Genomic DNA, 143,550 nt, shown 5'->3' on the forward strand with positions numbered 1-143,550 from the left:
ATAGATTTGATGAGCTAAAACATCTATTGAATGTTAAGGCGGTCGAGAGCTATGACAAATATTTGGGGTTGCCAACTGTTATTGGTAAGTCGAAAGTACAAATTTTTAATTTTGTCAAAGAACGTGTTTGGAAGAAATTAAAGGGGTGGAAAGAAAAGGCCCTCTCGAGGGCAGGTAGAGAAGTTTTAATTAAAGCGGTGACTCAGGCTATTCCCTCATATGTTATGTCTTGTTTTATCTTACCAGATGGTATTTGTGCAGAGATAGACAGTATGATATCCAGGTTTTTCTGGAGTGGTGATGTTACCAGGCGTGGTTTGCACTGGACGGGGTGGAAAAACCTTTGCAGGAATAAAGCTGATGGTGGCCTAAGTTTCAGAGATTTTAAGTCCTTTAATTTATCCCTAGTGGCAAAGAACTGGTGGAGAGTCTATACTCAACCTGACACCTTGCTTGCCCGTGTTTTCAGTGGTGTGTATTTCCCGAGGGGATCGATTTTGGGAGCCAAAAAAGGGTATAGGCCAAGTTATGCTTGGTCTAGTATATTGAAAGCTAGTTGGATTTTTGAGAGAGGTGGGCTTTGGCGTATAGGAGATGGTTCAAAGGTTCATGCTTGGACAGATAAATGGTTGCCAAATGGTGTGCCACTCACTTACCGGCATGATGTGGTGGATAGCCTTGGCATTGTCATGGTCTCAGATTTGATTGAGAAGGGCCCAAACAGGTGGAGAAGGGACGTGGTGGAGGAAGTTTTCCATCCTACAACAGCAGCTTATATTCTAGCTCTTCCGTTGGGGGCGCACGGTGGTGATGATGTCCTTGCATGGCCTCACACCACGACAGGGCAGTATACATCTAAGACGGGTTATAATTACGTGTGCGGCTTGTTAGCCTTGGAGGTGGCTACGTCCTCTTCCACAGCGGGTTCGACGTTGCAGCCCAAGCTTTGGCGGAAATTCTGGGCAACCAATGCATTACCGAGGTGTAAGGAGACCGCTTGGCGAGCTATCCGTGGCTTTATTCCGGTTCGCGACCAGCTCTTCCGCCGCCATGTAGATACGGATCCGGGATGCTCCCTTTGCGGACACGAGCGAGAGACCATTGATCATATCTTTTTGAGATGTCCGGCGGCCATGGCAATTTGGTATGCGTCCCCTCTCTCCTTTAGAGTTGAACAATTTGCATCTTTCCAGGTTTTTTGGCACATTATTCTCCAGCAGCATGAATCTGAGGTGGTGGAGATGTGTCAGTCTTTGGTGTACAGCATTTGGGATGTGAGGAATAGGGTGATTTTTCGGAGTGGGAGATTGGTTGTTGGGGATGTTATTGATCGGGCCTTGGGGCTATTGGCTCCAATTTCTCCGGCGGTGCGTGAGGAGCGGGGAGGGACCAAAGCGGTGTGGAGGAGGCCACAGGGAAGGGTGGTTAAGCTAAACTTTGATGCTTCTTTTGTGGATGGTATGGGAGCGGGATTGGGGATGGTTGCCCGCAACCGTCTTGGGGAGATCATGGCTGCTGCGACCTCCCATCCGGTCCCAGTTCTTTCGTCTCTGTTGGCAGAAGCGAGCGGGTTGAGGTGGACCTTACGGCTGGCAAGAGAGCTTGGTTTTCGTCGTGTCTGTTTAGAGACGGATTGTCTTCAGTTATATCAGTGGTGGCAGAACGGTACAGTGGGAAGATCTTATTTGGACACCATCATTGGAGATTGTCGTTCTTTAATTCCGTTTTTTGATGTTTTTTCTTGTCGTTTGTTAGACGTTCTGGTAATTCAGTTGCAGACTTTCTGGCTAAGAACGCTTCCACTTATGCGGATTGTGTATGGGTGGAAGAGGCTCCTGATGCCGTTTCTGGTTTGGTTGATTTTGATGTAATTGCTTCTAGGCCGGTTGGCCCTTAATATTATTTCAGTTCACTTTCAAAAAAAAAAAAAAAAGCTTACAGCATAAAATTAAGGAACTTTAAATAAAATAATATATGATCAAAAGATAGTGGGTTTGTTGATTGTGGGGTCCATTAGAGAAATTTGTAAAAAGTTGTTGGGTTAAGGTAAAAAGCTAGTAAAGTAGTGTAAATAATGTGAGATTATGAGGAATTGTAAAGAATGATATAAGTACAGTGGTGCTGGCTATAGTGCATCACCCTATCAAGTCTAGTGTGAGTACATCACTGAAAATTAACATAAATTGACATATTTACCCCATATCTAGTTTTGAACTTTTGATTAGTGTCACAGTTCTCATTCGTTTTCTCCTCTCAATTAAAAAATAGAACTTCTCTTTTCAAAGGGTTTGTGAATTATTGCCTTCGCTCTTCTTCTTCCTTTCTTCTTCGCTTGCAGTTGCAAAGATAGGAGAGTTTTTCTTTTGTCTATGTTTTTGTTAAAAACTAAGGATTTATGTTCAGATCCAGTGGACGAAGATTGAACTCCCGACATCATGATTAATGAAAGAGGTGAGCAACCAACACATCATATCTAGTGAATATAATATTTTACATTACAAAATGAGACTGGCGGACTAAGAATAAATTTTCATCTTTCATAATGTAATTATGTAAGGGATAACTCCATTTCTAGTAAAGATTCATTCACATTTAAATTCAAACACTACCCTAAAGGGATAGAAGAGGGAGAAGTGAGAATGCGAGGTATAATGAGTGATGTGATATGAAAAGAAAAAAGACATACGAAGAAAAAAAAAATGAAAATGAGATGAAACAGATGAATATGAATGTATAATTACTATTCCTTTCTGTACTTCAAACAAAAAATCACAAAAAGAAAAATGGGAAATTGTCGCAACACAAGTACTACAAAATACAAATGACAATCTTATAAATATTAGATTTGGATTTCCCATGTGCAACTCTTTTTAATTTATCCAAATTGAAATTTCGTGTAGCTCTTTATTTTTTTTATAAGCCATAGATTGTATTAAAGGGGTATTCCAACCCTTAATACATTAGAAAGAAGAAGAGCTTACAAGATAAAATCTGTATGAGGGGAATAACAGCTTCCCCAAACCCAGCCCCACAAAAAGTAACCCTCCCAACTTAAACTAGATATCACTGATTGCATAACAAGAAACCATTGCAAATTGTTTATAGCATTTCCAAGTTTAATTTTTTTACATCGGAAAGATAAATAACACCCTCCAAAATTTGACCTCTTTATATTTATTAAATACATGATATTTTTAAAATGTTTATAAAAAAAGAGAAAGACGTAATACTTCACTTGATTTTTTCAATTTAGTTAAGAACATCTTATATCTTAATAATATATAAAGCCCATCCACCAAAGTGGGTCATACTGTTATTTAATTTCCACATGTCACATCTCTATTGGTTGGTTTCTCCTATTTTCCACATGGCCTCAGCTGATTGGTCCAAATCCTTGCATTTTGATTGGTCGAAATCATTGAATCATTAAATAGAAACATCAATAGTACACGGTTTTGGCAATATTAGTACCCGGTTTTGACAATATTAATACCCGGTTTTATTACAAATTGCACATGTTTTTGACACAATTAACTTACCCGGTACAATTTTTATTTATTAAGATACAATACAATTATTAAGATACCAACAATTATTAAAATTTCCTTTTTTATTCTACTTCAGCTACAATTATGCAAAAAAAAAAAGGAATATACTTGAGCTACAAAAGATGCCACCATACGTTTTCAACAGAGGAACCAAATTCAGCTTCGTCCACCACCGCCTCTACTGCAATCTCTTTTCAAGCCCCAAGAATTAATATCTCCACCACACCAAGAACTCACCTCCTTTCTCCGACCTCCTCAACACCCATCCCCGATTGTCACTTGAGATGCAGACCTGAATCATTTTCTGAGACATCGAATTCCTCTGCCAGTGGAACATGCTTCAGCGTCCTATGGCATTCACGAATCGATTGTCCTTAGAACATGCCCCCTCTCTGATAAACACATTATTCATTTGTGTATTTTGATTTCTTCCTGCTTTCATCCATGATCCATGTCTTCTTTTTTTATTTTGATTTTGATTTTGGTTGCAGGTCTTCTCAATGATGGGATGATCACAAAGGGTTTGGTTGTTTCTCTACTTCTAATTAGGCAGTCAATGACCATTTGATGTAAGTCTTCTATGTTGTAGTGTGATAAAGTTCTTAATAAAATTCCTTGACTGCAAAATCTCTATTTGAAATCACTATTTGTTTGTGCATGATTATTGTGCAAAATTTCAATTTCGATTTCTTCCTATCTGTTATTCACATGCAGGTCCAAAATGGTAGTTTTTACATTTTGACTCAACATAGGAGATCCTTTTAATGATTTTGGTAAGAAAAGTCTCTCTCAACAGAGGCGAGTGAGATTCTTCAATTTTAGACCCTCTTTCACTAAATTTAATTAACCATTATCTTACCTGATATATAATACTAATAAAAATGCATCTCAGTTGCAGGTTACAGGAAATAAAGATCATGATGTTGAAGGTTGCAATTAGTTGCCACGTGCATGTTTTTCTCCTCATCTTTCTTATTATGGTATAAATCTTATATCTATCATATAAGTATTGCATTTGAACTGTAATGTGTTTTACAGATTACTATAATATGTTTTACAAATGGATTTTGCTTGCTGCATTCCAGGTTTGAAAAGGGTTTGGTTTTCTGCTTGGTGTGTCATTGTACAAATACACTGCTGAAAGTGGCCTAGTGCTTCCAAATAAATGTGGCACAGGTAAGTGTTCCTCCTTTAGCTGCAATATCTCATGTTACAAGGGTTTATTTGAGTTTGATATTAATTTTCAGAGTTTGTTACAAGTTTTATATAGGTTCATCAGTTTGATATGCAAGGTTGGATGAAATAAACAATTTAAAGCCTATAAGTTAACAATGTGCTATACTGATGCAGGGTTGGAGAAAAATCTAACTAAGGCTGAGTTGTTGCAGATGAGAAGAGAGAAAGAGAGTATATGAGGTTCACAGGAAAATGGACCAATCGGAACTTGAACACGACTTGGGTGGCTTGGATGTAAGTAATTGTTGGTCTCCATCAAAATGCTGCCATTTCATTTAAATGTGTTTTTACACTCATGTGCACTTTATGTAAAAGCTTTTTGGACTTACCATGTAATACCCAGCTAGGTAACCAGCCCAGTTTAATAAATGTTATGGCTTTTGATTCAGTTTCGTTTTGAGAGTGAAAGTCACAATTTGAGTTTTCTATTTAGTTTTGAGCATGCCATTTTGATTACTTTCTGAAATGCCATTTGAGCAGCACATAGGAAATGTTTTTGGTAAAACTAACAAAGATATATCTAATAATGGTCCTGGAAGATTATAGTTCTTTGTGATATCAAACCGAAAGGAATATCTTGATGCAGACTGGTGTGATAAGGCTAAATGCATACCTTCCTCTTGCATGGGCAGGTCACTGATTTCATTTCAAATAATGGATGAAACATGTGAGGAAAAGGTTGAAAGGGGAGTTTCTGGCCAAAATTGCTATTAATGCAAGACAGTTTTATAACTTTTATCTCATTCAATCTCTGCGAAGTCCCAACTGCTTATTGTGTTTGGTGTCAATGTTTAAGTTGGTTTCATTGCTTACTATTATTGTTGAACTACTATGCACTGTATGATGATAGTTCTTTTATATAAAAATAAAGGTTTGTTTTAAAAAAAAAGAACTGTCACTTGGAAGTTATATTATTTTAATCTTTTACTTGGACTCTCAAGATAAATAGAACTTTGACATTTATTAAGTACATGATAAATGATAGTTGTATTGGAGAAATAGAATCTTGAGTGCATTGTTCTTGAGTCTTGAGTGAATTCTCCTGTTAGAAGCTATTGCATTCTCCACATGATGACTTATCAATATGGTTTCAGAATTTCAATGTTTTGTGTGATAATTTTGTTTTTCTCTTTTGAAATTTCTGGTATGTGCTGTGACGAGACAATATAGTGGACTAGAGTTTCTGATCTGGGCACTTCACCCAGAAGTTGATTATCAACCCTTGGCGAACACAATTAAATTCCTCAATTTAATCAAAATTAGGGTTTTCGTTTGAATTTTATCTTCAATCATCTTTTACGATAAGTTATATATAGTAAGCAAAAAAAAAAATTCACTTTGATTCTGACAAGAATGTTATTTACAATTTTTATCTCTGCTGGCCAGTATCTTTAATGGTCAAAAAGAGGTATCTAGAAGTAAGAACTTGAAAGACATTATCTTAACTTGAGGATTATGTGTTCCCTTTATCTTTTTAAGGTTTCTATCCATTATTTGATTGCCTAGAGGTGATGAGTACTAGATACAAAAGTTTGGTATACTATAAACTATTTATATACATTATTTTGTTACTTACCGTCCATCAAGTCTTTGGTCCCAAGCTACAATGTGTTGGCGGCATTTTAGTTTGAGTTTTAGTTTGAATTTCAGTTGTTGGCCAAAGAATAGATTGTAGTCGCTTATATTGCATATTGTATCATTTTGTGCAGCGGCGCGTATATACTTACCATCCTTTTGTCTGCAGCTCATTTTAGTTTGAATTTATTTCAGGTGATGTGGAAATTGGTCAAAGAGGAGGAAACGATACAAGGTTTTTGATTCGGTAGTGAGTCTGCATTTTTTCATAGAAAGATCCCTTTTTTTAAGCCAAACAACGTAAATCAATCTCAATGAGTGAGATGAAATGTGTATTGTGTCGTGATTCTCTCCTCTCATTTCAAATCATTATCCTTCATGATTTTGTATTTGTAGAAACACAGGAAGCTGTTAATATGCTAATGTTATCGAAACCAATATGTATGGTGTAGGATCTGGAGGAGCAGATGCCTTGCTCTGTCCTTCGTTCACTTGGACCACTTCTCTTTCAGTTATCCTAGCAACTGGCAAGTCAAACCCAAATTCATGAAATTCATGCTATTTTTTTGTTTAAAATTGAAGCCCAACTCAAACTATGGATTCCATTTCTTTTTTGACAAAACTGCTGCATGGATTGATGAGGTAAAGACAGAGGGAGAGATAGAGAAAGAAAGAAGTTTTCCCTTCTAAGTGTATTTTTTTGTCAACATTTTGAATTATTAATGAAATTTTTGAAATTGAGTGGTGAGTTGTCTGCACTTCTCTTGAGTACTTTTTTTTCTACATTCCTGCACTGTTTATGAAACCACATTATTTTTTAAGTTAGGATTTGCATATTATATTCGATGATAAGAGAACAATACATTATCTACTCGAGGTTGGATATGTTAGGAAAATTTATCTACTTTTAGCCCAAAGGTGGAAAAGCTATGATCATATTGGGAATTTGATTGAATGATGTGGGTGAAATTGAAGTTCTGTGAAAAGGATTTTCATGGATTTTGTTGTAATTTTTTCATCTGTGTTGTTCTGTGATGGATGCCTTGGCTGATGGTAGTTTTTCTAGGATCCTTGGATTCAGTGACCTTAGGAACTTTTCTATTAAGATGTTTGTATTTTTTACAAATACACGATGAGACTATTGTTCATGATGGAAAAGAAATGGATATTGTGGAAGAGGAATTCAAGCAAGGCTGTGGTTTACTGATATGACTTATGGTATGTCTGTTGTTTGATTATCTACGATGGGAAATTTTTGCTCTCTTTGTTTGATGTGGTCACTGCCAGTTTTTTTGTATAATATTTCCATTCCAGTTTTATAGGATTTCTATTTCTTTTTTATTTATACATTTCCTTTTTAAAAATTCTGCTCTCTTTCTTTTTTATTCACTGCCTGATTATGTTCTTTTCATATCAAGAAGGACAAATTCATGCTTCTGTGTTAGAAAGTCTTGGTAAAAAAGTTTGAAAGGATTCTTAGAGAAGGATCAGTTTATTCCCTGCAAATATTACAAGTAAGATATAGTTAAATTTTAGTTTTGTTCAACTTTTTAACCGTGTCATTGTTTGCTACATCAGATCTTGATAAATTTATGTTGTTTCCCATCTCTTCCGTGGAGTACTTGATCCAGCGCACCTCTTTAAGTTTTTTCAGTTATCAATTTATTTTGTCTTTTTTAGTTGTTCAATTACTCATCTTCATCTAATTTTTGTGCTTATTCTAACTGTTTAAGCAGCAATGTCGAGAGCAAACATTTTGCTAGACCATTACCTCAGATTGTTAAGCATCCCCAACTTTTGTGCCTCTCAATGAAATCTATTGAGGCATGCTTGATTTTCCCATCTGATTGGTACACTTTGTGGTTGTTGTTTGTTAGTATTTATTAGCGTTATGAATCTCTTACCTACACATTAATTTGTAGATTAATGGGCATGCACTATGTAGCACTGAGAAGCATGAAAGACAGGTAAAGATAAATAAGATGAATGCCATTGAGTTTGAAATCTTGGGGTAGTGGCACATTTTTTACAACATGTGTTATGTGTTAATGAACTATGTCTTGACAGTGTATTTTTCCCCACATTTGTGAGGATCAATTTTGCTTTGTAGGGAATAAACCGAGGAAGGTCCCTCACATCTATCATGTTTTCATAAGAAGATAGGAAGAACTTGCCCTATTGGCTATGGATAAAGTTGAACCACTTTCAAATACAAGTCGGGATGACGTAGGAAGATCCATCGTCAAAAATTGTAACACAACCCATTGAGAATATGAGCAGATTCCTTGGCCTTGAAGGAGCTTCTGGCTTGCGGTTATTGGACGTAAAAGACATGACTGGTTTTAATGTAATTTTAGCTAATATTGTAGTCTTAACTGCTTTTTATTAAAGTCCTTGAATTATTTTTTAGCCCTATCAATCCATATATTAACTTTTTTTTTGATGTTTTAATCTTTAATATGTGTTATACTAATAAAATATAAAAAAAGATTTTTTGCATAACTGAATAATAAGGTGGAGGTGATTCTATTTCTTTAAAAAAAAATTATTGTGTTCTCTTCTATAAAAGAATAATGACATAGATACTATCTAAATACATTATGTGAACTAAATAATAGAGAAAATAATTTCTTAAAAGTACAATTGCAATGTTAGTATATTTTTCATAATTTTAGGAGTATATTTTTTTCAACTGCAAAAGATTTATTGTAATATGGAAGTGTTGAGATACACGACATAGAGTTACAAAACCATATAAAAGAGAGAAGTATACAGAAAGTTGTGAAAGCTATTGTAAACCGCAACTGAGACGGCAGATGAAGCAAAACAAATTAAAGAGTTTGCATATTGAATTTTTAAAATTAGAAATGGTGATCATCTTGATTCCGAAGTAGGAGAGTATAATGTTCAAATCCTGCTAGATCTGTTCATCCCAATTTGTCATGACCCATTATTGGAATTTATTAAATATACATATCATGACCTTTCGTACAAAATGAAAGACCCGCAATTCTTTCAAGATAGAGTTATATTGTCCCCTACACTGCATGTTGTTGAAATGATAAATACTTACATGATTTGCATGATAGCTGCACCAGAACGTGAATATCTAAGCTTCGACTCTGCCTTGCGATATGATGATGATTCTGAAATCCAAGGTGAGTGGTTTACCATAAAATTTTTGAACGAAACTAAAAGTTCAAAAATGCCTAACCACAAACTATTATTGAAAGTTAGTACTCCAATCACGCTTTTGATAAATATAGACCAAGCAGCAGGTTTACGCAATGAAACCAGGTTAATTGTGGACTTGGTTCCTTCTGATTTCAAATTTCCAATTAAATTCAAGAGAAGATATAGTTTCCAATTACAGTATGCTTTACGATGACCAAAAACAAAAGTCAAGGACAAACACTATCTCAGGTTGGGCTCTTCCTTCCGAGGCCCGTCTTCACTCATGGTCTGTTATATGTAGCTCTCTATAGAGTACGCTCAAGAAAGGGTCTTAAGCTTTGTATACTAGATGAGTCGGGCAAACAACAGACCAATACTGTAAATGTAATGTTTAAGAAAGTTTTTTGAAATGTTTGATGTATACTATACAATTTCATTTATTTTTCCGTAAAAAAAATCATTTTTTATTCCATTTTTCTCTTCATATATTATTACAGAGTTTTTTTTTTTTTAAAGAATTACAGGGTTGACTTATACACGATTGGCTTATTTATAATTTAAAATTACATATATTAAAACTAATTTATTTTTTATAAATTTCCAACATAAAATTCCGTGCAACGCACGGGTTATCGCACTAGTAATCCATAAATATTGCAGTACATATTATAGAAAAACTCGAAAGCTTCAACGGAGTAGAATGTTAATAGCCAAAATTCATTTTCTTCTTTGACTTTACAATGTGAACGGAAAATTTGAAGCGGAGCATATCTATAAAACTATTCCATCAGTTCATAATCATATCTATCAATGATGTTTGGGATTCTTTTTTATCGATCATGCTACATGTATCTCGTTTCTACCCAAGTCCATGTGCATCTAACCCTTTATACTGAAAAAACCATGTGTTTGGATGTCTTATTTTAAAAAAATGCTTTCTAATGGGAGGGGCATCAAAATATTTAGCTTAATTGTCTCTAGACATAATTTAATTTAATTTTTATTTTTATGGGTAGTTTAACTTCATATTTGTCCACCCAGAGGTAGAGTTAATTAATCACATGAAGTAAGCTAGACTAAAAAAATACGCATAATGCACAAGAAAGCGGAGTAGATGCACAAGTGATTGCACTTCTTCCACGAGCAGCAATCAACAAGCCTCCAAATGATCATGTAAATGGTTGTCATTTTTTTTTGGACAATTCAATACTGCTTTCATTTAGAAGAGATAACAGTAGCTACATTAGAACTCAAATTAGGCAACATACTAAAATGAAAGTCCTCAATCTAAACTCTATTGAGGAAGCTAAAAGCCAGCTTGGCTAAGAAATCGGCAACGCAATTGGAGCTTCTCTTAACAAGAGATAATGGGCAGAAAATGAAAGAGAGCGCCATAAGCCTAGAGTCTTGAATCTTGGAAGACAAATAAGAGAGACTATCAGTACCGGATGACCAGAGGTTTAAGAATGAGGCAATCGGTCTCAAAGATGACACTTCGGATTCGGAGGTATAAGTAAGAAGCCAATTCCAAAGTCCATTGAAAACAAAGAGCCTCAACTAAAGTGGAATCTGAAATATCTGGAACAACCTTACAAGCTGATGTCAAGACTTCACTCTCGTGGTTCCTTGCTACAAGACCAAGACCAGCACCAACATCTTATGTGATGGAAGCATGCAAGTTGAAAATGTATAACCAAATGGAGACTTGTCGCCTGTTTCCATTCCCAAACACAGGGCAGCTAACTAAACAAGATTTGCAGTTATTTTTTTAATTATTATATTGTTGGTAAAAAGATAAGTCAATTTGTTAACCAAAGGTTTATATGACACTCTTGAACAAAAAAAGGGTTTACATGACACCTTGGTGAAACAATCACCGCCCAAGCAAATTTTCAATACTCACATTCCACTGAAGACATAGTACATAAATACATCGCTCTTACAATAAAGGTAAATGGAAAATTTATATGGGCAAAGGATTCATAAAATGTAATTCATAATCAAGCAACACTGCATCAGTGATGGGCATTTCAGAAAAAGAAAGATCAATAAAACAAGTGAAACAACCAATCATCTCAGGAAGCCAACCAAAACTTCTGGTTAGTAGTAGCATGAAATTACAACATGCCCATCATTAATCTATATGAAATTAGTATCTGGTCTGCAGGCCAAAAACTGCAGCCATTTTCACTTTGTCAGGACTACGTCTATGTAGCCATATCCAATTCCCTCATTTTCCATTATTACCTTTCTGTTGTGGAGGTGCAACAGATGTGGGTGAGAAGGGATCATAAATTTGGTCTGCAAGATAAGCAGGCTTACCAGAAGCCATGGGGTGATTGTTTCCAAACTTCTGATTCAAAGGCATTGGGATATCTGGCCATGCCCTCTGAGGATAGTTTTGTCGAATGTGCATGCCACCTTGGACACCAGGAGTGGGAAAGTTTGGTCTTTGAGGGGCAGAAATGAAGTTCTGCATACCCATTTGGGGGGCTGGGGATCTAGGTCCAGGTTGACCAGCATAGGGAAATGTGGTGTGTCGGGGTGGAATTGAGACAGAACCTGATCTTCCCCCAAAGGGAAGATTAAACAAATGAGCTTGAGTTTGATCCACCTGGCTGGGGGATTGTGTCCGGGGGAACATTTGAAGACGCTGATCAGGCACAGAAAACCCAAATGGTGGTGGACGTGGACCAGAAGATGGCTCTTGTATGCCACCTTCAGCAGTAGCTTGACTGTTTGGTCTGGAAGCCACTTGACTATAGTCTGCATTTGGCCTCTGTGATTGAAAAGTAAAATTTCCTGAATTTGAAGTCGTCAAGACTAGTGGTGTTGCATGGGCTTGATAAGGAGTGACCCCAGAAAAAGAATTAGGTGTTCCGGATTGCTGCGGTAATGGATTTGAAGGCGACATTCGTGGCGATGGAAACGAAACAGGTCTTGATGAGTAAGTAGGTGCAGGAGCCATTGATCCTAAAGATGATGGCGGTCCTGGGGAAATTCCTGATTGATGTTGAGAAAAAGTGGCAGATTGACCTAGAGAAACAGGTCTTGTAGGAGGAACTGCCGGTGGAGCCATCGGTCCCAAATTGCTGAGACTTACAGGACCTCCACTCTGTCTAGGAGATACCCCAAGAGGGGTCAATGGCTGGTTAGGCATTGGTGATGGTGATATACCAGACATAGGTTGAGGCATTGAAGACACTGGTGTCTGGAGGTGTCCTATTGGTGTTGGTTGGCTTAAAGTAACTTGAAATGAAACAGAGGCATTTGTTGGAGCTGAAAAATTCTGTACAGGTACTGAAGAAGGATTTCTTGGCGGCACAATGTGACCCAAAGGACTTGCTTGATTCATATGTGAATGCTGTAACATCGGTCTAGGTGGTAGTGCTTGCATAGAAACATGATGATTTGGAAACATAGGGCGGAATCCAGGGAATCCAGGAACCGGTACAGGTTGAGCACCAAAAGTAGAAACCATATTTGAAGGAGTCATTGTTTGTGATGGAAAATGGGGTGTTCTACCTGGTGGATATGGAGGGACTGAACTGCCAGAAGCAGCACCTAAAGGGGTATGAGATGGAGCTACTGAAAACCATGGACCAGGGTATTGAAAATGGTCTCCATGCATTTGTGTAACAGCTGCTGGCTGCAACACAGCCTGGTTTTCCGAAGGCAGAGAAACTGCATTAGAAGGGGGGGCATCTTGGCTTTGGCTCGGAACATTAGTGCTATCCCCAGAAACAGATACAGGTGTGGAAACAGCAGCTGAATTCCCCTGAATAGAAGACAGCAATCATTATAAGAAGAAAAAAAAATAAATTATGGTAAAAATACATAAAAAGAGTGTGCAACTATGTATTTGACCCTATCATAAATCATAAAAGCTTGTCGCGTTGCATAAAGTGACAAAACTTACAGTTATAGAGCTAAGTAGTAGTTCAATGATGGACACTGCTGCATCGACTTTGTCGAAACTATCAGCTGATATGTTAACATGCATCTCTTGGTAACTGCATTGGATATCAGTTCCTGGTTTAATTTCACCCTGAAAATGTAGCAGTTATAATGGAAAACAAATTTACACAATTATAGTTTACCTACAAAATCATGTTAAAATATTTAAAAGTGATTCAGGCTGAATAAAAGCCACATAACATCATTAAGGAACTTACTTTGTCTCCTGTATCTGCTCTGGTTCCATGAATTTTTATCTTCGCACCAGTTTCCTGATATATGTTGTATGTTCATATATCAGAGAAAAAATGAACAAAACTTAACTTAATGATCTCAATCAGAAGATAGAGCTTGCTGAACTGCAGATCAATGGATGAAGATTAGATACCAAAACAATGATCTTACCTTTTCTAGTCGCTTTTGAGTATCACCTTCAGGTCCATATATTAGACCAATAAATTTGTGCCCAGGATGTTCTTGGACCTGTACAGATGGCATTGAATATAAGAGTTTTCATTGTATTCCATAATTCGTGTTTAGATAAAGATTATTTTGTTTTAAAAAATCTCTAATAGTTCTTTCTTAAAACTATCCAACAAGTAGTATCTGACTAAGGTAGTTTTTGGTTTTTGGGCACCTTTTCTCCTTGGAAAGTGGAGCTCTGGCAGAAAACTTTAGAAAAAACGAAAAAATGAAACTTGCTTATTTTTAAAAATTAAGGATTATTATAATCAAGGCTGAAATTGATGCTATTAAATGAGTCTATTATGTGAAATATATCTTTTTGGGGTATTCTCGGGTTTAAAAGGGAGGTCAGTGCTATTCTCCTTCCATGCAGAGTTTTACATGTCCCCAACTAAGAAAGACTCCATCTCCCAGGTATTACCTATCTCTATCTGGATCCACCTATATCTTCTATTACAAGGTATCGGCCAAGAAGCCCTGCCTTCATCATGTACATTCTAACCTATCATCATTAGCCTTGTCTTGAGGAACCTTTGGTGGCTTCCCCGTCCTGAGTTAGGTGATTTGGCTTCTGCTGATGCGCCTACACTAGCTCCATAACATCATCTTCTGATGATCTTCCCATAGTCTTTTGCAAAGGTACACGTTCTATCTATAAACCTTGTCCCATTTATAGCTTTCTCAGCTATCATGTCTTTCATCATCCCATTGTGCCTTAGTTTCTGCTCTCAACTGCTTCCACTCCTAAAACTATTGCGGAAGTATTATCTCATCCAAGATGGTGGCAAGTTATGATGGATAAAAAAACATGCAATCTAGTTCCTCTCCCTCCTGGAATATCTGTAGTTGGTCGCCATTGGATCTTTACTATAGTTGGACCTGACGAACAAGAGAACCAACTCAAAGCTTGTCTTGTAGCCAAAGGTTACACACAAATTTCTTGAACTGATTACGGTACACACCCTACTGTTGCTAAAATGGCTTCAGTCCGCCTTTTTCTCCCCATTGGCCATTATATCAACTGGAAATTAAAATTCATTTATATATGGTAACTTGGTGGGAATCAGTAACCACGAGAGGTTTTGTTGCTCAAGGGGAGTCTAGTCTTGTTTTTCGATTACATAAATCCCTTTATGGAGTAAGGAATCTCTGCGAGCATGGTTTGGAAGGTTTAACATAGTTGTAGATCATTTTGGTATAAAGCAGATCACAAACTCATCCTTTAATGATTGCATTGCATCTACATGTGGTCTAGGTAGTGATCATGAAGCAATTAAAATTCTAAAGCAATACTTAGCTAGGCGATTCCAAACTAAGGAGTTGGGACGACTATGATATTTAGTTGGGAATGAGGTGGCCCATCCAAAATCCGGTATTGCCATAAGGAAGTATACTCTTGACATTTGGGAAGAAACTAGGACGTTGACCATAAACTAGGCATGGTTGAAGCAATTAATTCAAAAGCTAAAGTTCTGTTAAATAGGCTCTACAAAATTAATCTGTGATAATCAAGAAGCTTTACACATTTCCTCCAACCCAGTATTCGGTCAGAAGACTAAGCACATAGAGATTGTTGTCACTTTGTGTTCTGTCCCTTTGCGGAGGATCTGATCATGGGTCTAGAAGCAAGAGTATTCTTCTTGCAACCCAGACTGAAAATAAAGAAGCGGCTCGTCCTTGACAGAGCATCTTCAAACTTTATGGTTCTTAAGAAATTTCTTTATTGATAACGTTCAATTCAGCAATCCCCTTATTTTATAAAGATTGAAATACAAGAAAAATAGGAAACTAGATCGTATCAAATTAAGAAACAAAATCCCTAAGATCTTATCTTATAAGATAAGAAACAATAAAATGCTAACTTATTATGAAAGATGATTAAATATTATCTAATAAGGAAATAACAACAAAAATAAATATCCAGAAATAGGCTCCTAAAATAATAGGAATTAAATCCTTATCTTTTATTCCTACGATACGTTCGGCCTATGAAGGCATCCGTATCACTTTGATTGAGAAATGATTTTTTCAGGATACATGATCACATCTTTTGCGAATTCTAATGACCGATAGCCAACTACTCACTAAGTCTCTTCGGACTCCAAGGTTAACATGTATATGTAACAAGCTTGATGCACACGATATATATGCACAGACTTGATAGGGAGGGTTATAATTGTTGATAAGGTTTATCAAATCAAAATAGGATTATAATTGTGTTCTAATTAGAAGATGTGTCATGTCAATCCCCAAAATTTAGAGATTTAGGTGTTTAAATTGCATTTAAATTGTGATTAGTTTGTCATTATATACAACTAATACAAGTATGATAAGGGGGTTTCTCTCAAGCAATCAAGTGTTTTCTACTTACTCTCAAGAATACGAGCCCCTTCAATAACATGAATATTCATGAATGAAGCCAAGGGAAAAGGGTGAGAAGGTCATTTTCAGAAAAGAAAAATCTCTGGAGGCGAGAAAATCGCTTTTGTCAATTAATTCGTGCTTGTCACATGCTCAAGTTGATACCATGAACCCCTAAGTGAAACTCATAACGAAATAATATAAGGCCTCGCCACCTAAAAATCAAACTAAGGTTAATCTCCAAAAAGTTGCCTCAGCACCTCATAGCATGAAAAATTAGTGCAAGACCCAAGTAACCTCAGCCACACCCTAAATGATAATACGGAGTTGACAAGGCATGAGAATACTAAATATATAAGTATTCACCTAAAACAGGAATCAAAATTGTACAAAACAAGCTAGATGCATAAAAAATGATGTTGAATTCTGTATACAGGAAATGTATCTTTTAGTTTTCATACAAGTTAAAAGTCGAATATAAATAGTACAAAATCAGGTCTAGCAAAATTTCAGCACGAAAACTTACAGGTAAAGGAATGCTGGCTTCTTTTAACAATGGTTTAAAACCAGGTGGAGTCTTGTAACTTGGATCTAATTTTAGTATTTCACCTGGAAATGATTAAGATCACGATTATCATCATGGAATAAGAATCTGATAAGAATTATAAGGGAGGAACAAAAAGGAAAGATATGCTTTACAGAAAACAAACCTATTGCTTCCCGTTTTTCAAGTTCGAGCATTTCTGACTTCTTAGATCCATAAATAAATATCAGTAGTCTATTTAAGAGTGGATAGTGGATACACAATGACCGAAAGTGAACAATAAAACGGAACAGCATCAATTGTTGCTAACCTTGCTGTTCATGTCAGAGCCAGATGTGCTCTGATTTGGGTTCTCAGAAGCTATTGGCAAGTTTTGAGTGTCCCCAATTTGTAATTCTTCTGATTCTAACTGCTTCGTAATCTGATCCACTCGAATCTACAAAATGTGTGCAACAGTGAGAAAAAGTCACCAACGTCAGCCTTGAAGAAAACGGATAAAAAACAGTAACACGTGACCGTTTTAATCATAACTTATAAAGCAATATAAATCTTTAGAAATGTTGATTGAGTATTGTTTTCAAAGGATTCCAGAAAACACCTGCAGAGCCATAGCCTTTGCTCTCTTGACAGAAGCATCTTGTGTCAGATCAGGTCCCCATTTTGTAACCCTCTCAATTTGTTTCAAACTTTCTTCATTGACGGCTCCTCCGGTGACCCCATGTTTTTTAGCCCCTCGGAAAACCGGGACCAATGACCCTGATAATTTGTTTTTAGGGATGACAAATCCAGATTTCGCAGCAAACTTAGATGGCTTTTGGCCACTCGTAAGTGCAGCCGATGAAGCTCTAGACATCTTGTGAGGCTCAAGAGCAGATGTTGGATCAAACTCCGCAATCATTCTCCTCTCCAGTCACTTTACACACGGCGAGCTAAACGTGATAAAAGATACCGGAATTAGTTTGCATTAGCTACTAATATACCACTAATATGCCCCTCATTCAAATACTTCAATTATATAACTTGCAATACAGAAGAACACATATTCTCCAAAATCAGTAACAATTTTATGATACCCTAATACCCAAATCAGTTACTAAAACCCTTGAATCGTGTAATTTTCTATTTATCTTTAACAATTACATGAAACGAAGAAGAAGAAAAAAGCATATTGTGAAATTAGAAAAGATGAACAGGAATGCGTAAACTAGTAGGAATTGAAGAGGTACCGATGAACCTGAAATCTGAAGTGGTTTTGCTTTGCCGCTCGCCTTGTATTGTATTGTATTGCATAGGCCATACGCAACAGTTTATAGGGAAAATGGAAGCAGCAGGTATTGCATTTTACAAAACAAAACCCCCTCCTCCCCCCTCCCCTCGTGCGGGAGTTGGGTTTGGGGCCCCCCTATGGGGCTCCCCGCCCTACTTAAAGTGGGGAAATTACTGGAACGCCCCCTTTAATAGAATACGGAAGACACATTTCCGTATTGAATACGGAAGTTTAATATCCGTATTATATTAGTATGTAAACCGGCAAGGGTTTATTCAAACCCATTTCAAACCCATTTCCGTATTTTGCCAAGCTCTTCTCCCCTCTTCAACCTTCGATCTCTGTCGCTCCCCTTGCTTGAACCGTGTACTTGAAAGGTTCCATCATCTCCATCAAAGCTCTTCACAACCCCATTCTCAGAATTGAAACCTAGAGGTAAGGATTTTTGGATTTTCCCCATTTAACTTGAAATTATGTTAATCATTGAACCCTAGGGTAGTCGATTGTTGCTTGTGTAGAGGTATTGTTGGCTGAAATGTCTTGAATGTGGTTTGGGTTTAGGGCCGATAGCTCATTGTCGTTAATGGCGTTTCTGGGTAAATACGGATCACAGGTTTCCGTATTGAATATGGAAAATGGTATTCCGTATTCAGTATGGAACATGGTTTTCCGTATTGAATACGGAAAAACGTTTTCCGTATTCATCTCAGAACCAAACCCAACACTTATAATTGATTCTGGGTTCAGAATCAATTATAGAAGGTTTCCAAAGCATTTGTGAGTAGTTTCTAGATGCCATAATTGATTATTAGGAAAATAAAAGTTGATCCAAGCATGCATAATCCACAGAAGATCCGATTATCATCTATGTACTTATAAAATTCTAGGAATTTTCCATTTGCTTGCATCATGTTTCTGTCTATGGCTGAAATGGTATATATAGTGAATGTTTGCTCTGAATATATAGTGAGAATGAAGAACAGAAAGAGGTCTCATGCTTCTAGTGAGGATGTCGGGGCTACTGAGGATAGACACCGGCGGTTACATGCTTCTAGCCGGCGCGGCGATCATGCTGCAACCTCTCAGGCGGTGGAGGCTTCAGCTCCAGTTGTTTCTCCGCCGTCTCCCATGATTGAGGTTCCTCTGGTTGATTATCCGCCGTCTCCCACGGTTGAGATACCTACAGTTGTTTCTCCGCCCTCTCCCATGGTTGAGTCATCAGGCGAGGAGTCCTCAGGCGAGGAGTCCTCAGGCGAGGAGTCTTCCGGCGAGGAGTCATCAGGCGAGGCCTCATCCGGCATGGGAGGATCTGACGAGGATAGTATTCCTCCGCCTACTGTTGATGCTGATGTCCTGCCGCCAGAGCAGGGGGAGCAGGGGGCACAGGGTGGCGAGGAGGACCTGATCCAGAGGTTGCCGCCGTTTCCGGGGGGGCCTGTTGAGCTATCGCTCCTCACCCATTATGCTGATCACAAGGCTCCCTGGGCGTGGCATGCACTCCTACGCACAGACGAGCGGTATGTGGACCGTCGACAGTTGAAGGTGGCCACAGCTGGGGGGAAGGTTTGGAACCTTGCTTGTGATGGTGATTCAGACAGTCACAGGCGGGTTCGAGAGTTGATTGAGCAGACGGGTCTTCATCAGCTACCATATTGCAGCTACCCGGTGACAGATGCAGGCCTTATTTTGGCCCTTGTGGAGCGATGGCATGAGGAGACTAGTAGCTTCCACATGCCGTTCGGGGAGATGACTATCACCTTGGACGACGTGTCGGCTCTTCTCCATCTCCCCATGGGGTCGAGGTTCTATACGCCTGGGAGGGGGGAGAGGGACGAGTGTGCAGCGCTCTGTGCTCAGTTGATGGGAGGATCTGTTGGTATTTATGAGGCTGAGTTTGATACGAATAGGTCCCAGACTATTCGCTTTGGGGTCTTGCAGACCCGGTATGAGGCTGCGTTGGCGGGTATGTCTTAATTATTATTGTATTGTCTTTGTATCTATTATTATTGTATTGTTATAAACTATTAACTTAATTCACTTCATTGTAGAGCACCGATATGAGGACGCTGCACGGATTTGGCTGGTGAACCAGCTAGGCGCCACGCTCTTTGCTAGCAAGAGCGGAGGCTACCATACGACCGTCTACTGGATAGGGATGTTGGAGGATCTTGGTCGAGTGTGCGAGTACGCGTGGGGCGCGATTGCGCTCGCTACGCTATACGACCAGCTTAGTCGAGCGTCCAGGAGGGGGACGGCCCAGATGGGAGGTTTTACCTCGCTCCTGCTAGGATGGGTCTACGAGTACCTTTCTGACCGCGTCATTATCCGTAGGGCGGATCCGGAGTACTCGCAGGACCAGCCTAGGGCGCGGCGGTGGGCTATGTCCCGGGTCGGGCATGCAGGCCTTGATGAGAGGCGAGTCATGCTCGATGAGCTGACGGTGGATGACGTTATATGGACCCCATTTGAGGACCATCGGGCTCATCGACCACGGGATCCGAGGGCCATGTATTCTGGCTACATCCGGTCGCCATTTGGCCGTGTTGTTCGACGACATCTACCAGAGAGGGTTCTGCGCCAGTTTGGCTTCATACAGGATGTCCCTCGACACCCCTCTGAGATCCAGACGTTTGGGTCCCTTGCTGAGACCGCAGATGCTGCCTTTGCTGAGTTTGCGCCGCACCTCCGCCCTCAGGGGATCCCCGCTACATATCCGGGAGAGGCTGTGGAGGATTACATGAGGTGGTACAACGCTGTGTCCCATCGGTTCATCATCCCTGATGATAGGAGGGAGGAGTTCAGTGCAGTGGTAAGTTTGAATTTTATTTTCCATTCAATTGTGATTTTTTGTTCATGATATTTTATTTGTATCTAATGTATCTACATTATTTTTGCAGACTGTTATGCGTCGGGCCGTGGACTTGTTGGAGCAGTCACTCGAGGTGCCAGATGCTCCTGCAGAGGGCACGCATTCCCGATCCCTCACTGAGAGGGCGCTGGATCTTATTAGATCCAATGCCTTCATTGGTACCCAGGGGGTAGCCTTTGCTGCTGTCCGAGGAGCTAGAGCTGCAGGAGGCAGAGGTCGTGGAGACAGAGCGCGTGGAGGCAGAGGCCGTGGAGGCAGAGCCCGTGGAGAGGGTGCTCCTGCAGAGGGTGCGCGTGGAGGCAGAGGCCGTGGAGGCAGAGCCCGTGGACCTAGAGGTCGTAGAGGGGCCGGTAGGGGTCGGGGCGAGTGATTGACTATATATTTGTATATTTTTTTTGTATTTTTATATTATGACATGTGACTCTTTGTATTAGGACTCTCTTTATATTAATCATGATTTCTATTTTCACTCATTATATGCCGACTCTTGTATTGAAAAAAACCCGTATAACTACACCGTAAATAATCAAAGGCAGGATAAGTAACATAAATAATTCATGGCAAACAGTTTAAAGGGTACACGAAATTATTCAGAAGCAACACGAAAACAAAATTAATCCTCAGTGATATCGATGAAGTCGTGGGGTCCGCTATCCTGTGGAAATACTTTGACTATGTTGGGCAACGTTATATTCAGATAACGAACAGATTTACTCGGTGCAAACACAGCAACCTGCAAGTAAATTGCAAATTTAAAAGATTAATGCGTACTTGTTCAAAGGAAGCAAGATTAATGTTTAAGGTAATAGACCTTTTGGAGAACAAGAACAGATCCAACAGTTATGACATTCCTAAATTCCCCGTCAGTGAAGGCCTTGCGATGGACGCTAGCGTCAACGGTGCCCGTAGGGTCCTAAATCAATGCAATCGTGAGAGAAAATGAGACAACAAATTGACGGTTAAAGAAGCTGGACAAAAGCGAGCAAATACCTTGAGGGTAACTTTGGCATCTCGGAAACCATTGGGAGTGCATGATTTAATAACAGCAACAACACTCTCTACTCTCTCAACATTCGTTGTGATTGTGCCCAGCGGAGTGGCAGATTCCACCAATTGCAGGGCTGTAAGCCAAGCATTTGAATTGAAATCAGGATCGGTTTCGGTTGATCTGTCTTCGAGAGCACGCCTCACAAATTCTTGGGTCGGAATGAGTAGTGTGTTAGGGTTGGATCTACGCCCATACATGGCAGCCTGGACGGCGCCAGCTGGCCCAGGAATGAGAGGACGAGAGCTGCTAGAAGTGCTGCCTTGACGTTTGCAACGGCGGACTAATGCATCCCAGTCTTGTTCCATTGTTTTTTTTTATCTTCGAAAGCAAGACATGAAGAAAAGGATGAAGAAGAATAAAGAACCCAGAGAGATTTATAGCAGAATGGTCAAAAGATTTATGGTGTTTGGTGGATAATACAAGTGTGGTTGGGGTTGGTTGGTGGTAGATAGTAATGTCAGGTTTCAAGTTCGTCATTTAGTGGATGAAAATGACAAGACTCTGATGATGGGGTGGTTGGAAATGACAGGACTCTGATGATGGGGTGGTTGTAAATGACAGGACTCTGATGATGGGGTGGATGAAAATGACAGGACTCTGATGACAGAGTGGTTGTCTATGTTAATTATCCCTGATGCTGATTCTAAATAATAAGGCCCATCAATATAACAATGACCATCAAATTAATATTATTAAAAGCAACAAATGAACATCATAAAGGCAAGGCCCATCAGATTAATATTACAGAGCGTTTACAAATGAATATCACACAAAAGTGTGGTGTCAATCTGAGGTGATGTCTACATAGCTTTGGTGAATAAGAGGAACACCAAAAGTAACAAGCCAAGCTTCATATTCTGATGTGAATCTTCCTAAACGTGTACCATATGGGGCGCACCAGCTTACTGATGTAGGATCAACATACCGTTCCCACTGGAGAGCAATTGGCGGCATAGAATGTCCAGGAGTTAGATGGAGCTACATTATAGAGAATAACAATAAAATTAGATAACTTGCAAATACAACAAATAAATTCACCAATTGGATATTAGTGTACTCAATCAAAAAATACCTGTACAAAGTGATTAATCACATGACCAACAGCTATAACAGGATGTACATCCGGTGGACCTTCTCCTCTTAGTGGAAGGTATGACCAACAACCCGTAGAGGAGATGGATATGAAAACCACTTGGAACCTGATGGTAGTCCGAGTAATGCAGCAACGGCTCTATAGCCACAGTTACCATCATCCTCAACATTCTGAACTGTTTGTATATATGGGTGGAAAAAGGCTGGAAAATGACCCATGAAATAGCTTGTATCAGACTTCTTCACACGCTTCTTCTTCTTTGGTGGTTGTGAAACCTTCTTTGCCTCTCTGATCTCCCTATCAACATGTTCAAAACCTGAAAGATCACGAGTCAAGGATCCTATTGCTTTATTCTTAGGTGGTATTTTCTCATTCGCCTTAAGAGTGCGCTTGGACCTTATCTTAACCGCAGGAGTACAAAGTGAACTGCTTTCAGGACAATAGATCGCTTGAAGCTTCCTCCTTACCATACTCTGCCCTCCAGTATCCAAAGAACTGAAATAATGTGTCAATGCCTCAACTTCTGGTTGCATATCTCCATGGTTCATGCCGCAAATATGGTTGCTGGTAGTATCTGCAACAGGTTCAGGTACATGCTCCCAACTCAGTCTCTTCCAGAATGGATGAATTGACTCATATGGAATTCTTTCATAACCTGCAAGTTCACAAAAGTGTCACTTTCAATAACAAATAGAATTAATTGACAAGAGAGTGGTTGAACGGTGACCTGCAAGTTCACAACCGCAAGGTAGTCCATGAGTCTCTCTCAACAAGCAATCGCATCCGCCGTAGGACTTCATTCTTATATGTTCATCGTCGATGAGCTGCAGGCATTTGTTTGACACAAATCCTCTAATATTTGTGTAAAATGGGAACATGAAAGTGTGATCAATTCTGTGAATACTGCGCTCAAACGATGCTAATATTTCAGTATGTCGATTACATGTCAAACTATGCGACGCATCCCATGAAGTGGCCAGGTCACCCTTGCAATCCCGTAACATCTTCTTCAAACTGGCATGTGCACCCTCAGCCCTGCAAACAACAAATAGATATCTTATTAACAACAATCTATCAAATGAACAAACAACGCATAAATTAAGCTCATGTAATTTTTTTACCTGTTACTTGTTGTTGTTCCAAAGTGCATCACATGATTTGTCCATGCCTTGGCGAATTTCTCCTTGTGAACCAACCATCTAGTAGAACAATAGGAGGTAAAGTTGCTGTATTTTGCCTTGCACATATTAAACAATTGCATCCATTTCACTTCAAATTCTTCAACTGTTGCAGCATCCACCACCTCTGCCCACTTCATCATAACCAACTCAGCAAAATCATCTGTGCCAACATAGAGTTTGCACTTTGCCAAAACACACTTGTTGATGTGCCACAAGCATAATAAATGTGTAGTGTTAGGAAGGCTTTGCTTAGCAGCACTCAATAAGGCAAGATCCCTGTCAGTAACAATCACCTTAGGCAACATGGCTTGATCAGCTAATAGAGACTTCATACACTCCAGTGCCCAAACGTAGTCATCTGTGCCCTCATTAACAATGTAGCAAAAGGCTATGGAGTATGTCTTATCTGTGGAAGTCAGTCCAACAATCTCAAGCAAGGGAATTGCATATTTGTTTGTCTTGTATGTGCAATCCATAATCACTACATATGGAAATGTGTTGAACAGTTTGATAGCATTTGGATGAGCCCAAAATACATCCCTAATGACTTCCGATCCAGGCTCATGTCTTTCAAAGTGGACATACTTGTCACCGTCCAACTTCTTCAACAAGTGTTGCATTTCTGTCAATCCCCCGCGGAGGGATTTTCTTAACCTCTTGCAAACACCATAAATCTGAGATATGGTAGTCAAGTTTGAAGGATTGTTTTCCTTCAAAGTCAACAACATCTTTCTCGGTGGAACCCAACTCCTTGTCATTTTTCCCACTTGCTCCTTCTCTCCGGGTTTTAGACGACCAACAAAATTGTGCCCAAGTAGTGACCTAGCTGGTTCATGGTTGTGTATACCTTCCATCACCTTTAGCCGCCAATCTCTATCTATGCCATTTTTCCTAGGTCGTCCTTTTAGTCTAAAAGGACAACCTGTCTTTTGTGATCTCGTCCCTTCAACAAGGTCAGGGTCTCTATAAGGAACATATTTACCATGCTTCTCGCACCCCAACATGACATAAGCTTTTCTGCTTCCATTCCCACCATAATCTGACTTTGTGATCAACGTAACATATCCATTTTCAATCGCAATTCCATGAACCCAATTGATAAGATCATCACGGGTAGGGAAAATCTGTTATAATAATAAGAATTGATTACAAGGGTGATCAAGACATAATAAGAATTGATATATTACACTCTCAAAACAATGCAAAAATATGTTCAAAGAATACCTGATCAGTTGCAAATAAATGCGAGACATCTATACTTATACACGGGGGCACAAATGCTGGTGGTGGCACCTCTGTAGTGGCCTCTTCAGGTTGACCATTGTGAAATCCAGCTTCAATCAATTGTGACTCACCAAAGAAAAATGAATCTGTCATCCCTGGAAGAGAATACGGAAAGTTACATTCCATACTCAATACGGAAATATACTTTCCATACCGAATACGGATTGTTACTTTCCATACTGAATACGGAAAGTACCTTTCCATATTCAATACGGAAGATAACAATCCGTATTATATCACGACTCAGAATTCAAAAACCCATCCTTCTAACTACTTAAACTACTTAATCTAACTACTTAAACTACTTAATCTAACTACTTCCACTACTTAATCCTACAAAATAACAACAAATAAACACATAGACTTACCTCTACTACAACACTTGTTGTAGTGGTGGAGAGCTTGGGAAATGAAGGAGTGGATGGTGGTGGAGAGCTTGGGAATGAAAGTGAGGTAGGAGAGGGTGAGAGAGAGGGTGGTCTGGAGGCATTGAGGAGGTTCAGGGGGGCTGGTGAGGGGTTGGTGAAAGTTGGTGAGGGAGGAGTAATGGTGGAAAAAGGGGGAATCCTGTCAGAGTTAAATACGGAAAATACCTTTCCGTATTCATCAAAATATAATACGGAAAGTACCTTTCCGTATTCAGTTAAATTGAATATGGAAAGTACCTTTCCGTAGGGCACTTTTGGGTTTAAAAAAAAAAGGTGGGGCGCGCAGCCCCATAGGGGAGGCCCCAAACCCAACTCCCCCCTCGTGCCTATACTATACTTGTATATTTTATTTTTTATTTTTTTTATAAGCAAATTTAATTTTTAGAAATGTTAGTAAATTAATCTCTTTTCTGGGTTTGAACCTAAGACATTTTGTCTTTTATCTCACCCAACTCTTATATCTCTAGCTCTTACCCCTTGAGCTATCCTTCGGGGATATATTTTATTTTTGACTTACGTAGTCGTTTGTTAGACAGGTGGGAAGGAAACAGAACATGATATATGGATTTCGTTCTGTGTTTGTCATTATTTTAAGATGGAACGGAACAAGACAAAAGTCTCAAGGAACGGGACACTTTGGTTCCCTGGAAGAGGATGGAACGGAAGGGAACGGAACATAACACCCTCTTAAAAGTTTTACACAGTAAAAAATACCTCTAATTTATATTTGACATCTTTTAAATCTAAAAAGTTTTAAATCACTTCTTAAAGTAAAAAACACTTATTATATTTGTAGACAAAGTTAAATAAATTTTTCTTTTTCAAAAAAGTCACTTGAAATAAAATCAATTATTTTTATCAAAAGTAAAATCACTTTTTTAAGCAGTGACAAACAAGCAAATTATAGTTCGTTTGATTCAACTTATTTCAGAAAAATCGCTTTTTTGATAAAAAAAAAATCACTTATTATAATCAAAAATCAATTTTTTGATAAAAAAAATCACTTATTTTAATCCAAAATCACTTTTTAAATCCAAAAAATCATATTATGTTTGTTTCGTCTTTTTTTTAATAGCTGAAAACAAGTTATTCGAAAAAAAAATACGTTTAACTTATCCTAAAAATCTATTATGATAGACAAGAGGAGATTAAAAAATGATTTTAATTGGAGTAGTCAAACACGAATCAACTTATGCTTTTCTCAAAATCTCTAAAAATTAATCTAAACAAATGCACTTAAAATAGCTTAAAGAAATAATCAAATTTGTACTTTTTTAAAAGCACACTGAAACAACTTAAATAATATATTAGTGATTATTTTAAAGAAATAAATGATTATTTCATGATATAAGCAATAACAAACGGTTTCTATGCATGTTCAATTATTTTATCCTCAATCAAATATTAAACATGCAGGGTTATATATGTAATTAAAATTATGGTTCTGTTCTAATGACTAGGAGTTACCAAATACAACACACATAACATTATTATCCTGTTCGATCATGTTCTGTCCCGTTCCGTTCTGTCCTGTTCTATTTCGTTCCGTCATCAAACGCTACCTTAATTTCACTTTTCGTCTTGGTCACTTGTCGTTCTCTTACCGCTTAGTGTGCTAACCGTGGGTCGAGGGACTAATCTCACGACTCTCAACACTAGAATACCTATTTAACACTACAAAAAGTTAGCAACTTTACTTTGCTGAGAGACTATTTTTACACAGAGCTTAATTCGCAAGGAATAAAGTTTAGTTGACAAAAAAAAATGGGCATATGTCTTGTGCGTCAGACTACTAGGATCCTCTCAAGTGAATTAACAAAAAAATTCGGGTGAGTAAATGAAATTAAAATATAAATGGAAAATTGCAAAAATTCAGCACAACAATGCTGGTCAGAAGCTAAAAACGTCTTCAATTCAATAAAAGGAAGAGACAAATATGTGAGACCATATGGAAAAATAAGAATTTGAATTCAAAAAATGTGTAACATATCGATAGAAGAGATAGAAAATAAATAAAACAAAGAAAGTTCAATTTGAGACAGTGTATTATTGATAGATTCACGATCTATGTACTCTATCCCTAGCCTCTCCTTTTCTCCCCCATCTTCCCTTTTATTGTGTTTGAACTTTGAAGGTATACATAGATGACAACCTCCATTATCGTGTTTCCTCTCATTCTTTCGTCCCCTTGTGTAGAATCCTTTGCTCAATAGAAAAATGTGAAGTCATTATCATTGTTGTCTTTCACTACTCACTCAGCCGCTCATCATACATCGTCTTCTCTCTTAGAGGAAGGTTAGGAGCAGGTAAGTGAAGGAAATGGGTGGTAGTGTAGGGGAAAAAAGGTTAGATTTTAAGGGGTAGGAGGGAAGAGGGTTACGCGATAGGTGGGGACGGGTGCAAAGAGGGTAAGGGTATATAGATATGGGTAGGGAGAGATTGGAGGGGTCAACTGATATTCTTTCAACTTCAATGCTCACCATTAAAGTGGAGATTACAACATGCAGACCTTGACTACTCGTATTTTTTGGTTTTCAGAGGGTTTAAACATCATATCAAGATTACCTTCCATGCATCTCATCTTGTACCTTTCTCTGACTAGAGCATAAAGATGCTTTTTTTGAGATTGCGCGAAGAATCCTCCTATGGAAAGTCCTCCACTTATAGAGTTCATCGTAGATGGTTGTTGTTGAAGATATTGCATCTCCATATGTTGTTTCCCACTAACGTCAAGTGAGAATAAGAGAAGAATCTCTCGTGGTTGCGACAGTGGATCACAGTGGAATGAAGTGAGTTTGGTCCTTTAAGTCAGTTTGAAGCTCTAGATTCAATGGTGACGGGTTGTACCTGTAGGAGTAACTCCAATACTTAAGGAATAACAAGTGTTGGGAGAGAATCCCTGAAACTCGGTTAGAATTCTAATGTGAAAGGCGAAGAGTGAATAGCATCTTATGTAAATCAGCTATAGAACCTATATTTATAGGCTCGAAGCTCATTGCGATTGGCTCTGCTAGTGTGAGGGAAGCCCTTTAAGTTGTACTTATGAGAGGGCAGGAGGTTTTTTGTCATCCTGCCTTAGATCATAGTGGCTCGGCCTTCATTTTGACCGAGCATATACTGGTCAAGGGACATTTCTCATTGAGTAATTCAATCAGACTTGTGACGAATGCTTCTACGCAATCCTTCTCGTCACCTGAGATTTCCTCAAGTCAGGTGGCCTCGAAGCTAGCCATAACAATTTTTGAGATATATCCTAACAAAACACTCTTAGAGGAGTCAAATCCATTTAATAAATTTGCGAATACTTTAATAAACAATCAATCTTGATCGTCAATTTGTTTTAATCTTCATTGTTTGTTCTTTTTGTTGAGTATTTTGTTGGCTGCATTTTGTCTAAATAATATGTGTTAGCATGTGTGGAACTTGGTGTGACAAACAACATTGTCTTTGTCTTATGTGCAACCATATGTTCTAGGTATCTGACAGAACATTGTGCATCTAGTTGCTGAGTGTTTTATGTGACGAATTTATTCATAAGATTTGGAATGATGTGCGTTCAAAGCTGTGCATATCTTCTGAGTATTTGGGAGAATTAATCTATTTCACGAAATAAGATTAATTCGTTGTGAGCCAATTAAATAAGAAGGTTTGACTCTGTTTTGTTATTTGTGGAAGAAGATCTTTTCAAGATTTGTTTCAGATTTATTTTTTGGACTCTGATTGTTTTATTATGTGAACAAATCTTCTGAAGAGAGATTCGTTGTTGTTTTAGTTTGTAGAGAAAATATATTTGAGATCAAATCTTTGACAAAGAGGATTTCTTCCATATTTATGTCTCACTCAAGCCCATTGAAGATCAAGGTTGCTGAAGACCTATCTATTTATAGAGGCTTAACCATAGCTGCTCAAGGGTGGTTTTGGAGTTATATTCTTGAGCTTGTTCTCTGTGTTAGGGTTGTGTTTTGTGAGTCCTTATTGTGTGATTTGTACACAACTCTATTGCCTCCCTTGATGATCATATGACATCGAGTTGGTTTGTATTAGTTGAATTGTAATCTCTTCATCTTTATATCGTTTGCAAGTTCAATCACTGTGGCAGTGATTGTGAGAGAAAGTGAGAGAGGGTTCTCATACTTAGGGGGAAGTCGAAGTAATAAGTCACTAGTAGGATGATAGCTCCCTTGCAAGTGTACAAAGTTGCCCGTAGTAATAAATTATCGATCCCTCGAGTATTGTGATTCAATACTAATTATATTAACTTCTAGTATTTAGATTATGAAAATAAAAACCAATTTTAAGGATTTTGAAGATTGTAACAATCACTAATAAAAAGTAAAAGCGAAAATCAAATAGTTTAATCATTCAGATGAGAAAAATAGTACTTGGGTCATGTTTCACCTATTCGGCTTATGCCTTCATTCTAACAATGTTCATATGAATCTAATAAACTTCTCTACGGCGATTTAGCCTATGAGCTAAGATGTTGATAACTCACACGCCCTAGACTTTCAATTCAATTACTAAGTTTGTTTTACGAGCACCTAGACCAGGGAATTGAAGATTAAGTTCTATTTACTAGCCAACACAATTAGGTTCTACTCTTGAATCAAGCAGTAGGGAACGCCTAATCTAATTGTTTCCTTGTTTCTCTAATTCCTAATCAACTTCCGTTCTCATAAGAATCAGTAAATTACTCGCATGCATTGAAGTATAATCAAGATAAATTGAAACAACTACGTAGATTAATAAACAAAATTCATATGAAGCAAAGTTTCGAATCAAAACATAATTATAAAAAGGTTCCACACCCAAGTACTAAAAGAAGTTTAGCCAAACATGGCCATAATCAAGAATTCAAGAGAAAGAAAATAGCACCTACGACCTCCAGGAGAAAAAGCTCTCAAAACCTTAAGAAGTTTGTGCTCAACTTCAGTCACCCCAAAAACTTCCCCCAAATTCCCAATTCACGTTCCTTTTATATATCATCTTATCTTTCTTATTCTTTTTAATATTCAAATCAAATCTGGTACTTTGAAAGGCAATCACGTGAACAACGGGTTCAAATAAGCCAAAAATTTATCTTTAATGCTGCCACGTGTCAGATGCCGATTGGGCCAAGGTAAAATTGGGTGGATTCCAGTGCGTCTCGCACCACCGCTTACGGTGGACCTTCAGCATGATTGAGCACGTGGGAAGGATAAAAACACCTCCTGCGAGTGCATGATAAATTCCGTGGATCCTCAGCGCCGGATAACTCCCTTTTTCTGATTTTCTCTTTTCTTTTTATTCCGAAAATCCTAAATAAAATAATAAGATAAATCAAAATCAAATACTAAAAAGATAATAACCCAAAAATAAACAACTTAAAACATAACTAAATCTATAATTTAAAAAGTACTAATTAATGATAGATAAAAACTACTAAAATCTAACAAATCATAATAAAAACTCCTAAAATCCTAAATTAATTAAAAATACGAAAATTAAATAAAAATACCATAAAAACTAATTAAAACTCAAAAAATAAATTAAAAATAAAATAAAAGACTCACAAAAATACCCTTATGTCCCCGGGTCAACACACCACTATACTCAACGACAGCTTGTCCTCAAGCGTAAACTCAATTAGCTTGCCCTCAAGCACAGAACTAATCATCGCTAACTCAGATGCCAAATTTCCAGTCTAAAAACCTAGGGTTCATCACAGTAGTTCATGCAAGTGCTAAGATAAGAAAGTGAATAAACTTCAGTAAGTGAGAATTACAAGCAGCACGGAAACAAAGTCAAGAGTCCATACAAATAAGCTCACACATCTCAGCTCATGAACAAACAAGTACAGTGCATCAAACCTGGCTATCTTTCAACTCAAAATCAAATAAGACAGCAAAGCAATTAGGAGAGACCTCATCAGGTTGTAACGTGGCCAAGGGTGCAATGTAGGTATGGAAGTGAAAGAATTGACAACTCAAAGGGCTACCCAATTTAGTTAAGTGATCATTCTTCATGAAGCACAGAAGAGCAATAGATTCAACACATTTAGGCTCTCCCTCTTATTCCTTTTTTTTTTCATTTGGAACAAAGCAATGAAGTAAGTGATTGGGGAATATAGAAAGTGGGATGACCACCCCCATAACCTTACTCACTTATTTTATCTTTTTTTTTCCTTTGTTCCGAGGCACATACCTCAAATTTTTACATTTTTTCCTTTTCATTTTTTTTTCGAGAGAATAGAAGCCTGCAATTTTTAAGCTCTTTCCAATTTTTAAGTAACTAAGATCACTTAACAACCAAACAAATCACCAAAGCAAGGCACCAAAAAAATAATCATTAAGGCTCAAAGGGGCCACTAAGGGAAATATGAAAGCAAATTCTGAAAGCCAACAAAAATTCCTATAAGTCTCTCTCTAAATCACAAAACTGCACATATTCAACCGAGATGCAAATCAAGACAGGTTCAAGCAGGTACAAGTATGTCAGAATATTCACTCAACACTCAGAAACAAAAGGGTAAGTGTACCCATAATCAGAACTCGAGACAGTGTTTCCAAGCAACTCAACTCAGGTTCCCAAAGCTACCCAGCTCTCATTCTCTTAACACAAACAGTTCCCCACATGTGAATCGCCTCAAATAACTTATTTTCAGCAATTTCCACAAACAAAACAAGCATCTAAATTTAGGTTGAAATCGCTTGAGACATGCAAGTAACATGGTGCACAACACAAGCATATAAGGGTAAACTGACTCCACAAAATACAAACTAACTAGCATGCAAGACTCAACTAAATAAGAAACAACGAAAGCTAAAATAAAACAGTAAAAGGAAAGGGAAAGAACTCCCTCAATCTGAGCTCCGAGACTCATCGTCATAATGCTTTCCAGCTCCAATGCTCAGGCCTTCTCTATCCACGCTCATCCTATAAAAACACCTTAAAACACAATCAAGGAGTGATATCAACCAAAAAGATGTATACCCAGTTCATAGTTTTGTTGTTGTAACATTACATCAAATAAAATACTTGGTGAGCATAACATTTAAGCATATAGTTTCAACTAAAAATCACTCCATAATAACAGAACTTGAAAACTTACCTCGGTAAGATTCTAAAAATCAACTTTTGCTTTATCAATCACGTGAAACATTAAAAGATTGTGTTTTGTTTTTTTTTTAAAAAAAAAATAATAATAAGGTGAAAAGATAAGTGTAAAGGAAAACAAAATCTTTTATTTTTAAAGTTTCAGACTTGGTGCTGTCACACCAATTCATCATAGGAATAGCACCAAATTAGTGCTGGAAATTCCAGCCCAGCCTTGACCTATGCTACTGCATCAATTTCTGCATGAATCGCCCGATATTTCGCGCTGGAAATTCCAGTGCCAATGCTTAGCCCGTTGGCTTGCATCTGCCAGTTCCTCTTTTTTTGTTTTTTTTTTCTTTAAACTGATACTAACATTAAGGATAAATAAAGAAACAAATGCAGAAAAATATTGAAACTAAGAAGGGAAAATAAAAATGAAATTAGAACTAATGAAATAAAACTAAAAATATCAGTTGGGTTGTCTCCCAAGAAGCACAATTTTATAGTCTTTGCTAGACTCCCCTGGACTCAGAATGTCATCCAGGGTTTATCCCATAGTGCATTGCACTTTCAGGATCTTTCAGTTGAGTACACACCTTAGTTAGATTTTTGCATGCAACCTCAAGAGCTAAAACACAATCATTAAATTTAGAGTTAAGAGGGATCAAAGATTTCTCTTCTTTCTTACGCTTTGGCTTCCATTGGATGCACCCACCTTTTACCTTTTCCTCTAAGTAGATCTTCTCCTTTTGCTCTGACTTCATTTCCTCCTTCTGCTTGGTATTGATCTTCTCCTTCTGCTCTGACTTCATTTCCTCCTTCTGCTTGGTATTGATCTTCTCCTTCTGCTCGGAGTTGACAACCATGCTCATTGAGTAGACTTGCTTAGGTTGGTCGCTCTGTGTGTCCTCTTTTTTCTTCTTATTTGATGCTCCAGCTTTTTCTTTAAGGAAGAACTGCTTCAGTTCTCATCACTCCACTCTTCCATCATTTTCACCAAAAATACATCATTCTTCTCAACTGGTTGTGGCTTCAGGTCAAATATGTTGAAACTGATCTTCTCATCAGCTACCCTTACAGATATTGTTCCTTTCCCCACATTTATTTTCGCTTGTGAAGTGGCTAGGAACGGTCTTCCCAGAATCAATGGTATTTTAGAGTTCTCATCCATATCAATTATCACGAAGTCCACCGGGAACTCGAACTCTCCTACTCTTACTAGCACATCTTCAACAACTCCTCATGGAGCCACTATGGAGCGATCCGCTAATTGAAGCATCATCATTGTCGGCTTCAGTTCTCCAACATTAAGTCGCTCAAACATTGATAGGGGCATTAAGTTGATGCTTGACCCTAAATCACATAAGGCTCTCACTTGCTTTGAAGCCCCAAAATTAACAGGTAGGGTGAAACTACCTGGATCCTTTTGTTTGGGTGGAAGCTTCCTTTGTAGAATAGCGCTACACTCCTTAGTAAGCTCAACGATCTCATTCTCTTCACTCAACCTCCTTTTCTTTGAGAGTATCTCCTTCATGAATTTAGCATATTGAGGCATCTTTTCCAGAACTTCAGAGAATGGGAGCTCTACACGCAACTTTTTGAACATAGATATAAACTTGGAGAATTGCTTCTCCAACCTCTTCTTTGCTATGTTAGTGGGGAAAGGGGGAAAAGGGACTTTTGCAAACTTTTTTTCTAATTCTACTTTTCTCTTTTCCTCTTCTTTTTCTTTCTGCTTTTTTCTTATTTTCTCCTAAAGGTTCAATATCTCCTACAAACTCATCATTGACATTATTGTTTTCTACAATTTTCTGTTTAGGCTCACTCAAGGTAGCACCACTCCTAAGAGTTATGGCAGAGCAATTTTCTTTAGGATTAATGACAGTATCTGAAGGAAACATACCTGGGGGTCTTTCTGACATTTGCTTGGCCATCTGTCCCACCTGAGTCTCCAAATTTTTTATAGCAGCTTCATGAGTTTTGAAACTAGTATCTGCTTTGTTAATGAAATTCTCCATCAATTCTTCTAAGCTCTTCTTCCCATTGTCACTGCCTTGATCCTGATTCTGTTGAGGTCCTGAATTCTGAGACTGAAATCTTTGATTTGAATATTGCCTCTGATTATTTCCTCCTTGATTGAAGTTGTTCTGTTCCCTCTAGGAAAAGTTAGGATGATTCCTCCACCCCGGATTGTAGGTGTTGGAATAAGGATTATTTTGGGAATTTCCCAAAGCCTTGACTTCCTCGTCAAAATCTGCACCGCAATCTTCACTGGCATGAGGACCACTGCATGTTCCACAATGTATACTATCCACATTAGATATCTTGGCTGCCTGAAACTGTTGTTGCATAGCTGTCATTTGTTGAGATAATTGCTTGTTTGAAGCAACCATCCTATCATATGCTTCTATTTCCAATACACCCCTTCTGTTTTGGCGGTCATTGGTAGAGTTCACTGCACTTTCAGCCATTTTATTGATTAAGTTCCAACCTGCTTGAGCTGAAAGAGCTTCGAATTCGCCACTAGCTGCTGCTTCCAAGTTTGATCTGGTAGAATCAGCCAAGCCGTCATAAAACCTCTCCACCTGCGCTCCCAAAGTGAGGTTGTGCTGAGGGCACTTCCTTAACAGTTTCTTGAACCGCTCCAGAGCTTCATGGAGATTCTCAGTATCTTCCTGTTTAAAAACCAGAATGTCGTTCTTCAGCTTCCTCAGCAAGGTACGAGGGAAAAACTTTTTAGTGATTTTTTTTGCTAAATCTTCCCAAGTTGTTATGCTGCCTTGAGGTTGGGAGTTGAGCCACTCCTCAGCTGTGTCCTTTAATTAAAAAGGAAAGAGTTGCAAACGGACAAGCTCGACATTGGGAAGACGTGTAGTACTGCAGTTCCTGATGAACCGCTCTAGGTGAGCATGGGCATCTTCAGTGGCAGATCCTCCATATTGATGTTGACTGATCAGGTTGATGAGTGCAGGTCTGAGTTCAAAGTTCTGAGCCTCGGCATTCTGAGGGACTATACTTCCTGGGTAATCATAACTCATGACAGGCTCATTCAGATCCCTGAGGGGGCGGTTTGCCTCCTCTAATTCTCTTTCTTGCTGGATTCGGCGCACGGCTTCCTGCACCCGTTCCTCTTGAGTCCTTGCGAACTCCGCTCGAAGTCGCGCTTCCAATTCAGCATTTGTTTCAGCTGCCATTGCAGATGCAAGGGCTCTTCTTTGTTGTGCTAACCGGTAATGAAAGGTGCGGTTGATTTCTGAATCAAAAAGCAATGCCTCTGGATCAACTGTACCTCGCATACACTGAACACACTAATTAGAAGCACCCGTTCAATAAAGATGAAATAACAAAAAAAAATTGAAAGACAAAGAATCTAGACAAAAGAGATTAATTAAAACTAGTATTGGAAAGACAATCCCCGGCAACGGCGTCAAAAACTTGATAGCTCCCTTGCAAGTGTACAAAGTTGCCCGTAGTAATAAATTATCGATCCCTCGAGGATTGTGATTCAATACTAATTATATTAACTTCTAGTATTTAGATTATGAAAATAAAAACCAATTTTAAGGATTTTGAAGATTGTAACAATCACTAATAAAAAGTAAAAGCGAAAATCAAATAGTTTAATCATTTAGATGAGAAAAATAGTACTTGGGTCATGTTTCACCTATTCGGCTTATGCCTTCATTCTAACAATGTTCATATGAATCTAATAAACTTCTCTACGGCGATTTAGCCTATGAGCTAAGATGTTGATAACTCACACGCCCTAGACTTTCAATTCAATTACTAAGTTTGTTTTACGAGCACCTAGACCAGGGAATTGAAGATTAAGTTCTATTTACTAGCCAACACAATTAGGTTCTACTCTTGAATCAAGCAGTAGGGAACGCCTAATCTAATTGTTTCCTTGTTTCTCTAATTCCTAATCAACTTCCGTTCTCATAAGAATCAGTAAATTACTCGCATGCATTGAAGTATAATCAAGATAAATTGAAACAACTACGTAGATTAATAAACAAAATTCATATGAAGCAAAGTTTCGAATCAAAACATAATCATAAAAAGGTTCCACACCCAAGTACTAAAAGAAGTTTAGCCAAACATGGCCATAATCAAGAATTCAAGAGAAAGAAAATAGCACCTACGACCTCCAGGAGAAAAAGCTCTCAAAACCCTAAGAAGTTTGTGCTCAATTTGAGTCACCCCAAAAACTTCCCCCAAATTCCCAATTCACGTTCCTTTTATATATCATCTTATCTTTCTTATTCTTTTTAATATTCAAATCAAATCTGGTACTTTGAAAGGCAATCACGTGCACAACGGGTTCAAATAAGCCAAAAATTTATCTTTAATGCTGCCACGTGTCAGATGACGATTGGGCCAAGGTAAAATTGGGTGGATTCCAGTGCGTCTCGCACCACCGCTTACGGTGGACCTTCAGCATGATTGAGCACGTGGGAAGGATAAAAACACCTCCTGCGAGTGCATGATAAATTCCGTGGATCCTCAGCGCCGGATAACTCCCTTTTTCTGATTTTCTCTTTTCTTTTTATTCCGAAAATCCTAAATAAAATAACAAGATAAATCAAAATCAAATACTAAAAAGATAATAACCCAAAAATAAACAACTTAAAACATAACTAAATCTATAATTTAAAAAGTACTAATTAATGATAGATAAAAACTACTAAAATCTAACAAATCATAATAAAAACTCCTAAAATCCTAAATTAATTAAAAATACGAAAATTAAATAAAAATACCATAAAAACTAATTAAAACTCAAAAAATAAATTAAAAATAAAATAAAAGACTCACAAAAATACCCTTATGTCCCCGGGTCAACATAGGAATAAGTAGAAAGACTGTGAACAGGGGTTGTTCAATTAAGACTTTTGTGTACTTGATTCTCTATAATAGTGAATTATCTTTCTCGGACTGAAGCCCTCCAGATGTAGGTGACGTTGCACCGAACTAGGTTATCAATCATCTGTGTTCTTTATTGATTTAGTGTTGTAACTGTGTTGTTTCTATTGTGTTGGTCGATGTGGCTTAATTCCTATACGTTATACACGTTGTCCGGAACATTGTGTAGAACATTTGTCCTATCCGAGGTGAACCAGAATTTCACTTTTCAAAGGAGGCTCAAATATGCTCAAACTTGCTTGTAGTTTTTCTTGGACTACATAAGTGACCCTGTAAAAAAATTCACTCATATGTAATGATTTATTCAATTACTATTTTACCCTTAAAAGTTTCATTTATACATATTAATTTTTTTAATAATTATGTATATTAAAACTAGGATAAAATAAGATAAGATTAGGATAAAATAAGATCAGATCAGATAATATTTGGATTAAAATTAAGATAAAGATTAAGATAAGATTGTATTAATTATTAAATTTAAATCTCTGTCATATAAATTAAATATTATTTTATGTAAATGTTTTTGTTTTGAATACATGAGAGGATTCCAGAGATACATAAAAGTACATTCATTAATTAAAAACATTACTCACCTCACTTTCATTGCTTATGATTCAAGGTTTCTGCAAAACTTCTTAACTAATTTGGTCAAATGCTCACTTTATAAAATTAGTTAAGACTAATATTTTACTTTAGATACATAATTCATGATGAATGGATGAAGAAGAATTGGTCAAAGAAAAATTGATTAGTTAAATTTTAAAATAAAAAATTTAATTATTTTACATAATTAATTAAACATGTCTATAAAATAATAAAATAATAATTTAGGTTTATTAATTAATGAAAAATGTGTGTTTTGCCTACTATCTTAACCTGTGCGTTCATTAATTAGAGGAAAATTATCCATAGTTCATCTTAATTCATGAATATAAATGTACCAAAAAAATAATTCATGAATGGATAATGATAGAGATGGAAAAAGTACTGTATAAACACATGCTTGAGAAAAAACTTTGTGACATTGTTGAAAATATATGACAATGGCGAAGGCAATGTTGGTTATGTTCCTAAGTGTTATTTTGGTTTGTACACTTTTCATAGAGGAAGCAGAGCCTAAGGCGATCTCACGAGGGGCAATGCGACAGGGCGGTGTGAAATGTGGTCCTCACCCTTGCCCATTGCCCAAAACCGGCACAGGATGGCAAAGAGGTTGTGAGCCAGAGGAACGTTGTCGCGGAACTCCTCCTTCACGTTCAAAGAGAGAAGATGAAGACATTTACAAAAAAATGGCATTCCCTTTCTTCCTTTCCCTCCAAAAAAAACCTTGACGCTAATTAAGGGATCTCATTGTATTTTAGTTTTAGTTGGATGCGAAAGTCATTTTGCCCAATCCAAGGATGTGAAAAATTAAGCCAGTGATCATTTTTTCATATTTTAAACTTATTTATTATTTTATCTACATTGTTTTTATTTGAAATTTCTCTCTTCATATAAACTACTAATAAATTTCTAAGACGGTCATCTTCAATACTGATACAAAATTAGAGTCTTGACAACTTTCATTGTAAATAAATATTGCTATGTGGATGTTTCCAAAACAATGGTTTCTTTTTTCCCAAATCCGAGACAAAGAATGAAACATCAAAGTTGAATAGCCATTGTTAAAAAGGTAATTTGATACGGATGACTAAGACGCGTCTCAAACATGAACCTATGGGCTCGTGAAAAGAGAGATCAAGCAATAGTGTAAGTGCTGAAAAAGAAGACAATATCTACTGAGTGATTAGTCGAGCAGTGACCACCATCAATGATAACGACTTTGCATTTCACTATTGAGCGAAGCGCGAGGGGACTACGAAATGAGAGGAACCATAATGTTGGAGGTGTGTGTTTCTCTACTATGGCTGCCTTCAAAGTTCAAACACATTGGAATTTTTTTGTACAAATATCAATCATTGTTTTCTTGAAATTCTAAGTGGACAAATATATGGTAACAAAAAATTTCTCTTTAGCCAATGTGAGACTTCTAACATAATTCATCTTACCGGAGTGGAAGAGGAGAAATGAGAATCATGCAGATGACAACGAAAACATGGTCAAGAACAAATGGTAAAGAAATTAGAAGCCTGAAGTCCAAATGCAGGAAGAGACAAAAAGGAAGCGTTCTTACCACAGGTGGAGAGGACAGAATGAGAAAGTGAGTGAGTAGGGAAGAATGGAGAGTGAAAACGGTTTATGAGAGAGTGAACATTCAGATTCCATAATGAGAAACAGCTGCCCAATTTGGTTCCTGTAGAAAAGGATAATCGGTGGAGATTAAAAAAGATCAACGGTTAAGATTTATTCATAATTAATTTTTTCTGAATTTACATATATGACCATAGGAAAATATTCACCAATGTGTTTTAAATTATTAAAAGACTGTTTTACCCTTAAGGCTGCAAAAACTTCTCTTTTATATATAATATAGATAGATATAGATATAGATATAGATAGATATAGATATAGATATAGATATAGATATAGATATAGATAGATAGATAGATATAGATATAGATATAGATAGATATAGATACATAGATAGATATAGATATAGATATAGATATAGATATAGATATAGATATAGATAGATAGATAGATAGATAGATAGATAGATAGATAGATAGATAGATAGATATATAAATATATATATATAAATATAGATAGATTATAGATTATAGATATAGATAGATGGATGTGATTGACAAAATTTCAAGACCAATTTTTAGAAGAAAATTAAATTTCACATTAAATGTATGTTCTTTACCTTATCGTGTACTATATTTCAAGATCAATTTTCTAGCAATGTCAAAAAAATAATATTCTAGATTGAGTGTGCAATATAGCAGCGCTCTATATGGGAAATGCTAGGTTGCACGACATGTGCATGCACAACCCAAGCATGACTAGTGATTTCCTATCATTAATATGTTTTCACAATAAATAAAATAAAACTTAAAAAATGAAAAACAATATATTCGAAACTGGTCGTGCACCCTCGTGCACTTTTTGGGTGTGCAATATAGCAACGCTCTTGGGAAATTATTGGTTGCACGACATGTGCATGCACAACCCAAGCAAGACTAGTGATTAATCTGTTTTCGCAATAAATAAAATAAAACCTAAAAAATGAAAAATAATAGATTATAAACTGGTCGTGCACCCTCGTGCACTTTTTGGGTGTGCAATATAGCAACGCTCCTTGTATATTGTGGAATGATAGAGACATTTTCGGTATTTTTTGGTACCTGCAGAGTTTTAAGTATTGCTTTTTCGTTTTTCATTTTGGTAAGCCAAACATAATTGATGGGAGCACAAAGTTTGCAAAGTATAAGTAAGTAGCAATAGACAATCTACTATGTCACTTTTTCTAAGAATATTACATAAATATCGTAACCCACAAAAAAACCTTCATATATATATATATATATATATTATAAAGGCAAGATAAATTAATCGTTTTTTTATGTAACAAAAAAATGATTGCGCAGCCCACCCCGCTTAGGAAGATGATCGCAGTGGCATCTATCGCTGCTGGAATACAATTCGGTTGGGCACTCCAAATTTCTCATTCACGCCTTACATCCAACTTCTCGGTGTGATACACAAGTCTGCCTCTCTTATCTGGCTTTGTGGGCCCATATCCAGGGTGCTTGTCCAGCCCATTGTAGGCTACTACATCGGCCATTGCACCTCCCGCTTCGGTCGTCGTCGCCATTTTATCTTTGTCGGCATGATTGCAGTCTTACTCATCGGCTACACCACGGACCTCAGGCAGTTATTCAGTGACGACCTCTCAAAGAAAACCCGCCCTCGTGCCATTGCCATCTTCATCATGGGCTTTTGGGGTACTCGATGTCGCCAATAACATGCTTCAGGGTCCCTATCATGCCTTCCTCGCCGACCTTTCCATTACTCAGCCTGGCAAAATCTGTATCGCCTACACCCTATATTCATTTTTCATCAACGTTGGTAATAAGAAAAGAATAATCCTATATCATTTTGCATTAAATTTTATTGGCATTGCTATCTTGTAATACAATTAACATTTGACACTTCAACAAATAATTTGCTAGGGTATGTGACAGGCTTCACAATATCGTTCCCTTCGCAGAGACCAAGGCATGTGGCGTGTTGTGTGCCAATCTAAAAAACATGTTTCTTCCTAACAATCATCATTCTGCTCCTTGTTGTCATCTTCACACTCTTTTATGTACATGACCCTCCCGTCGGGCCTGTTCAAGAAACCAACCACAATGTGAGCAATCAGTGTTTCGTAGGGCTCTTCAACACCTTTAAGGAGCTGAAGAAGCCTATGTGGATGTTGATGCTGGTGACGACCATCAACTGGATTGTTTAGTTCCCATATGTCTTATACAACACTGATTGGATGGCGCGGGAGGTGTATGGTGGGGATGTAGGGACCGAAGTGTATGATGTCGGGGTTCGTGCTGACGCATTAGGGCTGATGGTGAATTCGGTGGTGCTGGTTTTACTTCGCTGGCTGTGGAACGGTTGAGTCGCAATGTTGGGGGAGCTAACAGAATATGGGGGATGGTTAATTGCATTCTTGCAGTTTGCCTCGCCATGATAGTGCTCATTGCCAATGTTGCAGAGCTCGAGTGCTAGGTGAGCAACAATGCCACCATTTGGAAGCCAAGTGCAACGATCCTTTTCTCAGTCCTCGAAATCCCTTTTAACACATGTGCATATTACTTATAACTTATGAAGCATTAACTCCAACACGACACGACCCTGACACCCTGACACAGCTAATCTTCAAAAAGTAGGACACTCGGACACCGCTTATATACATAAATATGTGTGCGTGTTTGTGATGCGTGCGTGCCTGCTGCGTGTGTGCATGTAGATATATATATATATATATATATATATATATATATATATATATATACATTCTCAAAGTCAATATAAGTTAGTCGATTGACAAAGAAAAAATGAAATCAATTTCCTAAACTTTTTGTGAGCTTGATAAAAATACGAAGAGAAACCATTTGAGGATCACTTGCACCAAAACTCATGTTTTGTTATGTGATAATCAAAGTGAATTATACATCGCAGCTAACCCAATTTTTCATGAATGAACAAAACATCTTGAGATTGATTGTCATGTTGTGAGGGAAAAGTTGCAAGCTGGAGTTCTCAAGCTCTTACCCATTTCAACTGCTCTTCAAGTGGCTGACATCTTCACTAAGCCATTGCAACCGCGAGTCTTTCAAGGATTTGTTGCCAAGCTAGCCATGGACAACATCGTCTCCCCTTCAACTTGTAGGAGGGTGTAAAAGAATAAGGACGAAGGACCAAAAGTACCATGTAGAATATTACAAGGACTTTATTGTAATAATTAGTTAATTAGCTTTTGGTTAGACAGTTAGTTATGTGAGCTGGCATAATGGTTGTGTTAGGAAATAACACAGCTAAAGAAGTAAAATAAACCAGGAGAGCAATCAACAACACAAGAATATGACGTGGAAACTCCAAAACCGGAGAAAAAACCACGGTCGTTGTCAAAACCGACAACCAGAGAATAAACACTATGTGAAAATTGTTACAACACATAGACATCACTCTCAACCACCCCATGACCCCAGTACACCCACACTCTCCAAAGTAAATATTTGAACTACATCTCACAATGCTCTAAACCAAGAGCACAAGAGAAAAAGAAAACACCAATATAAACTTAAAGTGTTTTCAGGTGCTACATCTTTGGTGTTTTGGTGCGTTGAAACAATGAACTTGAGATCCCTATATATAACCTTGGACTCTTTCACCCCTCACTAATCTAAGCGATGTGGGACTTCTCCAAGATGCATAACTTGATCTTTTTTCTCCTTTATTAGCAATGTGGGACTTACATTGCAATCAACCCCAACAATCTCCACCTTGATTGTAATGGTCTTCAATCTTCATTGTCTACATCGACAATCATTGTCTTCACCGACAAGCATAATTATCATTGTCTATATACCGACAAATTAAATTATCATACTCCACCATAAAGAGTACACTACACTACACTTGGAACTAAACCATCCCAAGAATTTTCTTCACTTGGAACTAAACCATTCCAAGAATTTCCACATGCCGAAACCTTGCTGAAAATTTATGGTGCAACTTCCATGTTGGCTTTCTCCGCTCATCAGTCATCGACATAACCACGTACCTTGCATCCGGGAATTTTCTGAAATGCCAAAGTTTGTAGTTAATTAGTTAAAGATCATATAAGATTCATTCTAATAGAAATAATAATTAACCAAACTAACTAGAAGGGTATACTCTCACGTTTTGGGATAAAGAAGCTAGAGAAGAGGTTGAAGAGACCGTTGAACGCTGCTGCGAAGATTGATGCCACTTGGTGATTTGGTGTGATGGACACGGTCATCAAACCGTAATATGTGAAGTACAGGAAGGAGAAGAAGCTGACAAAGAAGAACCAGAAGAAATTCTTCACTTTCCACTCAAAGCTCACCATAGCATACACAATGAGTGAGTAAAACACAGTTTGGGCAAACACATATGGTATTTCGGTGAAAACCTGCAATTGACAATGTATTGAAATGGCGTAAGGTATCATAGCAAGCAACATGTATAGTTTTGTGAAGTAAATAGATCAACCCTCTAACCTGTGCTATAGCATAAGGCAGAGGAGCATACATTCCAGCAGCCCTTTCTCTATAGAATACAGTTCTTTCAATGGCCACAACTGGTTGAACAGTTTGGCAGTTGTTAATTCCAATAAAAATAACAGCAGCATGCAATGCTCCTATGACCATGTTCAAGTCAGTTGAGCTCTCCCTAAACATCATGAAAAAGAAATTAGTTAGCTGAATGTGTTAGTTAGCTGAAAGTTGATGTTCTAATTGAGAAAAAGTGTTATAATCGTCTGTTGACTTACTGAGCCAAAGCTGATGTTTTGTAGTACTCAGCAAAGTCCATTCCAAGCAGGACTTCAGCAGCGACAGAACTGACTTCAAGCATCCATGTTGCTGGGTTGTACATCTCCTTGATTTTTGGTACCCTTGGAATTTCCTCAAAGTATTCTACAATCTTGTGTGAATTCCGACCTAAAGGTCCGGCGTAGATCAGTTGCCCTCCTCTTTTCATCAACACGAGCTAGCGCAAAAAGAGATGTTTTCTTAAGTAGCAAAGAAAAGATATAAGAGAATCATAGTATAAGAGAAACTATATCCATACTCAGATTAGGAAATATATGTTATATGTAATTAGGAAACACATGACACAAGGTTTTGGTACCTCATCGAAGGCTTCAAAGATATCAATGCTAGGCTGGTGAATTGTGCAAACAACTGTTCTTCCAGTGTCCACAGTATTTCTGACAGCCCTCATAACAATAGCTGCTGCTCTAGCATCTAGACCTGAAGTTGGTTCATCCATGAAAATGATTGGAGGATTAGCAACAAGCTCAACAGCGATTGTCAGCCTCTTTCTCTGTTCGGTTGACAACCCTGTAACTCCTGGAAGCCCCACAATGGCATCCTTGAGATTCCCAAGCTCTACCAAATCCATCACTTGATCCACAAATTGTTGAAAAGATGAAATAATTGAAACATGTTATTCCACCCTTCTTCTATGTACCTTTATTAAGAGAAGGAATAAAAAATATATTGCTGAGTACTTACTATCTTTTCCTCACTACTGACTTCTTTTGGTAACCTAAGGAATGCAGAGTAAAGCAATGATTCTCTGATAGTAACTTGGGGTGAGTGAATATCAGTTTGTTCACAATAACCAGAAACTCTTGCAAAGGTTTCTTGGTTCTTAGGGAACCCAGAGATTCTAACATCTCCTTCAATGTAGCCACCGGTCTTCCTTCCAGCTAAAACGTCCATTAGTGTTGTCTTCCCAGCTCCACTAACTCCCATCAGTGCAGTAGAACTCCAGGCCTAAAGGAACTGGTCACTTCCCTAAGAAGTTGTAGCCTATCTTCTGCCACCCCTTGCGCTTTCATTTCCTGTCAAACTCAACAAAGTTAGGACTGCCTTCACCATGCATTGTTATTTGTTAATGGTGTAGGTTATAAAGTTATACTGAACAAGTGATGGGATAGGGATCCTTACTGCAGGCATGTCCACGAAGTAATTAACAGAGTCAAAGGACATTGCAAGTGGTTGAAAAGGGAGAACCATTCCTCTTCTTGGGGCACCTTCAGCGCATGATCCATTATTAGCTTGGCTACTCATTCTCTGCATCGCTACTTCTCCTGAAATCATTCATGCACAAGACAAAAGTATAATCAGAATCACTCAAGAACAAACATTTAGCTAAACCATCAAGGGTTAATGTTTTCTGCTTTGTTACTTACTTGAATTGTTTCCATCAGCAGTAGATAGTGATCGGAGTACTGACTCTCTCTTGGACTGAGGCCTTAGAAGTCTTGGTTTAGGGATGGCAATGGGTAGGGTCTGGGTAGGGTACTATAGTACCCATCCCCATACCCACGTTTTTAAAAATTACCCGTATCCATCCTCATACCCGCGTGGGTAACAATTTGAATGCCCGTCCTCGTACCCTCTGGGTATCTATATGCCCGTACCCGTGCCCAATACCCGCAATTTAGCGAACCAAAATATATTTTTCACTATTTTTGTTAATGGAAATTAAAAATACAATTAACTTTTTAAATAAAAAACACTAATATAAATACAAAAGATTATTTAAATACTTAAAAAATAAAAATCTTTCAACTAATAATATTTTTGTTAGAAGGAATAAGCGAGAAATATATAACTTTAAATTTATAATTTTAGATTTATAATATAGTTCTAAACTTGTAGGTTATTAACTTACTAATTTTAAAAATAAGTGGGAGTAAATTAGCAATGATTATGAATACCTTAAATACTCACTTTTTTTTAAAGAGTAATTTGAAAGCTATAACTTAAGTTAATTATTCATAATAATAATAATAATAATAATAATAATAATAATAATAATATGTGTGTGTGTGTGCGGGTATGGGGCGGGCTGGGTACTATAGTACCCATACCCACACCCATACCCAATACTTTTTGCGGGTAATTACCCATACCCATCTAGCGGGTTTGTACCATACCCAAAGTGGGTATTTTTTGCGGGTACCCTATGGGTTTGAGACCCATTGCCATCCCTATCTTGGTTGTTCATTGGTGTCTCCTTCAAGCTCCATTTCACTTGCATCTCCTTAAAACGTTTCTTTGCAAATTAATTTTTATATTTTAAACAAGGTTTAAAAGCACATTTGGTCCATCACTTAATGTGAATGTGCAATCGAAGTCCCTCAACTTCAGAAATTATATTTTTGGTCTCTAACGTTATACTCCGGCAACAATCACTACAAAAAACACGGGATTTAGCGGCGGTTAGAAAGGCTTTTAGCGGCGGTTATAGCCGCCGCCAAAAAACACCCTAAAAAACTTAGCATCGGCTGGAAAAGCGACGTTAAACTTGGCGACGCAAAAAATTTAGCGGCAGCTAAATGTAGCGGCGGTTTAAGCCGCCGCTAAGTTTAACGGCGGTTAGACTAACCATTTAGCAGCGGTTAAAACCGCCCCAAATGCAATTACTTTTTCTTTTGTTTTCTACATTTTGCGGCGGTTACAACCGCCGCTAATGTGAAAATTGGAAAATTTTAAAAACTCAGTTGTTGTTTCAGCCACTGCTAATAGTGCATTTTTCAGAAATGATACCTTAAAATCAATCATTAGTAACCACGTATAAGACTACCAAGTTCCAATCTATTTGTCACACAAGAATCATTTAAAATCAATCAACAATTAAAATTATCATGAACAATATAAAGATAAAAACTTCCCACAAAAAACCCTAAGGTCATACCAATATTGGCTAAGAGTCTACCATGATTGAACTACATAAAAAACACAATAATTAAGCTCCATGGTATATTAATTCATCCATTTGAAATGCATAAAAAGAATAATAATAAGTCATTGGTTGGTCTGAGCATATTAAGTTTAATAATCAACCATTGGGAGAATGGAAACGCAATTGAAACATTAGAAAAGATAAGATTGCCATAAAGGAAGATAAATTTGTAAAACAAACCTGACAAATGTTCTAGCTTTCCCTCAGCAGATTTTGTTTCTCTTCTACTCATGCAGCTGATGAGACTCAGCTTTTAAGCAAAGGTTTCATCCAAGTAACTCAGGCATTCCTCCAAGTTCCAAGTCTACCTCCTGCAAATAAAGAAAAGCAGGTTAAGAAGCATATTTAAAGAACTAGAAAATGGATGCATATTAAGAATTCAAGGTTCCTCCAAGTTCCAAGTCTACTTCCTGCAAATGAAGAAAAGCGGGTTAAGAAGCATATTTAAAGAACTAGAAAATGGATGCATATCAAGAATTCAAGGTTGCCACACCATAAGTGCAAAAATCTAGAAGCAAAATTCATCAAATAAATGTTTGATTCATGTATTACAGAAAATTAGCTTATGGTTCATGGCTATATAAATTATCCCTTTCCAAATTTATCTCATTATCTATAGGTTTACCTTATAAAAGCAACAAAGTTATTGCCTAGAACTTTCAATATTCACTCATAGAAGTAAATATTTGCTGGAATATAGTCTTAGCAACATGAGTATTTCACAAAGACATGACTTCCAAATACCCCTCGGAGTTTGAAGACAAAACAAGAACTTATCAATGCAAGCAAGATCACACATCATTAAAATTTTACATGATAGACACCCATTTAATGTTCTTATAGGGGTACTTGAACAAAGCTACACAGGCTCAGCTTTGTGGTATATAACATACCAAAATATAACACATTAACCACATGAAGAGGTTATAATTGAATACTATATATGCAGCTACTTTAGGCCCTTCAAAGCAGAAAGGAAGTGACCCCATCAAGAGTTTATAAAAGAATGGGGCCTTCTCAACACATCAAAGGAACATTAAGAAATTCTGATTTCTCCTCATGTATATTCAGTACGACAGAACCTATCATGTATAATGTGAAGTAATAATTTATCATCAGGGGAGATCCTCAAAACCATAAAGCTATATATAATATCATAGACAGACTCAAGTGGAATGTGAGGATGAAATACATACTTTGAATCAGAGATGAGACTAATGTGGCAAATGCAGGTAAGAAAAATACACCGCATAAGTTTTGTCAATTCAGTATGCATATTTGAATTCAACACAGTTATGCTATATGGCTCGAAAGAAAGCTGGCATGAACTGCATGAAGCGGTTTTAACAACAACCGTGATTTTTAACAATACATAGTTGGTAAGTTGTTTAAAATTTTATTAAGCTTTATCCAATGGAAACAAGACATTTAATGTAAGACCCAAGTTTTTAAGCTTATGCTTAGTGAATAAAATCTTATTCACGATTAGGGTTGATGTATTGTGAAAGGAAACCTGAACAAGAGTTTGTCAAATGAAATAGATTTATGAAGGAGAAAGTTCAGGAAAAGTCAAAGGATTTTATCGAAGTCGATTTAAGTTATAGCACGATCGTTATACGCTTAAACCTAGGTCAGAAACCCTAGTATATAGCTAATTTTCACTTTTAGGCACGACGGAAGTTAATTCCAAAAATCTTCAGAGAAATGTTAGAACTTCTCTTTTTCCATATATCACAATCGTTTCGAGGCGAAACTCTAGGATCTACGAACGTCCGATTCCAATCATCGGAAGTTTGCCGAAACCGAATCCCTGGTATTTCAAAACCCTAGAATTTCTCGACAATGAAGACTTTATCTATTCAGAGCTTCAAATGAATATTCTACACGCGTACACCCATTTCTCTTGATGATTTCAATCTTTCTTCCGAAGGAAGTTTTCCATTCCGACATTCGATGCAAAAAGCAACTTATCGGGTAAAATAGTTTGATACCGACTACGCTTTAGTTGCCAAAAATACAAGGAGACCTCTTTATAGTTTTGGAATTCTTTTGCCAAAACATATCTAATAATTCATGGAGAATGACGCCGGAAAAATCAGATTCGCGAAACTTTCATTTTCCCGCGAATTTCCACCTTCTATATATAGCAAAGAAAGGAAGAAAAAAAAAACCAAAAAAACTACCCATTTCCCCACCCAAACCCGCGGCCACAAAGAGGAAGAAGGAGGAGAAGATTTTCTTCATCGTTTGCTTGATCGTCGATCAATCAGTTGCTACTTCAAGGCTTCGAGGTATAGTCGCTAATCCTTACCTCCGATCGCTTTTTCCATAGCTTTTCTGTAGAGTTTTCTGAGCGGATAGTTTATGGGTTTTTGCAAAACTATCCTGAATCTTTCATTTCTGATTCTAAACCTCTTCCTTATGTGCCCAAGATCACTTCTGCCGGGTTAGATTTTCCGTTATGTCGCCGGAATTCCGCCGGAATCAATTTGAACCTAAAATACCCATTTTTGGAGTTTTTGGTGTAAAGCTTCAACCTTTAGGCTGAAAACTATCGCCTTAGCTTAGTGCTAGTAGGATTAGTTGTCATAAACGTCGTTGGTGACGTCCCTGCAAAATTTTATTTTTGGGATTTCAGTTTTGAAAATCCTAAGTTAAAAATCATGACCAAAATACCCCTGCGACAGTTTTTGATCCGATAATTTTTCCGAGTTCAGAATACCCTTAGTTACGGCTTATGAAAGCATAGGAACCAAGTTTGATCGAAGAAAAATCGAGCCCCACAATTACCAAAAGTGGCCGAGCCCTATAGGGGAGGAGGAGGAAAATTTCCTTTTCCGAAAACTTGTCTTTCGCGCTAGATTATCGTACCTTAGAGTATAGATTACTTCGTGTAACCTTAGTAAGTATCGATAGCTTAGTTCTCGATAGATTCTGATAGTATTTCTGTGACTTTGCTTTAAAGGAACTTTTGAGGAATTTCCTGAGGAGCAACGCTTTGCTTGTGAGGAAGAGTTAGAAGATAATCCTGGAGAATCTGCAGGTGAGGGCTTCTCACTGAATCTCTAGTTAATGCTTAGGGTCGATGTTTCGACATTGTTTACTGTTTATGCACTGGATTGTGTGTGATTGGAAAATGTTTTCTGAGGCTTCGGCTGACAATGTAGATGATTCATCTACTGAATGTTTTTGAGATTGTCTTACATGCTATGTGCTATGTGGGTAATCTAGGATGTGTGGTGCATGCTTTATATGCTAAGTGCTAAGTGTTTATGATGCGATTTATTGATATATGACATGTTGTTGATTGTGATGATTTAAATATGCTCTGTACTGGAATCTGAGATTCTGAATGGTGAGAATAGCGGGCAGGTCATGCCGATTTTATTTTGAGAGTTTTGAGAAAGTTTGATAGGACGAACGAGGTTCGGGCCTTAATTTTGTTTAGTGGATCGAGACATCCTCTGGAAGCGACTTGGGATTGGGAGATCCTGCAAATGTATAAGACTTGCGATAAGACGAAATGGAATCTATTTTATAAAGAAAATTCATAAGACCTTAAATAACCTCAAAATCTTTAAGTAATGATAACAACCTCGAAGGAAGGCATTGGAAGTCAAGTCATAGTTTTGGAAAAACGAGGAGTGTCGTCGGATCCAGGTGTTGAGGAGTTTGGTAAGTTCTGAGTATGTTGGTACTCCTTCGCTCGTTGAGCAGTTTGTTAGCCATCCAAGGGATGAGCCGAGAAGCTTCACTGAGGCGTGAGACCTTGTGAATGCGTGATACTCCACTGAGGCGTGAGACCTTGTGGAAAGCATGGACCTTCACTGAGGCGTGAGACCTCGTGAACAGCATGAAGCTTCACTGAGGCGTGAGACCTTGTGAATGCGGGATACTCCACTGAGGCGTGAGACCTTGTGGAAAGCATGGAACTCCACTGAGGCGTGAGACCTTGTGAGAGCATGAAACTTCACTGAAGCGTGAGACTTCGTGAGAGTATTGATGACCCGAAGAGTCATCGTGAGTGGTTGCACTCATTTTATGATTATTGTATTTTGTCGCAGAATCGACTTTACCTTAGGGTAAGCTTTTAGAAACTTTAATTTACCTAGAACACGTGGCGACGTGTCGAGTGAGATCGGAGACGTTGGTTGACTAATCATCCTGCATTCATGCAACATTAATGGGGTATTAACACAGGACGTACTCTGGACCTCGTCGGATTCCAAAATGGTCATAAGACCCGGATTTCCGTGAAAGAGCGTTTGTAAACGTCTCTTGTAGCAGACCGAAATGGCAGACCTACGGGTTACGGCTGATCTGACTACCTTTGTGTGGTGTAAGAGGCACGCGAGCCGAAATGGCACCACCGTGGCTGGTGAAGGGCTGATCCGTTGATGTCCATCCGTTCCGGATTGCATATTGGTTGACTGGGTTAACCTGCATATCATTTCATGCAACATGCATACTAACATAGTTGATGAGTGTGTTTGATACTTGTTAGTTCTACTTGATGCATGTTAACTGTGATTTACAGTCGTTATATTCTTTGTGGAAATATGCAACCCTAGGATGTTATCCCTAGCTATAAGCCTAAGTGGCTATTCTCTTATCTATATCTATTGGTGCTATTATTTATGTAATTCTTTGGAGTTGACCCTCGCGTCTTCTGTGTGTGCTTTGGCGGACAAACGCCCTTTGTCAGATGTCTTTGGCGGACTGGTTCACGACGGTTCACCCTTCGGGGGAAACTAGAGTTGGGATGCTGGAACAGGAGCGCATCGCGATAGCGAGCAAAGGACGGATGGTGTATGTAGACTAGGTCGTTCTGGATTTCGAATTCGGACGACGATCATGCTAGCATGTAGGATTGAGTGTTAGTGTGAGCTCCTCGAGATGGGATTAGTGTAGGAGTAGAGTCTTAGCTCTGAACATTATTTGTTTCATTCGGGACAGGGTAGTTTCCCACCTATAGCTTTTTGTGTGGTTTCTTTACGGGAATCACAGAGAGTTGGTTGGACTTAGGAGGTCTTGTTTTAGGCCGATGGGCCAGCTTATTCTCAGTTTTGAGGGATAGTGTTGCGGACACTTACCTTTAGATTTGGTTTGTACATTTTGCCTTCGGGCGCTACACTTTTCTTTCCGTCACTGGAGGTTACTCGTGACGAGGTTGTTACTTACAGCGGGGGCTGTTTATATATTGTATATTAGCTCTATTACTTTTCGCTTTTGGGTTTTATTTAATTCAGTCTTGTCTTAGTTATTATCGAAAAAAAAATATTTCACGTTTTTCCGCATTAAGTTTACTTTTGGTTACTAAAGTGACGCCACCGAAATCAGGGTGTTACATTTAACTGACACAAATTTGTTTCTCATTTCAAAATAGAGCTGGTTATTTGTTATTATGATGAAGAGATAAATTAGGATTTGACGAAGTAAATTATTCGTGACAGCAGAGATTGGATCGAAGGACCTACCACCCATCCAGTGTTCGTTGGAAATTCTGCAGATAGCAATCAGCTTTCATGCGCATCGAATCATCAAGGTGATGGTAGAGTGCACTTAACTTCCTACCCAACGTTCTGGAGCTCCATGCTACAAATTGAATCGCAAAAACCAAAGCTCAAGATGGTAGTTTACATCAGTACAACCTGAGCCAGATATCAATTAAACTTAATGCAGTTCAGGACAGTATGTAACCAATTCAGTGGTTCAAAGACTAAGTTTCAAACTAGCAGCTTGAGAGGTTGGACAAACCAGAAAATGGTCAGGTTCACGCCTTAACGGTGTAACCAGTGGTCCGGCTTCTTAACTATAATTTTCATTCAGGGGGATAAAAATCAGCCTCTAAATTTTTCTCTTTTCTCAATATTATATTCACGACAAACTATTTACAAGAATTTAATAACAATTTGCGAAATCTTAATACTTGCAAACTCCCAGGCTGCTAGCCCATTGGTTCCCTCTCAGGGCACTATCATATCAGAACTATACTCTGAAAGTGAATTCAAACTAGAGGATACCCGGGCAGAATACATGCTTGAAACGTGGTTATTCCTAACGGTTCAGCACGAAGGCCGGAAAAATCTCCTTCAATGTAATTCAATTGCAATCTACTGAACAGGACCAAGCTGGTGGGTTTCCCATTATAAGGACACGATCAACACCAATGAAATACAAATCAGATAAAAGACTTAGTACGACAGATACAATACGGTTAAGAATTACCCATGACAGATACCATACGGTTAAGAATTACCCAAATCTCTTGTGGTTTTAAAATAACATTGCAGACATTTCTTGCAGGAAAGCAACAGGCAAAGCATCATTGAGTACATGATATATGAAACAGCAGAAGATAAAAGACTTGAAATTACATACCTCAGGATCATGACCCTTGGCAGCAATAAACAATCCACCCACTCGAACAAATGGAACACAATACTCGGCTGGAAATGAAATAACAAGAAGCAAACACCAAACCAGAAACAAATCACTGAGTGTCAAAGAAATGAAAAAATAAACAAGGAAATGCTCAATAGTCAATAGCAGTACCTAATATTCTCACGAAACCCAGACCGTACCAACCTGAGCAATCCCTTGTTAGGGTTTCACTTACTCTGTCTCCCCGCAAGAATAAACCACGAAACGCAGACCGTATCGACTTGAGAAGTTCACGAAGGGACTGCAACGACAGCAAACGACGGAGGAGCCCCAATTTGAAAGGATATACGGTGATAATGGGGAGCAAAGGAGCGTAGTCACTCGGATGAGAAGATCGATGAAGCAGTGCTGAGGGTTTTCAATGAAAGGGGAATTTGATGAAGAGAGTGAGGTGAAGATTGAGGGGGAAGAGGTTAGGGGTTTTTTAGAAATGTGTTCACATAGGAAAGTGGAAGAGAGGGAAAAACCGCGTTGTATTACAGATATTTTGGTATTTTGAACACTTAGCGGCGGTTAAACACGACGCCAGCGATAAAGTAACCGCCGCTAAGTTGAAATCCTTAATCCTAGTTTGAAACGTTAGCGGCGGTTCTACCAGCCGCTGCTAAAAAACCGCCGCTAAAACCCAAATTTTTGGTAGTGAATTTTGGTCCTTAATCCATTTTCCGTCCAAAAACTAACACTCACTTAGCGACTACGTGACATTTTTTAATATTATTTTAATTAATAAAATTAATTAAAAAATTAAGAAAAATTAAACCCGTTGAATCTTTATCTTCTTCCTCTGTCTTTTCTCGGGATCAAAAATATTATTTTTGAAGTTTAGGGACTCCGATTGCACATTCACGTTAAGTGGGGATCAAATGTGCTTTTATAAACAATATATATTAAGTGTTAGTAGTAAAACATGGTGGACCAGCTTTTAACATGGTCTGCCAAGGGTGCGTGTGGTGGTGGTTGTGATGATCACATGCATACCTCTTGCAAGAAATCATCGATTCCCTTTGTTTCAAGGCAACGGAAGCCACATGATTCAAAGAATTCGACAATGTGCTCACGTTGGCCCTGGTAAACGACTTGGTCCTTGGATATGAGAACGATGTCATCAAAGAGATTAAATGTCTCAGGAGCCGGTTGGAGAAGGGACATCAAGATGGTTCCTTCAGTGAGGTGCACAATCTGCTGCAAGCATTTCACAATTTGAAATGTTGTGGAACTATCAAGATCCGTTGATATCTCATCCATAAACAATGTCTTTGTGGCCCCACGATCATCTCTCTTGTATTAAATCGAAACATTTTCATGTAAGAAATAATTAAAATCATAATCTAAATTGAATATATGTAAATCATGCATGATATAGGTATTAAGAATTTTGAATTATTTAAATTAAGATATTTTTTTAGAAATCAAGTTTTCTTTTTTTAAAAAACTGGATGATATATTAAGAAAGAATATCTCATTTTCTATGTTGATGATGTCAAATTGTCTAAGACCTAAGGGGTGCTAGGTCAAGGAACATCATCTCTAGGTTATATTTTACTCACTTTATATTTGGGACAAATATGATTAGTTCATTCCAGCCAATTTTACGGTTCAAGTCAAGTTTAGTGTCACTTTTAGGGTTTTGGGTCGATTTTAGGGTTCAGGTCGAGTTTAAGTTTGATTTTAGGGTTTTAGACCGATTTTAAGTTTTCCGACTAATATTAAGGTTCAAATCAGGTTTGGTTTTAATTTTTGGGTTTTTGGTCAATTTTAAGATTTTTTGGCCGATTTTAAGGTTCAAGTTTGGTTTAGTGTCGATTTTAGATTGTTTCGACTGATTTTATGGTTCAGGTCGGGGTTCAGGGTTTTCGGTCAATTTAGGTTTCGAGACCGATTTAGTGTCCATTTTAGGGTTTTGGGTAGATTTTAGGTTTTTTTTTGCTAATTTTGAGTTCGAGTCAGATTAAGTGACGATTTTAGGGGTTTTGACGGATTTTATGGTTCATGTCGGGTTTATGATCAATTTTATGGTTCAAGGCTCATTCATTTTAGGGTTTAGAGACAAGCGATCAAGTGAGACACCAGAGATTATCACAATTCCCTCCAATTTGAGGTGATTCTGAATACTTCATATTTCATTGATTAAATTAAATACCTCATTTAATTAAATGCCAGACATTTGAGAATTCCAGATATTAAATACCCTAATCGTATAATTTAATTAATATAAATGATTTTAATTACCCTCTAAAATTACATTTCTCCTCAATATTCCTCCATCCAAATACAACCTTAGGCGTTCACATCCCTTGAACATGCTAAACCTTCTACTCCCTTTGCTCAGTACACAATCAACAAGAAAATTTCAATGCCCGCCGCACAAAGTCACAAAACATATACCGAATTCGAAAAAGGAAGGAAGAATCTAGAAGATTTTGATAATAAATTAGCCATCGATCAAGCCCTTATTTTTGGACACAATAAGGATAGGTTGCACATTTTCAATTTGAACAAAAAAAAAATTTGTTACAGGAGGAAGATTAAAGACAAAACAAAACTAACTAGATGCATCTAAATAAAGTGAAGCATAAACATTAGATGGAGGGTTACTCCAAACACATCGCTGCGAGCCCTCACTAACCGCTTCTCTTGACAAAAATTAATAGTTCCAAATAATTAAAGAAAATCAAAGAGAAGAATAATGAATAGAAACTGAAAATTGATAAATTACGGTTTTTAAATTGTTTAAAAAATAGTTTTTAACAGTTTTTAATTTCAGCTTTCAATTTCAGTTTTTAAACAATTTCAATAGTGCCAAATAATTGAGTGAAACTCCTTTTTGGCTTGTTCCTACCTCGGTGAAGCTTGCAGTCACAAGGGGGAGGTGTGCTCCTGCTTCGTCTAGCTTCAATTACCGTTACAATGGGAACGAACAACATGAGGTGATTTTCAAGTAGCAAATATCATAATTGCAGATTTACATCAATTAACTGCCACAATTTTTTTTAACTTTTCAAGTAAATTGCCAACAATAGGATTATGGCTGCTAAAAACCGGTCGCTAAAGATAGTTTGTGTTGTTGTGAATAAATCAACTATACTTTGTTTTAATTTCATTTAATATGCGATTATTAATAATTTTATTATTTTTAATGTTAACTAATTCTTTAATAAGCTAAAATTCATTTCACCAAGCCCATGTGGTGCTTGAAAGTTGAAATCCATATACAAAATGAAATTCTTAAGCATTATTTATTTGGGCTCGTACTGCTACATGTGCTTAAACAATTTTCAAACAACTTTTTCAGATTTTGCTCTAATCAAAGTTCTTAGTTCTTAGCACTACTCATTTGTTCACACCACATCACATTATTTATACTTTTTTTATTTTCATAAAGTAATAAAATAAAACTCGTAAAACAACAAAGCAATTTGAATGAGAGAGAAAAAAAATGTTTTTTATACTTAGAACTTATAATGCAAAGTTACTTATATAAGAACTAGTTATTACTTTTTAAGAACTCAAAACTTCACGTCAACAATCTTTAATGCTTAAAAACCTAGTTCTTAATTCTTAACTTAAGAACTCAACTCTAAAAACTAGCATTGAGGATATTGTAAGAACTGAGGCTCTTAACCCTGCAACAAAAATAGAAACTAATATTGCTTTTGCTAATTGACTAATGATTCTCGAACAAATGACTTTAAACATCATCGGCTAGACCCAGCTAGAAGTAGCACGTGAACCCAACAATTCACCAAACACAACCCAAGTAATTTAGTGTGTGTTTGGATTTCAGTTTGCAAAACAAATGCTGAGTCAGTGTGGATTTGCAAAACCGATTTTCGATGAATGTGAGTTTGTTGTAATGTGATTTATGTTTGGATGCTTTTATTTTAAAAGTAAGTTTGATAAATTAATTTTGTTTGGATAATATTAATTAAAAACACTTTCATATGTGTATAATTACTATAAAAGTTTAATATCAATGTACCAACTTTCAATGTACCAACTTTCATCCAATTTAGAAGTGAGTATTGTGTCAAGTTGGCTGAATGTGGATTTTGAGGCAAAAATGAGTTAAGGTAAAAGTGAGTTCAAATTATCCAAACAAGATGACACACAGTTACATACAAATCAAAAGCACATTGAAGGGGTCCAACGGAAAAACCAACGGAAAAACAAATATAGCCTTAATTTCTTCCCAACACAACACCTTTATGGCAGTAGGATACTCAGTGTCACATACCGCAGCAACCACTAAATTAAAGAAAATCACAGTAGCACCAATTTATTACTATTAATTATTCATGTGAAAATGAAAAAGAAAATATAAAGGAAATGAAAAAATAATCAAATTTAGCTATAATTAACACGTATGCATCGCATGTTGCACCATTCCGATGAGGTCACTTTGCAAGTTGGCCGAACTACCACGTCTCACAAGTCACGATGACTAAAACTGTTTGAATTATATTCAATTTTTTTTTTGGAAAAGAACGAAATTCAAGCTTTATCTATTATACATTAATGACGATAGCAAAAAAGTAAAAATAAGTTACACTAAGTCTAAACCACATTTTTTTTTTTGAATTCAGTCTAAACCACATTAAACACTACGGAGTATATAATATGTCGAATTTGATTAAGGGTTGTCTAAATAACCCATATAGAAAATAGGGTTAAATCACCAATTGCTTAAGTGTACTAGTTATATTATGACATGTGTAATTAGATTATCCACCTCACTTAATTAAATTATTTTTCTTGTATTTAATTTATTAAATATTTTAATTGCAAAATAAACCTATCATTTTATATAATAGCATATAAGTATATAACTCATTTTCTAAGAAAAAATAAACGCAGAGAACCCTAATTCCCATTTTCTTCCAACCTCATCTTTTCTATACACTTCTCTCTTTTCTACCCGTTGCAGCTTATCACTAAGATAATAAAGCCCCAAATTGTGCCATAAACTTAAATAGTTATGTTCGAATAATGCAGTCTGTGCTATAACACTACTTTCAGATGTTCAAGAACCTTGCTATTGTATATAATTCTGCGTATATAGCATGTTCCATAAAATTGACCCTACAATAATGTCTTGAGTATTCTCATATTTCACTGTTTGATTCGTTCATATCGCATTTCTTTCCTTGGTGTTGGTTTGTCTTTTGATTAGTTTTCTGTGTAGTTGCTATAATTATGTGTCAATCATCCCCATTTTTTTTGTTGAGAATGAGAGGTGAAAAAAAATCATTCCATAATCTTCTACCATCTCGTCCCCTAACTATACCAACAAGGAATCAATATAAACTGATCTGGGAAGAAAAAGTACGGACCTCGCCTCTAATCTATTGCACGAGAGAAACATACAAAGAAGAAGAGTTTGGAAGAAATTAGGAATTAGGGATTTGTTGGGTTTTTTTCAAAAGGAGTCCTAAGCTATTGTAAAAAATTATAGGTTTATTTTACAATTAAATTATTTAATAAATTAAATATAAAATATAAAATTTATTGAGTGCATGTTTAATCAATGAGTTCATTAGCGTCGTGTATAGGTACTGTGTAGGCATTTTGAGACCTAAGACAAAAAACTTAAGGTAGCATTTTTTACTAACACTTTAGTGAACAAATGCGATAAAATACAAAGATGCTCGGGATAGGTGTGATGCAGAGTTTCCTTCAAATTTGCAGAGCAAGGGCCCAAAGCCACCAGTAGAAGAGACTTAATATATTATTTAAAATATTAATTTTATAGCAATCTTTTAAATTTTTAGTTGTAATATTATTTATCAGAGTTTTATAATCAAGCAATTATAATATTTCTCTTTGAAATTTTTTTTTAGTGGTAGCAGTTGCTACGTGAATTCAATAAAATTCTATAGGAAAAAAAAATATATAAATATATATATTAATTGGAAAAGAATCTGAAGTTTTCATATAACTCAATATTTGTATATGTTTGGTAATTTCTTTTATTTTTTTAGCAAACTTAACATTACCCAATATTCAAATATAAAACCAAAATTTTTATCCAAAAACAGTAGCATGAAATTTTCTAACTTGCTATTAGGATAATCAATATATTGAGCTCGATCACAAGTTCATAGAGCATTTAAAAATAAATCCCTTAAAAGACGCGGTACGATTTCCCCATGGTACTCTTCAGATACAAGCACCTAACATTTTGCCAGTTCTTTTTCAACAAAGAGACAAGGAAGTTAACACTCAGTTGCACGTTTTGAAAGATCTGTTTTTCCTCCATTCTAACATTACCCACGGCGACTCCCATGCAGAGCACCTTTTTTAGCTGAAATTTGACCATAGCCTTGGTCTCGTTAACCTTTGCTTCAAGGGATTCTTGGTGAGTGACAAGTGTAGGGAACTTGCCTGCCTTGTTGAGACCAGGACCCAAAAGACGAGGAATCTGCTTAATGACAGCCTCAGAAGCTAAAAAATGCATGGTATTTCTTAGCTAGCTTCTTCACCAACTTCTTATTTTTGTTCAGCTTCTTCAATGCTTCGACATCCATCCAGTCCAATCCAATCTTCTCCCCATGGTAATTTCTTTTATTAACACTTCTTTTAATACTTTCAATTCTGAAAATAAATTAAGACCCTCAATATCAAATGTTCATTCTTTCCGATGTACCAAAAAAATATCAAATGTTCATAAAATCTTAAAATCTTGTCAAGATTAATACAATGTTTTTCAATCTAACCCCATCTAAAGCTTTAAATTTTTTTGGAATCATAATAAAAAATAAAAAATAGTCTCATATTAGAAAAAATTGTTATAAAAATTAATTAATTGGTCTAATATGTATTAAAAAAAACTCAATACAAAAAGATTTATCAAGTAATTGTGTGATCTTATTACTAAATTTTTCAATAGTAACTAATATTTTTTGGCCTAAAATTTCTTTTCTTGATTTGGGGCCTTAGGCTATAGCCTGGCCTAGGCCTTTACACGGCATGGGTACGGTACATATATAGACGTAGCTATCAGTTGGACTAGTGTTCAATTTTATTTACCTAATATTGTCTTTGATGGGTTCTTAAAATGATTCAATTTAAAAAATTGCAACTTCATCGAAATAAGATATTTTGTTTATTTGTTACAAGAGGAAATATGAATAAAATATTTTGTTTAGTTATGAAACTGTTGGGGCCCTTAATTTATTATGTTTCATTTTTGTATCATCGCGTGGTGCAATGTGCATGTACAATTTCGTTTATAATGAATTAACGCGGATGCCTTCTTAACTTAACATACAAGTTCGTTTCAATGCATGCACTAGACGTAATAATGGATTAGGAAAAAGTTTGGTTGAGACTTAAATAACGTAGACACCTAAGAAAAACTAGATAATTGATAAAGACAAATTAAATTTTGTGGTATTTTGAAATTTTTTTGTGTGGTATCCACATTAATTCAATAGATAATTATTCTGTTATTGAAGGTAAATATTACATTTATAGATTTTTCATTTGTCAATTAACTTTATCTCAAGAAATTCATTTTTTAATAAAAAATGGATAAGTGGTGAAAACGGATGATGTTGATAGAGATGCGCGTAAAATGACAATGGTTAATAGATGAACAAAACTTAGAAAACACAACTCGTAAATTTCACATCCCTAAAACTGGAACATTGCATTTCTACTACAGAACAAAATCAAAATTTTAACCAGTATATAAGTTTTTATTATTGAACCAACTCATTTTGAGTACCACATCTTAATCTGACTTAAACTACCACAAAAAACATCATTTATAAATATGATATATGATGTGATATGATACGAGAGATATAGAGAAAACTAATGAATAAGTGAGTATCAATGTTATATTGTTTAGTTTACATACTGATCATAATTGAATGTATTAATATGCGTATATTTTGCATGAAATAGGAAATAAGTAACTAGCCTTGTAGCTAGCAATTAATCCAGTCCATGGTGTACAATCTTGAGAAACTCGATCTCACCTGTTATCTGATTTAAGCTAGAGAGCAAAACAAATTAATTAAAGAACTAGTTCTTGAAGAATGACAGTGACATGTGACTCAAAAAAGAACACTCACTTCCTTCCAAAATATAACTTGTTTTCTCTCCACTCAGCTCACTCACTAGCTATCCCCACAACACACATATATAGGAAACCATTCTCTGTCTGTAATTAATTAACACCTGGCTTGCTGTTAGTATAGATCCATCAACTGCGCCCTATAAATTATGCTCTCTTTTGTATCTCTCAATCAGCAATTGAATCACATTCACTAAATGAGTTTTCTCTCAACTTTTTCTAACATAATCTGTTCAGCAACTTAATTGCTATTGGATAATAGTTCATTGCTAGGTTATTTCTCTTCCTAACTTTTAATTTGTTCATTATATTGCTAGCTATTAATAATTAACTTGTTTTCTCTGTTCTCATTCTTAGCTAGCTTCTTTGGTTGGATCCTTACTTTTCACTTCATCGGAGCAAGCCATGCATTGAGAATAAGGGAGGCATGCTACAGCAAGTGGAAGAGATCTTCGATAGAGCGCAAATCCGGGTTTGGCACTGGTTGTGTGGGAGAATAAAAGGCTTCCATTGCTCATTGTATGAATGGATATCCCAACCCATTCTATGTCTCCAAGCGATACACTAGCTAGCAGTATGCAGGCTTTGCTTTATTTTATCTCCTGAGTTCTGAGCCTCTAGCAGTATGCAAGCGATATACTACTATAGGTAATAGCCACTCTAGCTCTGTCTCCCTCTCCCTCTCTCTTATTTCTCTTCCTAACTTTTAATTTGTTCATTATATTATATTGCTAGCTATTAATAACTTGTTTTCTCTGTTCTCATTCTTAGCTAGCTTCTTTGGTTGGATCCTTAATTTTCACTTCATCGGAGCAAGCCTTGCATTGAGAATAAGAACAAAGACATCAAACCCAGCTCCTTCAACAAATTAAATCAAACTCAACCGTTTCTCCATCTTCAGTTCCGCCGCACGGGCACATTCCCACCATCCACTTATCCTCCGCACCATCTTTGGAACATATATACTGTAGGTAATAGTCTCTCTCTCTCTCTCTCTCTCTCTCTCTCTCTCTCTCTCTCTCTCTCTCTCTCTCTCTCTCTCTCTCTCTCTCTCTCTCTCTCTCTCTCTCTCTCTGACTAACCAATTGCTTCTCTAACCATTTTTTCCATGGTACGGTTTGCATTATTATTTTTTTAGAAAGCTAACCATTTTTTCCATGGTACGGTTTGCATTATTATTTTTTTAGAAAGCTGAATATATAACCAAGGAAAAAGAAATACAAGAGAAGCAGGAGGCCAGAAAGTTTAAAAAGCCCGCTGCTAAAAGAAAAGACAAAGAACATAGACAAACAACTAGGCTACAAGAAGAAAAACAAGCTACAGCAACCAAAGAAAAAACACGACAGAAAGCAGGAAAGGAAGCGTAGGAGCACTCTCCACACAGCACAAAAAGGATCCATCAAGAGGCACAAACAACAAGCACTTGGACATGCAAACTATAACATCAGCAGCCACCAATTAGACCACAGAAGGAGGAAGAAGCTCCAATAGGGGGGAGCTGCGATCACACCCCTGTTTTGCTAAAGCATCAGCTAGAGAGTTGGCTTCTCTAAAAATGTGGGAGACACCAATGCAATTTACTTCGGACATGAGTCGGTCAATCAAATTCAGATCATTCATAAGCTTCCAAGGACGATTCAATTTGATGGTTACCCACCCCACCGCAAGAGTAGAATCACTCTCGATCAAAATGTGATTGAAGCCATGGTTTTTGCAGAATAAGAGGGCATGGAGAATAGCTTTAACCTCAGCCACATAGGCCCAAGTTGTCCCAACAGCAATAGAAAACCGACCCACAGTGTTACTGTTTGCATCTTTTAGGACTCCACCTACGCCACTTGCACCCGGGTTCCCGCGAGAAGAGCCGTCCACATTGAATTTTAGACAACCAGGTGGAGGAGGGCACCAGTCAGTAGAGCGGACTTTAGGGGTAGCACCTTTGACTCTTATCTTCTCAAAATGTTGGGAAAAATCTAGAGCAGTGAAGGGGCATTCTTTCCACCAGGATTTTACCCACCACATTACTCTCATAAGGTGCAGGTCCCAAACGTGTTCAGCAGAAAAATCCTTCTGGTTAAAGACTAAATCATTTCTAGCACACCATATGGACCAAAACATTGCGTAGGGGATAATTTCCCACATTATTGGATCAGATATGGCTCTAAGGGAAGGCCATTCAAGTAGCAGCCCTTGAAGAGATGATGGGAAGCAGCAAGTTACCTCCTCTCGTGACAATATTGTATTCCATAGCCTCCATATTTTAGGACAGTGCAGCATTAGATGACTTTCTGATTCTCCTGACGAACCACAAATGTCACATAGCCCCCCATTTTCAATTGGAATCCCTCTTCTGATCAAGCTTACTTTTACCGCCACATTGCATTCCATCAACTGCCAGGTAAAGAGGACTACCTTAGGGGGAACAATCTTTCGAATTCTCTTTGGAACAAGCCAAGAATGCTCCCCAAAAATTCTCAGCTCCACAGCAGCACAAAAGCCTTTAACTGAGAACATTCCGGAGGGGTCACCCGTCCAAAAGATACGGTTTGCATTATTATATGAACTCAATTTTCCATAGCCAACATGATTCCAATTCATGAATTAACGAGTTTGGTTATTTTGCAATATATTTCAAAATATAAAAGAAATTATAATTCTCAAACCCTGTTATTTAATTTGAATTAAACCTTGAAATAAAAATTCAGGTAGTTTTATGCTAAAAAGTCATCTATATACTTGTACCCCACTCATGCACTCTAGCCGATTCTTATTTTGCTATAGAATGTCTGCAACATGTACCTCTGGTTTTAAATATAATGGCCTTTTCATGTTATATTTTTTGATTTGTGCCCTCAACCCCTTGGGGCGCTTGAAGATCTGTGATATCATGATATTGCTAGGGAAAAAGAAAGATGAAAACAAATGGAAACAGGACATATACAAGAGTGTTTCTTTTAAGACATTATATTAATTCCTTAATATAATTCTGATGCTGGTATGGTATTGACTCTAATTGTGATTGCTTTTGACTATTTGCATATCTGTGTGAGGGTACGTGGCTTTCTTTTAATCTTCTATTCTTCAATTGACTTTAAGAACTAGTTCTTTAATTTGTTTTGCTCTCTAGCTTATCAGATAACAGGTGAGATCGAGTTTCTCAAGATTGGTATGATAAATTAATCTGTTTTTCTTTTCTACTCAGGTATTTTCATCATGGATCCTCCTACACAGATTGGGCAGCCCATCCCGCTTAGGAAGATGATCGCGGTGGCATCTATTGCTGCTGGGATACAGTTCGGTTGGGCACTCCAAATTTCCCACCTCACGCCTTACATCCAACTTCTAGGTGTCACACACAAGTCCGCCTCTCTTATCTGGCTCTGTGGGCCCATATCCAAGATGTTGGTCCAGCCCATTGTAGGCTACTACAGTGACCGGTGCACTTCCCGCTTCGGCCGTCGTCGCCCCTTTATTTTTGCCGGCATGATTGGAGTTGTCATTGCGGTCTTACTCATCGGCTATGCCGCGGACCTCGGGCACTCATTTGGTGACGACCTCTCAGAGAAACCCCCCCCCCCCCCGCGCCATTACCATCTTCATCATGGGCTTTTGGGTACTCGATGTCGCCAATAACATGATTCAGGGTCCTTGTCGTGCCTTCCTCGCCGACCTTTCCACTGCTCAGCCTAGCAGGATCTGTACCGCCTACACCCTATATTCATTTTTCATCAGCGTTGGTAATAAGTAAAGAATAATCCTATATCATTTTGCATTAAATTCAAATGGCATTGCTATCTTCTAATACAATTGACATTTGACACTTCAACAGGTAATTTGCTAGGGTATGCGGCAGGTGCATACGGCAGGCTCCACAATATTGTTCCCTTCGCGGAGACCAAGGCATGTGGTGTGTTCTGTGCCAATCTGAAAACATGCTTCTTCCTAGCAATCATCCTTCTGATCCTTGTTGTTGTCTCTGCACTCTTCTATGTACGTGACCCTCCACTCGAGCCTGTTCAGGAGACCGACCACAATGTGAGCAATCAGTGTTTCGTAGGGCTCTTCAACGCCTTTAAGGAGTTGAAGAAGCCTATGTGGATGTTGATGCTGGTGACGACCATCAACTGGATTGCTTGGTACCCTTATATCTTATACAACACTGATTGGATGGCGCGGGAGGTGTATGGTGGGGATGTAGGGACTGAAGCGTATGATGTCGGGGTTCGTGCTGGTGCATTAGGGCTGATGGTGAATTCGGTGATATTGGGTTTGACTTCCTTGGTTGTGGAGCGATTGTGCCGCAATGTTGGGGGAGCTAACACAATATGGGGGATGGTTAATGGCATTCTTGCAGTTTGTCTCGCCATGACAGTGCTCATTGCCAAGGTTGCAGAGCACGAGCGCCAGGTGAGCAGCGGCGCCACCATTGGGAAGCCATCCGCCGGAGTCAAGGCTAGTGCCATGATCCTTTTCTCAGTCCTCGGAATCCCTCTTGCGGTAATTCTCATTTCTTATTCAATCTTATGCATTGTAAACAGTAAATTAATACACTTTTTTTCTTAACACGTGCAGATTACTTATAACATTCCATTTGCGCTTGCATCAATATACTCAATTAATACAGGGGGAGGTCAAGGTAAATCAACTCACAAGCCACTCATTGCTTTTTTACTGTCCCGATTAGAAACAATTCATAGTCATAACAACATTATGTAATAATATGTTAAAATATATATTCTAGTACATAATAATAATATTTCTCATAATATTAATGATTCTGAAAAGTTTATTTTTTTTAGAAAGAGAAAATATAATTTATATTTGAGAATTTGTTATTTATTTAATTTAATTTATTTTTATCATTTTTTAAATTATTATAATACTTCATTGATATACATGAATTTATTTCGATATTTAATATTTTCATTAGACATGCTTTGTACAATTTTAAAGGTCAAGCATGTATGGTAGCTTTAAATTGATGTCTTCATTGATTCAGGATCTTCTGTTGTAGCATATAGATGTTTATTTGTCAAGTAATAGAGGATACCAGTTTGTAGCTTTTCTTGTAAGTTTTTTAAGTCAAGGTTGAGATCAGCTGTTAACGTTTTATTGTCTAAAAAATATTTTCATTAGACATAAGTTCTTTTTTGCGTTAATAAACTTAAATAATATTCAGTTATTTTGAATTTCATAACTGAAAAATAATAAACTAATACTAATATTAGTAGTCCATCAAATGAATTTATAGTATTATATTTATCTTTCATAATGAAAATATTTTAAATACTTTAAAACATTGAACTATTTTCTCCATGTCAAAGCTTTATCAACATGTAGTTCAATGAATTTTTTAAATTAAATTTGTGCCAATTGTCTTGTTAATAACAAAATATAATCGATTTATTTTCTTTCAATTTTCAGGTTTATATTTGGGAGTTCTCAATATTGCAATTGCCATTCCACAGGTCGTAATCTATTTGCTTTGACATATTTATCTCTTACTCTATTGCTAAACTACCTTAGTAATTTTTAGTTTTATTTTGAAATGAACTACCTTAGTAATTGTAACTAAACAAATTTGAAAGTAATCCACAAACTAAATTAATAATTAAATGGTGAGGAATAGATGGAGGGTAGTTATTTAATTAAAGCGTTGCGCAACTGATATCTTTTTCTATAAGTTTGTTTTGGATGTAAGATAGTTGTTTGTCTGTTAGATGAACCGGCAAAAAAAGTGTCAACCTGATATATGGTCTTACAATTTTTTTTTTTGAAAACAAAAGTTATATATATAGATATAAAAGGTCGATAGTACAAATAATCATCCAATGCTACAAATTTAGCAGACGTTAAGACTGTTAAGACTGCTACCCAGTGATCATGAGAACAAGCTCAGATCAAAAAACCTACGAGACGGACATCCGTCGGGGACCCAATCTGTGACAAAAGTCACATAACCCAACAAAAACGGAGCCAGATCTCGGCACTAGGAATGCAATAACACACAAACTATCGACCAAAAGCACCACAGTACTAGCCCAGGAGACCAAATCACCACCGATGACTCAAGAATCATCAAGACCACCAACCTAGTCTGCATCGAGTCTTCAGTAAAACTCCACCGCGCAACACCTCAAAGAAGACCAAAAGAAGCTCCTCTTCTGCCACTGGCATCAAAGTTGCAAAACGGTGAAGGAAGGATCATCAAATAAGCATGCTGAAAGCTTCAAATCTGAGGAAGGACGCCGAAAACAACAGATCTGAGGAGCCACGAGCAGTGCTCTGAACAAGGGTGGAACTCCAAGCGAAGGGAAAATGGGACGCCGCCGTCGCACTACACCGCCACCACAGACTCGGATCTGGCCTCAACAGGCTAGCACAGGTCAAGGCAAGTAAAGAGGCTCACCAACGACGACGTGTTGCAAGACGCAGTAGCGACGGAAGCGCCAATGGCGAGGCTCGAACCAGACCCAAATCCACATCGCAGCAAAAACGGACAAAAGGGCTTTAACTCCATGGGGGAAGGAGGAAGGCGCCGCCGCACTACAAGGCCACCACGCTCCCGGAACTGGCCTCAGCAGGCTATCACAGTTCAGGCAAGCCAAGAGATTTACCGGCGACACTCGCCACAGTGACGAGCATCGATGCCGCCTACGCCGAGGAGGAGGCAGAGCAGTGCAGCGGAACGACGGAACAGAGCACGCAACAGATCGAAAGGCAGAGCACTCACCAGTTCGAAGAGGCAGAGAAACCTTGCAACGCCAAACTCCTCAAAGCACCAGATGCAAAAGAAAGAAAAACGAAGGCTAACAAGAGAAACAAGGCAAAAGGAATGCAAGAAACGCAGGGGGAAAACAGGGGTTGCCGCCGCGCAAGGGGGCGGCGCGACGGCCACCCATCAAAATCCTAGAAAGCTCTGTGCGAGGGAGAGAGCGTAATAGAGAGAGAAAGAAGACTCTTAGGCGGATTAAGATTGATAATAATTGAGATTATGGTCTTACAATTTAGTTATATATAATTGGCTCCTGCCACGTTTAGCAATAGAGTATTTGATAAAAGAGATAAAAAAAATTAATACTAGCTCTTTAATTAGAGGTTCTTTAGAATACTGATTTGTACTAGCTCAAGATGTTATTGCATTTGTACTAGCTCTTTAATTAGAGGTTCTTTAGAATACTGATTTTTGTTATTGATATTTAATTTGTTTAATACTAGTATATATGCTCCTGGTATTATCCATCTACTATGAAATGATATTGATTTAAGTTTTATGTTATTAATGATTTCAAAAAAAAAGTTTTATGTTATTAATGGTGTTATTGTTTATGTAAACTCTCTTGAGAAATGATTGTTCCAAGATGTTACTTTCTTAAATAAAATTAGTTTAATTTTTAACATATATATAATTATGGATAATGTGTTGTCAAGTAGATGATTTTTTTTACAATACTTTATACTATACTTTTAAAAAAATGATTATATTATTAATTTAATGATGAGATCATAGTTTTTCTCACCTTTGATAACTAAAAAATTTGAGTTAACATGTCTTATTTATAGAATCTTATCACAATAACAGTTGTGTATACCATAAAAAAGGATTATTAACATCATCAATTACTAATCACAATCTAAAAAAAGACAGTCTTACAACTTAAGTAGTACCAACAAGCTATAACAACAAGCCCATATATAAGTAGTAAAGACAGTCTTACAACTTAAGTAGTTAATTTGTCTTAAACAGTTGTCTAATTCTACAGTTCCAAAGCCCAGATTTAAGTAGTTTCAGATCACCAACAAGCTGCCTAGCTACATTATATTGTTGATTTATAACCCTAAACCCTAAACCCTAAAGACAGTCTTACAACTTTCCACGCAAGTTAGAAAGTCGTCGTAGTAAATGTATTACATGCCTCATTTAATAGGAGACCTCTAGTTCATATATATGTAAGTTTTTTTTGGTAATTAAGCCAATATAATATATATATAAAAAAGAGGTGTTCATATGTAAGTGAACACAAAATAAGAATTGATCATTAAATTGCCCAATTGATGGAATTAAAATGAATTTGAGAAGTGCACACCAACTATATAGTCAAATGCTGGTGCATGCTATTTATTTATTGCTGCAGGGGTGAAGGTTATCTCTAGGTAGTACTGGTTTTTGGGAATATGTTTTCTTATGCAGGGCTTGTCTCAGTAATGTATCCTAACTTTTGTTTAATTGTAATTTTCTCTTTTTGTTTTCGCAGTGGTCTTGGATGGCCCTGTCTTTCATAACTTTATTTGTATTTCGTTCTAGCAACCTTTGTGCTAACATTTAATATATACATTTGGCTTTTAAAAAAATTTAATGCATTGACACCAGATAATCACATCTTGTAAATATAGTTGATATTGGCGCGTGCTACCGTGTGTTATTAGATCATAAGCTAATGAAAGTGCCAACATAAAAAATTTAATCTCAGCAGAGTGCATACCTTTTGAAATTGAGTTCCAATATCTAACAGAAGTGATAAAACGTGATGCAATTCTCTAGATCGAACATTATAAATGCAATTCTGGAACTAAAACTCAATATCTGTTATGAATATGAATAGGATAAAACTCAATATCTGTTCTGAATATGAATAGGATGGTCATTGGGTCAAACGCATGTACTTTTATCTCCTTATACTTTAACCCATTTATTAATGCTATAAATATAGAGGAGGTTGTATCAAGTAACCCATCCTCATTCATAGTTTCTCTCTACCTCTTCTCATCTATATACTTGTTATGCTCACTCTTATTCTCAATACGTTATCAGCACCAAAGCTCTAATTAGAATGGACGTTCCCGCTAATGTCACCACCTCAAACGGTGAAGATGTTTGTCTCGTTGATTGTGCAACCACGCACACAATACTCAAGGATAAGTTCTATATATTTTTCTTCTTTGATAATGCAACAAGCAAATGTTTGTACTATATCTAGTACTACAAAAATGATTGAAGGCTTCGAAAGAGCCAAAATATTGTTGCCTAGAGGAACACAATTGTATATTGAGAATGCACTATATTTCTCAAAATCTCATAGACACTTATTAAGTTTCAAAGATATACGTCAAAATGGATACCACATTGAGACCATGAATGAAGAAAATGTGGAATATTTTTGTATCACAAGAGTGATATTAGGGAGAAAATGCACACTTGAAAAATTACCTGCATTCTTATTTGGTTTATACTATATAAGAATTAGTATAATTGAAACAAATGCTACTGTAAACAAGAAGTTTACATATTTTTCTATTTGGCATGGCCGCTTAGGACATCCCAGTTCCATTATGATGAGAAAAATAATTCAAAATTCATGTGGACATCCATTAAAGACTCAGAAGATTCTTCAAACCAATGAATTCACATGTACTGCTTGTTCCTAAGGAAAATTGATTATTCGACCATCACTAACAAAAGTTGGAGTGAATAACTTCTATTTTTAGAACGGATACAAGGCGATATTTGTGGGCCAATACACCCACCATTTGGACTATTTAGATATTTTATGGTTTAATTTGACACGTCAACAAGATGGTCACATGTATCTTTAGTGTCTTTCGCAACTTGGAATTTGTCTGATTACTTGCTCAATTGATTAGATTGCGAGCACATTTTCCTTATTATCCAATCAAAAAAATACGCCTTGATAATGCTGGCGAATTCACATCTCAAACTTTTAATAACTATTGCATGTCTAGTGAAATTGATGTTGAACATCCTGTAGCACATGTCCATACACAAAATGGACTTGCAGAATCATTTATGAAACACTTACAGTTAATTGCAAGACCAATAATTATGAGGTCAAAGCTTTCAAACTATTCTTGGGGACATGCAATATTACATGCTGCGACATTAATTCGCATCAGACCAACGAGCTATCATAAACACTCTCCAATGCAAATGGTTCATGGTCAAGAACCTAATATTTCACATCTAAGAAAACTTTTGGATGTGCGGTATATGTCAGTATTTCTCCACCGCAACGCACAAAGATGAATCTTCTTCTATTATAAAATATATTGAACCCTTAACGGGAGATCTATATACTACTCGATTTGCTGATTGTCATTTTGACGAATTAGAGTTCCCGATATTAGGGGAGAGAATAAGCAGTTGGGAAAGGAAATTAGCTAGGATGAATTATCACTATCCAATTTTAATCCTCAAACAAAATAATATGAACTAGAAGTTCAAAATATAATTCATTTGCAAAATTTAGCTAACCAATTGTCAGACGCATTTGCCGATCCAAAAAGAGTTACTAAGTCATATGTACCAGCAGCTAACGCTCCATTAAAGATTGATGTCCCTGTTGGACAACCTAGTGCTGCAAATGAATCTATCACACGCCTGAAGCGTGGCAGACCTGCAGGTTCAGAAAAGAAAAAGGAGATAAGAACCAAGGTGGCATAAACGAGGATATGATAGCTCCAGAAGAGCAGCAAGACATAATTAAAAGTACAGTTGCAGAAGAAACTCACGTACCTGAAATTATTGAAAATGATGAGACTTCAGTTAATTATGCCATGAATAAAGTAAGATGGGACCGAAAAAGTCAACATTAATGACATTTTTGCACATAACACATCACTAGATGTATTAAGCGATTATGAGGATCAAGAGACAAAATCTGTTAATGAATGCAAACAAAGAAATGATTGGCAAATATGGGAAGACGCAATCGAGGTTGAGTTAAAATCGCTTGAGAAGCATAAAGTATTTGGGTCTTTAGCCCGTATACCTGATGGTGTAAACCCAGTTGGATATAAATGAGTTTTTGTACGGAAAAGAAATGAAAATGGTGATATTGTCCGACATAAGGCAAGACTTGTTGCCCAATGTTTCTCACAAAGGTTTGGGATTGATTTTGAAGAAACATACTCGCCTGTGATGGATGTAACTACTTTTCGATACTTCATTAGTCTGGCAGTACGTGAAAAGCTTGATTTGTGCTTAATGGATTTTGTTACAGCTTATTTGTATGAATCACTTGATACCGACATCTATATGAAACTCCCTGAAGGATTTAAGTTGCCTGAAGCACACATTTCTAACCCTCTGGGTGATTATTCGATTAAATGAATAAATCAATCTATGATCTAACGCAATCTGGGCGTATGTGGTATAATCTCCTTAGTGAGTATTTGCTGAAAGAAGGATATAAAAATGATCCAATTTCCCTTGCATATTCATGAAAAGGTCTGGGCATGAGTTTGCTATAATAGTTGTTTATGTCGATGACTTGAACTTTATTGAAACTCCAAAAGAGCTTCCAAAAGCTGTAGATTGCCTAAAGAAAGAATTTGAGATGAAAGACTTGGGAAGAACTAAATTTTGTCTAGGCTTACAAATTGAGTATCTAAATGATGAAGTATTTATGTACGAAAAGACTTATGTCGCAAAGGTACTAAAAAGATTCTACATGGAAAAATCACATCCATTGTGTATTCCAATGGTTGTAAGGTCATTAGATGTAAATAAAGATCCTTTCAGGACTCGAGAAAATGATGAAGAATTACTTGGTCCCAAAGTACCATACCTTAGTGCAATCAGAGCATTAATATATCTTGCTAGTCATACTCGACCTAATATATCATTTTTCGATAACTTATTATCAATATATAGTTCTTCACCTACACAAGTCTTTCGTTATCTTAAAGGCACAATGGATATGTGTTTATTTTTTCCTTATATGTCAAAGCTTGACCTAATTGGTTATGAAGATGTTGAATATTTGTCAGACCCACCTAATGGTAGATCTCAAACAGGTTATTTATTTACTTGTGGTGCAACAACTATTTCATGGAGATCTATGAAACAAACTATAACCGCCACCTCAGCTAACCATGCACAAATATCAGCATTACATGAGGCAAGTTGAGAATGCGTTTGGCTGAGATATGTGATTCCATGCATACTTGATACTTGTGGTTTGTCCTCTGGAAAGATGCAGCCAACAACCATACATGAAGATAATATTGCATGCATTGCTCAAATAAAGGAAGGATGTTGCATCAAGGGAGATAGAACAAAGCACATCTCACTGAAACTCTTCTTCACTCATGATCTACAAAAGAATGGTGACATATATATCCAACAAATTCGTTCAATTGATAATTTGGCAGACTGGAGTTTGTCGGCTGAAAGATCTTAATTAAAATGCATGGTACTCTTTTTTTCCTTAACCATGGTTTTTTCTTCCCATTTTGGGTTTTCCTGGCAGGGTTTTTAATGAGGCAATGTACCAAGACGAACTATAGAATGATGTACTCTTTTTTCTTCACTAGGTTTTTACCCCATTGAGTTTTTCTTAGTAATGTTTTAATGAGATACATTCTTAAAAAATGGTCATCCAGGGGGAGTGTTATGAATAAGATGATCATTGGGCTAAACTCATGTACTCTTATCTCCTTATACTTGGCCCATTGACTAATGCAATAAATATAGAGGATGTTGTATCAAGCAACTCATCCCCATTCACAAATTCTCTCTTGACTCTTGCTTCTCTATTTTTTTTTTGGTGCTAAGGAAAGAAAACGACAACAACAAAAAGAAGCAGAAACACAAAGGCAAACTAACTAATCCCTCTATCCGAAGTGAGGAACGACAGCACCGCCGGAGGAGGTGAGTCGAAGTAGACGAAAGGACAATGGGAGCCATGGGCTAGATTAGCGAGCTTATCAGCCACGAAGTTGCAGAAGCGTGGAGCCACTAGCAGCGAAACTTCCCAATCCAGGCTAAGGAGCTGAAGCGAAGCAGCAATCTCAGGGGAGTAGACCGGCAAAGCCCCTGTCCCTTTGTTCTGGAGAACGGAGATAGCAGACCCACAATCCAATTCACAAAGAACTCGACGGTAGCCCTTTTGCCAACAGAGAGAGAGAGACCTTGCTTTATCGCTGAGAGCTCAGCAAGGAGGGGATCACCATGTCCAGTCTTGGACATGAACCCAAGGAGCCAAGCACCAGCCGCGTAGCCAACCACTCCGCCAGCCGAGCACAAGGAGGACGATGGAATGCAACTACCGTCGACCTTAAGCTTAACCCACAACGCTGGAGGAGGTTGTCAGGCCGCTGGCATCCCCGTGCGCTGCAAAATTGTTGATGTTGCAAGGGAGACCTGAATATCCTGAAGGGACGTAGCGATAGACCGCTGCACATGGTGAAGAGACCAAGGAGTTTGCTCAAAGACAACATTGTTCCTCCAGCGCCAAATCCACCAAAGGTGGGCGAGGAACGCCGCACTCCGCGTATGAGTCACCAAGAAACGCAGCCACTCCACATGACCGGAGAGGAAGAACCTAGGGGACAGGGGCAGCCTAGCATGAAGCCAGACCTGGCGCGCCTGAGGGCAATGAGAAATATATTGAATAGAAGTACAAGGGGTACTTCAACCCAATACAAAGTGAAAGAAGAGAGGAAAAAAAAACAAGCAAAAAACTAACATATACAAAATCAAAGATCCTAGAATTGGAGAAACTACCCACCTAATACCTCCTTGAAAATGGACTTAACAAAATAAGTCTCATTAAAACCTTGCTAGGATAAAACCCCCTTGGTAAAACCCAGCAAGGAAAAAGAGTACCAGTTTTGAAAAGCCAAGAGGAATTTTCAAGGAAGTTACAAGGAAATCTAAACACCCACTCAAACCCAACAACAGAACCATGAAGAGGAGCAGCTCCAACGAATAAGCCAAAGATAAATTGAACAATAATATTGCCAATCCATCAAATAACTCCACCAGCAAAATCCCACGCAGAGAGCTCGCAAGATACACAATTCTCTTCACTCCACATGCTATCACAACAAGACAAAACCAAGCCATCTAATACCCTTCAATATATTCTTCCCACTAATAGATATAGTGCTCCTACTAACCTTCATCTATTGAAAACCAAGGTCATACAGAAACAATAAGATAATAATTCTCCCAACAAACGGCCACAGCATAATATGATACAATAAAATGCCCAACTTATGTGAAACACAGCGAAATCCACCATACTATAGCACTGCTCGAGCATCAAATGATCAAAATGATCCAAAGACATCACTCAACCAAAAAAGAATCTGTCACTAGAAAGATTAAAGTACTTCCCGTCAAGCATACACACAATCCAACATAGAAAATCATCAACTGCTTCTCTATACCTCTTCTCCTCTATATACTTGTTCTGTTCACTCCTCTCAATAATATCGAGATTGATATGAAAAATTAAATGTTATGAAACAAGGCCTATAAACAGGCATGAAGTGTGAAGCATGTTGGTGTGGAGAATAACACACGGTCCTCCAATCACTTGTAACCTTCTATAGTTCTATCCTATTTTTAATAAATCTATTTCTATCAAAGTTATGAAAGGCCACACGGTTCCACACTCTTTTCTATTTATTTTAAAATTCTAAGCATAAAGGATAAATGATAATCAGATAAGATAAGATAGTGTAATTATATTTTGTTCTAATATGTTGTTACTTATTTGACGCGCCAGCATGATAGAATAACACAATCCTATTTTTTATCCTATCTATTATCTTGAGTTAAAATTATTTAGTTACTCATAAATTTAATTAAAGCATGAACCGATTTATTAATAGTGAAAATATTAAATTTACTCATATGAAATAATTAAATTATCATTATCCTTTTCTACTACTTAGTTAACATTATTTTTTATTATGTATCAAAAAAAACATTATTTTTTATTTATATTGTAATAAAATTACTATTCAATAGCAGTTAAATAGACTACTCACTTTTTTTTCAAAAATAGAAGATAATATATAAATAAAAAGATAATCTAAGAACATCCTTCTCGAAATAGGAAATATAAGATAGAAAACTCAAAAGAGTCCTTGATAAGAAAAAAAAAACAACACAACTAAAGATAAAAGAAGAAGGGACTAAAGCTACAAACAACGATCCTAAGGGACTACTCACTTATAAATATTGATGTATTAGTTATAAATATAGACTAATTTAGTATTATTAATTAGTTGCTATTATTTAAGATTATTTCTGTACTGATATAATAATTTATAATTTAAATATAAATTAATTTTGAAAAAATAATATATTTAATAATAATTTTTAAATTTAACTATTTTTCTACCACTTGCCACTACTAAGTTAAAACTAATTTGTTAAATATATAGCTTTTACTTTTAATTAAAACAGCCCCCCTTTGAGAAAAAATTAAAATAGGCTAATTAATAAAAATTAATTAAATTTTAGAACAAAGACTCATTTATTAAAAATATAAAAATTAAATGAAATTTAATAGAATAATCAATTTTTAAAAAGTTAATTCATAAAACTAATTTGTAAAACAATATTACGCATTTTTTATTCAAAGGAAAATTTGATATATTTTTTCACTGTACGTTTATATCATAGCCCGTCATTATCTTGTCCACCTCAAACACAAGATAAGATAAGAGTCTATCTTGCTCTTATGCTATCCTACTTTTATCCAACTCGATCTCTATCTTATTCTGCTCTAATCCTATCTTGACTAGACTGGGCGAGACCCCCCACCATAACTGCCCAAGATGACTCTTGTGTTCATTGAATACTTCAAATCTAGTACTGTACAAATAGTGCCTCCACAGCTTAAGAGTACACTTCAATGTCTTTGTTAGGGTCTGGGATGGTTAAGACTAGAACACACGTAAGACTAGTCTTCAACTACCGAAAATTTATTCACATTTTTAGCTCCACACAAAAGGTTGACCTTTCTCGTCAGTGGCTGAGCTAATTTGGAGAATCCTTCTATTTTTTTTTTTTTTAGACAGCAAACATAAACATTCCATTAATCAATAAGAGACATAATGTCTTTAAGTACATAAGGTTGAATACAGAGAGGATACCAATGAATCAGTACATGTAGCCAAACGCCATCCTTGTTTTGCAAGTAGAGCATCATTAAAAGCCTTGAAACTTCTGAATCCCATCCCTCCATCTTTCTTGGGTTTGCATAAAGAGTCCCACTTAACCCAATGAATCTTTCTCTCACCTTGTTTGCTACCCCACCAAAATCTATTGATCATGCGCTCTATGTGTTGACATAAACCCAAGGCAAAGCAAAGCAACTCATAACATAAGTTGGAATCGCTTGGGCAACTGATTTAATCAACACCTCCCGTCCTGCCATGGATAAAGCTTTTTCCTTCCATCCCTTCAGTTTCTTCCATACCCTTTCTTGAATGAAATTGAAAACTTGTGATTTTGATCTGCCAACAAAAGCAGGTAAACCAAGATACTTAGACTGAACCTCAACTGCCTTTACTTGTAATCCTCCTTGGATGGCATGTTTACTTTCTTCTAGAACATTTCGGCTATAAGAGATTTCAGATTTATCTAAGTTCACAAGTTGACCTGAAGTTTGTTGGTATGCAATCAATATCTGGTTCACAGCTTCCACCTCTTCTTCTTCTGCCCGGAAAAATAACACACTATCATCTGCAAAGAAAAGATGAGAAACTTCTGGTGCTTGGGGGGGGTTAAACAAATCCCATGAATTGCTTTACACTCATGAGCTTTTAGAAGAAGACCAGAAAGCACCTCAGCACAAAGAATAATGAATCCTTCTATTAAACCTTATGTTTAAAATATTTGATATGATAATATTTTTTATTACATTATAATAATGTTTTTGATATTTTTCTTTTTTTGTTACAACCTACTTTATTATTATAGTGTATTATTATAATATTTTTATAATATTATAAATTATTATAATTTAATACAAGATAATATATTCTTAATTTTTATTAAATTTGAAATACCAAATATAAAATTTTCACATATTTATAGTATAACGATTAATATTTGATAAAATAAAAAATTAAAATTATATCTAAAAAATCACATTTTTATGATCTCATTACTTACATCATCATTCATTGATATTTCCACTTTTTCAAACCTTCCTATGTACGCATCAAAAGTGAGACTTACAAGATGCATGAATGAAAAAAAAAAAATACAACTCTCAATATGAATATAAATAGGTGCACCCTTTCTCTACACATCAAAAGTGAGACTTCTTTGTTTTTTCTTCAAAATAAATCGGGATATCATGGCTTCTTTAAAGATGAGGTTGAAGTTAACATTGTTTCTTTTTGCTATTGTGAGCACTAATCTTGTAGAAATTGCATATGGAATAGGAAAAGCACAAGAGAATGCTAATGCATACGACAAAGGAAACACACAAGGGTTGGGCATTACAGAGGGGATTGGATATGCACAAGGGATAGTGAACCAGACTGAACCAGGCGTACCAGGCCTAATTTGCTGCCCCTGCAAGAAATTGTTTCCTTGTTGCCCTTGTCCGCCCCATCTATAATGTGTAAAAGAACTTTGTCCTCCATCCTCTAATTTAAATAAATGATTTGGGGTTTAAGAAACCCTAATATTTATGTAATAATTCATTTTAAGCATGTGATTTGGTGCAAAAAATTAGTTTTTTTTCTTTTGTCGTTAGAATTTTCATACATATTTTGAACATTTTAGCTAGAGAATGACAATAATTTTTTTAGAAAAGAAATATATTGACTAAATAAAAGTTCTTGTGGAGCCTCAGAACTAACCTATTACACCAGATAATCAACTAATGGATTGGCCTCTCTAAAGATGTAAATAACATTAATACAATCTACTAATATTGAACCTGTACCATGCACAACTGGTAATATGAAAGGTGCGAATTTATAATCCTTATGATAAAAATCAAAATTGAACTAACATGTATGTCATCTATATCTATCTATCTATAATCTATAATAAGTTTCGAAAGGTTTAATCTTTGATTGTCCAAAGTTTTCTGCAACCCTTCAGGTCTGGCTTCTCTTCTTTTGGTTTTCCGTTTTCCTATATCATCAAATTTGTAACTCCTTTTTCGTTTCTTTTTCCATTGTGCAACGTATACACATTTTGACTGCGTTGTTTCTGGGAATCATTTGTTGCTCTGAATCTTAGGGTTGAAGCTGCTTGGGTGAAACATCGGTGAGCATGAACAGATTTTCCACTGTTTCTGGTAGAGGACTCGATTTTTCTTCTGGTGAGAAAGACATTTTCTGCACCCTTTTTCTTATTTATGATTTCACCACTTTATGCTTTAACCCCTTTTCTTCTAATCGTACTTTCTCAACCCAGGTTGTTATATCACAAGAGAAACGCGATTCCACTAGCAACCTGCGCTGATTTCGCCATCAAAGGTATGACTTCGTATTGAACTCATTTTTCTCTCACGATTTCTCCTCCTATCTACTACAGGTTAATTAAATTATCTCATTACTGTCCAGGTCTGTCGTTTCAACCCTTCTCTTTCTCTCTATGATTTTATTATGTTAACTTGATTTTCTATGTTTCATGTTTTTGAGGGAGAAAAAAAACTTCGTCACCTTTTAATTCCTGGATTTGAATCTGTAAATTTTGAGTTTTCTTTCTTTGCAATTTCTTCAATTGAGAATGGGAAGTCTTGCAGGAATTTAGAAAAAGGAAAAATGCATATCATTAGAATGAAAAGCAAGTTGTGATGATCCTAAAGTGAGTCTTGATAACAAAAGGTAACATCTGTCCAGAACAACAAAACTGGAAAAGATAAAGTTAGTCTGATTTTGTTATTTTCCTCCTTTGCATTTGACACTTTTGTGTTGGTATCATGAAGTAGATGTCAATATTGGATATTAAAAATCCAAATTGACTGCAGATGCATTAAACATTGTCTAGAGAACTAACTTCAATAGATATTCAGCGTCTTCTCTAGGATTTAGACTCTTAGCTGCTAATAGAAAGCTTTCATTACAAAATTGATTGATAAAGTACATTTAACCTCAACATTTTCTATGCACGGGATAGAAAATCAGAAGACCAAATTCCATTGGCTTGCAAGGATTCTGTGGCAATTTTGATGTCAACGCACATTAATCAGGTATCATCTTTATCATGTTAAATTTAAAATAATTCAGGATATGTAGCTTCTTTTAGGAGCTAATTGCTAATCACAGAAGTTCGTACTCTTTTTTGGTTTTGGTAAAGTTTGAAAGAATGGTCAGATTCATTTATTTTTTTGTTGATGCCATTTATAAAGTCTATTCAGTCTTATATGGGTTTAATCTATATCGCTCTATAAACAATACAAATAAAAATGATCAAGTACACTATTGCACTTTCCCCCCATTAATTTGAGTTCAATTCAGAAACCAAATTATAGTTGTCCTAGTTGTGCTCCTTGGAAGATCAAGGATCAAATTTGCAGCTGCTTACAGTGATCAGAAAGGAAAAACAAAAACCTGCACAAGTTTGTTTAGGGAATTGACTCAAGTTGAATGATGAGAGACTACAACTCTCTATCTGTTAATCATTTGAATTCTTTGAACTGTTTTGCCTATCAGGTTCTGGGGGCAGGATTGGATCCCACAATCATATCTGCGCGTGCGTGTTACATGGCTACCTGCATGAGATTTGAATTTTCTAAACCCACTCTCTATTCTTCTTTGATTCTTCCTGATACTGTATAAGCATGTGAAATCTTAGTTGTCGTGGTTGCACTACATTGGACGCTCATGTGAGAAAACCGTTGAGTGGCCTCAGTGGGAGTGGGAAATCTGCATTTTGGTGCGTTGAAAGTTTTGTTTGTTTTAATCACAGGTTGTTGAACAGCTTTAGGAGGAACATCACAATGAAGACCAACATCACATTTCAGAAGCACTATCCGGTTTTGGAGTTGCCTTGCTGTGCCCATGGAGTAAATTTAGAGAGATGTCTCAGCAGAAGGCAGTGAAGCAGCAACCTGAAGGTTGAACTGTGCTTTTTAAGAAATCCTTTAGAATAGGTCCATCTTTAACCCGCCCTACTTAAAACTCCAGTGGTTGGCCTGTGAATTGATTTTGAATTACACTTGCCAAAGTGGGGAGCATTTCTTAACAATCAGTAAGGTAATGCATAGAGCCTCAGAGTTAGCTAGCCTCAATACTTTATGATGCATAGGGCATATAATGCTGGTGACAATACTTTCTCCTCAAGCTGCAACTATATATTTTCTCTTATTAACATTATTGATATCATACGAAACTTAGAAATATTGTGATTTCTTATGTTAAAAGTATATGACCAAACTCATCAATTATAAAAGTTCACTACTTACTATGATTCTATGATTTACAGTAGTTTACGAGTATAAAATGGTTTTTTTTTACGGTAGGAATATAAATGTTGGTGATATATCTATTAATTAACATATTTAAAAGCAAAAACATAAGTATCGAAATATTGGTTACATATTATGAATTAATTAATATCTTTTAGGAGTTATACACAAGAAGTTAGAAAATTTAAAATCTTAAAGATTTAATTTAAAATCCCTAATTTTGACTGAATAAATATTCTAAAATAAAAATTTAAATAACTACTTTACTATAAACAATTATAAACGAACACTGAAAAATGCTTCTTATGGAATCACTATCAAGTACTTCATTGACAAAAAAACATGAGGTTCCTAATTGAAAGCTCAGATAGATACTGAAGTTGTTAATATAAAAAAATAAATTCCAAAGTGAATATCAAGCAAGTGATCACGCAAACGATGGAATTAGTTTGGACATTCCTCATAATTTTTTTTTGGGTAAATAGCCAAGTTGATCCCTGAATGTGTCCACCGACTTCAACTTCGTCCTTAAACTTTAAAAATGACGTACATGGTCCTTAAATGTGGCAAAACTCCTTCATAGTAGTCCCTAGGTTAAAACAAGTTGACGGACATTAACGGAATGCTGACATGAAATTTTTTTCCGTCAAGGGTGATGCTTATGTGGCATTTGAACCCAGAAAATAATAAAATAGTTAAATAAAAAAACAAAATTGAAATTTCTAAATTGCAGAAGTGAAGAATCCCGAATCATAGGTGATAAAATCCAAAATTGCAGAAACAGCGAATCACGCAAGCAGAAACGAAGAAGCCTGAAGCAGTACTTCAACCAGACATGAAGAAGCTTCAATCAGACAACAAAGAAAGGAGCACAAAGCTTGAATCAGAAAATGAAGAAGCGTAGTACTTCAACCAGAGAACTGCGCATGATGAGAAGAAGAGGAGGTAATTGTTGTGGGTTCTAGTTTTCATGGTGCTGAAGCCAGATCTGAAGCTTTCTCATCCGATCTAGGTTGAAAAGCTTGATGAAACTTTCACCTTTTTTTTCACAGATGAAGATTGGAAATTAGATAGACTTTTCGTTTTTGTTTAAATGAAGGTTTCTTGAGCAGCTATAGTGTGTGTCTGTGTGATTCTGAGAGCAAAGTGGTGACTATGCTAATACATGGAGGTTTTAAACCGTGACACAAGTAGAGGAATTGAAAATCACAGGCAAAGAAAGGGGCTTCTGAGAATTGCAAAGAATAGGAATTGACCTTTTTTTGTGGTATTTCTTTCCATTTTCCTCCCATGAATAGGAAATTTTGTTCCCCCAATTGAATTCGAAGTTTGCTATTTTCTACTTTTTTTTCATCTGTGAATGGAGAAAGTTTATATCTTGGGATTGATTTGAACCTATATGTCTTCATTTATTATGATTTAATACACATGAGAATAGGGTAAAGTTGTTTATTTTTTTATTTAACAATTTTATTTTATTATTTTCTGGGTTCAAGTGACACATAAGTATCACCTTTGACAAAAAAAAAATTCATGTCAGCCGTCCGTTAACGTCCGTCAACTATTTTTAACCCAGGGACTACTGTGAAGGAGTTTTGCCACATTTAGGGACCACAAGCGTCATTTTTAAAGTTTAGGGATGAAGTTGAAATCGGTGGACACATTCAGGAACCAACTTGACTATTTACCCTAATTTTTTTTATCTCACATTGAGGTAATCCGATGGCTTCTATAGTTCAATCTTCCTATCCATATTTCATTCAAATTTCACAGATTTACAACGATGGAAACAACACTCATACTACTTCTAATGTAGTTTTGAAAAAAACAACATTTGAATCCATTTAGTCAAATTGCAATCATATATGTATTATTTTATGTTTTTCTTTTTCAATAAATGTGGAACATCGTCCATGTGATTATTGTATTAATTTTTTTTTTGCTTAAAATAAAGAATTCTATAAAAAGAAATTTATAATTTCATATATCTAAAATAAATTTAGTTCTTTTATATCACAAAATATCTCAAAAAATAACAAAGATTTAAACAAAATACACAAAAAAACAAAAATGAATAGCCCCCGTGCATCGCACGGGTCAAATGACTAGTAAAAATTATAAAGCGTTGGTCAAATCTTAGTGAAAACATGCTTATAAATTACAATTTCAAATAATTATAAGAAAATAAGATCAAAATACATTTATTATATGATTAAATTAATGATGATATACATTTTACTATATTAATGATATAAATTTTCTCATGAAATTTTTTTACAAATAAATAAATTTAGAGTTTAATGAATATGCACTGTTAATGTAAAATAGTTTTACATTTACATCCAATCAATGTATACCACGTAGGAGAGAGAGTTTATTCATTTTTAATTTGATTACAATAAAAACATATTTTTTAAATTTATATGAATTCAATTGGATGTTTGTGTCAACAAAGTTTACACTATTAGCATAGTACTTTAATCCATAAATTTATACTACGCGTAATATAATTATTAGCATTAGATTTTGTAGATTTTAAAAGAAATAACTTCAAAATAAATTTAATATGTAATAATGATATAATTTATTTTGGACGAATAGTGATATGATTAATAGTAACAAAAATTTATTTTGAAAATAATAAGTAGTTTTTTTTTGAAATTAAAATAATAATAAGTAGTAGTTAATACACAGTAATAAATTATGAATAATAAAGAGTAAATAATTTCAAAACGCATTTAATATAGGGTTAATCCTCAAATTGGTCTCTGTTTTTATCTCGTCGTCTGAACTAGGTCCCACCCCGGAAAAATTACTGAAAAAGCTGTTCTCTTTTGTAAATTGTTTGGAGCAAGTCCTCGCCGGAGCCCGAAGCTCCAGCGAGTGATGAAGTTTCACGCTGATTGGGTTTTTTTTATACATCAGAAAACATTACGCTGATTGGGTTACGTGAGCTGACATGAATTGAAAAAAAATTACATGTCAGATTAATTATCCCAATCAATCAAAATTAATCTAATTTAATTAACTAACCTTGGTCTAATTAACAAACCCAAATTCCCCCAAATTAATCTCAATTCCCCACAAATCACACAAATTTCTCAATCAATGACCCAGAAACACAAACCCTTATTGCCATTCACTTACCTATAGGATTTTCATTCCCATATTCTGTAGGCTGGATTTTTCACATAATCAGCTTTGTTTCTGCTACCTGTAATTATATTTGAACGAACATCATTTTAGCTTATCTTATATATACAATTAGCTTATGATATTATTCTATTATCCTATACCTACCTAAAAGCGTCTTTTAGCTTATTTCTAAGTTTCTTGTATTAACTTGTTTAAGTATCTTCATTAATGGATAGAACATGGATTGAAAAGTCACGGAATACAATTGAATACTCAACTGAATTGAGTAAATTTCTAGATTTTGCTTTTGAGAATGGGGCTATCGGAGATACATTAAGATGTCCATGTCCCATATGTGGGTTTATGAAGTGACATACTAGAGAAGCAGGGCCGGCCCAAGGGTAAGGTCACCCAAGCAAGGGCTTTAGGCCTTCAAAAAATAATAAATTTTACTAAGTAAAAAAGGCCTCAAAATTATTTTTTTACGAAGTAAAAAAGGCTAAAAAAAAACCAAGCATTAATACTCAGTCAAAAAAAATGCCTCACTTTAAAAGTTTGTTTTAGGCCTCCTATATTGTTGGGCCGGCCCTGTAGAGAAGTTGTTGATGATCACTTGATACTGAAACTATTTCCAATAATTTATGTTACATGGGATTTTCATGGTGAGAAGCAAGTGTCAGAGCCTTCTAGAAGCGAAGATGTTGAGCAAGAGGCATTTCATGATGAAAATATGATGGACATGATTATTATGCATTTGGAAACTACGGACAACATGGTAAAAATGTAGGTGCATCCCAACCAGCGGGTGTAAAATATGTGGTACATCCCTATGGAACCCCAATTGCCAATTTATTCATGTGTCGTAAGACTGCAGAGCATATGAGGTGGCATGCTTCCGAGAGTGACAAAGATGGGTTGATGAGACATCCAAGGGATAGTGAGGCGTGGCAGAAATTTAATTCGACACATGGTGAATTTGCTTTAGATTCTCGAAATGTTCGTTGACGGCGATTCCCACTTAATCCTATAGGATAAGCCTAGAACGTGATTAATACCTGTTGGAAATATGAAGTTTGTGTATTGAAATTGTTGGCTTATGGAATCAATTTGAATGTGGTCCTTTCAAGTCATTTTATTTGAGATGCATTTTCACTTCTTTCCACTTTTTCACAATTTTGTTTTGGTTTCCCTATTATGATTCTGCATTCACCTACTTATAGGATTTGAATATGTTTGTAACTTGTGATTTTTGGCACTTTATATCTCATGTCTATGATTTCACCTGAATGTTATTTTATAACTTACACTTGAGTTTTGACACTTAAAGCTTTAAAACTGACTTGGCTCTGTGAATTTTGGCACTTTACTAATTGGGTGCTGCCGTTGTTCCCATTCTGTGGCTACCACATAGAAATTATACTCTTGCAATAGCTTAATTCTCATTGTTTTTCATTATCTTTAAACGAGAACTAACACATGTGAAGATTACTAGAGAACCTATTCACCTTCTTGAACTTTATAATATCTTGGGACGATGTTTGTTTTACTGAGATATTTTATCTTTGCCTTAGTTAGATTTTTCTTTCTTTCTAAAATTTAGTTGTTTATTGTTAAAGACTTGACAAGAGCTGTTAAAAAGATTGTCATCAAAGTTAAGGAAGTCATAAACTTGCCTGGTGGGTTACAGACCATTATGAACTTTGATGACCACGACTCAGCATATGGTGATGCACAAGCTCTACTTGCTGAATTTTGTTAGAAATAAAATAATTCAGAATTAGGTCCTCTTAGTTTGTTAATGATTGTATGTTAGTCCTTAGAGTTTGTGGTTATTAACCATTCAGTCCTTGTGTAATTGACTCTTAAAATACGACACACTGTGAGAGTGTGTGTGTAATAACAAAATATTCATTCTCCCTCTCTCTGATTAGTTTCTTCTGTTAATTGCGTTATTTCTTCCTCTCTCTCTCTGTTCCTGAGTGTGTGTATCAATGGTGTTGTGTAGCCATTGAACTCTGAGCACTCAATTTGAGGTTTTTGTTTCTTCTTCATTCCTAAAGATCTAACAGTGGTATCAAGAGCTTGACGATCCGGCGACCGGCGACGTAAGCCACCACCTGTGCACAGCGATCTACGGCGGAGTGTGAGGCAGTCACAACGGAGGTGCTTGCTCCGTTTGAAGCTCCGGTGGAAGTGGACGCTTCTTTCAAGGTGATGGCTGGAACGAACGGTAATTTCCCAGCTTCGTTACCGGTTCTTGACGGCAAGACTGATTGGGAACGGTGGAACACCCAGATGCTCGTGATTTTCAGATTCCAGGACGTTCTTGAGATGGTGACTTCTGGGTTGGAGGCTCTACCGGCGGAACCCACGGCGGAGCAAAGCGCTGCTCATAAGGAGTTGAAGAAGAAAGACATGAGGGCTTTGTTCATAATCCATCAGTGCGTTAACCCTGCTAATTTTGAGAAGATTGCAGCGGCGAAAACGTCGAAGGAGGCGTGGGATATTCTGACAAAGAGTTACGAAGGTGTGGCAAAATTGAAGAAGGTCAAGTTGCAGACCCTCAGAAGACAGTATGAAGCTCTGAAGATGGAGAAATCAGAGACGATTTCTAAGTTCTTTACTCGGCTTCAGACCTTGACAAACCAAATGAAGACGAATGGAGAGACTATGAATGATCAAATGCTTGTAGAAAAGGTTCTTCGATCTTTGACTACAAGATTTGATCATATAGTCACTACTATAGAGGAGTCTAAGGATCTTGAGACTATGAAGGTGGAAGAGCTTCAAGGTTCATTGGAGGCTCATGAAATGAGGTTAAACCTACGAGATTCTGAGAGAGAAACTGAGCAGGCACTGTATGTTAGAGGCAGTACTAGCAAGAAGAAATGGGGTAGCAACTCTAAGACCTCCAAGGAGAAGAATTGGAAGAACAAGGATTCTGGGCAGTCTTCACATGAGGATGAAGGTGAATCCAAGAAGACGTGGGACTCTAAGGAAAAGAATCAGGACAAGGATAAGTTCAAGAAAGGGAAAAGCAAGAAGAGTGTTCAGTGTTATGCGTGTAAAAAGTATGGACACTATGCTTATGAATGCAAAAATAAGAAGAAGGGTAGCAAGACAAGTGGTAATGATCAAGTTTATTCTGCTCAAGATGATGAGTCAGATTCAGAGCAGGTACTCTTTGTTGTCCCTGCTAATGATGATCATGATAGTCCTGATGAGATCACTTGTAGTATGCCTGGTGATGAACAAGTTTTTCCTGATCAAGTTGATGGTTCAGAATCAGAGCAGGTACTCTTCATTGTCCCTGCTAATGATAATCATAATTGTCCTGACAAAAACTCTAGGAGTATGCCTGATGTAGTGATTAACTCAGTAGTAAGTTCTCATAGAAATGATGATAGAACTTGGTACTTAGATTCTGGATGTTCTGCTCATATGACTGGTCATAAAAATTGGTTTATTGATCTTGATGGAAGCAAGACAAGTGGTGTGAGGTTTGCTGATAATAGTGTGATTACATCTGCTGGGAAGGGTAGAGTGTTAATCAAAAAGAAGGATGGTAAACAAGCTTTTATTCCTGATGTTTTGTTTGTACCTAGTGTAAAGCATAATTTGATAAGTCTAGGTCAACTCATAGAGAAGGGATACTCTATGAAGACTAAAGGGAAGAAACTGATGGTGTTTGATCCAAAGAGAAGATTGATTTTGCAATCAGTTTTATCAGCAAATAAGACATTTCGTGTTGTCTTAGATACTATCAATTCAGAGTGTTTCTCAGCTAAGATACAAGGTTCAGATTGGTTGTGGCATTTGAGATATGGACATCTCAATTTTAAGGGTTTGTACCAGTTGCATCATGAAGAGATGGTAAAAGGTTTACCTCCAGTTAAGGCTTCTGGACATTTGTGTGAAGGTTGCTTACTCAGTAAGCAACCTAGGAATTCTTTCACTGATAGTATGCCAATGGTTTCCAAAGGTCCTTTGGATGTGGTTTACTCAGATGTGTGTGGACCATTTGAGGTTGTATCATCAGGAGGAAATAGATACTTTGTGTCATTTATTGATGATCACACTAGAAGGATGTGGATTTACTTACTGAGCAAGAAATCAGAAGTGTTTGAAGTTTTCCAGAAATTCAAGAAGCTGGTTGAAAAGCAAAGTGAAAGGAGTATCAAGACTCTTAGGACAGATGGAGGTGGAGAATATGTGTCCACTGTGATGAAGAATTTCTGTGAAGAAGCTGGCATTATCCATGAGGTAATAGCTCCATATACTCCTCAGCACAATGGGGTGGCTGAGAAGAGGAACAGGACTATTGCTAACATGGTGAGGAGTATGTTGAAGAGTAAGCTACTACCAATGAAACTGTGGGGAGAAGCAGTGTCAACAGCTGCCTATATTCTGAACAGATGTCCTACTAAGAAGTTGAAGTCCATGACACCTGAAGAGGCTTGGACAGGGATCAAGCCAATAGTTAAGCATTTCAGAATTTTTGGTTCACTATGTTATAGACATTTGCCAGATCAGAGGAGAAAGAAGCTTGATGATAAAGGAGAAGTTAGTGTTAGTTGGTTATCATTCAACTGGAGCATATAGACTGCTAAATCCTACAACTAATGCTATTATAGTGAGTAGAGATGTGGTAGTTGATGAAGAAGCTACTTGGCAATGGAATGAAAATGATGACCAACAGCCTGAAACTTCAACTGCTAGGGTTTCTTTTGACTTCCCTGAGCTGATCTCTGCAAGTGATACTGGGAATGCAAGAGGTGAAGATCATGGTAGAACCAGTGGTCAAGCAACTGATGAGATACATTCTGAGAATATGAGTACTAGAAACCAAAGAGTTAGACAATTACCTTCTAGATTGAGTGACTATGTGTTATTTCCTGATAATGAAGTCACTCATGAGGGTGATTTGATTCATCTGTCACTTTTCATTGAAGCTGAACCAGTGAGTGTTGATCAGGCTTTTAAACATGAGAACTGGGTTACAGCTATGAAAGATGAACTTGGTTCTATTGAGAAGAATGGAACCTGGAGCTTGGTAGATTTACCAAAGGATAAGAAGGCTATTTCTGTGAAGTGGGTTTATAAAACAAAACTGAAGCCTGATGGATCTGTGTCAAGATACAAGGCCAGGTTGGTGGCAAGAGGTTTTCAACAAAGAGAAGGATTGGACTATACTGATGTTTTTGCTCCAGTAGCAAGAATGGAGACTGTGAGGATGGTGGTTGCTACTGCCAGTTTGAAGAATTGGAGATTGCATCAACTGGATGTTAAATCAGCATTTCTGAATGGTCCCCTTGATGATGAGGTTTATGTTCAACAACCTCCTGGTTTTGAGGTTCAGGGAGATGAGCACAAGGTGTATAGATTGCATAAAGCTCTATATGGGCTCAAGCAAGCTCCTCGAGCTTGGAATAAGAGAATTGATGGATTCTTGAGTCAGTTGGGGTTCTTCAAATGCATTTCTGAGCATGGTGTGTATGTGCTTAAGACCAAGAGAACTGGTATGCTTATTGTGTGTCTTTATGTAGATGATTTACTAGTCACTAGGAGTGATGAGACTGAGATAAGCAGGTTTAAGGAGAAGATGCAATCAAAATTTGAAATGAGTGATATGGGAGAGCTAACATACTTTCTGGGAATAGAGTTTGTCAGAACTGACAGAGGAATTTTCATGTGTCAAAGGAAATATGCAGCTGATGTCTTAAAGAGATTTAATTTGGCTGAGTGCAATTCAGTGACCACTCCAGTAGAGTGTGGTGCTATTCTAACCAAGTCAGATACAGGACAGCCAGTGGATTCAACATTGTTTAAGCAGATAGTGGGTTCACTAAGGTACCTATGCAGTAGTAGGCCAGAAATTAGCTATGGAGTTGGATTGATAAGCAAGTTTATGGAGAGTCCAAAAGAATCACATTTCCTGGCAGCAAAGAGGATACTAAGGTACATTAGAGGAACCCTTGATCATGGAATATTGTTTCCCAATAAGGCTTGCAATGTGAGAAATGAAATTACTGGCTATGTAGACTCAGATTGGAGTGGAGATAAAGATGACAGAAAGAGCACAACTGGTTATGTGTTCTTGTGTGGAGATGCACCTGTGTCTTGGTGCTCAAAGAAGCAGCCTATAGTAGCTTTGTCCTCGTGTGAAGCTGAGTATGTAGCAGCTTCTTTCAGTGCTTGTCAGGCCTTGTGGATTGGTATGGTTCTGGAAGAGATAGGTCTGAAGGTTCCTGAGATGATGAAGTTACTGATTGATAACAGATCAACTATTGATCTAGCTAAACATCCTGTGGCACATGGAAAGAGTAAACACATTGAGACTCGTTTTCATTTTCTCAGAGATCAGGTGACAAAGGGAAAGCTTGAGCTGGTTCATTGTCCTACTGAGGAGCAGTTGGCAGACTTGTTCACTAAACCATTGAGGGCTGAGAGGTTTAGTGTATTGTGCAAGAAGCTGAACATTATGTCTGCAGCTGAGGTTTTGAATTAGGAGAGTTTTGTGAATTCTGAATTAGGAGAGAGTGTTAGAAATAAAATAATTCAGAATTAGGTCCTCTTAGTTTGTTAATGATTGTATGTTAGTCCTTAGAGTTTGTGGTTATTAACCATTCAGTCCTTGTGTAATTGACTCTTAAAATACGACACACTGTGAGAGTGTGTGTGTAATAACAAAATATTCATTCTCCCTCTCTCTGATTAGTTTCTTCTGTTAATTGCGTTATTTCTTCCTCTCTCTCTCTCTCTGTTCCTGAGTGTGTGTATCAATGGTGTTGTGTAGCCATTGAACTCTGAGCACTCAATTTGAGGTTTTTGTTTCTTCTTCATTCCTAAAGATCTAACAAATTTTTGGGAACATTGGCAGCTGATTGCAACCTATTTCCAATTGATTATGAAAGGTAAATTGGGAAAACAGGCATACCAAAAATTTACTTTAAGGATTGCATTGATAAATGATCAAGGTATAAGATTTATGCATACATAACTTATACTCTATTAAATTTCATGCTTATACATAATGTGAATTTCATACTGAGAAATGCTTTTTTTTTTTGAAGACCCGATTTTCTTTTAGGACTACTGAAGGCATTGCGAGAAGATATTGCAAAATTAGCATGGGAAAGAAATGAGCTGCAAAAAGACAGAGTTTGTGGGCACCAGTGAGTAATTCAGCCTTGAGTAGAGAGGAAATCATAAGTGATGTGTCGAATGGTATAGATAAAGATTAGTGGGGTCGTTTTATTCAATATCGTCTTAAACAATCAACACAGGTGCAGTTCCTACTAATATATTCTAGAACAGTGGACTTTGACTATCAAGTTTGAGCTTTTCTTCATCTGGTGCTACTTCATCTTCTTCTAGGCAGTGGCAAGAGAAGCTTACCAATTTAGAGAATGCATTTAAGGCCTACATGATAATGAAGAAAGGAAAGATCCCTGAAGAAATGGATCAATTCTTTGCTCCTGAATCACATGTATGTGATTTTAAATTCTTAAGCTTTATTTATGATTTTAGTTTGGCATGCTTGTTTGAATGGAACTGCACTGAGTCCCTCCCTCCCTCCCTCCCCCTCTCTCTCTCTCTCTCTCTCTCTCTCTCTCTCAAGAGTAACGCCTTATCATTTTTCTCTACTTCTGTTTTGACACAACAGGGTGGGGTCCAGTCCAGAGCCAATTCTGAATTTCCAAACAACCACTAATTTGCGGTTGTTCAAGATAGTGAGTAACTTTTGGCATTTAAATGCTTGTTTTTTCTCAAAATTAACATGCACTATTTTTCCTTTGTTGTGGTTTCACTATTTTAGCAAACTAACATCAGTCTTGAAGCATCACTCAAATAGTCAAATCCAATATGCATATTTTTATAGCATCATTTCCCTCTAACATGCATATTTGAGCATGACTACAAAATACTATTTTTTATATTCTTTTATGTTTATAAGTATTTTTATCATCTACTAAATATTTAAATTTATAATTTCAGGTAAATGATATTGGAAGTACATCCGACATACATTCGAATGAAAGCGGATCATACAATGCTAGCAACATGTAGTGCTATTTCATTTAGTGTTTTGTATTTTGGATATTGCAACTTTAAGTTTCTCACTATGGATGTTTGGATTTGAATCTTTAAACTATATCACATTATATTAGTTATTTGCAATAGAGCTTTATACATTCATGTTATGTGCATTTAAATATTCAATAATTGTGTATTAAAGAGGTAAATAATATTGTATGTAGATATTTTTTATGACTGGCTCATATTGAAGATGGTTAAATAAAACATAAAAAGGAAAAAAGAAGACTACTTAGGATGTTTAGAAAACCTCTTTAAATAGTTAATAAGTAAACTCAACAATTAAATGAGGTAGCACCCAACAAGTATTGCAAGCCAACATGTCAGAGATGGCAAGCCATCGAACGACCTGCTGCCAAACTCTGAGGGCAAAAGGACAAGACAGTAACATATGTTGACTACTTTCAGCAACCACAAGACAAAAAGGACAGCCCACATCTTATGGATTGGCAATTATATGCCTACGAAATAAATTATAACGCGTCTGAATACGATCGAGTGGCAGCCGCCAGACAAAGGCTCTCACATTCGAAGCAGCCCAAATGGATTTAAAAATATTGTCCTGCACCTCCAAGCCATGTACCTGCAAAACAAGGTACGCTGAGTTAACGGTATAAATTCCTTCCTCCCCTGGAACCCACACCCACTTGTCTCTCCTTCCTTCAATCAAATTACCACCATTCAGAACTGAAATTAAGTCCTGATACCAAGCAACCTCTCTCCCTTGCAAATCCCTTCTCCAAGCCAATTTCCACCTACAAGGACCCCCATCCCACTCACTCACCTCCTTTACAATACTGTATTTATTTTTGGACAAATTATAGAGCCGCTGAAACCTTCCGGACAATGGTCCAGATCCTAACCAATCCTCAGAATAGAACACAGTTTGATCCCCATCTCCCAACACCTTTCCCACATTAGAACTGAACCAATCTAAATTATCAGCGGAGCAAGTTGACATGACATCCTGCCACCAAGGTCAAGCACAATGAAACTGATCTAACTGTGCTTTAATCACTCTACACCAAAGGCTATTTGTTTCATTCATATAACGCTACCTCCACTTCCCAATAAGAGCTATGTTGAAAGAAAAAAGCTCTTTGATTCCAAGACCACCATTCTCCTTTGATTTGCATACATCTGTCCAACTTACCCACACAATTTTGTGTTTCTCCTCTGAACCGCCCATAGGAAATCACGCATGAGGCTAGTACAGAGCTTCCCAACACCAACAAGCAGCTTGAAAAACGAAAGGTAAAATAATGGAAGAGCATAAAGAACACTCTGAATAAGACAGATTATGCCCCCAAAAGATATCGTCTTTTGTTTCCACTTAGATAACTTTCTTCTGAATTTATGGATAACAGGTTCCCATAACCGAGCTTCTCGTGGCCTCCCACCATGGAACACCTAGGTACACAAAAAGGGAGAGTCATCAACTTACAATTTACCACTTCCCATCCCAAAATTGAACCCCACGAAACTGCCCTTGCCCATAGCTTGGAAAAAGAGTCTATTGAGACCTTATGCTATTATTAAAAAAAGAAAAGGGGCCAACGGATCACCTTGACGAAGACCTTTTCCCATTTTAAATTCACCACAAGGACTGCCATTCACCCAAGACAGATATAGAGGCCGACTCTAAGCAACTTTTGATGCAAAGAATCCACTTTTGGCTGAATCCCATCCGCCCCATCATGTAGATCAAGAAGTCACATCTCACAGAATCATATGCTTTCTCGTAATCCACTTTGAAGAGGACCGTTGACTTTCTACCCCGCTTAGCAACACTAATGGTCTCATTCACAATCACCATGCCGTCAAGCATATTCCTCCCTCCTAAAAAAGCAAACTGATGGTCTCATTCTGTTTGTTTGTTTCATCGTGGGTGGGTGCAGAGGGTTGGGTGCGTAATGTGTTTTTGTTGGGTGGTAGGATTTGTAAGTGTGGGATTTGCTTTGTTAGTTTTTGGTATTTGTAGGGTTGTATCCATTGTTGTCAATCTCTAGAGATATCTCTTAATCTCTTACGAGATTACGATATCACTTATAAAAAACAAGACTAGCGAAGGGTAATAACTGTTTTTTCAAATCTCGGCGGATATCTCGAGATATCTCTTAATCTGGTGTAATATCACTCCTCTTTGTCATTAATTCCACTAAACTCTTTCGTTCTTTCCACTTCAATCTGATGATGAATGGATAACTTAAAAGGTAGATCTAGAGGAGAATGAGATTGATAGTGATGATGATACTGTGGATGTCATTGAATTAGTTCTAGACAACAGTGAGAATTTGGTCCTTGATCCTAATGTTGGAGGGTTTATGTATATCTCATATGAGGAAGAACTTGATGGTGATGATGGAGATGATGATTCTAGTGGTTCTGAATTTGATGGTGTTGTAGGATTTTAAATTTGGATGACTATTGACTTATTTGTTCTTGTTTTAAGTTTATCCTAACCTGTATTGATATTTTGTTAACTTGTTATGACTTATTACCTCAGATTTGGATATTTGGTAATTTTATGCTTGGTTTTAATTGTGATTGTTGGATAATTTAGATAATTTTTAGTACTATTAGTGTGACTTAATCATTACTATAGTTTTGAAAATATTATTTTTGCACGAGGCAATCTCTTACGAGATTAGGTAATCTCTAAAGATTGACAACCATGGTTGTATCTGATACATTGCCATTGTTTAATTCCTAATGGGTAGCTGCAATGGGTTGCCTTTTCTTTTTTCTTCTCCCCTTTCTTCATGTATTAGGGGTTGAGTACCTTTTGTACTCTCTTTAATGCATTTCTTTGCCTATCAAAAAAAATGTCCCTAGAATAAAATCTAGTAGCCAAGGGAGGTTTAAAACTGTAAATAATCTTACATTTAAGGGAGATTGAAAACTCCTGTTAAAAAAAGCTTGCGGATCGCGGGGGTTGAAAACCCCCACTAAATGCAAAAAAAAAGCCCCACAAATAACTTTTTTTTTTGTAGTGTCATACAACAAGGTTACAGAAAAATCAGTAGCAAAACTCATGGTTTGCCTCAACTTCATGACCACCATGAAAATCAAGGAGGAGAAAATTCGAATTTCTCTCTTCCTGCCTTCCTTCTCAGTTCTGGGTCCTTAAAGCTTCACAAAAGCTCAAAAGGTTCATAAACTTATTTTTAACAATCCAGAAATTCACCATACGCATCCACAAGCACAAATTTCAGTTTCATATACATGTATAAACTTGGATTTGTTTAATTCGAAAAAGAAAGATTAGATCCAAGGCTTGAAAATATGTTTTTCATGTCCCAAATCATTAAAATAAGATAAGGTTTGAGTTTAGGAAGGAACAATTAATAATTTCTTGATTCCAAAAACAAAAAAAGAAAAAAGTTGTTTTCATTTGCTATCCCTTCTTTTCAAAACTTTTTATCTCCCCGATCTGTATTTTTGTGTGAATGTTGAAATTTGTAAGAGGATATTGTAAGTGAATGCAATTTCCAGTTGACAAAAACTGGTTCACTAAATCTGTTGAAAACAAATTGATTAGAGGGGGGAAGGCAGCGAAAGTGACCAATGTTGCTGTATTTGGCCACACAAAAATTGGTCACTGTCTATTTGGTTGTGCACTTACTACGTGATTTGGCAACACTCATAAGTCATAATTGATATATTTTGTCACAATCACTCAAGAAATAGACCAAGCTACTGGACATATATAATGTAACGGTACCACATTATATTATCCAAAAATTAGGTGTTATTACCCAACTGAGAATTTTCTCAGGATTGATTCAAAATGCAATGCCTTCAACTATCTTTTTTGCTTGAAAATAAAGGGCAATGGCCTAACAACAAGGACATGCAAGATAAATTGGTATGAATTGTATGAATTAATTTCTGTACACAATAAATTGTGACTTCATTATTTAATTGACTCAACTAGCAAAACAGAAATCCAACGGGTGCCAATTGTATTGGTAAAAAGTGGTTATTTGAATCTTTAGGTTGAGAGTTCGATTCTTAGGAGTCGCATTCTTGGGGAGACCCTTGGCCTTCATCACGGTGTTGAAATTACGAGAGCAATTTAACACTCAAAAGTAAACTAGGATCCTGAGTTCTTACTGTTGGACACAAATCCCGAACCTGATGTACTGTTTAATAGAAATCAAACATCTACCACTTAAACAAAAGAATGAGAGTCTCCATTAACCCTCCTTAGGATAGATGAATAAATTTGAATTCGTGGTAATATGTTACAAGAACTGACGAAATGGAACACCAAAGTTCTTTCAGGTAGCAAACCAAACTAACAATAGCATGATCCACTGGATTTACAGTTACAAAACAACCTTCTGCTAACAAAACCAAAACTATCGTCGTCATCCTACCAAGTAACATAAAAGATGCTGCCGCATAAATCGCTACAGGCTCAATTATATACATACTCGTGTGTGTCCCTTAGACAACTGAAAATTTGCAAGAATTTAACGACTCGATTTCTTCCAACAACGCAGCTAGCTCATTTATCTGGATTGGAAGTTCAGTACCTTGATGCATACGGCAAATACAAAGGCAAAGAAGCAAGTGAAAAGGACCAAAACTGCAGCAACTGGACCCATGAAGTCAGATTTAAACCCATAATGGTCTTCAATATATTCCTTGACAGTGAAATTCTGAGTACTTCCAGCCACAAAGATGGGATCTGTTACATCTCTATATTGGGAAACGATTAATCCATACACTGTCCATGCGACCGGGCAGATCCAGTAGTACCATATCCACCATCCGGGAATTTTCTGAAATGCCAAAGTTTGTAGGTAATTAGCTAAGATCATATAACATTCATTCTAATAGAACTATTAATTAACCAAACTAGAAGGGTATACTCACAGGTTTTGGAATAAAGAAGCCAGAGAAGAGGTTGAAGAGTCCGTAGAACGCTGCTGCGAAGATTGATGCCACTTGGTGATTTGGTGTGATGGACACGGTCATCATACCGTAATATGTGAAGTACAGGAAGGAGAAGAAGCTGACAAAGAAGAACCAGAAGAACTTCTCCACTTTCCACTCGAAGCTCACCATAGCATACACAATGAGTGAGTAAAACACAGTTTGGGCAAACACATATGGTATTTCGGTGAAAACCTGCAATTGACAATGTATTGAAATGGCGTAAGGTATCATAGCAAGCAACATGTATAGTTTTGTGAAGTAAATAGATCAACCCTCTAACCTGTGCTATAGCATAAGGCAGAGGACCATACATTCCAGCAGCCCTTTCTCTATAGAATACAGTTCTTTCAATGGCCACAACTGGTTGAACCGTTTGGCAGTTGTTAATTCCAATAAAAATAACAGCAGCATACAATGCTCCTATGACCATGTTCAAGTCAGTTGAGCTCTCCCTAAACATCATGAAAAAGAAATTAGCTGAAATCCAGAACTAATGGTTGGAGAGTAAAAGTTGGATTAATCAAAGGAAGCAGTTCTCACCTGTTTTTGCCAATTTTCCAGAAAACCGAACCTATCATGACGGCAGCTAGCAAGGTGAAAGAAAACCTGACTAGGTTATAATCAGGACTCCTCCAGTACGTCAGCCACTGCTTCCACAGACATGATTTAAACTGCCCCAATGTGGATTGGGAGTACTTAGTGGGAAAGTACAAATCATTGGCTCCTGGCGGGGGCACACTTAACTCCTTCACAAGAGCTTTGTTTCGCCTGATGAATAAGCAAATGTGTTAGTTAGCTGAAAGCTGATGTTCTAATTGAGAAAAGGTGTTATAATGGTTTGTTGACTTACTGAGCCAAAGCTGATGTTTTGTAGTACTCAGCAAAGTCCATTCCAAGCCGGACTTCAGCAGCGACAGAACTGACTTCAAGCATCCATGTTGCTGGGTTGTACATCTCCTTGATTTTTGGTACCCCTGGAATTTCCTCAAAGTATTCTACAATCTTGTGTGAATTCCGACCTAAAGGTCCGGCGTAGATCAGTTGCCCTCCTCTTTTCATCAACACGAGCTAGCGCAAAAAGAGATGTTTTATTAAGTAGCAAAGAAAAGATATAAGAGAATCATAGTATAAGAGAAACTATATCCATACTCAGATTAGGAAATATATGTTATATGTAATTAGGAAACACATGACACAAGGTTTTGGTACCTCATCGAAGGCTTCAAAGATATCAATGCTAGGCTGGTGAATTGTGCAAACAACGGTTCTTCCAGTGTCCACAGTGTTTCTGACAGCCCTCATAACAATAGCTGCTGCTCTAGCATCTAGACCTGAAGTTGGTTCATCCATGAAAATGATTGAAGGATTAGCAACAAGCTCAACAGCGATTGTCAGCCTCTTTCTCTGTTCGGTTGACAACCCTGTAACTCCTGGAAGCCCCACAATGGCATCCTTGAGATTCCCAAGCTCTACCAAATCCATCACTTGATCCACAAATTGCTGAAAAGATGAAATAGTTGAAACATGTTATTCCACCCTTCTTCTATGTACCTTTATTGAGAGAAGGAATAACAAATATATTGCTGAGTACTTACTATCTTTTCCTCACTACTGACTTCTTTTGGTAACCTAAGGAATGCAGAGTAAAGCAATGATTCTCTGATAGTAACTTGGGGTGAGTGAATATCAGTTTGTTCACAATAACCAGAAACTCTTGCAAAGGTTTCTTGGTTCTTAGGGAACCCAGAGATTCTAACATCTCCTTCAATGTAGCCACCGGTCTTCCTTCCAGCTAAAACGTCCATTAGTGTTGTCTTCCCAGCTCCACTAACTCCCATCAGTGCAGTAAGAACTCCAGGCCTAAAGGAACTGGTCACTTCCCTAAGAAGTTGTAGCCTATCTTCTGCCACCCCTTGGGCTTTCATTTCCTGTCAAACTCAACAAAGTTAGGACTGCCTTCACCATGCATTGTTATTTGTTAATGGGGTAGGTTATAAAGATATACTGAACAAGTGATGGGATAGGGATCCTTACTGCAGGCATGTCCACGAAGTAATTAACAGAGTCAAAGGACATTGCAAGTGGTTGAAAAGGGAGAACCATTCCTCTTCTTGGGGCACCTTCAGCGCCTGATCCATTATTAGCTTGGCTACTCATTCTCTGCATTGCTACTTCTCCTGAAATCATTCATGCACAAGACAAAAGTATAATCAGAATCACTCAAGAACATACATTTAGCTAAACCATCAAGGGTTAATGTTTTCTGCTTTGTTACTTACTTGAATTGTTTCCATCAGCAGTAGATAGTGATCGGAGTACTGACTCTCTCTTGGACTGAGGCCTTACTAGTCTTGGTTGTTCATTGGTGTCTCCTTCAAGCTCCATTTCACTTGCATCTTCTTCAGATATAATTGCTTGTTTCTTTTCAAGAGCTAGTACAACAAACAAAAAAAGGACAAAAACTTATTATGACAGAAAGAGAAAGAAGTAACTCATTTAAAGATTGATCAGAATGCCAGCTCTTACGATTAAGGTACATAAGCGCAAGGGTGAAGAGAACGTTGTACAAAATGATCCAACCCACAAGAGCTGCGGAACCTATCCAGAACCATCCCTTTGAATCATAAACATCGAAGTTCGACAATACTTTCAGACCCAATGTGGTAGTTTTATCTGAAGAGCTCTGCAGATAAGGACAATTTCAAGTCAGAAACTCAACAAGTTTCTTCTTCTAAAGTGAGCTATTCATTTTTCATCTGCTAAACAAAAAAAACTCATGCAATTTACCTGTGGATGCATCCATCTTGGAGCTAACATTTCATTCACAGTCAAGGCATTGAAAGCATATGACAATGGTGAAACCCAGTAGGCCCACACCCACCAGTCAGGAATTTCACCTGTAACCATTAAGCATCAATGTGAGCACAACATTCTCCCAAAAGATGCAATTTTGGAGTCAATTTTCAAATGCTTTTACTTCAGAAATTATAATTGTTACTCACGTTTGGGAAGGAGGAAACCTCCTAGTAGAAAAACGAGAAGAAGCATGAGTGCTCCTCCAGTATTAGCAATGATCATTGTCCTGCAAACTCCAGAAATGACCCTAAACATCCCAGCTGCCATTTGTTGGATAAGAAACACCACCAACAGTTGCTTGAAGAACCTAAAAGATGGAACGTTCGCCAAAATGCCAACTTAGTAATTATGAACATATCAGCTAATATCATTATCATAACATCTTATCTTCTTTAGAATCTATTATATCATCTAAGAGCATGTTTGAATTCTCTTATTTTGAGGTTGGTTACCTGCTAGCTTCAGGTGCAAATCCTATTGTGTAGTAGGTAACAAGCACCCAAACAAGAGACTCAAACACAGAAATGGGGATCTTCAACAGGAAGTTAGGAAGCGTGTAAGTCCAAGCAGGGTGGAAAAGGTGATCCCTGTGTTTGTAAAACACAGGAAGCCTCTGAATGGTGAGTGCAAGCTCAGCAAAACCATTGAACATGTTCATGCAAGTGCTGAACAAGAGTGCACCAACGTAGAGTGAGGCATTCCCTTCATTATCCTGTTTCATCTCAGTCCTCAAGAACAGCGTCGCGGAGATCAAGGCGATGATGCAGATTTGCACCGTCTTGAAAATGTAGACAAAAGAGTTCCTCTGGATCAGAAGCCACTCCTTGTCCCAACATGCTTTGAGAAGATCCTTTGTGGGCACAGAGTTTTTGGTGTAAACTAGTGATGCTTTGTGTGCATTTGACTTGTCAAATGGGACAGATAACTCGTTCTCAAGCTGAACACCAACGTGGAATCGCTTGAACCTGTTTGCAAATTCTGACACTGGAACGTAACGGTATGGTTTGTTCTTGTCTGCCCAGTATTGTTCTTGATCCTTCCTTGAAGTAACCTGTTCAAAATGGGATTGGTTTGCAAATTAATTTTTATATTTTAAAGCAGGCTTAAAAGCACATTTGGTCCCTCACTTAATGTAAATATGCAATGGAAGTCCCTCACCTAAAACTAACACTTAGTGACTACGTGGCATTTTTTAATATTATTTTAATTAACAAAATTTATTAAAAAATTTAAGAAAAATAAAACCCCTTGAATAGTTATCTTCTTCCTCTGTCATGTTATTTTTGAAGTTTAGGGACTCTCATTAAGTGGGGATCAAATATGCTTTTATAAACAATATATATTAAGTGTTTGTAGTAAAATGTGGTGGACCAGCTTTAACATGGTCCGCCAAGGGTGCGTGTGGTGGTGATTGTGATGATCGTATTCATACCTCTTGTAAGAAATCAGCGGTTCCCTTTCTTTCAGGGCAGCGGAAGCCACAAGATTCAAAGAATTCGACAATGTGCTCACGTGGGCCCTGGTAAACGACTTGGCCCTCGGATATGAGAACGATGTCATCAAAGAGATTAAATGTCTCAGGAGCCGGTTGGAGAAGGGACATCAAGATGGTTCCTTCAGTGAGGTGCACAATCTGCTGCAAGCATTTCACAATTTGAAATGTTGTGGAACTATCAAGACCCGTTGATATCTCATCCATAAACAATGTCTTTGTGGGCCCCACGATCATCTCTCCTGTATTAAATCGAAACCATTTTCATGTAAGAAATAATTAAAATGATAATCTAAATTGAATATATGTAAATCATGCATGAATAAGGTATTGAGGATTTTGAATTATTTAAATAAGATATTTTTTTAGAAATCAAGTTTTTTTTAAAAAAACTGGATAATATATTAAGAAAAAGTTAAGTGATCATAGAGGCAATTACATCAAACGCAACAAGAGAAACACAGTTTGGGGAAACCTCTTCAATCCAAACCAAATTGGAATATTTTGAAGAGTTCTTTAAAAAAAGGTGAATTTCTTTTAACTATTTTCTTGGAGTACCAAGGTAGGTGAATAGAACTAATAGTTTCAAGGATAAGAACATGACATTTGTCGATAAAAGCCCATGTGGTCCCAATTATCTTAATCTTTAGGAAAACTAGAGTTTTTTACATGTGCGTTGCACAACGAAATTTACTATTGTGTATATAAAATATCAATCAGTATTATGATTATGAAAAAGTTGAGATACTAAGAATGAAAACAATCATAATAAGAATGAAGATATTTTAAAAATATAAATTGTAAAACTCAAATGTAGTGTTATGTAATCATACACCCATTTGTCAAATATAAAGATTCCAAAAAATAAATGAATCAATTGGTAAAAAAAATTATTTATGCACATGTGAGGTATAAAAGATTTTTGCTTAGCAAGACGAAAATACGTATATTAGGATCTATTATGTTTTATTTGTTTTTCCAGACTCCACTTGTTGTGAAAATATTAATCATAATTAAAAAAAACTAAAATAAATGTTATTAGATAATTAGAGTAAATATTTTAAAATTTTAATGTTTTATATTCTTGGTACAACATATTTTCACTATCTAATTTTTATAAGCCTTTTTATAATCTTATATATTTGTATTTTTCTTTTGAATTATGATAAAAGTGCTGAAATTATTGAATTTTTTTCTATTAGTTCTTACATGAAAATATTTTTACGTAAAATGCTTCTTCCCGTGTAATCTTTTAATATATGTTGATTGATTTTCTCCCCATGTGACATACTTTCAGTATCAAATTTTAATTATTTTATATACATTTACTCATTAAAAAGATTAAAAATTATTAAAAGAGTACTGAAATTATAATAATTTATTAATTTCAATATGAAAGTATTAACATGTAAAATATTCATCCTAAATGAGCTTTTTACCCTTAACTTGAAAATAAATAAATATAGTCTATATTAGTTCAAAAAAAATTATAGTCTATATTATGTACTTCCTCCGTTCCTATTTATAAGAACCAAATAGTAAGTGTCCTTGGTCCTTTTTATAAGAACCAACTTGGAGTTTGTGGAAAATTAATTATTTTTGGGCAAGAATGTCTTTATTTAATTGAATTTCTCTCTCTCTTTTCACTTGCTATAGCATTAATGATGCATAAAAATTAAGAATAATGGGTAGAGGGTAACTTTGGAAAGTTGATATAAATTAAAAATAAATTTAATGCAATTATCTAGATTAGCTAAATTTCTTAAAGGGTGTGAAGTGATTGCTTGGTTCTTATATTAAGGAACGAAGGGAGGGAGTAAATAAGTAAGACAGTAAATATTCTCTTATTCTCGAATGACATAATTTCACCATAACTATTTTCTTGGAGGTACCAAGGTAGGTGAATAGGATTAATAATTTCAAGGATGAGAACATGACATTTGTCGATAAAAGCCCATGTGGCCCATGTGATCCCAATTATCTTAATCTTTAGAAAAATGTTTTATGTCTGGATGCATGTCTTGTTTACAACTTGCACTTGCAGCAGGCATTGAATGGTTTTACTAATAAAACTCAAACATGATGGCAAGTGTTGGAATTGAAAACTAACAAATCATATAGAAGACATTGTATATAATTTGGAGCCAGATAATCGAGAAAAAAAATTATTGAGTTTTTGTCTCTTCTGACCTGTGGTCACACGCTTCTTTTGGCCACCAGATACACCTCTGTGCATTTCATCTCCCACTATGGTGTCCTTGCAAATATCAAGCCCCAATATCTGTTTCATAAACAAGGAACAAGATTGGTTTGTTAGAACATGATCAAACACAGTGATTAGAAATAATAAAGAAGTTCAATGTAAACTAACTAAATTATGAGGGTAGTTTTGGTAATCCATATAGGAATGTGTAATACTCCAACTAGGATCTACTTTAGTGAAAAGCATTCAAGCATTGGGGTTAGGTTAGTGGAAATCTTTTACAAGGAAAACATATCTTAATGGTGGGTGTATATCCAAATTGATCAGAAAGTCATAAAGTGAAACTTAACTACCTAATTTGTTATCCCCACACCATTCCTTTCCAGGTGAAACAGAAATGTTTGGAGAAAAGGAAATAACTTACTTTAAGAGTATAGTCAGTAATGAGACTGCTTTCTGTTCCTTTCAGTGCAGTAGCCTACAAAGCATGAAACAAGTGTCAATACTTTCATCTCATCATCTGTTTCATGTATTAACAAGAATTGAGGTGATTATTACATGGAATTGGAAAATCAATGAAAATACCTTCATGAAAAGGTCAAGTTCTGCCTCAGGGAATATACCAGCTTCCTTTTCCCTTCTACCAAGCTCACTCAGCAAATCTTTTGTAACATAATTTAAAAGCAAAATAAAACAGTTAGAAAATTGTTTAAAACAAAAAAAGGGAAAGTGTGTTTAAGAGAAAAGGTTGATTCAATTCAATTACCATATCTAGTCCCAACCCCTTGGCATCTAGCTGAGAAATCCAGGGTTTCTTTCACAGTCATTTCTCCAACATGAACATCGTTTTGGCTGATGTATGCTGCAGTCTTTCTTGGAACAAATTCATTAAGCTTGTGCCCATTATAAGTGATTTCTCCTGTTACCTGTTTCATTAAAACCAAAAGTACATTAATTTTTCATCACTATGATAATTATTCCGTAAATGTTAATAAATAACAATCTTTATCAAAGACAGATTTTTCAAGAAAATGATGGGGTTGGTGTCTACCCTCAATTCATGATCCAATTTTCCAGCCAATGCTAACAAAAGTGTCGTTTTCCCTGAAGAAGGTGGACCTAGCAAAAGGGCCATCCTGACAATACAAAAAGGGTTATAAAATGAAAATATGCCTACAAAAGTCAAGCCTATGAAAATTTTTGCTAAAGATTGTTCCATTCCAACCACTATGGAATTTGGATAAGAATTGTTTGTTGTAGTACCTCCCAGGTTTTACAATGCCAGAGACATTCTTAAGAACTGTGAGCTTTGTTCTCTTCGTAGTACTAATCCCACAGGCGCCGAGAAGTGATTCTACAATGTTCAATGCGGAGTTTGGTAGTGTTGGCAAAGCTCTGCCGCCAACATAGGAATCAGCCTCAATAGTCAAATTCTTGAACCTCACTTCCACAGTTGGAAGTCTGATCCCAACTCTGCAAAATTGGAAGAAAATGCATTAGATAACACGTTTAATAGCACATGCTTTCAAAGAAAAATTAAGCATATTGTCATGTTTCCAAAGAAAAATGAGCACATCTGCCCATGCTATTTCTAAGTAACATAATCAGAGCAATTGAACCATGTTACTAATAGCACTAATTTCTTCTGTCAAAAAATTTATTGCAGAAGCTTCTCTCACCTTACCACAACAATCTCAACCATCCAAGTATTAGGTATGCAGTAACCACCAACCACTAAGCTATTGACAAAAAAAAATGTGTTGGGTATGCTTTTAATTTTTTGCCTACCCAGTTTTCCCAAAGTTAAACCTAACCCTTGATTTTCAAAGGTAAAGGAAAGTAGCTTTCAAAATGTCTGTTAATTAAGTCTAAATTACATCTGTCATTATATTCATACCCAGGAAACAGAACAAGGGTAGCCCCAGGTTCTCTCACCTTGAGCAAATAACAAAGGCGAATCCAATATAGTAATATGAAGAAATTAAATTATGAAAAGGCAAAATGCAGATCCAAAACATCTAAAAATAAATATATTTTTGAAAAGTGTGAAACTCACTTGTCAGTTCTGTTTCTAAACTTTCTGAGAAACTTTTCATTATCTTCTTCAGCAACCTTGAAGATTTGGTCAATGATCTGTTGCCTATCATTCATATCAAGCTTTGTGACATCAACTTCCTTGTGCTGCATCCTGTTTCCTCCACCACCACCTTGAGGCAGATCACCACCCTCAGCAATGGTTTGGATGATACTCGTTCTAAGCCTGTCATAGGTGGGTAGTTTCTCAATGGCAGCCCATTTGAGAGCTTCTTCATCTTCATCAACATTAGAAGACCTGCGAGAGTATCTTCCACTCGCAAACACTTCCTCCATTCTCCAGCTTGACCTGCTCAAGCTCCTGCTAATGCTCCTGCTTAAATTCCCATCCATCATCTTGCCTCACCTTCTTCTGAAAAATGGATCCAGCACCAGCCAGAACTAGTGAAAGAAACTAAGTTACGTTAGTTAAGAACAAAATAAGCAGTGTTTTCAATTTTCATAGACCAGCTCGCTCGACGCATTTCCAGCAAGCTGAAACGCGGTCATGTTTGACTACCACTATTTTCAGTTAATCATGGACTTTTATTCTGACTACTCACTTCATCTAGTTGCTTTCAATGGAACTTTTTTTTTTTTTTTTTTTGAAAGTGCTTTCAATGGAACTTATACTTTATTTATTATAATTATAATTATTCACATCATGAGGGGCCGCCCTATCTGTCACGGATTATATAAATATTATTAATAACAGATTTAGATTTCGAACACAGACATTAATTTTTTTTTTTTTTTAAACTGAACACAGACATTATTATATATACTTCTAAGTTGTTTAAGGTTATGTGTGGATGTTAAAAATTCATTATTTATTTAATGTGTATTTTAATTGAAAAAAATCTATTGAAAGTTGAGTTATATTAAAGAGATAAATGTAATTATTAGTTAAGTTTATTGTGAGAATTGTGATAGATAAAAATTGAAGGTGGTTGGTGAGTGATATAATATTAAGTGAGGGTAAGATATAGAAGAAAGAAAATCAGAGAATGTGAAAGAAAATAGTGCCCATTAGGGTGGACATCTTTTTTTTTGTTCCACCGGTGCACCAAGCTTAGACACCGTTAGATCAAAGAATCTTAGAATATTCTTGAATTTAATGGTCAGGATTGAATGCAGGATGAAAGGGCCAAAATGTTGACAACCCCTAGCATCTTCTCCCTGCTTCTCCTCTGGTTCAATGTCAACGAGATCAGAGACATGAATTGCCATGAATCCATCTTTAAGTCATGTGCTTCTTCTGCCAAGAAGATCAATCTTTCTTTCTGATATATTTCAATTATCTACTTTTGTTTCTTTCATGCAACATCACACACACATAACCCACATACCCACCAAGAAAAAACTCAAATCTTTTAGGGTCCGTTTAGTGCGACGTATAGTATAAGGCCTAATAGAATAAGACCTGATAGTATTAGGTCTAATAGTATAAGCCCTGATAACTTATTTATACTATCCAGCGTTTGGTCATACTCTGTATAATTTACCATATCGTTTAAATTAATGCAATTTTATGTTTAGTGATGTTTATAATAAAAATCATATATGGAGGTGATTATAACGGTGGTGGCGGTGGTGATGGAAGTGGTGGTAGGTTGGTGGTGGTGGTGGTGGTGGCAATGGTGGTAGTTTGGTATTGGTGGCGGTGGTGGTGACAGTGGAAATAGGTTGGTGGTGGTGGTGGCAGCGATGGTGGTTGTGGTGGCGGCGATGATAGGGTGGTGGTGGTGGTGGTAAGGCAGTGGCGGTGACAGCTACGGTAGGGTGGCGGCTACGGTGGAGGGTGGAGGCAATGGTGGTGGTGGTGGCGATAGGGTGGTGGTTGTGGTGTTGGTGGTGGCGACAATTATGGTGGTGGTGGCGATAGGGTGGTGGTTGTGGTGTCGATGGTGGCGGTAGGACGGTGGTGGCGACGATGGTGGTGGTGATCGGGTGGTGGCAGCGATGGTGGTTGTGGTGTTGGCGACAATAGGGTGGTGGTGGTAAGGCGGTGGCGGCTGCAGTAGGGTGGCGGCAACGGTGGCGGGTGGAGGCAATGGTGGTGGTGGTGGCGATAGGGTGGTGGCTGTGGTGTTGGTGGTGGCGGTGGTGGCAATAGAGTGGTGGCGGTGATTATGGTGGTGGCGGCGATAGGGTGGTTGTTGTGGTGTCGGTGGTGGTGGTGGTGGCGGCAACACCAGTGGTAACGGTAGGGCGGCGGCGGCGGTGATCGGGTGGAGGTAGCAACACCGGTGGCGGTGGTGGTGTCAATGGTGGTGTAAGTTGGCAGCAATGGAGGGTGGTGGTGATGGTGACTTATACGTCACAACCTTATCATGTCTTATCCATCACTCACATGATGGATTAAATAATACGTCATTTTAACGTATAAGGGGACTTTGATGGATAAGCTTATACAATACAATGTCATCGTCAAACAATGGATAAACTCATAATGTATTGTATAAGCTTATACTATCATGTCTAATACGACGTGTCAAACGAGCCCTTAGAAACGATCTAAATCAGTAACGTTGAAAGGTCAACGACGGTAACGATGCGGCAGGGATTCCCAAGCCTCCGGCTGTTCCAAGATGTAAGTTTCATTGTTGTCGGCCCACCGATGAAACTAGAGAAAGTTTTTTACTTGTACCACCAACCAGGGTCTCCTCCACCTCCATAGGATCACACAGTACATCAACACGTTGCTTTGACACCAGCACATTCGACCCTTTCTGCCTAGCTTGAAATTTATGTGCCATAATTTTTTTTTCTTTTCCTCCCAACAGCCTTAGTGTCACCAGACTCACCACGTACTGCTACTATCCTGGGATCGAGGAGAGTTTATTTCTACCAAACCGAGAATCACTTGATGCTCACACTACTTCTCTACACCCCTGTGCAAATATAATAAGAGATTTAGAACGCAATTTTAAATTTTATTTATTTATTTGAAAATACACAGTAAAATAATTATAGGTGGAAGAACACAAGCCAAATATTTGTACACTATAAAAACATTAATAAGATAATTTCTTCTTAGGCCCTACAAACATAAAATTATTTGGTACTCGTGATAGATAGATATTTTCAATTGTTCAACAACTTAATTTAAGAAATTCTATTATAGTTGTTCTTAAATTTTATCAACTTATGCATAAATCATTTTCCTAATTTCTATTGATCTTAAAATTGATTTTTATACTCCATTAAGAAGTGTAAGGAGGATTTGTATTCAAATCTGATAATTCGTTTATTTCCTAGACAGCAGTAGGCTAGATAGAGAATAGTGTGGGTCATGGTAAGAACCCTGTTATCACCCCTTTATAGATATAGACACAATTTCGTATCTACTACTTCTTATTCTTCAGTTACTGTTTCTAAAAGACCTCCAATGGAGTTCATACACGTGGCTTTCCAATTTACTTACTTTTTTTGGTTTTTTAACCGGTACTTTCCAAACGATGTCGTCTCTTTTGTTGGAATTGTTTCTCCTCATCAATGACGAACTCTAGAATGCTAGCCCGTCTCTCAGCCCCCTTTCTACCCACCACGCCGTATCATGCATCACTATCAGCTTTCTTGATTTCTCCTCCATAATTTCATTTTCTGTACTTCAATCTGGAACACCAGCTGTGATTCAGTGTATTCGATCATCTTTCCACCCACTCCTCAACAACTCATCCCCTTCGTCTTTTCCGATTAATATGAAAAGTGTTTACTTTCGGCGTCGGTTGTAGGTTGGCTAAAGATGAGTTTACCGTTGTGTAGCTTCGAACCATTCACGTCTTTACACGTCAAACACTTTACTGTTCTATAGTTTTCATTTTTATGGGTCATGAGCATTTTGAGATAATTTCAGTAGCGAGAGGTGGCTCTTAGCGTACAGAGAAAGGAAAGTAGAAAATTGATTTTCTGTATTATGAATTGGTCTACTGATATAAGTGTGATTTACAGTATATATGGTGGCCAAACATGAAAACCAGATTGTAACCACTGGCCTCATTCACATTGTAATTGTTAATTAAAATCCTCTTCTTCTTTTTCTGTGTGTAGTGTGATTAAGAAAATGGGCAGGAGCAAGGAGCAACACTTTTCGTATATACACGACGGGGAACAGAAAGGTTTGAAAACCACCCAGATGAAGAAATTGATATGCCATGAAAGAAAGAAAAAAAACATTGGAGGAGAAAAAACTTACCAAATGGTGGAATCTTTGGTCACTTCACACTATTCACTCCTCAAACGCCGCACAATAAAGGAGCGAAGCGAGAGTGTCAAAGCAGTGAAGAAACGGGATTCTGAAAAAATGCAGAGAGTTGCAGAAATGATGTTGAACAGGGAAATACGTAATGCGTGTTTCCAGTGAGGTAGAAGCCAAAGAGTTTAGTTAGTTTTAGAAATTGATCTGACCGCCAAGATCAAAATCACCCCGTTAATGGAAAAAATCAGAGTAGGTATGAAGTAGATATTTCTGGCCCATTATATAGTTCTCTTCATGTTGACACTTGAAGGTATTACCCTAATCCTCTCTAAAATATGTCTTCCCTTGCTCCTCCTCCTCTTAGCCACAAAAAACCCAATTTTTTTTCGGTTAAAAGATGGGATCGATGTTTTATTTTATACCCGCATGGATTGTAGGTTTCTCTTGCCTTTCGGTAGTTTCAATTTGGTTGTTGATGAAGATAATGAAGTTGTATGCTAGAACTGAGACTCTGACAACGGCTGAGACCGAGCTTACCGGAACTGTGCCGCTAACTACCGGTCCAACATCATCATCGGTACCAGTTGGTCACATTGAGCATCCAAGGCATGTTGTCATGGTAGACGTCGATGAGGATGGGGACGTGATAATGGTTGATGCTGAGGGTGCGATTGACTCCGACCAGAGGTTGTTTCGTTGGTATGGTCAAAAAGCTCTTTAGTTGGAAATTGAAGTCCAATTGATCGGCCGTCCTTGGTGGGTTTTAAAGATTCCTTTTGTTCTTTTACGGTTTACAACTTTATCAAGTATATTAGATGACCCTTTGTCTTATTTTTTCTTTGCTCTATAATTTGATATTATGGTTGTAAGTTCTATTAAACCTTTCTAGAGACAGATAGTTTACAGCAATTTGAGTTGAGTCTGAATTTTTCAAGAGAATTAATTCCTTCGTAAAGAACAATGGAGAAGACCCAAGAGAATAAATTAGCAAATTAAAATCTTAGTTCAAAGCTTATACTGAAGATATTTCTGGGTCCTCTAACCAAGCTTCTCTATCGTGTAGGATCAATTGATGGAGATTGTTAAATTAAGTCTATATGAACAAGTGTTTGACTAATTAAAATTGTATGTCTGAGTAAATACATCATTGTATTATTTCATGTATATTAAATACTCAATAATTGTAATTAACAGTGGAGTTCGTAAAACATTATCCGTGCATTGCACATACAAACAGGATATATCCTAGCTGTGCAGAACAAGGAAGATTCAAAGAAAGGGGTTCTTAATTCACTATTACGGGGAAACAAAGTTTTAATTTTAATTTTCTTCTCTCTTTTTTATTCTTATTAAGAAAACTACATCTGTCTTGGGTGGACAAATGAGACCAAGAATGTGTACATGAGTCTTACTAAAAACTTACAGTTTGTAAGAGTATACATATTCTCTATTTGAGATAAGTTTTTCATATTATAAAACTAATGTAGTTGTATTGCCTTAATAACTTAATATAGGTTTCTATTATATTGGTGGACATGTTAAGTGCATTTCGGGCGAAGATCTTATCTTGGTTCTTATGCCCTGCTGTTTATCATGCTTTTATGTGGAATAACATCACAAAGTTAAATGTAATATATGTATAATTGTTGAAGTGTGGCAAGTGTGGACATCCTTGGTTAAGTGTGGCCATGCTTGGTTTCTTATAATGACATAAAATTTTAGTAGTTTCATGGCGTGTGCGGTACACGTGCAATGCACGTGTGACACACATGCCAAATACAAAAAGAGTCTGAGCTACACTTACCACGTGTTGCCTCACCTTGAGCCTACAATGTTGTATCACGCCAAATACAATAAGAGCCTGAGCTAAAATCAAACTAAATATCATCAGCACCGGAGAGCCATGATAGGACGGTAGGGAGCCCGGCCACGACGCCTACATCAACGACGACCACGCCTTGGACGATGAGGATGGGGAAAACGATTGAGATAATGGCTTGGAACACCGTGAGGAAGCCTTGGACGGTGGCAAAGTTTATCATGCTTTTACTATTAATTGTTGTTATTAAAAATTAGAATTTATAAAATGAAAAGTAAAAATAACTATGAACACGGTGGTTTTCGTTTAGTGAATAAAATATTGTTGTCACTAGTTTAGTTAAATTAAGGCATAGCCTTACGTTTACAACCACTGAATTTTTAAATAAACAACCAAGGTTTTTCACACAGCCGTTTTCTTCTTTGGGTCAAAGTTCTTCTGTTTTCATCGCAAGGTTAGGTGAACGATCACATCACCTTACCTGCAGTATCTCAACTTATGTACGTAGTAGAATGCTAGCTTGCGGCTTGTTTTTTAATTTACTAGACATCCTTAGGGTGATTTCAATTTAAGATTTGATTACTTTTCTATTAGATGAATTTATTTACTTTACTGCTAAAGAGGACAGAATTTGGGAACATATATGCTTAATCTGCGTTGGCATTACTTTTGAAGCGATCCTTTCCTCGGTAACTCTTGATGTATGTCATATTTTGAATCCCAGTGGTTAATTATCATATCATATAGAGAGTTTACCAAATTCACTCGCTAACACAATGGAAGTATATGCTTGCCAATCTTTATTGGATAGTCGATATAATTTTCCTCTTGGTCTTGGACGCTTTTCCTTATCTCCACGCGTCAACGTCACATTATCTTTATTTTTTTTTTAACAAACAATGCATCACATTAAAATAAATCAAAGGCGCTGAAGCCAACAAATCCGCATTTACAAACAACACAAGACCCGGCAGAACATCCTTCACTCAAACACAATGGTCAAAAGACACAGCACTACGAGCTAGACACATTATCTATAACTATAAGTAATAACTTTCCCTTTGGGCTTAATTAGGTCCTTCCCTTTTATAAAAAATAATAATAATAATACTAATAACTTTACCTGTTTTTGCCTCATGATGGATAACGCTAAAATATGAATCAAGACTCACATCTCAACTATGGGACCAAATATATAGTTTATAAAAATATGATGTAATCAAAATCCTTTGCAACCACAACTTGCACTTGATGGTTTCGAGCAACGATATATACACATCATTTTTTAAACATTTTATTTCCACATATTTTTGTTTCTATCTCTTTCATCTTATCATCTATCACATTTCATATTTTCTCTATCTTACTTTTTCTTTTCTTCTATCTCTCTCCTCCTCCACCTCTCTCCACCTCATTTTTGAGGTGTCAACCTATAATTATTTGATGGTTTCACAACTTAGAATAGCAAGAAAGAAATTTGCTCAGTTATGATATATCCACACCTCTTAACTTTTTTTCCACCTTCATTTTTATCTATTTCTTTTTTCTCTATCAATCGAATCACCTATCACATTTTTACTTTCTTTTTCATTTCTTCCTATCTCTCTCTTCATCCACTTTTCCACACCTCAAAAATAAGGTGTGAAGATATAATTATTCGTTTTACTGTCACGGTGAAATTGAAATTATGCCTTGATTGCACTGGTGGAAAGACAAAGACACGTGTGTTTGTAGGGGTGTACTTGTAATTTAATTTGTTATTCAAATTCAATTCCAGTCCCTCAATTTTCTATTATTATATTTAGCGGTTTAGACTGATGGTGCTGCACCTAAACCACCTTGTTTTTCATTTTGGGTTCCTCTACACCCAGCTTTACGGTGTTCACTGACCGGCGACGGCGACGGCGACGAGGTCAACATCCTTGCCCACTCATCTCTCTGATTCTCAAGGAACCTTTGAATTGAAACAATGGTTGAACTGAGCTTAATCGATTCTCCATTTCCGAAGCTCTCTACTGACCAGGTACATTCTGTTCTGTTCAGTGTTCACTAGGGTTTGGAATTGGAGTGTGTTATCTTCCATTTTCATTTCTGACGAATGTTCTTGTGTGCTACACTTTTTGCTTCACAAACCCTTGCATTGCATTGCACTCTTCAATTCATGTGCTGCATCCCCATTCATTCACAGATGCTGGAATTGGAGAGAATCTACAATGACATGGGAGAAAATGCATTTGATCAGAATCTCTGCCAGGAGATTGCTGCAACTTTGAGGTGAATTGGAAATTTTTCCTTTGAAGAGCTCTGGCTTTGTGTGTTTTTTTTTTCCAATAATTAACCTAACCTGCTTTAATTTAATTTTGATTTTTTCCCTATGGAACAGTGCTGCTAATACATCCATATCATGGGAACAGGTTGGTACATACAGCTAACAGCTCCTTTATCATTTAGACTCATTTTCATATGTATTTCGAGAGTGAATGCATGTTATAATGCTGCTGCATTGGTTTTACTTTTACTGGGTTTCAGGTGCAGCAGTGGTTCCAAAATAAGCTTCACGAGTCACAGGATCGAGCTGCTTCACTGAATCAACTTGTTGATATTTCAGATACACCCAGTTTAAGAAGCTCTACAGTTCTACAAGGTTGTCCTTTTCCCTTACCATTTGGAAATACAATTACATTCCTTGATTTATATAATCTCTTGTTTCCTTCAATTACCATAGAAGGTGATGATGATAACAGTTGTATAAAGTTTAAAATGATTTTAGTAGGCCACAGGATGTAATGACAAGCAATACAGAACTTATAAATTATGATAAGCATAGTCATGTTCTGAGATCAACTTGTCTTTCAAATTTCCACAATATAATTAAACTTCTTATCATAATGTCAGGTAATCGAGGTGCAGTTGTTTCAGACTTGGCATTTGAAGCAAGATCTACGAAAGACTTAGCATGGTGAGGAATAAGCTTCTTACTAAGCAGTAGGGCCATTTTGACTTTTGAAGTTTAGCCATGATATGCAATGTGGCTTTTTGTCAACTCTTTGGGTTATATTATTTTTTAAAGGTGTGGCCTGATTTTTGTTTGTGAATTCCAATCTGAACAAGACTGAAGATGATGTCTTCCCCCCACTCCCCCCCCCCCCCCACCGGGAAAAAAACCCAAGCACCCTCTCCTCTTATTACAGAGAAAACCTTTATTGTTACTTTTTTATAGGCTGTGCACCCAACCTCTCATATTTATTTCCATCTACAGGCATGATGTTTCAATGCTTCTTAACTACAGAGTTCTGAGCACTGGCGAACTTGTAAGATTCTTTCAGATTGTAACTTTTTTATTTTCGGTCTATAAGAAATTTAGACATCTCCTTTAGAATATATAATTATTAATCAACAAAGGAGTGATAGTTCTTGTCGCACCTGCTATACTTGTCTGATTTTAAATATTTATCTTCAAAGAGCTGCTCACATTTTAGCTGTGTGAATGACATTGACACACACTTGGTAGATATGATGTTATAATTTCTTATCTTGATTTGTGCTTAAAACACTATGAAACTTAATTTTTCTTTCATTTGAACTTGCATGTTTACTATGCAATAGTGTATGTAGCCTATTTGTTCTCCTTCAGATGATTAAGAATAGAGAAACCACTGAACGTTTTTATGCAATGGAAAACTAAGCAGTGAAAGGTGAAAGATAGTGAAATCTAGCAACTTGAGGCAAGAGCCACCAAAACTAATTTGCCTGAGCAAAGTAGGATCTAATGTTTTGGAAATGAAAAATAAAAATTGACAACAATGTAATTTTAATCAATGTAACATGTTTTAGCATACAATTATTTACTCAAGCATGCCTTGTTATAAAATGGTTACATAATGAAAATAAAGTATGATACCTGGCAAATCACAAGGTTTAAGTTCCCAACAAAAAAAGGTGTGCAAGCCCCTTAATTTAATGACAAATGGAGATAATTAGTCTTAAATAGCCCTACGTGGTCAGGGACTTTTCATAAAGGAAAGAGCCAATAGCACTAGAGTTCATCAATGGAATGATCTGATTTAGTTCAATCATTGACAATTACTTCACTTTCATATCATCCTTGATTTAGTTATATCGTTCAACATTTTGTGTCTTGCATGAAGCAGCCTTAGTCTCTTCCATATTAGGAATGGAATTTCAACCTTTGATTTATAACTCTGCTGAGTTGTTCTTGAGTTAGATTGGCACTGATTTCTATTAGTTGCGTCTCCATTACCTGCTGGGGATCTCTGATATGGTTTCAATACAAAACTGTCACTAAAACTTACTTTTTCTTTTCTACACTATTGACCACTTTACATTGAGCTGGTATCAGAGCCAAACAGTTAAACAGGTTCTATTTTCAAGTCAAAGAAAACAAAAATGATTGTGCACATTGGTAATGTGTGAAAGTCTGCTCAGAAGAAATTAAAACGTTCAGAGGTGATGGTCCTTCTGGCACCTTGACTTAATGCCTTAGGCAGAACTCCTTTGACATCACTGAAGAAATTTAACCAATACATTTGTGAATGATCACTAGATGTTTGCATGCTATTTCTTAGGTTATGTTTATTCATTGAAAAAAGAATGGAAAAGTAAAATATGGACTATGCAACATATATTGCCATACTTTTGAATATTGTAAGTTATCCTACCGTCTTATGATAGTTGTACAGGCTTAGTGGATTTATTTTTTGGATATTGTAGACGATCGATTAAAAGTTAACGGATCTTGTCACATACAAATTATAGGAAGCTCGTGTACGATATGCTGGATTTGGCAAGGGGGAGGATGAGTGGGTGAATGTGAAATACGGGGTGCGAGATAGATCTATCCCATTGGAACCTTCAGAGTGCCACAAGGTGAAGGATGGAGATCTTGTACTATGTTTCCTGGTAAGAGATTCTCGCCCCTTTTATTCTACTACAATTTATTTACCTAATTTGTTGTCCAGTGTGATTGATATGTTTGCAAAGTCACATGACTTGTTTCTAATGTGTTAACCAAAATGGCTTTTGATTTTCTTTTGGGGCTTTTAGCTCCTCTAGAATTTCCCTAACTATTAGTACTCTTTTGGGCCTTCATTGGTGTTTCTCAGGAAAGGGATGATTATGCCCTCTACTGTGATGCTCGTGTATTAAGCATCCAGAGGAAGCAACACGATGAGACAGATTGCAAGTGCATCTACACTGTTCGATTTCTCCATGACAACTCTGAGGTGACCTTTGATATATATTTTCCGTGTCACAAAAATCATGTCATGTTATCATCTTTGGTACTTTGTTAGGCAAATCCTTTGATGTTGTCTCTACTTGATGTCAGGAAGCAATTCATTGGAAGAGGGTATGCTATAGGCCTACACAAGAGGAATCTGTTGTCTACCATAACTCACCAGAACCTACAATAGAACCCAGCATGAGTGCCATAGAGAACTTGTGGGGATGAAAGATCTCATTCTTCTTTCGTACTTCCCTTTTATCTTTCTGGAGTTAGTATTTCTAGTTTGTTACCATGTGAGATAGTGAGGTACATTTGGTACAGACAAGAGAACAGGTTTTGTTCTATAGTAGGTACATTTCAGTATAAATCTTACTTTTGGAAATATTTTCAACAAAATGTTTCTAAAACTCTAAGAATTTCTCTACCATTTTTTAAGTGAACATAAAAACATGAAATAAGAAAATCATCATGCCGTTAGTTTTCTACCATTTTCTGCATATAATCTAGGTGGCTTTTAGGGTATCACTTCTAGGGTGAAAGAGAGTGGTGGGTTTTTCGCATATGAAATGCCAAAATGACCTGATATAGCAAGTGGTAGTGATCGGTAGAAAAAGAATTTGAATAAAATTAAAATGTGGTGTTACAAAAATGCACTCCTCTCTCCATCTCTATTCCCCCTCACCCCTCCGTCTCTCTATTCTTGTTTGTGAGATCTGCTTTCTTCTCGGCTTCCATGTTGAGATCTGTTTGTTTTTCAATTCACCTTTGAATTTAGCCTCTTGTTTTCTTACTCTTTCAGTTTGCTACTAAAGTTGGTTGAGAATCTGTGCATACTCGGCTTTCCTTGAAACATGGGATGTTGTGGTTGAGGAAGGGAAGAAGCGAATGAGGCCTAAAGCATTTACCTTTAGTTGTGATACTGGTTTTCGTTGAGGATTGAAGGGTGGGGGTGAATCTTGTGGGTATATTTAGATTTAAATTGAATTTTTGTGAAGGAGAGTAGAGCACAAAATTGCTTGTGTTTTCGTGGGGGTGTCATTTTTTGAGAATTTTGTTGCTTAATTAGTCTACTTAGAGAGTGTTTTGAAAGTTGCGGTAGATCTGGTGGTCATGAGTGGAGCTTGATGTTATGTTGTTGGTGAAGAAGAGAATAAACAAGTACAATGAGTAGATAACAATAATGACATAATTGATATTTTAAAGTAGTTTAAGGGTAAATTTATAACTTTCAATCGTAAAAAGTCTTACACATATGAAAGAATGCTAGTTCGTCCTAGACAAAACCTATAATCTATTCCGCAAAATGCCTAGCAAGCTTTCAATTGTCGTATACTAGTGTAATTGGACATCGATCCTCATACTTTGTTTGGTTTATCATAGAAGAGAAAAGATAAGATGGAAAGAAAGAAATGAGAAAAATAATAGATTATGAAATTGTGTTATGAATTAGGAGAATCTTCTCTCATTTTGTTTGGTTAAATATAGAAAGAAAAAAGGGCAAGTTGATTTTTGAGTCAAGATATTCTTACCCGTCCGGTCAAAGTTATACTTGTAAAAAAAAAAATGTAAATCTAATGCTGTAAAAGCTCCAGTTATGCGCAAAATCCAAAGAATGACCAGACGGTCCAGACCCACTTTGTGGATCTAATGTCAGCAAGTATACATTGCATTTTTTCAATGGATTGATTTCATGACTCAAATTTGTAACTACAAAGTCACATAGCAACAACGTTATCAATGCACCAAAGCAAATAATTAACACTTCTCGCTGCTTTTTTTTACAAAACGGAGAGGGTCATAAAGGCGATGGACCATGTTTGCCTTATCCCTCTCCATTCACTTCAAATCGAATGAGGGTAATTCTTTCTCTCTTCTCTCTCACTCTCCATTCTCTGTCTCTTCTCAAACATACCAAATAAACATTAGTAGGGCTGTTAAAAAAGGCGCCTCCTCTACAAAACCTTAAACCTTAGTCAGTGACAAAAACAATTTCCACATGAATGGCAACAGTATGGTACGAGTTTAAGTGAAGACATTCATTTTTCTAAATACAAATAATTAAACTTTTTTTTGTCACTGTAAATAATTAAACTTGTAGTCATCAAAATTTCATTGGGCCTGGACCATCATGCCACTTGACATATCAGCACCACATTCGTTTAATGATTTCTAACGGAATACAGACGGAAGTCCAAAACTGCAAATGAGTGTGACTTTAGAGATCAATAATGCTATTTACAAAGTTTAAAGACCCCGATTACACATTCGCGTTACGTGGGGAGCAAAAGTGGAATTAAGTCTAACAAATTTAACCATTAACCAGAATTATTTGAATAGCATGTTTATACTTTGAACAAAACATGTGTACTACCAATATATTGTTCAAAAATAAAATTATATTCTATGAATCCAGCGCTCCACTTCTTCAAATCGTTATATGCTTAGCGTCTGTTTAAGTTAATTTGTGAGCTCTATCCTACAAAATGAAAGAAAACAACCAGGTCAAAATTTTCGTTATGGTTATCACAAATAAAAAGCTAAATGCCCTGCAATTGTATGCAAGCTATGTTTTCCACTATGATGCTCTGATAGCTAAGTGCAAAATATGTACATGTGAAATAGTTGCTTGAGTTTTCGCTTCTTCCTTGTAGAAATTGGAGTAAAGCTTCACAACAAGCCACAAAAAAGCAAAACTAGATTACAGCATTTCAACTAATATTTTTCTACAAGAATGGTGAAACAATGGTTAACACAATGCAATATACACTATATACATCATATCCATATGCAGGTGTTATGTACCTCTGGCTTGACTGGTGGTGGACACCTTTCAGGCTCCCTAACAATGTAAATCTCATCTCCAGCGGTATCGTAGAAGTCTTGATTGCGATGCCATGTCCACAAGGCATGTGTTTCATTTTTCACCTGCATATGACACACCAGTTAGTTTTTAGTCTTTACACAAGCAATGTTTATGTACCTCAAACATGCATGAACTTTTATCAAAACAATGACTTCATGACTTTTAGCAGTTCTTGCATTTCAATCTTGAGCATGTATATGATTGATGAATGAAATTACCAGATTCTCCGGAATCAAAATCTGCAAAATGCAATTTGAATGATCTGCTTTTCTTTAGGCCTTTATAAGAAAGCTTATGCAATGAATAAACATGACTTTTGGGTTGAATAATTGACAATGTATATATGCTCAAGCCCCGTTCACAAAGAAAACATAGAAGACAAATGAGTAGATAATAGAGAAGGAAAGAACACCTCGAGAATCCCGTGACCGAAGCTACTTTCTCTGAAAGCGCTATAATCAGGCTGTCGGTCCCAACAGAACTTACCTGCTGCTGGACCAGAGGTAAAATTAAAGGCACAGAAGCCACCCATATCGTCTGGTGTAGTTGAAGGTTCCGGACAGTTTCCAGGCTCATCAGCATGTGTGATTGACATCTTTTCCCGGTTGCCACCATCACCAACCGTGATATAAACAGGGCCACAAGGATCCAATGTGTAGTTATAGACTCGGTTTGATCTCTCGTAGGCATGAACCTATTCAATGTTCACATGATAAATTTGTATGCTCAGAATAATATCTTTCTACGAAAGTCGTAGATGGACTTGTAAATATGCACTTGAATTAGGAGTTTCATGGACAATTAGAATTGGTTATTAAATAAATAATCATGTGATCATAGTCTTGCATGTAATTATGTATTACAAATTACACAAGAATATAAAGGAGGAGGATTCAAATACTATAATACCTAAAACATGTCTCTAGGTTACATCAATCATAAGGGATATCTAAAATGTTAATAGCATATTTGTTTACGACAAAACATAGGTACAGTACTATAGGTATTGATTGTGTAGTTGCCCAATAAGAAACTCATCCGCCTACTTTCTTAATATTTATTAATCTGATAACTTCCATCTATTTGCCATTTTTCAACCTACGTGTCGTGTTATAAGTTATAACTGGACAACAGTAAAAACAACACATTTGGAACAGTACCTAAGTTTTGCCCATTTTTTAACACTTTTTTCAATACATTTTCTATCATTTGGTGAATACAGGTTTCACTATTTTATAAATATCTTGAAAGTTCAAGCAGAGTCTATGATTTTAAAGAAACCAAAAACAGTAAAGCACATAAAAATTTGCCTCCTTTGAACAAATTGAAAATTAAGCATCACTTCTTAGGAATAACATGAATTTATTTCTTCCCTGGAGACCATGAGGTTAATAATGGCAAGAATTACGGATCATTTGTGATGAAAACAACAATATGCTTACATGTCCATTGAAGACAATGTCAACACGATACTTATATAGCAAGTCTTCCATCTCCACCCTCATGCACTCTGCTTCTCTATAATGTGCCTTGTATGTGCTGTACCATGGTGGATGCCATGTAGCTACCAACCATGGAGTTACTTCCCTGTCAACAGAAGCCAAGTCTTTCTCCAACCACTTGTACTGGTCCCCTGCAGTCAAACAGGGAATGACACTGGAAGTGAGTTGAATAAGGAAGGAACTTTAGTCCTCTCTCTACTCTTATAGGGAATGTAGATAAACAGCTATACTTTCTCAGCCATGTTAGTAATAAAAAGAAGGAGCATCATGTACAAGACAAAAGAAGAAAATGATGAACTATGAACAAAACCTGATTTGTTATATGATATGTAGGCCCCGAGCATAATAAAATGTATTCCTCCAGCATTGAAAGAATAATAAAAAGTGGATGATGATCCACTCTCTTCTGATGGGAATGCGAATCGAGAACTATAAGCAACAAATGTCTTGTTCTCAGCTTGTTCTTCTATCTCATGATTCCCTTCTACTACCATTATTGGGACATTAGAAATCAGAGGTTCCATGTACCTGAATAAATAACCAATATTGATTGCATAAGCTTGAATTGCAAACATGAGTTATCATGTCAAACAAGACAATGACAAGGCTACGACTATCTGTTAAAGCAATGATAATGGAGAGTTATGCCCCATGTCTCAATGACCAGATCCTATTAGCATATCCCGAGGCCCAAGGCACAAATACACTCTGTGAACAAGGGTTCCACCCCATACCAGGTATGACACTTTAACCACAACTATCACTCTACTCAAATTCTTGCTAACTTAAGTTGAGTTATCATTAGATATTAGGGATTAGTACTCTTCAGCACATAAAAATAAGTCCTTGGAAACTAGTTGAACATTATTCCCATGTTTAGAAATCCTATTCCAGATTCAATATGCATGCCACGGTAGTAACAATTACAGATTGAAAAAAGGCATCACAGACTACAGTTTCCATTTGACTAGCTATCATTATACTGAACTATGGCCGTAAATCAAAGAAAATAAGGTAATGTCAAAATTTTACCTTCCCCAATAATCCCAACGGGGCTGATATGTTTCATGAATGGGAGTCTTAGAAAATGAGCAAGAGTAGCAGTCTGATCCAGTACCGTTGGTAAGATACAGGTTAGCGTAGCTAACATCTCCAATCAATAGAGTAAGTTCAGGATGATTACTGCTCATATGATCGACAGTGGAGGTGGTATTATATGTAAGACCTAAGTCTCCAACCACTGCTATTCTGCTAGGGTAGCTCTTGGGGCTTGAAACTGGCATAGTTCTGAAATAATGAACATCACTCATTGCTGACAAAGAAGGATCTCCACATTTATATTGATATAGTGTGCTGGCTTCCAGTCCTGCAACAAAGACACCAGAATTCTAAATTAGTTCTTCCACAACAACCAATCAAATGCGACGCAAATACAAGCATGGTTGTTCTTTTAGTTTTTTCCCTTCCCTTCAAGACAGGAGGAGGACCATTATTTGCATCAAAATGCCAGAGCATGTGATAAAAAAGGAAGCTTTTACCAAGTGTGATACCTGTGAGACGAACATGATGTATAATTCCAGAAGTGTAGTTCTGGAGGCCTTCAAAAGGATAAAGTTGACTGTAAACAAGGGAATAACCTTCAGCTTTGTGACTCATGGACATTTCATACATTCCATACTGAACTATGCTAGCAACTAATGCAGGATCCAAGGGTTTTATATTCTTCCCGATTTGGAACTCCCCTGCAAATATAGTCCGAAAATATCATACTGATTTTATGCCAAATATGTTTTATTGTCAAGCACTAATGAAATGGCAAAAGTAAACTTATAGTCCCTTCAATTGACATGAAATTAAAAGAGTTGTGGCTGAAGCATGCCCACAATATCACCTTAGGTCTAAAAATCAACATACAATTGGTATATAGCTTAAGCAACAAATGATGAAATTGGTGGGTTTGTTCAAAAGAAATTCTTTGACCTCATTGCATAATTATTGCTTGCGGAATGCATTCAAATTTCAAAATAACAAAGTTAGCTAATTGTGTAAGGAAGAAAAATATATCAGAATCTAGTGAATTAGTGAGTTTCCTTGTAATGATAGGGGGTCAATTTTTCCATTTAATCCTGATTTTTAGACAACCAAACATTAATTTAACCTACCATCCACCTTATTTTTCTCGCTATCTCTCTCTTTCTATCATATCACGTCATCTATCATATCTTTAACATCTGTCTCTCTTATCTTCCTATCTCTCTCAACCCATTATTTTATTTTTCCATTAGATTCAACCAAAAGCAACATTAATACCATTTGAAAAAAAAAAAACCAAAAGAAAATTTTAAGCCATTAGTTAAATGCCAACAACCATCTATGTAAGTAAGTCATAACTCTTCACATGAAGGAATGGACAATGACAAAGAAACTAGCTACACTTATTATCCCAAGTTGGGGAACAGGAAAAAAAAAATAATGAAAGATAACTAGAAGGAGGAAAGTAATACCAACCTGTAATCCAAGAAATCCAAACAGAATCATAAGAAGCAGAGAGGGAGACAGAGATTTGTTCAGGCTGAAACCCATGAACGATTCTTTGAACCAGAGGATCTGTGTCTGGCAGGTCCACAGCGTTTCCACGGAAGCTTTTGTCAAGTGGAATAGTCACGGGCTTGAAGGGTCCATCGAGAGTGGTTGGAATTCCTCCGCCATGAACAACAAGCAGCAGCAGCACTGAAAACAAGATAACAATCGGAGGGAGCAAAAGCGAAGAACCCATTTCAGGATTCAGTGTATATTTCCAAGGTGGTGAAAGTGAAAAGCATGCGAAAACAGAGTGTAGAGTTAAGAGGAGAGTTCACGTATAAATAGTAGTTGGTCATTGACATTATCGAGCTGAGAGAGAAGAATGAGAAGGGACAACAAGAAAGAAGGAAGGTCAAAGAATTCACACAATTTGAGTTGAAAGGATTTGGCAAAATGGTGGAGATGCTTGCTTTTCTAGGAAATTATCATAAAAAACTATTATCAAATTCAGCAAATTGCTTATTGCTTATAGATAACTACTCATTAAATGTAATTTTGCTTTTGGATGCCGGAAAATAAATCATTTCCTGAATCCAGTAATGGCAATTGTATTTATAGCATATTAGCATGCTTGATTTCTTCAATATATTAACTTCAACACCTACAAGCTACTCAAAGTAATTTTTCTAATTCTCTCCAAATTAATCTTAGTTTTATAAGTAATCAATTTCATAAAAATGTCCTCGTATGATAGCTCAAGTGGTAGGAACTGGGGACATATGGATTGGGTAGGGGGAGATCCAGGGATCGATTCCTAGCGGGTGCAATTTATGTTTCCGATGTACCAAAAAAAAATTTCATAAAAATGTCAATATATACTGTGATTTGGATTTCTTGCAAGTGAAGAAATTTTTAAGGAGAGGTGAGAACAGAAGAACGCGAAGAAAAGTATGAGAGAAAGTGAATCTTGAAAATATATTCTCTAAAAGTATAAACATACAAATTTTAGTTTTTTTTATACATCGAAAAGATAAATTGAATCCGCAAAAAATTGATCACTGTACTTCCCCTACCCAACCCCTATGTCCCTAATAGAAAATACATTTCCAAAATTCAATTTCTCTCTCGTTTTTTCAGGTTTTTCTTTCTCACTTCTCCTTAGAAATTCAAACTCACTTAGGTTTCAAAATCAAGGTGCAGCTTGCTTAGCTTTGCTTTTTGGCTTCTCCGCCGACACTTAACCAAACATTTATCATGCTAATTATTAAGCTACTCAAAGAAAGAAACCACTTCAAATGGGGTTGAAGTGAAGGCAAGACAATTGATATTTCATGGTCGGAATGAGGACTATTTTGTTTGGACCAATCTTTAAGGTTTCTCACTTTAGCTGCATTATACACTTGCCTTCAATCGTTCATATTTTCAGACGTCAAGTTTTCAACTACTACTCTTCACGTTTTGGTTGCTTATCAATATATAAAAAACTATTAATGTTCATGCATCATGCAGGATTTGAGAAATGCTCCTCATAAACCACATGGATTAAAAAAATTAAAATTACCTTAATCAATCCAAGAGTTCCTTATAAAACTTAATTGAACTCTTAGCCCCATTAGTTTTTCATTTTTTTTTTAAAGTTTAATGGATATGCACTGACAATGTAAAATAGTTTTACACAGACATCCAATTGAATTCCGCCAAATCAGAAAATATCTTATTCTTTTAATTAAAATTAAAGTCAAATGTAATTATGTCTCCTAGGTGGCATGCTTTGATTGAATGACTGTGTAAAACTATTTTACACTGTCAGTGCATATCCATTAAACAGACATAATATCAGCAAGTTAAGAGATGCAAATCAATAAAAAAATCAATTGAGAGAGAAAAACGAATAATTCGATGTAGTTTAGGGGCGAAAAACATATTTAACCCTTGTTTTTTATTCTGTTGATTTGTCTTATGTTCGTAAAAGTGGTAATAATGCCGCAAATTTTCTGACAAAGGGGCATTTTCTTTTCCTAGTTCTATTTGGGGGCATTTGGGAGAGGGATTGAAAATAGATTCCCAAAAATGCTATATGTTCAGACATAAATTATTCTCGAGTAAAATGTACAATGTTATTTGGTAGATGTGTTCCATTCCATGAATATTTTCAAATTGAATCTAATTAAAAAAAAATAAAACATATGTGATAAAATATAATAGAAATGAGAAGTTATCTTCAAAAATAGCTTTCATTCCATAGGAATAAAATATTCTCATTTTTCCTTGGGAATAGAAACACATGTGTATTCAACTTTCCTAGGTATCTATCCAACATATTCAGAATACATTTTTCAAAGATCATACCAAACCTAAGAATGTGAGAATGCTACGTTCCCAATTGGACTAGGCGAGCCCTCTAAGGTTGCTCGAAGGAAGACAATGATGGGCGAGACGAGCAGAGAACCAAGGCGACTGCCAAGCTGGGCGAGTTACCTTTACGGGGCAGTCCTATCCACACATGGACATAACCGCCCATCAGACAATACACTTAGAATAATACATTTGTAATGGGAATTAGGCCGAGAATTATGAGGCCTAATTACTAAAATAGGTTAGGGTTACGGACCACCCCGGCTATAAAGGAGAGGTTATTTATTGTGCTAAATATCTTTTACATCATTTATGACATAGTGACTTTTATCCTTTACTAGATATTATACCCGTGCGTTACACGGGTTTACTTACAATATTTTTTAACATTATATATAAATTATTATAGTTTAAATAAATAATTTTTTTTTAATTATAATTGTAAATAAAATGTGTTAAGACATTTCAATAAATATTATTATATTTTTTGTATAAATAATTAATATTACTCAAATTTTATTATTGATATTTAATTATTAGCATAGAAATGATTTTTAGAAATAAAAAATTTATGAAAAATTATTCAGTTAATTTGAAATATTTAAATTACGTAAAAAAATGTTAAGTGCTAGTGTCATGAAATAAATTTTAATATCATTTTTTATACTTTTGTTCTGGAAATGAACACTCAAGAATGGTATAAGCCTCAAACCCTAGTAAAGCATGAGTCTAGTTATAGCCCAATCCTTTATAATAAATGCCGAATGATCCTTTGCAATGATCATAAAGTCCCCTTTTATAGAGGTTACATGAAACCCTAACTTTGCCACTAATGGGGCTTGTTGGGTCGTACCTCACTCGGCCCAACTCCCTTACATACATCAACCGCCCCTGGCGCTTGCCCTAAGGGGTCCCTAATCTCCTAAGTCATTTCTCTCGCCCCTAGCGAGTTCCTCTATTTTAGGTCTTGTTCGTCCCTGGGCAAGTTCTTCTAGGGTGTGGGGGGCTCGCCCAATCCAACTTTTTACCAAGAAAGTCATTTGTTGTGACTTGTCAAGGTCAAGAAGAATAAATTAATTTTAAATTTTAGAATTATGATAAGTGATAACATAAATAGGTTAAAATATTATCAAGCGAATTTAAATTTATTTAACTTATTTGGTTTCCGAATGTTTTCTCAAAGCCGATAGCCAAGAGACTTATAATCTCTCGAGGTTCTACGATCACATTAAATGAATATGCCTCTCACAACGAACATTTATTCAACTTTGACCATTATTATTTTTCTCAATTATGCTTCCTTAAGTAATTTTTTTTTTACAACAAAAGATGAATATTATTAATAGCAAATGATTCATGAGAACAACCCTCTCATGGATAAGTAATTTTTACTAATATATCATAGATCAAAATTATTATTAGATCTTTTTTCAATAATGCACATATATGTTATAGTTAACTTTAAATTCATTTTAGCGGCGCTTTTTAATTTTAAAACTATTTATCTACATTATTTATTAAAAATATTATTTTATTATTAACTAATTTTAATTTTCAATATTTGTCAAATGCAAAACTAAAGAAAATTTCAGTTTTTTTTAACAAAATTAATTTTTAATATTGACAATAATTTTTTTTAGTTTTTAATTTGAGAATTATATGGTTTAATGCATTTAATACTCTTTGCTACATATATATATAGATACTCTCCTACTTTTATGCTTTGCTAGGATTTTCTAAAGAGGGTCTTTGGTCTAAGTCGGGTCTAGGTCCAAAACATTGGTGTCGTTTGTGGGGATCGAACCCACAACCACATGGTCAGAAAAGGCATTTGCCATCAATGCTACTGATTTCAATTTTTTAAATCTCATGTTGCGTGTGTTAGAGAAGATGAAGTGTGTACATATGATAACTCTTTTTCAAATTCATTAATGAAGTTTTGTTTAATTTTTTTAAGAAAATATTAATTAGACAAAGTAAACCACAATTATTATTGAGGATTAAAAATATTAAAATGGTGTAGTATATCGAAGGGTTACCCAAGAGGGGTAGCTCAGTTAGCAACGCAAGTTGAGTGTATGGGAAAAACTCTCGGGTTCGATGCCCACACAATACACTATGGGGAGCGATGATGAGCATTACTAAATCACGAATCTGACGGCATCCAAAGGGTGATCGAGTACTGAATATTTATAAAAAAAATACTCCCTCCGTTCCTTATTATAAGTCACATTTTTTGAAAAAAATCCTAAATATAAATCACTTTCTAATATCTAGGAAGCATTAAATATTTTTTTCCAAATTCACCCTCATATTTAATATGAAAGAGATGATGAACTTTTGGAATATTAACTTGGAGAGAGAAAATCATAGAAAAGTAAATAAGGGTAGTCTAGAAAAGCTAATCATTTCCTTTACAAATTTATTATTACCAACTATTTTTCTAAATCTAAGAGAATTAGTTTTTTGTGACTTATAAATAGTAACATAGAGGTAGTATATTGAAGGGTTAATTAATTTTAAGGGAGAACCTAATATGCACCATTTTTAGGTGGTGTAATTTTACACCACCTACTTTGATCGGGTATAGCAGGTCAACACATTATTTTTTTTTATCATTAAAAATTTATCATATATTAAATTTCTTTAAAAAAAGATGTGTTGACCTGTTATAGCAGGTTAAAAAAAGTGGTATAAAATTAGACCACTTCACACTAGGGTTCACCTAATTTTAACACACACCTTGGATCGAGGTTTAACAGAATGTGTGTTGGTGAGGGAAAGAATCTCATTTCAAGCTTGCCGCCGGCCTTGGCAAGGAGGAAACCCGTACTTGACTGTTTGATTCCTTTAAAACTAAATCTATCAACCTGACTCGCTGACTGACTCAGTGAGCGAGTCACTCGATCGAATGGATTTCGTGGAATTGGAGGCGGTTGAAGGCCTCCGTTGGTCATGGAATTCATGGCCGGCGGCGCCGTCGTCGAAATCGGAGCTGATAATCCCACTCAGCATCATGTGCACTCCATTGATGCAAGGCCCGGAGATGCCGCTTCTCCCCTACGATCCCCTCAGTTGCACCGGATGCGGCGCCGTTTTGAACCCTTACGCTCGCCTCGACTACCAGTCACGCATCTGGCACTGCCCCTTCTGCTCGCGCCGGAACCCTTTCCCTCGCTCCATCGCCGACGCCGATACCAATCTCCCCGCCGAGCTCTTCCCTACCTACACCACCGTGGAGTACTCTTCCTCTTGCTCTTCCCTTCATCTTCTTCCCAACGCTGGGGCTGGGAGTGTTGCTGCACCCGCTTTTGTGTTTGTTATCGATATCTCCACTCCTGAGGATGAACTGCGATTCCTCAAGAATGAACTCTTGCTTCTCCTCCACCGTTTGCCAGATAACGCCCTTGTCGCCTTGGTTACCTTCGATTCCATGGTGTATCTCCACGATCTCCAATATTCCCACTGCTCAAGGCTTGTCATCTTTCACGGTCACCGCCAACTTTTCTCCGATCAGGTTCATAAATGCTTATGCCAATTTTATTGAAAATGGTTCAAATTCTTATAGCTACGTTTTAGGTGCTAATTCATAAGTTTTTATGAGAAACTCATCAAAATTAGGGTGTGTGTATGGGTAGAGTGATTAATTAAGTGCTTATGTCCATGAATATTCACATAAGTGCTTATTCATAACTTAATTTGATAAACTTATCGAAGTGAACTCGAAAGACCAAATAAGTAGGTTTAAGTGCTTATTCATAAGCTAATTTGATAAACTGAACATCTGCTTAAGTGCTTAAGCTATAAAATAAGTTCAAACAAGCTCTAATAAACGGACCCTAAATTCAACAGAGCTTATAGGTAAGTCTTAAACTATTTTCATAAGCTTAAACAAACACTTGCTTAAGTGTTTTGACTGTTTATACTAAAGATATTAGATGAGCTCAAATAAGTTCTTACAAATGCACCCTATGTTATATTAGAGTAAGGCCCAGTTTGGATTCACTTCTCGTTTAATGGAGCTTCTTAATTGAGATAAGTAGTTTGATGATTTAGTCTTCACTTATAATTATAGGTGCTTATTGACAAATTATGTAAGGAAGCTATAGAAAAAGTTGAGGTGCATAACTTGATTTCGATCTTTTCAACTTTTCTTTACACAAAAATGCTTGTTGAAAAATGTTAGTTACTCAAGTGCTTGGTATATAATACTAGGTAGGTTTAGGATTCAATTTGATTGAGTGCTATCTGTAGTCTTTATGTTTGTCTGACTTTTTGTTTGGTATGTTTTGTTTCTTCTTAGATCCGAAAGTTTCTTAACATTAGCCGTCCCCACCAGCTGCATCTTGGGCAAATACCATCCATCCCCAAGCAGGGATTTCTGGTGTCAATTTCAGAATGTGAGTTCAGTATCACTGCTGCAATTGAAGACATCCATTCTACAAGCAACTTCAGGCCTGGCTGCCGCCCACCAAGGTGCACAGGGGCTGCAGTTTCAGCAGCCCTTGGACTTCTGGAGTGTTGCCTCATAAACACAGGCTCCAGGATCATGGTCTTCACATCTGGACCTGCTACTGTAGGCCCAGGACTGGTTGTAGACACTGACATCCGCCAGGCCATGAGAACCCACCATGACATCTTCAGTGGGCGGTCAAGACACCATCCAAAATCTTGCAGTTTCTACCAGCAGATCTCCAAGAGGCTCTCTGATGCATCTGTTGTCCTTGATCTGTTTGCTTGCTCCCTTGACCAAGTCGGAGCAGCTGAGCTTCGAGAACCTGTTGAGCAGTCGGGTGGACTTGTGATTCTTGCCGACTCTTTTGAATCGGATCAATTCAGGAAATGTCTTAGTCACCTGTTTGAACGCAATGACGAGGGTTATTTGAAGATGAACTTTGATGCGACCATTGAAATAGTGACCACTAAAGATGTGAAAATTTGTGGAGCTCTTGGTCCTTGTGTGTCTCTTAGAAAAAACAACAGTTTGGTAAGTGAGTCCGAGGTTGGACAAGGTGGTACCTGCGTGTGGAAGTTGAATACAATCACTGACAGAACTTGCATTGCCTTTTTCTTCCAAGTGAATGATGAGCAGAAAGTTCAACCCGGCTCTGCCTTTCTGATTCAGTTTATCACACGGTACAGGCAGGGGAACATGGGGCCTCGAAAACGAGTCACCACTGCTGCTAGACGATGGGTTGCAAGTGATTCCACTGATATTGCTGCTGGCTTTGATCAAGAAGCCGCAGCTTCAGTTATGGCAAGACTTGCTATTCTCAGGGCAGAGACATGCTATGCTCGAGATGTCATTAGATGGCTTGATGACCAACTAATTCGTTTTTCATCCAAGTTTGGGGACTATGTGCCAGAAGATCCTTCTTCCTTCCGCTTATCTTCCATCTTTTCCCTTTATCCTCAGTTTATGTTCCACTTGAGGCGATCTCAATTTATTGACGTGTCTAACACTACTCCTGATGAAACTGCATATTTCCGGGTTATGCTGAACCGTGAGGGTGTAGTTGGTTCTCTTATAATGATTCAACCTACACTGTTCCAATATTCTTTTGATGGGCCACCTGTTCCAGTACTCCTTGACATTCGTTCTATTTGTCCGGATTCCATCTTGCTCTTTGATTCTTTCTTCCATGTTGTGATTCATTATGGGTCCAAGGTCACTCACTGGAGGAAGGTCGGTTATGATAAGGACCCAAATCATGAGAACTTTAGAAAGCTGCTGGAAGCCCCAGAACTGGATGCAGAGCAATTGGTGGCTGAACGGGTTCCAGTGCCGAAATTTATAAGATGTGACCAGTATAGTAGTCAAGCTAGGTTTCTTCTTGCCAAATTGAATCCATCTGTTACTCAAAATTCAACTTACACAGAAGGTTCGGATATTATCTTCACCGATGATTTGAGCTTAGAAATTTTTCTAGATCAATTGCAGGTACTGGCAGTGCAAGGCTGATAAAGGAGCATTTTGTTAAAGCATATTCTTTTCTATTACATGAAATTTGTAAGTAGTTTTCAGAGAAGAGTTATCATGTTTTCGGCATATAGTGTTCCCCTGTTTCCTTACGAGTTGTAAAATATCTGATTTCTTTAGTGTGATTAAGAATATGGTTTTGTCTTGTAGACTAGTTTTTAAGATGTAACGTAGTCCATATTACACTGACTAGAAGCTGTATTATCCTCTAGTTTCTTGCCTATACTGTAAATATCACATGATGTTATCAAATGAATGATTAAAGCTGTGCTCTGTTTCATAGCTTTTTTAATTTATGTTTTTCCTTCATGGTGGCGAACAAGTCTCCTAGTTGGAACTTTGATACAGCAATATGTTGCTAGCGGTCATAAAGGAGTATTGCATTTATTTTATTTTATTTTTGGGTCCAGGGGTGGTGATAGGGAGAAGAAGGGGGAGGGGGTGGTTGGTATTGTTTCCAGATTGTAGGTTGAGTTATCCACTTGAAGCTTTGAGTCCCTCGTAGTCGGAGCTCTACCACTTGAGCTATGAGTTGCACAGGAATGAATGCCTTTACAGAACGATGCCATTCAGACACATCAGTGATCTTAGGGGCAGTCTGAAAACTTAGGTTAAACATTATGCATGTTATAAAATATGGCAGTAGATTGCATTTTATGATGTTTGACATTTTCTGACCAAGTTTACTGCAAAAATTGTTGTGGATTAGGGGTGTGATTGAGTAAACAGCTTAATTAAGCGTTGATGGCAATAAGTACTTATGGAAGCTAATTTGAGAAACTTCACGTTGATGGCAATAAGTACTTATGGAAGCTAATTTGAGAAACTTCACGAAAGAAGCTGAAATTATTTTATAGATAAACATAAACTCTGATTCATAAGCTAATTTGAACAACTTATGACAATAAGCTTAAAGCAGCTTATATGAGGTCATAAGTTGCTTATATAAGCTTTTATTGACACTTGCATAAGGTAGTGTTTTACTCAACTTTTTTTTTATTTACTTACTTTTAGTTACATATTATATTTAAGATGTAAACTTATAAGAGTAAAATACACTCACCCCCCTCAAGGTTTGTCAGAATGACACTCCACCCCATTCTTTTTTTAAATCTACACTCCACCCCATTTTTTATAAAGGCAAAATTTAGTGACGAAAACAAATTCGTCACTAATAAAAAATAATTACTAATTAGTTAAAATTTAAATAAGTTTAATGCATATACACTATCATACATTAATTTATGAAAATAATTTTACTGAATTAAATTTAAAAAAACAATCCACTCTGTCTGTTAAGTCCACGTCCCATCTGTCTCCAAATCATATTTCTCACCACAAACGGTCACCACCAAGCCTTTGCTCCCTTTAACACGACGGCCACTGTCCCAGAATGTGAAACCCCATGGCACCACCATGCATCAAAGTTTTGTTGCGACCTGAACCACAGAACATGAATCGCACATTCCCAAAGCTATATGTTCAACTACTTCTTGTGAACTTCACCCCCTTTAAGTTGCAAGCGAACGCTCTGTTGGTTTAAGATGTCGTTGGATTTTGTTAAAAAAGGTGCTCCACCGCATCGTTGGGTTCTAATAACCTCCGATCCACTTCATATTTTTTAATTTTGTTTCTCTATTTTCTTCACCCATTTGTCTTGCTTTTTGGGTCTACAATCCAATTTTCAAAATTTGAGGTATAAAGAGATTATTTTGATTAAAATTGAATTATTACCAAATATGAAAACACAAGCATGTTTCCCTATGTTCGAGATATGGTTTGTAAACCGGTCGGGTGTGCTATTGCAGAATTTGCATTTTGAATTTATGGAGGAAGACCGCGATTGAGAGAATGAGGAGGACTGTGATGTTTTCATTTTTAAATTTATTGGATTATATTGAAAATATTTTTTGAAATAATTGATTAACAATTTAAATAATAACTAATTATTAATGAAGAATATTTTTCGTCACTAAATTTGCATCTATATAAAATGGGGTGGGGTGTAGATTTTAGACAAGAATGAGGTGAAATGTAATTCTAACAATCCTTGAGAGGGGTGAGTGCACTAAATCTAGCCCCAAAATAGCACGGATCAAAAGTTGTAGTAATATAGTAGTTCTTTGACCGGTAGGACAATAATTAATTCCAACTCTAGTGTATATTCCCACCGGTCCTTGATATAAGCACTGAATGAGGTGTTTAGTCATTTTTATAAAAAATCATATTGAACTTTGTAGCATACTAATTAATTTTTAACAATATTTCTATTATTTAATTATGAACATGTAAATATGTCACATTAATTATAAAATTACTCATTTTCACTGTTTACACTCTTCAAAACTTGTATTTTCAAGTAGTTAAGGACAATTTTAGAAATTTAGCAGTATTTAAACAAAGTAAATACAATTAACTAAAGTAATTATTAATTTTTCTTAAGGGTGTGAACAGTGAAGTAGTTGATTGATTCTTATAAAATTATGGAAAGACTAAGCAAGAGTTAATGTTGGAAACTCCAAGGGGAGAGAGATATACAATTGACATTTGTTGGAGAGTGTTGTGGTGGCAATTCCAGAGGCCATGTGTGAAGAAGAGAAATGGGAGGATCTAACATCATGCTAATGCTAATGCTACTCTGGAGTTGTCATTTCCTTCCTTAATCCTCATCTCCTCAACTAACTACTACAAATACAGAAAGTAAAACCCTAGAAAATTATGAAGAAGCGAGTACCCGACTGGCTCAACAGTCCTCTCTGGAACTCCGATCACCACCGCTTCTCCGCCGCACCGGACCCGCCGGAACCTCCTTCTCCTCCTCCACCCGTAATTCATGATTCGCGAACCAGACACAACGGCATTACCACCTCACCTCCCTCTTCTTCCTCCGCATCTTCTTCCGATGACATCTCTCACTCCCGCCAAGGCCACGCTCAATTGTTAGCCGAGGTGAGCCTTCTTCACCTTCAATGGTTAACCGCCTCTATTACTACTGTCTTTGATTTACTAAGTTTATCATCACTTGTTTTAGTTATCAAGAAAGGTCATAGATATGCGGGAATTGAGAAGACTCGCATCTCAAGGCATTCCTGATGCTTCTGGTTTGCGTTCTACAGTCTGGAAGGTACTCTTTTCTTTTTTCGTATCGTTACAAGTCCCACATTGGTTAGCGATATGACATAGATAGCCTTTATAAATGGTAGACCGACTCTCGGCTTTCGAGCTAGCTTTTGGGTTGAGTTAGACCACATTTGATGTTACAATTTATTTATTCATTCATGTGCACAGCTTTTGCTTGGGTATCTTCCGCAAGATCGCGCCCTTTGGTCCTCTGAATTAGCAAAGAAGAGGTCCCAGTACAAACATTTCAAAGACGACCTTCTCATGAATCCTGTTAGTTAGTTAGTTAGTTAGTTACTCACGAGCTTATGTTACGTTTGCTTTATCTACATGGCTCCCTATCCTGATTGTTTCTGTGGCTAGTTAGTCAGAAATCACAAGGAGGATGTGCAGTTCGGCTAATTATGACACCGACGACTCCAAATTTGGGAGTAGGGGCATGCTTTCTAGATCACAAGTCACTCAAGGCGAACACCCTTTGAGTCTTGGCAAGACCAGCATATGGAACCAATTCTTCCAGGTACTGTGCAAATTTCTCTCAATAAGTAAATCAATACATGTGCAATTTGCAGGAAAGTATTATTAGAATATGTAATCTTTTTCATTTAGAAAATTATGCATCAACTATTTTCGTGTTGCTTTGCACAATTGCCTGTAAGATGATTACAGTATTCTTCTATATCGTGAGGTGAAGTTTAGAATAGGAACTGGTTAGAATAGGATAAAACAGAACATATTAGTTGTGTTTAATGATGGATGCATATAAGAAATAGAACAAAACATGGGATAAAGTTAAAAAAATTAATACAATTTGGTTCTACTAAAAAGATGGAAATAAAGAGAACAGCACAAAACAAGTTGTTATCTATTCTTTCCATATGCCAGATACTACCTAAATTTCTTAAATTAGATACTATGTGAGTGAGTTCAAAGGGGAACCTTGGTGCAATGGTTAGAGAAGTTCGAGTCGTGGAATAAGTCTCTTGTACATGCAAGGTAAGACTGTCTATAGTAGACTTGTAATGGATCTGACCCTTCTTTGGATGGTGGGAGCTTGATAGCATAAGTTTCCCTTTAGATACTATGTGAGTTTTCATGTAATGAACTATTTTTGTTTCTACAATAACACTGTGTCCCGAGGTACATGTTAAGGGGTTGAGTTGCCCTTACCCGAATTCTAATACGGTATCATAGCCTATCCTACATCCAATTTTTGGAGCATCTATAAATGGACCACCCGTAGATGTCTAGTCTTGCAAACTTCACGCTCCAGATTTTCAACCCTGCACGTGAGGGGTGTGTGTGTTAAGTGCTACATTGACTAGGGGTATGATCAAATAAGTCCTTATAAATGGTAGAACAATCCTCACCCCTAAGCCTGCTTTGGGGTAAAGTTTACCTTGATTTCTAATATACCATAATATCATTGGCCAACTATCCCAAAACAGGATATTGGGTGAAGCCACATGAATGCCTAAATTATATTTCTAACCCACCCCCTCAGGCAAGAGCCCATTGGACTTGAAGCATGGACAATGCACATGTCCACTTACCTTGTGTTGAAATTCAATTGTTTATTAGAATACTGGGGCGGACTACAATGATCGAAGTATAGACTGCTTGGTCATTATGAATCTAATACCATGTGATGAACCATCTGTCCAAAAGCTTAACTTGTTAAGTGAATACAAATGAATGGTTTCTATGATATATGTTATATTTCTAACATGCCCCCTCATGCAAGAGCCAATTGAAATTGAAGCATGGACAGTGTACAAATCCACTTATCTTGTGTGAAATAACTATCCCAAAGCTTAAGCTATTAGGTGAAGACAAAATGATTTTATAATATTATATTTTAACAAGGTAATTATATTTAGCAAATGTTTACCAGCTACCACTATTGATCTTGCTGTTGTCAATATTTTAGTCTTTAATTAACTTTATTGCTGTAAAACTCGTTCTGTACTCTGGGGTGTTGTAAATTGTGATAGTAAATTTCCTCTTTGTATGTTTTAGGACTCAGATATCATAGAACAGATTGACCGAGATGTAAAGCGCACTCATCCAGATATACACTTCTTCTGTGGTGATTCTCAGTTTGCCAAATCTAATCAGGTTGATCCCTTATTTCTTTTGAAATTCTTTCAAACTTAGTACAACAAGCGTTTTTATTGTCATGAATCTTTTGATTTACTTTCTTTTTTGTGGGGAATTTTCAGGAGTCTTTAAAGAACATATTAATTATCTTTGCAAAGTTGAACCCAGGTATAAGATATGTTCAAGGGATGAATGAGATATTGGCTCCTCTATTCTATGTGTTAAAAAATGACCCTGAGGAGGAACATGCGGTGAGTTTACCCTTGCAAGCTCCCCTCACCCATCTTTGTCTTTAATATGAAAATGTATTATTGCTTACCAAGGAAATTAGGAAAAGAAATGTTGCCAAAAACAAGGCCCATTGCCATGCCCATAAACAAAGAATCAATCCTCAATCTTGCCCTCCAAATATTAGGATGTCACCTCATTAGTCTTCTAAGGATTTTGTTCACCAAATTAGTCACTCGTAGATTTAACATGTTACCATATTAGTTGTTCAATTTTTTCCCCACTGAATTAGTTGCTCGAAAAGACAACTTTCATTGAATTCTTCATTTGGTGTGATTTCCTTGTGCTTTTAAATAGATGGATTTGGTGAGAATTGTGTACCCTATAGGGACTAGTTTTTGAAAAATTCTTGGAGAACTGGTATGGTGGCACTTTAGTTTTTTGAGGTAATTTGGTGACACTTCAATTTTTGGAGGTAATTTGGCAACGAAAATCTTAAGAGGGTAAATGTGATGACACCCTAATCTTTGGAGATTCAAATTGAGATTTTACTCAAAAGAAAAAAAGTGAAATTATTAAAATGACCATGAGAATGTTGATAGGCTTTCTTTTCCAATTTTTTTGGTTAGATAGCAGTGATTGAGTTACGTAGATTCATGTTGCTTATGTTATATGACATTAACTTTGTTCAGCTGTTGCCAATTGCTATATGTGCAGGCCTTTGCTGAAGCAGATACATTCTTTTGTTTTGTTGAATTATTGAGTGGACTCCGAGATAATTTTTGCCAACAACTTGACAATAGTGTGGTTGGAATCCGTTCAACCATTACAAGATTGTCTCAGCTTTTAAAAGAACATGATGAAGAACTGTGGCGTCATCTTGAAGTCACGACTAAAGTAAGGTGCAAATTGAAGTGCATATAATTTCTAAAATGAACCACCATTAAACAATTGATAAAAGAAATGGGTTGAGAGGGACAACTTATCCTTAGAATGTTGGTGATTAACTCAATTTGGTTGGCATATTAGTCTAAGGAATGAGTGATGACAACATTGTACTTTGCTTTGCTTTATTAAATTTTTGAAATAAATTTTCCCTCCAATATTGACAAAATAAAAAATTAATGAAATAGAAAGTGTGCTTTTGTTAGTGGGACCACCCACCCATTAGGAGGGTTTACAGCAGGAAGAATTTGGGAGGTAACAGAATATTAGAACCTTAGAGAGTTAGTGATAATAATGACTGTCCACTAGACAGATATTAGTAAGTTAATGGAGGGGAGCAGGAATAAATTGGGAGGAAGGACTTTATATTCTATGTTTTTTTCATCTCTATCATCAGTTCTTGTATCTTCCTGGCATTGTTAGCTTCTGAGTCAATTCAGATTCAGTTCTATTAATTTCTTACGCGCCTCTTCGTTTTAGTGACATGAACGTGGCCTTCACTATCTATATAGTTGTTCTTTTGGAACTCTTATTGTCTATTTGTTGGTACTGTTTTATGTTCTTCTTATATTCAATTAAGAATTAAGTGATGCTAGTGATCTTTAATTATTCAATACTTTTTTTTTTGGGTTGAATTCAGCATACTGTTTTGAGTGAAAATTGGCCAGATGATTGATTTGCTAATGTGTTTTTGCTTTGGTTATTGGGAAGTTGAACAGAAAAATCTCACCTTTCTGGTTCTAAATATCAGGTCAATCCCCAGTTTTATTCATTTAGGTGGATTACTCTCCTCTTAACTCAGGAATTTAATTTCCATGATATCCTTCATATTTGGGATACCCTTTTAAGTGATCCAGAGGGTCCACAGGTACAGTTTTCTTCATATTTACCTTGAATTATATTGGACTGACTTCCCTTCACCTAAACTCTACCAATTTACTAACTCTGCGTAATCATGTGCAGGAGACACTGCTCCGGATATGTTGTGCAATGCTAATACTCGTTCGAAGGCGCCTCCTAGCGGGTGATTTCACTTCTAATCTCAAGTTGCTGCAAAGTTATCCCTCTACAAACATCAGTCATTTGCTCCATGTTGCCAATAAGTTACGTGCACAGTCGGTCTAGTGGTTTTCACCTATGATTTTTTTGTATTTTGTTTTTGTCTCTAACATAGTGTTTCTAAATTTTGTGATTGTCGATTACTCTGTAAATGTTGGTTTAGGGAAAATCTTATATACTCGTATTTTTACTAAATTTGTATTGTAATTCTACATTACTGTGGTCTGGATGAAATTCGCTTGTATACTTAGTTGTTAAGCACCGGTGGTCCTTGTATTCTCCAAAGGACATTAGAATAAAACTATTTTGTCATGTTCAAGGGTTTAAGTTGTCATATATCCTTGTTAACTGTCGGTTGATGTTTTTAATGTTTGTGGCCGTATCTCGCGCACCAGATTAAGCTCTCTTCTCCTTTTCTCAAACAACATTTTGCATACAGGCTATGCCAACTGGAGCAGCATATCAAAGCTATGCAATTGGTTATTTTGAAACTTTTTTTTTGTTAAGAAAATAAAAAGTCCTGATCTGCCATCACCATCCTTAATCTTCTTCTTTCATCTTAACCAAGAAATTCATCTTCATATTCCTCATCAACATTTCCTAGATTTAATCAGAAAAAAGGAATGGGTTTTCGATCTTCTCCCCCTCTTGGATCTGTTGTAACCTTCTTTTCTAGAGGAGGAGGGAATAGTGGTGGTGGAGAGATGAAGATGATGATGAATTAATTTCATTTTATAGGTTTTTGTTGTTAGAGCGTGAAAGTGATGATAACTTAAAATTAAAGATGATGTTTTATTTTTTTCACTATAACTCATTTCTTTTTTATAAATAATTTAACCTGATGAATCTGAGAAGGATGAACAAACTTTGAGTTTGTAGACAGATGTTGGAGCTTCTCTCTCTAAGCTAGTAGATGATAGCTTGAGGGTGATGAATGAAGAGGGCAATAGAGCAGAAGAGATGCTCTATATATATAGAGGGAGCAGAGAGAGGAGTGGCATGTGTGTGTTACTGTCATCATCACCAAGTGCCAACTGCACTTGGTTGTCACCCTTGGGTGATTTTAATTCTGCCCACTATGTTCTCAAAGTCTTATTAAAGGGTTTTGAGGGTGCAAAAATTACTTATCTCATTTTTAGATGTAAGAAAACAAAATACACTGCTTAAGAAATAATTCAATTATTCTACGACTTCTATCATAGAATTTTAATCTTCTTGATTAATTTTTTTATAATTACTAACGAAAATATATTATACTCAAACCTTTATACCTTTATTTATTCATTAATCTCATCACAAAAGAATTTATCTTTTCTTTTTAATTATATTAAACATTTTTATTCAAACAACATCAATCATCAAGAAACAATACTAATGATAATAATACTAATAATATTATCAATTTAGTAGGAGGAAAAAGGATGTTAAAGGAGCCATGTAGTATTAGTGATTTTCTATGTAGGAGGTTGATTAAGACAAAACCTGACCATGTAAACACCTATTAGTCATTTCGCCTTATTTAAATTAAAAAAACTTGTCAAGACCTAAAGTCCTAATTTTTTTTGTTTAGTGATTTATTTGAATTTGACTCTATATGTCAGGGCCTAAAACATATTTTACCCAATAATAAATGACAAGAACATGGATATATGTTGAGTAAATAAAAAGAACAAGCAAGATTAATGGAAATTAATGATTGAGACTCGCACCTCTAAATTTGAAAATTGGAGCTAATTGATCCTAATACATTTCTTTGGCTTATAAAAAAAACATATAGAAAAAATAAATAAGGCGGCTTAAATATGCTTTTGGAATCTGAGATTTGAAAGGGAATCAAATTGAGTCTTTGGAAAAAAATTCTTTGAAATGTAATCTCTCTAATAATATTTTTTTAATCAAATTAAGTCATTTTCCTCAATTTTAACTAGTCAACGGTATAGTGGCAATCCTAGTCAGCTGAGGATGGCCACGTTGACTCTTCCACCACCATTTTCTTCCTCTTCCTCTTCCACCATAATATGGAACTTGATCTTTCTTTTTTTGAGTAACGATATATAGAGATATAACTCTTCTTTTCATATATGATGTCTATCAGACCTCACAT

General features: G+C 36.6%; 8 protein-coding genes, 2 long non-coding RNA genes, 1 other non-coding gene and 4 pseudogenes across 35 annotated transcripts; 9 read left to right on the plus strand and 6 right to left on the minus strand.

The window, feature by feature from the left end:
- Positions 1-3,653: 3,653 nt before the first annotated feature.
- Positions 3,654-8,768, plus strand: LOC130722305 (uncharacterized). Of its 21 annotated transcripts, none has more exons than XR_009013887.1 (8): positions 3,654-4,117; positions 4,263-4,321; positions 4,441-4,528; positions 4,634-4,724; positions 4,899-5,018; positions 6,555-8,209; positions 8,282-8,326; positions 8,451-8,768. It is a non-coding gene; the product is annotated as an uncharacterized LOC130722305 (long non-coding RNA). The 21 variants fall into 21 exon arrangements; XR_009013883.1 differs by having other exon boundaries at positions 8,470-8,768; XR_009013882.1 differs by having other exon boundaries at positions 6,555-7,873; positions 8,096-8,209; positions 8,282-8,768.
- A 2,630-nt stretch (positions 8,769-11,398) lies between these two features.
- Positions 11,399-18,236, minus strand: LOC130722888 (uncharacterized). Of its 2 annotated transcripts, none has more exons than XM_057573759.1 (9): positions 18,095-18,236; positions 17,459-17,789; positions 17,171-17,296; positions 17,027-17,063; positions 16,843-16,925; positions 13,896-13,973; positions 13,709-13,762; positions 13,453-13,581; positions 11,399-13,311 (listed from the first exon to the last, which is right to left on the minus strand). In XM_057573759.1, exons 2-9 carry the CDS (start codon positions 17,756-17,758, stop codon positions 11,764-11,766), a joined length of 2,355 nt encoding a protein of 784 aa, XP_057429742.1. In that variant the 5' UTR covers positions 17,759-17,789; positions 18,095-18,236; the 3' UTR covers positions 11,399-11,763. The 2 variants fall into 2 exon arrangements, with proteins under 2 accessions (XP_057429742.1, XP_057429741.1); XM_057573758.1 differs by having other exon boundaries at positions 17,027-17,066.
- A 98-nt stretch (positions 18,237-18,334) lies between these two features.
- On the plus strand, positions 18,335-21,443 carry LOC130726959 (protein MAIN-LIKE 2-like). 2 transcript variants are annotated; one of them, XM_057578277.1, is made up of 4 exons: positions 18,335-18,562; positions 19,095-20,090; positions 20,176-20,936; positions 21,025-21,443. In XM_057578277.1, exons 2-4 carry the CDS (start codon positions 19,100-19,102, stop codon positions 21,364-21,366), a joined length of 2,094 nt encoding a protein of 697 aa, XP_057434260.1. In that variant the 5' UTR covers positions 18,335-18,562; positions 19,095-19,099; the 3' UTR covers positions 21,367-21,443. The 2 variants fall into 2 exon arrangements, with proteins under 2 accessions (XP_057434260.1, XP_057434259.1); XM_057578276.1 differs by lacking the exon at positions 18,335-18,562 and having other exon boundaries at positions 18,583-20,090.
- Positions 21,444-35,708: 14,265 nt separating this feature from the next.
- On the plus strand, positions 35,709-35,815 carry LOC130727075 (small nucleolar RNA R71). Its single transcript, XR_009015115.1, has one exon. It is a non-coding gene; the product is annotated as a small nucleolar RNA R71 (small nucleolar RNA).
- Positions 35,816-41,557: 5,742 nt separating this feature from the next.
- LOC130724807 (sucrose transport protein SUC2-like) lies at positions 41,558-42,707 on the plus strand (annotated as a pseudogene).
- Positions 42,708-44,364: 1,657 nt separating this feature from the next.
- On the minus strand, positions 44,365-44,905 carry LOC130724808 (ABC transporter G family member 36-like). The gene is made up of 2 exons (XM_057576086.1): positions 44,726-44,905; positions 44,365-44,637 (listed from the first exon to the last, which is right to left on the minus strand). The coding sequence occupies exons 1-2, from the start codon at positions 44,903-44,905 to the stop codon at positions 44,365-44,367; spliced, it is 453 nt and encodes a 150-aa protein (XP_057432069.1).
- An 88-nt stretch (positions 44,906-44,993) lies between these two features.
- Positions 44,994-46,497, minus strand: LOC130727037 (ABC transporter G family member 42-like; annotated as a pseudogene).
- Positions 46,498-60,411: 13,914 nt separating this feature from the next.
- On the minus strand, positions 60,412-61,146 carry LOC130724809 (60S ribosomal protein L10a-like; annotated as a pseudogene).
- A 4,575-nt stretch (positions 61,147-65,721) lies between these two features.
- On the plus strand, positions 65,722-73,327 carry LOC130724810 (sucrose transport protein SUC8-like; annotated as a pseudogene).
- Positions 73,328-94,190: 20,863 nt separating this feature from the next.
- On the plus strand, positions 94,191-96,113 carry LOC130724557 (uncharacterized). The gene is made up of 2 exons (XR_009014568.1): positions 94,191-95,189; positions 95,303-96,113. It is a non-coding gene; the product is annotated as an uncharacterized LOC130724557 (long non-coding RNA).
- A 1,996-nt stretch (positions 96,114-98,109) lies between these two features.
- On the minus strand, positions 98,110-108,047 carry LOC130724556 (ABC transporter G family member 36-like). Its single transcript, XM_057575822.1, has 21 exons — positions 107,490-108,047; positions 106,697-106,906; positions 106,485-106,569; positions 106,200-106,359; positions 106,019-106,095; positions 105,858-105,911; positions 105,421-105,511; positions 103,171-103,472; positions 102,191-102,789; positions 101,885-102,045; positions 101,670-101,779; positions 101,409-101,565; positions 101,162-101,314; positions 100,917-101,059; positions 100,478-100,810; positions 100,092-100,382; positions 99,733-99,950; positions 99,423-99,650; positions 99,163-99,334; positions 98,820-99,074; positions 98,110-98,725 (listed from the first exon to the last, which is right to left on the minus strand). Exons 1-21 carry the CDS (start codon positions 107,861-107,863, stop codon positions 98,453-98,455), a joined length of 4,446 nt encoding a protein of 1,481 aa, XP_057431805.1. The 5' UTR covers positions 107,864-108,047; the 3' UTR covers positions 98,110-98,452.
- Positions 108,048-115,341: 7,294 nt separating this feature from the next.
- On the plus strand, positions 115,342-119,167 carry LOC130726476 (protein SAWADEE HOMEODOMAIN HOMOLOG 1-like). Its single transcript, XM_057577755.1, has 9 exons — positions 115,342-115,549; positions 115,715-115,800; positions 115,910-115,940; positions 116,056-116,170; positions 116,422-116,485; positions 116,786-116,837; positions 118,303-118,446; positions 118,650-118,769; positions 118,874-119,167. The coding sequence occupies exons 1-9, from the start codon at positions 115,496-115,498 to the stop codon at positions 118,994-118,996; spliced, it is 789 nt and encodes a 262-aa protein (XP_057433738.1). The 5' UTR covers positions 115,342-115,495; the 3' UTR covers positions 118,997-119,167.
- A 1,802-nt stretch (positions 119,168-120,969) lies between these two features.
- Positions 120,970-126,203, minus strand: LOC130724161 (purple acid phosphatase 15). Its single transcript, XM_057575334.1, has 8 exons — positions 125,645-126,203; positions 124,687-124,878; positions 124,169-124,502; positions 123,447-123,664; positions 123,077-123,267; positions 122,047-122,328; positions 121,574-121,696; positions 120,970-121,247 (listed from the first exon to the last, which is right to left on the minus strand). Exons 1-8 carry the CDS (start codon positions 125,910-125,912, stop codon positions 121,224-121,226), a joined length of 1,632 nt encoding a protein of 543 aa, XP_057431317.1. The 5' UTR covers positions 125,913-126,203; the 3' UTR covers positions 120,970-121,223.
- Positions 126,204-130,755: 4,552 nt separating this feature from the next.
- LOC130723417 (protein transport protein SEC23 G) lies at positions 130,756-134,303 on the plus strand. The gene is made up of 2 exons (XM_057574463.1): positions 130,756-131,531; positions 132,318-134,303. The coding sequence occupies exons 1-2, from the start codon at positions 130,926-130,928 to the stop codon at positions 133,974-133,976; spliced, it is 2,265 nt and encodes a 754-aa protein (XP_057430446.1). The 5' UTR covers positions 130,756-130,925; the 3' UTR covers positions 133,977-134,303.
- Positions 134,304-136,491: 2,188 nt separating this feature from the next.
- On the plus strand, positions 136,492-141,765 carry LOC130724688 (uncharacterized). Of its 3 annotated transcripts, none has more exons than XR_009014592.1 (9): positions 136,492-136,943; positions 137,026-137,118; positions 137,283-137,387; positions 137,482-137,634; positions 139,134-139,232; positions 139,337-139,465; positions 140,160-140,344; positions 141,139-141,255; positions 141,351-141,371. XR_009014592.1 is itself a non-coding variant. In XM_057575969.1 (9 exons), exons 1-9 carry the CDS (start codon positions 136,713-136,715, stop codon positions 141,510-141,512), a joined length of 1,269 nt encoding a protein of 422 aa, XP_057431952.1. In that variant the 5' UTR covers positions 136,494-136,712; the 3' UTR covers positions 141,513-141,765. The 3 variants fall into 3 exon arrangements, 2 of the variants coding, with proteins under 2 accessions (XP_057431953.1, XP_057431952.1); XM_057575969.1 differs by having other exon boundaries at positions 136,494-136,943; positions 140,160-140,339; positions 141,351-141,765; XM_057575970.1 differs by lacking the exon at positions 139,337-139,465 and having other exon boundaries at positions 136,493-136,943; positions 140,160-140,339; positions 141,351-141,765.
- The last annotated feature ends 1,785 nt before the right edge of the window (positions 141,766-143,550 follow it).

The sequence above is a fragment of the Lotus japonicus genome, chromosome 6, assembly GCF_012489685.1.
Source record: "Lotus japonicus ecotype B-129 chromosome 6, LjGifu_v1.2".
In the NCBI taxonomy this organism is placed as follows: domain Eukaryota; kingdom Viridiplantae; phylum Streptophyta; class Magnoliopsida; order Fabales; family Fabaceae; genus Lotus; species Lotus japonicus.

Coding starts and splice junctions, on each gene's coding strand:
- LOC130722888 (XM_057573758.1), bottom strand. CDS start 17,758: ATGATTGCGGAGTTTGATCCAACATCTGCTCTTGAGCCTCACAAGATG. Junction 17,067..17,170: donor GCTCTGACATGAACAGCAAG/GTTAGCAACAAT, acceptor TATGGATCTAAG/AAGTCAGAAATGCTCGAACT. Junction 13,974..16,842: donor AAGCCAGCATTCCTTTACCT/GTAAGTTTTCGT, acceptor CCATCTGTACAG/GTCCAAGAACATCCTGGGCA.
- LOC130726959 (XM_057578276.1), top strand. CDS start 19,037: ATGTTTCTGTCTATGGCTGAAATGGTATATATAGTGAATGTTTGCTCT. Junction 20,091..20,175: donor GTATGAGGCTGCGTTGGCGG/GTATGTCTTAAT, acceptor ACTTCATTGTAG/AGCACCGATATGAGGACGCT. Junction 20,937..21,024: donor GGGAGGAGTTCAGTGCAGTG/GTAAGTTTGAAT, acceptor TTATTTTTGCAG/ACTGTTATGCGTCGGGCCGT.
- LOC130724808 (XM_057576086.1), bottom strand. CDS start 44,905: ATGTTTAGGGAGAGCTCAACTGACTTGAACATGGTCATAGGAGCATTG. Junction 44,638..44,725: donor TGCCTTATGCTATAGCACAG/GTTAGAGGGTTG, acceptor TGTCAATTGCAG/GTTTTCACCGAAATACCATA.
- LOC130724556 (XM_057575822.1), bottom strand. CDS start 107,863: ATGATGGATGGGAATTTAAGCAGGAGCATTAGCAGGAGCTTGAGCAGG. Junction 99,951..100,091: donor TCTTTGAAGCCTTCGATGAG/GTACCAAAACCT, acceptor TTTTTGCGCTAG/CTCGTGTTGATGAAAAGAGG. Junction 99,075..99,162: donor TGCCTTATGCTATAGCACAG/GTTAGAGGGTTG, acceptor TGTCAATTGCAG/GTTTTCACCGAAATACCATA.
- LOC130726476 (XM_057577755.1), top strand. CDS start 115,496: ATGGTTGAACTGAGCTTAATCGATTCTCCATTTCCGAAGCTCTCTACT. Junction 115,941..116,055: donor CATCCATATCATGGGAACAG/GTTGGTACATAC, acceptor ACTGGGTTTCAG/GTGCAGCAGTGGTTCCAAAA. Junction 116,171..116,421: donor AAGCTCTACAGTTCTACAAG/GTTGTCCTTTTC, acceptor TCATAATGTCAG/GTAATCGAGGTGCAGTTGTT.
- LOC130724161 (XM_057575334.1), bottom strand. CDS start 125,912: ATGGGTTCTTCGCTTTTGCTCCCTCCGATTGTTATCTTGTTTTCAGTG. Junction 124,879..125,644: donor TTGGATTTCTTGGATTACAG/GTTGGTATTACT, acceptor CTATATTTGCAG/GGGAGTTCCAAATCGGGAAG. Junction 121,697..122,046: donor TCGGTCACGGGATTCTCGAG/GTGTTCTTTCCT, acceptor TGTCATATGCAG/GTGAAAAATGAAACACATGC.
- LOC130723417 (XM_057574463.1), top strand. CDS start 130,926: ATGGATTTCGTGGAATTGGAGGCGGTTGAAGGCCTCCGTTGGTCATGG. Junction 131,532..132,317: donor GCCAACTTTTCTCCGATCAG/GTTCATAAATGC, acceptor GTTTCTTCTTAG/ATCCGAAAGTTTCTTAACAT.
- LOC130724688 (XM_057575969.1), top strand. CDS start 136,713: ATGAAGAAGCGAGTACCCGACTGGCTCAACAGTCCTCTCTGGAACTCC. Junction 137,119..137,282: donor TGCGTTCTACAGTCTGGAAG/GTACTCTTTTCT, acceptor TCATGTGCACAG/CTTTTGCTTGGGTATCTTCC. Junction 139,466..140,159: donor ACCCTGAGGAGGAACATGCG/GTGAGTTTACCC, acceptor CTATATGTGCAG/GCCTTTGCTGAAGCAGATAC.